We start from the raw sequence: 141,545 nt of genomic DNA on the forward strand, positions 1-141,545 counted from the left end.
GAGAAAGAAAGAAAGGCCGGGAAGAAGGAAGAAGAGAAGGGGGAAGAAGAATAGGGAAAAGAATGAGGAAGGGAAGGAGGGAAAGAAGGAGAGGAGAAGAAGAAGAAATAGAAGGAGGAGGAAGAAAGAAAAAGGAGAAGGAGGAGGAGGTGGAAGGGAGAGGGGAAAAGGAGAGGGAAGTAGGAAGAACTCGAGGGGAAGGCTGTGAAGGCAGGGAGTCCGTGAGGAGGCTGCACTAGAACTGGGGTTGTGGCAGAAACAGGGAGAGAAATATCTGGATTCTAGAGGTAGTTGCGATGGCCTTGGTGTCCAAGAGAGGAAGGAAAGTGTCAAGGGTAATCCCCACATCAGTAGGTATTAGGTGATTAAGAACAGGGACTCAGGAGAACATCAGTTTTGGGGAGGATGCAGAGCTCTGTCTAAACCTACAGAAATCTGTGGGACATCCCAGAGGAAGAGGACACATGGGAAAAGCACTACTAAGTGAATGCTGAGCTAAAGTCCCACAGTGGGCAGCCCCAACCCAGTACCCACTCAGACAGTGACAATGGGCACAGAAGGTACATACCAAGGTTGGAGCATTGATAATGGAGAGGTTGTAGCCAAACTGAAAAGTTCCACCAATGCCAGCTGCACAGATGATCAGAAACAGGACTCTACCCTGAATCAGAGGAGATGGGGGAAGACACAAAGTGACCAATTACAACCTCATCTTCCCTCCCTGAGCAGACATACCAATCGCAGCTTTGCAATTTATTTGAACCAGGCAACAATGTCTCCACTTTGCAGAGGAGAAACCTGAGAAAGGAGTTACCTAGGTCACATGGCTGGCTGGTAGGCGGGGAAATCAGGCTTTTTGCTCTGAGTCCAGGAGGTAACTCCACCTCAACCCACCCTCCCTCCCTCAGCCAGCATTTTCCTGAGATGGAGAGCAGTTCCCAGTCTCCTTGTTGGACTAGCCCTAGGCATGTCTGCTGTGGTTATGAAGACAATCCCCTGAGCTGGAGAACCAGTGAAGTGAAGTTCTGCTTCTAAAAGGATAGCAGTCCCTGAGCTTCAATGATTTCCCCCAGGGAAACATTCTCCAACAGAGTGACTGGACCCCAGGAATCTGGATTAAGACTCCTCTTATCACCCACCAGTCTGTTTTGCAATGAGGCTAAAAGACAGTGGCCATGCAGTCCTACATATGAGGGAACTTGCAGGGTATATGGAGCAATGGACAAGTAGCCACATATGGTGAAGGTGTCTGGATTCCAGTGCCAGCTCTTCCCTGACTCCCTTGTACTCTTGAACCTGTACTGCCTGGACCTGGAGACAATAATACCTACTACGAGGCTGAATGTGTGTGTGCCAGGACGTAAAGCACAGCTTTTTTTAAAAAAAATTTTTTTTAGTTGTAGATGGACACAATAACTTTATTTTATTTATTTATTTTTATGTGGTGCTGAGGATGGAACCCAGTGCCTCACACATGTAGGCAAGTGTTCTATCACTGAACTACAACCCCAGCCCAGGGATAGCTTTTTATATTAGCACAACTCCCTGAGAGATGGGGGGGCATGGAATTCACCAAGATAATCAGTCAAGAAGACTCAGGACCCTGATGTTCCAATCTGTGTCAATGGTATATATTTTAGAAATTCACAATATCATTTCCATTTTTCCTTTTATGAGTTTCAAATTACCAAATGACATGATCAGGGTTGGAGGTATAGTTCAGTGGTAGAGAGCTTGCCTAGCATGCACGAGCTCTTGAGTTCTACTCTAAGTATTGCAAAAAAGACATGCTCATTAAGATTTTTGAAAATTTAGTATATACCAAAGTTCTCCACTCCCCTTAAAGCACATGATGAATTGCTTCCCTCAAATATTTTCCTAGGCATTCACAACGTAGTTGATCTTACAAAAATTGAATCATTAACCTTTTCCTCAAAAAATCACACTGCTTTTCTTGTTCTGGCAAATTGTCCTACAGATTTAAAGTACTACAAGTCAAATTCATTAAATCCCTTTTATTAATGTTTTTGAATACTTAAATACAAATTTTAAATACAAATTTTATGACAGAAGAATATTTGGCTAAAGGTTTTGTGAAGAATTTTCAGAATCTATAGTCTATTTTTTCATTGCCAAGTGCTTGACCCAACCAGGAAGGATGTTGGGGGACAAATAGAACCAGAGAAAAGATAGAAGTACATTCATCATTCTGTGACATACTCTATTGGGTGAAGGAGTATAGGAAGAGGCTTTGGAGGATAGGATTCTGCTAAATACCATGCGACAGGTTGGAAGACAGGTCAATGACAGGGCCCTGGCTGCTCATATTTCCCATTTGGCCTAAGTAACTTTCTTCTAAGCTGGAAGCCATAGAAGAAGCAAGTCAGGAACCCAGGAATCTGGTATCTTGTACTACTTAGGCCACGTTACAGCTTCAAGGGGATTACATGTAGGTAAGACAGCAGTTCTGCAGGAAGTAGCAAGAGACAAAGTACTTTATGACAACTGACCCCATGTAGCAGGGGATGCTGACAGGTCTCCAAGCCTACAGAAAAAATTTTAATTCTATTAAATTATGCATGTAGATTTCCTATACCATGATCGATCAGGATGACCATTCAAACATTACCTATGATGGTGATTTTTGTTTCAGTAAACAAAAATGCATTGTCCCACACAATGGGCAATAAACCTACTATTCTAGATTGCTGGAGCTATAACAGTGAATGAGACAATCCATGACTCCAGAGAGCTGTACTTCCAGTGGGAGAAAACAAGCAATCACAAAACAAATAAAAATATGTAGTAAGTCAGCTGGTGGTACAGAGTCATAAAGCGGTAAACAGGAATAGGGAGTGTTTAGGCAGGGTTGTACTATTTTAAATATGGTAGTCAAAGAATATGGTCTGAGAAGGCAACACCTGCGCAAAGACTTGAAGGAGGTGAGGGATTGCCAGGCATCTATCTGAAGGAAATAAGGCCAGGTTGGGGGATCCATAAATGTACTGTGCTGCGTGGGCATTCTTCTCTAGCTATCCTCATTCCTTTGGTAAGGCAGGACGCTAGATGAGAGTTGAGGAGCACGGAAGAGGGACAGTGAAGGCAGAAAACAGTCACAGGAGTGAGTGGCAAGGACTGCCTTCTTTAGAGGGCTACTGCCTCTTGGGGCTTGTCTGGCCCACACAAGGAGCAAGGACCCTGGGAGCAACACGATCATGAAAGGGTTGCTAGACTGGGATGTCCCACAGGCCATGCTTATGCTCCTTTGAATCTAGTACCTAACTCCACTATACATACATCCATAAATCAGTTTTGTACAACTGGACTCCTTTGTTAAGCCTTCAAGGGTGACTGTTCCTGAGTAGTTCACGCAGGTCCCCAGTCCCTCATCAGAAACGCCTAGGCAGAAAAAAGAAACGCCAGCGCCGGGCGAGTTTAGGAATTTGAAGGTTTCCAAATAAAGGAGGGTATGGAACACAGCGGAATGAGCAGCCTTCGAGTTCCGGCTCTATCCCAGGGAAATCTTGACTGCCAGCGGCGTACCGCAGATAAACCTGCGCGCCGCCAGAGGGCGATACAGCAGTTCCAAGCAATGGGGGAAGTGACAGCGCACGCGCAATCGGAAAGTAGTAAAGGCAGAAGCGGACGCGCAAGCCCAAGTGAGTGTTGGAGGCGGTCTGAAGCGTAAAAGACTGGTGCAACGCAAGCCTGGGTGTGCCCAGGAGACTCAGGTACAGGTCTGTGGTGTGCAGAGACGCTAAGGTGCAGGCAAGGGATCCTGGAGGCCCGGGTGTTGAGGGATGCCGGGGGCATCTGGCAGAGTAACTCACCTGAGTATCCGCCATCGTTCCACTTAGACACTACAGAGTCTGGAAAGCCACTCGCTCCTTTGCTCAGTCTTTGCTTCGCCGAGCCCAGAGGACGTCTCTGTAGACCAGAAAGGAACTCTGGGCTAGAGTCATCCCAGCCAACCCCTTACATTCGACCCCGCACAGGTCCCAACATGCCACAGATCGCCGCGCTTCTGAGATCTCACCAGAAATACAGTCTTCCGGCAACCTCATGAGTCTCCGGGCCCTTCCTTGCTCTTCTGCTCGTCGCTGCCGCCCTTGGTATACTTCTCTGCCAGGCCTCCAGTTCCCCAAGCCTGGCGCCCCTGCCTGCCACCAACACCTTGGAGGCTTCTTCCTAGTGCTCTCAGTCGGCCGAGCCCTTGATTCTGCACAGAAACTACTCAACACACACACCTTAGTCCGGGTGCCCGCATCCTTTCTCTAAAGGAGGGGCAGATCCACCAGTCTCCGGAGCGCTTTCAATTCTGGGTCCTAGCGGAGCCGGTGACTTGGCAGATTGCGCAGACCTGTCTCGGCTTGCTGCCAGGGTATCGGTTGAGTGAAAGGCCGTCCCTTCTCTCCACCCCGCTCCCGTTTGGAACACTCTTATAATAAAAGTACAGAATCACGGAGTTCATTGGGCAGACTTAATCTTTTATTCCTCAGGGGCTTTTAAGATCCTGCGTGGAATTCAGGAGGTGAGCAAAGGCCTAACTGAAACCAGACTTGCCAAAGATGCTATTTTTGGTCACAGAAGCAAAGAGCTGAAAGTGACCTTCTGAAGCCATCTTGAGCAAATACTGCTATAAGGGCAGACACCATAATAGGCAATGCAACCTCTCTATTGTTCATGCTTTGTTTCTGCTCTGAATTTTTAAACAACTTCTAGAAAGATAACGCCCCCTTTTTTTGGTGGGGGTACAGGGATTGAACTCAGGGGCACTCAACCACTGAGCCACACCCCCAGCCCTATTTTGTATTTTATTTAGAAACAGGGTCTCATTGAGTTGCTTAGCACCTTGCTTTTGCTGAGGCTGGCTTTGAACTGGAGAGCCTCCTGCCTCAGTCTTCCATCGCTGGGATTAGAGGCGTGCACCACCACAATGGCAATTCAATGCATTTTAAGAAAAAAACAATATTAGCAGTTATCATAAATATTTTATTATATTCTTTTTCTGATGGTATGGATATTTTCCTTTAATCTGTTTACAAGATCAATCACATCATTAGACTTTCTAATGATGAACCATTCTTGAATTCTCAGGTAAACTTGTTCATAATATTGTTATCTTTTCTAAAAATACATCGTTGGGCAGGGCACAGTGACTCCAAGTAATTCCAGTGGCTTGGATGGCTGGGGCAGGAGGTTCCCAAGTGCAAAGCCACCCTCAGCAATTCAGCAAGGCCCTAATCAACTCAACAAGACCCTGTCACTAAATAAAACATCAAAAAGGAACCCAGTGTTCCCCTGGGTTCAATTCCCAGTACCAAAAAAATAAAAAAACCTCGTTGGTTCCAACTGCTTAAATTTTATTTAGATAGTTATTGTTCTCAAAACAACCATTGCTCCCCCGCCACACACCTTAAAAAATAAGTGAGAAATGATGGACTAATAAATGGTGCTAGGATAATTGATTATATGGAAGGGAAATGAAATTGGATCTTTTTGGAGTAAACACCAGTCAATACCTAGGAAATCTTGTTCTGGATGGTGAGATAATTTTAAAGAAAGATAAGGAAGGAAATGGAGAGGGAAACGTGGCCACTTCCTTGTCTCCAATCTTTAGGTGAGGATCAAAGCAAATGACCTTAGTTGTAAAGTAAAAGAATGTACTCATAAAACATCTCAAGAAATCTGTCTGCACAGTGAGCATGCAATCTATCCTGTATATTCTCTTTGCTTGTAGGCACGGTTTGGCCCTCCACTGTATTCTAACCTGTCACCTCAGAAGAGTAGATGAATAATAAAATGACGCAAATCTCTTTAGAATCCTCCAAGTTCTTTCTTTAGGGATTGGTAAACGGTATTCTTGGGGTGTTTGCAGCTCTAGGGTTGAACAATTGGCAGAAGGATCTCCAGGAGGAATGTGTTGAGTGGGCTGTGGAGTTAGAGAAAGACATGGGTTCTGTGGGGGAAATCCTGGACTGGTCACAGTCTTGATGTGGTTTGAGGTGGCTTCCACATTGGAGAGGTGGGGACTACCATGTGCCTATGGAGACATGCCAAAATGTAAAGAGGAATGCTACAAGTGTTGGAAGCAGCATCTAAAGTAGTTGTGGGAAAGCAAAATGAAACAAAGAATGTTGCTGGAGTGGTGGTAAGATCCCTGCCCTGTGCATTAAAGTTAGCCACAGAACAAGAGTTAGCTACTCAGGCTCAACTCCAAATAGTACAGGACAAGTTAAGACTAGAAAGAGATTCCTGTTTAGCACAGGTTATCAGCAAGGGTGTGCTGTCACACCATTTAGAACTTGTAGACAAATGCCTACAGCTCATGGCATGCTGTTATGCTAAATTAAGGGGACACTGCAGGCTCAGTGTTCATATTAGGGTATCAGTGACTAGTGGAAACTGAGACCCTCATAGCTGGGACCCACTCAGGGAGTCCACTAGCTCCAATGATTCAGAAGTTGAGGTGGAGAACAAAACCATAATGGAAACTGTACCTGTAATGGTCCAAAAGTTAAAAATCCAGCAGGAATGGCCTGAGGGGACTGATCCAGATATGCTCCCCACTCTGGAGAGAGATTTATTTACCACTCTGAGACCATATACCTTGGCAGAACTACAGGAACTAGAGTCCAAGTTCAGGTAGAAATGAAAAAAAAAAAAATTATACCTGCATGGCTGCTCCACTTGTGGGACTCTGATCGGATAATGTAGAATGATATGGAATTATCTAAAATGGTTTCAATAACTGTTCACCCTGCTTGACATCAGTAACTCTACACCAGTGCCACTGATGAAAATGTGGGGTAATTACTAGGTTTGCTGCTTTTTGCCACTCACAATACATGGCCAAATTCAGGAGATGTCCCTATGCCCAGAGGCACCTGGGTTTCTATTTAAGAACTATTTGTGGGGCTGGGGAGATAGCTCAGTTGGTAGAGTGCTTGCCTTGCAAGTACAAGGTCCTGAGTTCAGTAACCAGCACCGCAAAACAAACAAACAAACAAAAAAAAGAACTATTTGTGGGAACTGGGGATGAGGAAACATGCTATTTATATGCAGCTTTCCCAGGACTGGACAGTATGATATTTTCATTGTTGGAATGAGGGATGAAATGTTACACACAGCCCCTCTGTCCATTTATGGTGTCCTGATATCAATATTATCCCCATTAGCAGGGATAATGAGCAGCACAATTAATAGCAGGCCTAGGGGAGACAGAAAGATTGCCATAGAACATGGAAATCCATAAAACCCTCCTAAAACTTGGAGGACCTCTCTAAGACTCCTGTAAACAGATGTGGGTGGGCTTAATAACAGCAGGAATAGATGAAAGTAAAATAAAAAACTGATGCCACTCTAGTACAGTTATGGAAGCACTTGCCAAAGCACAAAAAGTTTTAGCCATTACCTCTCAATAAGGAAAAGAAAAGGAGACAGTCAGAAAGGTAGAATAGAGTCCTATGCCAAAAGGAGACAAAAAGACAAGACTCTCCTAATAGGATGTAATGAAAACAGAGCCATGGTTGCCCCTGAGGAGTATTTGAACATGTGGTTGTGGGACGACTAGAGGAAAAATCAAGGCTTAGAGGTATGAGCCATGTCTCTGGACCAGAGGCCATATATACAATTGGCAATACATTGGCCTTCAAAAAATATTCAGAAAGTAACAGTATTAGTGGATACGTGAACTAAATGTACATTGATATATGGTAATCGTGACAATTCTTAAGCAAGCTAACTGCTATGATAAATATGAGGGAAATAGAGTAAGAGTCTGAACCATAACATTGACACTGTAGCTTTGACTCCTGCCACCCACCCCTACCTGATGTTCATAGCTCCTATTCCTGGATATATAATCGATGTTGATATCTTATGGATTAAATGCCTACAAACTACAGTAAGAAAGTCCTGTTTGCAATGCTGGGAGAGTAAGCATGTGTCAATTGTAAAGTCAATTTTTTTTTCTGCTTCTCTACTGGTTGCTTATTCATATATTTTCTTTTTTTATTATTACATATTTATTGTAAACAAATATTAAGGGAGCATATAAAACATCTTCCTGTTGGCCAGATAATTACCACCAAACAATACTGACTTCCCAGTGGTCATCAAAAGAGATAATAGAGACCATACATGAATGGGCCAAAATAAACATAATTTACCCAAACTGCAGTCCTTTTAACTCTCCTATGTGGCTGGCAAGAAAGCAGAATGAATGAAATTATGGCATTTGCTAGTAAATAGATGGTGACTCTCATGCTAAGTGAAATAAGTCATACTCAAAAAGTCAAAGGTTGAATGTTTTCTCTGATATGTGGAAGCTAATCCAAAATAAAGGAGAAGAAAAAAGAAAAGAGGAAAGAAAAGAAAAGAAAGGAAAAGAAAGGAAAGGAAAGAAATATAAGAAATATAAGAAAAATCAGTGGAGTAGTGGAAGGAGATTGAAGGACAGAGAAGAGGGACAGGAACAGTGAAATGAATCTGACAACTTTCCTATATACATATATGAATATACCACAGTGAATCTCACCATTATGTATAGCCACAAGGCACTAATTTTAGAATATTAGTAAATAGCAGAAAGATCAGTACAGTATACAACTATAATACACCAATTTAAAAAAAATGTGGAAAAAAAAGAAAGAAAAATCAGTAGAGTAGAGGGAAGGGAACAAGGGGAGGAAGGAGGGAAGGTAAAAGGGAAGTACCAGGGACTGAGTTGGAGGAAATTAAATTCCATGCTTTTATAATTATATCAAAATGAATCCTAGCTGGGTGTAGTGGTGCACACCTCTAATCCCAGTGGCTCAGGAGGCTGAGGCAGGAGGACGGCAAGTTCAAAGTCAGCCTCAGCAACCTAGTGAGGCCCTGAGAAACTTAGTGACAGCCTGTCTCAAAATAAAACATAAAAAGGGTTGGGGATGTGACTCCGTGATTAAGCACACCTGGGTTCAATCCTTGACTGGTACCAAACCAAACCAAACAAAAAACAAAGAAGTGTGATGTTGTTTCTACATGCCAGAACTGTCTTGCCTGATCTCAGAGGTATACCCACAACATCATACTGAGACATTTAATCAGATGACAGAAGGGCATATACAGAATATGACACCAAAGAGCATATCAAAGGAGGTGACATCCCTTTTCAGTGATGGCAGATACACTATTCTCAGTATTGGAATGGGCCAAATATGCTTTGACTTGTGTGGACACAGTTACAGGCTTGATGCAAGCCTTCCCTAACACAAGATCCAAGGAAAAAACAACTGTAAAGGCACTGATCCATCTGAGTGCCATGTATGGTACACCACAGGTAATTAAGAGTTACCAAGGAACTCATTTCACAGGTCATGATATACCACAGTGGACTCAGGACATATTATGGATTTCCAATCTGCCATACAATTCAATGGATGGATTAATTGAAAAAAAAAAATGGATGGCCTGATGAAATAAGCCTTAAAGACTGAAAATAACTCTACACAGATCAGACTTCATCTGCCTGAGACACTGAGGACGTTAAATGATAAACCCAGACATCAGCAGCTTGTAGCCATTTCTACTACCTTAACTTACCCTTGGGCACCAGCACTAAGGTTACAAATAAAGGACACTTGTCCTGAGCATTTTCTTAAGCAGGCCTGGGGCACAAGTAATAATTTACTGTTTCTGGAGCCTCAAGACCTCTTAGAGATAAGGAACTAATGTTCCTTGGTCATAGACTGTACAAGTGAGTGCCTGGTGGTTTGCCTTACTGACCCCTTGGGGGGAAAGAGAATGTCTAAATTTACAGATAAAGCCTACTGTGTCAGGAACCTGGCCCTCACAAGTACAGGTGATGTTACTTTCAGGTGTCATCACCTGAGGAGCACTTCATACCATCTTATAGCAATTATATATTCCAAAGGTGTCTTATATCCTTGAAGTGCAAACAGATAGATTGGTCTTGTACACTTGCCCAGGCTACTTGCAGGCTACTTCACTAACACAAGATCATACAGTAGCCTATGGACTGTTTCATGGAGCTAATTTGCCATTATTGATGCCTATTAAATATTTGTCCTATTCTCCATAGTTTAGCAACAAGTAACTGTTGTACATCATGCCAACCAGACTGTTGGATCTACTTGAAACTCTGTGACTGCAACACAAGAACTTCCCTAGGTAAGCCAACCTGCAAATGAGACCATATGTATAGATAGAACAGAAATGGAACCAGGTGCAGTGTCACACACCTGTAATCCCAGTGGCTTGGGAAGCTAAGGTAGGAAGATCAAGAATTCAAAGCCAACCTCAGCAACTTAGGGATGACCTAAGCAACTTAGCAAGACCCTGTCTCTAAATAAAATATATAAAAGGTCTGAGCATGTGACTTAGAGGTAAAGCACCCTTGGGTCAATCCCCGGTACCAAAAACAAAACAAACAAACAAACAAAAACCAGAACTGGACTACACACAGTTTCACTCCTGCTTTAACCAAAGTGTCCAAACAAACTGTTATCTTAATTACCTTAGCACACTTACTGATAAATTCTTGCTTTTTGTACTGCTATTGTAAGATATGGATGTAATGTAACTCCAGAGTCCTGTTCAGAGGGCTTCACAGAATAACTGGGGACATAAAAGATTGTGAAGGGCTTTTCCGAGATACTGAAAGGAGAGAGTGTTGGGGTAAACACTAGTTAATGCCTAGGAAAACTTGCTTTTCTGGGCACTGAGAGAAAAAGTATATATATTTTTTCAGTACTGGAGATTGAATCCAGGGGCACTCTACCATGGAGCCACATACCCAGCTCTTTTTATTTATTATTTTGATACAGGGTCTCACTAATTTGCTGAGGCTGGCCTTGAACTTGGGATCCTCCAGTCTCAGTCTCCCGAGTCACTGGGATTACAGGTGTGCATCACTGTGGGAAGCCATCCTTATCTAGCAGAATCAGATGTGGGGGAGCCATGGGACACTGAGGCCTGACTCCCAGGAACTGCCAGCCATGGAGGACTGTCCCAGATCGCCAGGAAGTATGTGGCCCTGTGTGGGAGTGGTTCCCTGTCTGGTTATATGATAGTTTCCCTGAGCAAATTGGCCCCCCTAAATCTACCCCATCCTATTCATTACAGAAGAAACCTCTTCCCAGTCCGGTCCCCTTTACCTGTGTGATTATAAATAAAGGAGAGTTGGGCTACTGTTGTTAGAGGCCAGATCTGGGATGGCCCGATCAGTCACACCCCTTTTCATTTAAAAAGAGTATTGGCTCTTGTGTATTTATTGATTAGATAAGTTTATGGATAATTTATTGATTTATAGCCTACATTGTCCTCCAGCAGTTAACCCTTTTCTCATCCACACGGAAGGTGGCAGAAACCCTAATATACCGCCCGACCTGGCTAAGAACTTTAAAGAATGTGATAGGAAGGATACAGATATGGGAAATTGGCCACTTCCCTTGCCTCTTATCTCTAGGTGAGGATCAAAGAGGAATGACCTTAATTGTAAAGTAAAAGACTGTACTCATAAAACATATCAAAAAATTTATTCTGCACATTGGGCATATACCCTGTCCTCTACATTCTCTCTGCGTGTAGGCATGGTATGGCCCTCTACTGCATCCTGGTCTGCCACCTCAGAGGAATATGTGAATAACAAAATGACCTCTCTGTGGATTTCTCCAAGTTCTTTCTTTGGAATTGGTAAACAGTATGCTTGGGGTATTTGCAGCCCTAAGGTTGAACAGAATTCTGTCTCATCCCATACACAAAAATAATTCCAGGTGCACAAAAATTTATTCAGAGAGGCAAACTTTGAACATTTTTGAAGAAAATTTAGAATAGTATTATAATCTGAGGATAAATAAATATAAGATATACTCATTTTTTATGAGGATTTACAATCATTAAAATTAAAAATCTGGCCAGTGTGGTGGCACACAAATGTAATCCTAGCATCTGAGACCCTGTCTCAAAAGGGCTGGGGATGTGGCTCAGTGGCTGAGCACAGCTGGGTTCAATCCCTGGTACCAAAAAAAAAAAGACAATCTAAAAAGACTAAACTAAAAAAAACTAAAAGCTACACAGAGGTTGGGGTTATAGCTCAGGGATAAAGCATAAGCTTGGAATATATGAGACCCTGGGTTCAAGTTCCAGTACCAAAGAATGTTTAAATTAATTAATTAAATAAATAAAATAAGAGATACCCTGTATGAGAAGATACCTACAAGCTTAAGACCAGGTAAGTATTAGTATATGATTTTATGGAATTTTCCTTATACCTTCACAACATTTTGTAAATATAAAAATGTTCTGAAATTAAAAGTTTTAAAGTGAAAAAAAGTATTGGTATTTGGAATATATAAAGAATTCCTAAATAACAGTAATTTAAACAAAATGGGCAAAGGGAATTTATAGATGAGAATACAGCAGGAACCAAAAAAAAAAAAAAAAAACTAATGGAAAAATACTGCTATGGTTTGGATATGATTTCTAAGAGGTTCATGTGCTGAAAGCTTGGTCCCTAGGAGTAGCAGTGTTGAGGTGATGGAACATTAGTGGAAGGTAAATAGATCATGGGGGCTCCGCCATCATGAAAGAATTAATGCTGGACTCCTGGAGTAAGTTGATTCTCTAGAGAACAGTTTATTATAAAGGTTGATCCTTTCTATGCCAGGGGTTTCCTTTCCATTTCTCTAGCATGTTGTGACCAGGATGCTGATGCCATGCTGTTTGGAACCAAATAAACTTTCTTCCTTTTACGTTAGCCAACCGCAGGTATTTTGGTTTAGCAACAAAAAATGAACTAATACAGAGCTCACCTATATTAGTTGTCATTAAAATCCACAACAGCATATTGTCTCACACTCATCAGACTTACAGTTTAATTCTGGCAATACCAAGTCTTGATGAGGATCAGTTGAATGTTCATGTATTATTGCTGAAAATGTAAATGTACTTTCACACTAGAACAACAGTTTGGGCATATCTAGTAAGTTAGAAATACCATTTGACTCAGTAATTCCAACAATTCCTGGGATTGCCTTGGAGAAATTCTTAATTCAATGCTCAAAAACTTTCTGCTCACAAATACAGCATTGTTTGAAACACAGGAAAACCAGAAACCAGCCAAATATCAAGCATCAAGAAAATGGAGAGCCTGTGTGGTGGTGAATGTCTTTAATCCCAACTACTTGGGAAGCTGAAGCAGGAGGGTCACAAGTTCAAGGCCAGCCTGGGCAAGTAAAAAGGACTGGGGATACAGCTCAGTGGTGCAGCACCCCTGGGTTCAATCTTCACCAAAAATAAATAAATAAATAAATAAAAAAGAAAGAAAGAAAAAAGAAAAAGAAAGAAAGAAAGACAGGGAGGGAGGGAGGGAAAGAGGGGCTGAGGATGTAGCTCAGTGGTACAGTGTGTGCCTAGCATGCACAAGACCCTGGGTTTGATCCCTAACACTGCCAGGGGGAGGGAGAGAGGAATTGTGATATTTGATAGAATACCACTCACTGGACAAGAGAAACACTATCAGGATGAGCAAATTCACAATGCCCCAAGAACAAAGTTGCAGAAAGGAACATATATTATATTGCCTTAGAGTTTGGAAATATGCTAAATCATACTAGAGTTCTGTAAGAATGCATGGATATATAATAAAAGCTTGAGGGCCGCCATGGGGATATGGAATTTAGAACTGGATTTAACATTTTGTGTCCAGAACCCGGCTCCTACCAATGTTAGGATAATCCTCCTGGATGCCCCACCCCCAATCAGCCAGAATTAGAACGTCCGGTGTGTACTGTGTGGTGCCCTACCAGTAAGTATTGACCTTTAACCAGGAAGCTTAAGTTTCTCTTAGCAAACATTTACTGGGAGTTAACTGAGTATGTGAAAGTCATCCCTGTATTTCTAACAACCTGATGCTTGCATCTGCCTTGCCTAGCCCCAGGTGCTCATTTCTACAACCCACACTTGGGTGACTTCCTCTTTTACAGAGGAAGCCCCTGAGGCTACGGAAAGTTGAACACTTGCCCACCCCCACAACTCTGCTAGAAATAGGAGCTGCTCTTATTTAGATGACCAAGGCCAGCCTGGCTGATCCTACAGGTGAGGGCCATCGCTGGCCTCGCCCCAAGTTGTGACCAAGCCGCACTAGCTGAGTGGGAGGAGTGCCAACGAACACCCACAGATACCTCTTACCCTAGGTTTCCTGCATTAGATCCTCACCTAGTCTGTTTCCCAGGTGAGAAGGAGGAGTGGAGAGGTGGGCTGCGACAGTCACCAGCTAGGTGCTCACGGCCCTTTCTACACCTTAGGGATCCTTACTTTGCTGATGGGGAAACCGAGGCCCAGAACAAGCAGAGATCTGCCCCTGGCACACAGCAGGAAACGGAAGGGGACAGATAGTTCACTCTAAAAACAATCCAGGGAAGCCGGCTGGTGATATTGATCCCCGCCCCCAAGACTGCATCCCAACTAGGAGCTCATTAGCTCTTTTACAGTACCGCCACAGGACCAGCGGGGTGGCTTTCCAGATACGGGGCCATCTCAGAAAAAGCCCCTGCAAGTTACCCGCGTCTGGGCACCTCAAGCCCGGCTCGAGGGACTTACCAGGGACCCAGCCCCACAACAGAGACTTCCCCCGCTCTCAGCTGGCCCCAACTACGCCCGCTTCTTGGGATTTCCCAGTCGCTGCGGAGACCGGCTCTAGCCTCCAGGGGGCGACAAAGCCCGGGCTCTTTGCGAGAGCCCCGCCGAGTTCTTTCTGCTCCTGAAGGCTCCTTATAGCCGTCAAACAAAGGAGGACAGTCCTGTGTACCTACCTATGGTTGGGGTGGCACTTCATCCTGGGAAACCTCCCCCTTTTTTCCTCTCCCTGCCTGCCCCTCAGCACCAGTGCGCCTGAATCCTGGCGGTTGCCCCTAGCCGCTGTCCACCCCCTCCACCCTACCCCATCTGACCTGAGGCAATTTAATTTCCTCTGTCCCGGCACCCAGTGCAGATGTGCAAGGTAGGTCAAGGCCTGGGTGGGAGCTGAAAAGCCTGGTATCCACCCCCATGCCGCCTAGCTCGGCCTGGCCCTGCCTGACCAAGTACCTCAACTCTGGTTCGTTGGAGGTCAGCCAGGGAAGGCAGATGACTTCCACCTAAAGTCAGGGCTCAGACTGGACCCCAAGACCCTTGACCTTTTCCCTAGGGCATAGGCTGATCCTCCACTGGGTTTGAGTGGTAGTGAGCACCCCACAGGGGATGGGGGGCAGGGACAAACTGCTACCTAGCACATCATCACCAGCAGGCAGCGCATCTCTGTTCTCTTAGCCTCTCTGAGCCTCAGTTTCCTCATCTGTCACTGTGCTCTAGAATGGAGAATGTATTGCAGCCTGCTATTCCAGGTGTTCTAGGGAGTGCAGATGTCCTTCTTGTAGCCTTCCCTATGTCCCCCACTTAGTCTAGCTGTCTGTTACACACCAGGAGCCTCCTAGAAGGGCACTCAACCTCCTAGGTTGGAGTTTGGAAGTACTGCTGACCTTGGGCACCAGGTGGCCAAGGCATGTAATGAACTGCCCTGTAGTGCAGCAGGCTGGCCAAGGGCCTGATTATGACCAACACCAATGGGGGTCCTGCAGCTCTAACAGTTACATCTTCTCTCCCAGCCTCCATTTACTCACATGTAAAACGGGGACAGAAATAATAGTTGAGCAGACTACTGAACAGTGTGTCCACAGGCTCCTATTTGTGCCTGGACCAAGGATCCTGAAGGTGGATACCTGAAACCAGATTAGTTACTTGTCCTAGACAGACCCTAACCTTGGGTGACTGAACATGGGGGCTGCAGTCTAGCTAGGCATCCCCAACAAGATGGGGAATGGAATACACAAGGCAAGGCCTGAGGCAACTCTTGCAAACTCTACCCCAAATAATGCTTCACCATTCTCCTCAGAGTTGGCATTCATTCACTCAGGCTCTGGGTCTCATTTTCAATTTAATGATTATAAAAGCAAAAGAAAACAAACTCCACCCTACAACCAGCTGAGGCAGTGCCTCCTGGCCACCCTTTGATATTTGAGGACTGAACAATGAGGCTGATTGCAGAGAGGAGATTTGAAGCAATCTTAATTAGAAGGAAAGAATGTCCTTGTGGTGGATTGTTCTAAAAATACAGCTGCACCCACATCTGGAGGGGAAGGGTGGGGGTATGGGGAACAGGGATAGTGGCTAGGCCAGCTTCTAAAACTCTGATGCCTGCATTCCTGGGGCAGGGGTCACCTTCTCTCAGCAGGGAAGGGAGACAGGGTGGACAACAAAGTAGCCAGTCCCCTCATGACTAGGCTACTCGTTGCATGTTTAGGATATGGAAGCAGAACAGCCAATCCCTCGCTTCCCAGCCCTTACCACTTCATGAACCCTCCCTATACTCCAGTCTCAGTTTCTTCACTGAATGGTAAGTGACATGCAGCAGCCTGGTTAGTGCATGCTGATTCTTCTACCAAGCCCCACGTGATCTGGGCAGGGTGGACCATGCAGCCACAGACTTCTTATCAGGGAGGGGATTTTTTTTTTTTTTTTCCTGCACTTTGTTTGCAGGTGGTTTGTCAGTTTTTATGAATTTGTCATGTTTTTTTGCATTCTTATTTTAAGTAAATATTCATTTTGGTACCTCATCTTGCATCTATCCTTTTGCATTCCTCCCTCCCTTCCTTTCTCTCTCCCTCTTTCTTTGAACTTTTTGAAGAGATGAGGTATTGCTGTGTTGCCCAGACAGGCCCTGAACTCTTGAGCTCAACCGATCCTCCTACTTCAGCCTTCCCAATGCTGGGACTACAGCATGGATGTCACATGCCCTATATTCATTTTTTTCTTGAAGAGGCCCCTCAATGCCTCATGAAGAAGAAGGGCTGAGAGAATGTTTTGAGAACAATGTGGAGGCAGGAATGCTGGCTGATGGTGTTACAGTGGGAGGACAAGGACACCTGGGTTCTTGTCCCAGCACACTTGTAGGAGCTTATTTTCCTAGTGGTTGGACAATCCCTGGTGAGTTAGTTTGTGTGTGTGTGTGTGTGTGTCTGTGTGTTGCACTCATGCAGGACCTGGCTGCTCAGCAGGTGTGTCAGCGAGTATAAGCCAGATGTGAGGTAGGGAGACTCCTGGGCTTTTCCTCTCCACCTGCCCATGGCTCTGAGTCACTGGTCATAGGCAAGAGCTCCCAGAGTGGCCCTTGTCCCTACAGATCCCTGCCAAGCCAAAAGCCAGCACTGCTTGATGATTAATGTGGAGGACAACTGCAGAACAATGTGACCACAGGCTCTACACACATACACATCTGGGATCATACAGCCAGACCCCGGCTGTGTGCGGACCCTGAGTATGCAGACAAGCAGCATAGACTCTCACGGGGCCTGAAGTATTTTCACTGCCTCTGATGTCTCGAGGTTTTGTTTCTGGGAACTTGTAACCTTTTGGCTGACTCTGCCAAGCAGATAATCTGCTTCTCCCAGAACACAGCCTGAAGCGCTGAGCCCAAAAATAGCAGCAGCTGGGGAGGGGAAGCCACCCCACACACACACAGGCTCTGGGAGGTGGTTCCGGAGGTGGCTTTTGCATTCCAGCCACCACTGTAGGAAGTGGGAATTTCTGGCAATTGCTGAGGACCATGAAGGCTGGAGTTGGGGATGTGGGGGACAGGCTCAGGTCAGTCCCACAGCACACAGCTAGGGGTTGGACAGGAGTCCTAAGGTTATAGACAATGAAACAGGCATGGACACAGGGAAGCAGCTCAGGAACATGGCCTGGTTCCAGAGAGACTGAGAAGCACTGAGGTTATGAGGTTTCACAATGCTGGTCTGAGGCTGCACAAGTGCTGGTTCGTTGTTAATATACTCCACTGGCATGGGTGAATGATGACTCTCATCTGTGCCCCAGCGATAGGGTGGGAGGTACCTCATTTCCTCTGTTGCCCCTCATGGTGACAAAGACAGGACTGGGACCCCGCTATCCTGATACCTCTTCAAGTATGTGTTCTCAAATAGGTTACTTAACCACTTTGAGTCTTCTCATCTGTAATAGTAAACTGCTTCATTAGAGAGGTTTAAGTAAGTTTGGCAAACCATGCTGCAGAATCTGGCTCAGGATCACTGAGCAACTACTGTCTCCTGCACTTCACAGTGTCCTTGCCTTGCCTTTGAGCAGCACAGGGTCCATTCCTGCCTCTTCACCATCGCCCAGGCCATTTTCCCTGCATAGCATGCCCTCTCCAATTCCTGTTCCACCACTGTCTTCATCTGTGGCCCTGCCCATGCCTCTTTGTCCATGGATAACTTACTGGTGTGGTCTTCCCTCCCTGCTTGGAGTAGGATTCAGTTTCTCTCCCTAGCCAGAAGAGCTCCTGAGGTACAAAAATGGTCACTGTACACTTTCTTGACCACAGGCACATGGCAGGTACAGGCTGGGAGAAGACAGCCAGGAAATAGGCCCAAAGAAAGGACTGATGGGCATATTCTTGCTCACAGACATTTATTCCTTCAGGGCAGAGGCTGGCCTCAGAGGGGGAGGCCAGCAGGGTCTGTTCTATTAAGGGGCCCCATACAGAAATATGGACCTTCTGATCCTGCAAGCTGAAAGAGACTCTACGGATGGACCCTTCCAATCTGTCCATTTCTAGAGACACTGAGCTTCAGTGTCACTATGACACTGGGGAGAGGGAGTAATCATGTCCCACTGCTAGTGCTGAAGCTGTTGAAGCTAAAGATCTGGCCCTGGACTTCACATGTATCCACAGTTACCAAGTCCCAGCCTCCTGCACTGCAGCAGAAATCAGGACTAGAGTTGCCATTTGTGCAACTCTACTGTACCTCTCCAGTGGGACCAGGCTTTCTCAAGGTAGTCATGTCCCCATAGCACTCCAAACGGACTGTCCAAAACCAGTGGATGGTGTCTTTCCCAAACCAGGCCCCCATCCATGTCTTCCCACAGGAGGATTCGCTGTCCCCAGGTTTGAGCAGGTCAATAGTGAGCCTCATCTTACCCTCACTCCCACTGCCAAGTGCTCATGAAGTTCAGAATTCAAGGATGGATTCTGAAGGGCCCCTGCCAGTCCTCTCTCTCAGACCTTTTCCTTTTTGTCTCCTTTGAGCCCAAAGCCCCCATGTGCCGGTGGTCAGGAATATCCATAATGGCACCTCTGTCTCTCAGAAGCTCTTCTGGTCACAAAGAGACCCCGAATTCCACCTGACCCATTTGCTTCCTGTCATGTGTCTGACCTCCCTCTGTGGGCTCTTTCATGCCCAGCAGGCACCTGTCTTGGCACGACTAAGTCCCAGCCCTGCTGCATGCTGCTGCTGCCAGTTGGATCTGCTCTCCCCCTCTTCTGCCACCCTCATCTTCTCATACTCTCAGATGACTGCTTCTATTTTTTTTTTTTTCAGTCCTGAGGATTGAACCCATAGGTGCTTTACCATTGAGCTACATTCCCAGCCCTTTTCATTTTTATTTCAAGACAGGTCTTGCTAAGTTGCTGAGGCTGGCTTGGAACTTGCAATCTTCCTGCCACAGCCTTCAGAGTTGCTGGGATTACAGATGTGCCCTACCACGTTGGTGACTGCTTCTACTCTTGTCCCTTAGCTGCCATCTGATTATGACTCACCACCACCCTCAAAACCCTCCCATGAGGGCTGGGGATATGGCTCAGTTAGTAGAGTGCCTGCCTTGCAAGCACAAGGCCCTGGGTTCAATCCCCAGCACCGCAAAACAACAACAACAACCAAAAAAAAAAAAAAACTCCCATGGCTCTCCACTGCCCTTGGGACAGACCACAGCTGACACACAACTCTGCTTGGCCCCCCTCTCCTGCCTCACATAATATGAAACCCCTTCTCTTCCTTGTACCTGCCTTCTTTCAATCTTCCTGTCCCCACGAGTTACTTCAGAGTCTTTGCACAGGCCATTCCCCTTCTCTTGGCCTTGGCTACTATGACTCATCCTCTGCCTGACTCTGTCTCCTCCTTTGCCATCCAGAGGTCAGCTTATTCTGGAAAGTCTGGATTCTGCTACTAGGACCAGAGGGGCCAGACCTAGGTAGCTCCCTCTGTAGTTCAGGTCAGACACAGCTTACCTGGATGGTTTGTTCTTACACTTTATCTGTAAACAGCTGCCTAGTTCATTGTTTCTGAATTTGGTGCTGAAAATACTCCATGGCCCAGACAGGAAGGGCCTACCAGGAAACAGCTGCTCCTGAGGGTCTGGCTGGAGTTGCAGTGGAGGCCCATAGTGGTCCATATATTGGAAGGGGTCGGGCCTCTTAGAGACAGATGAGTCCTCAAGGCCCATAAATCCTACCATGTGTTGGTCAAGAACTTCAGCTTGGACAGAACATTCACCTTGTTACTGATTCTTTTGGTTTGTTACCACTTGCATGGACAGCCTTTGAAATAAAACACATTTAAAAATAAAGTACTAATGTAAGATAAGTGAGCCCTAGTCCCTTTGTGGGTGACTGGGAGAGGATTTCTGAAGTGGGGAGAAATTCCACCAACTGCTCTTCCTCTCTTCTTTTAACAGAACATCTAGGTTGCCAGAGAAGAAAATGAATGAAGAAAAGTATGAATGAATGGTCCAGATAACTCAGGCAGTCTCAGAGGAGAGAAGCCAAGACCTGAATAAGTGGTGGCAGTGATGGTGAGGTATATTGGAGAGGAGGGAAGCAACTGGAGAGTCACGTGGGAGCATCAAGTACAACATGGGGATAAGGGTGTGTGTGTGTGCAGGGGTGACCCTAGGTTTCTGAATGGTCACCAAGGCCGAAGAGGGTCTGCCCTTGTGTGTGAAACTCTGAGGAGAAAGGCAGGTCTTGCCTGTGAGCACCAGGAGAGCCTACACCTGAGATTTAGGGCTCCTTTGGGGGTCACCAGACCTGGGAATCATGGGGTATCTTATTTTGTAGCAGGGAGGATTGGAAGTCAGGAGGTGGCATGGGGAGCTGAGCTCATGACTGTTTTGCCAAGGGATCACAGCCCTTCTCATGTCTGTAGTCATCGCACAGGAAAGAGCAGATGGCCCAGGTGGCAGGTCTGCCAACCAGATATTAGAGCATCCAGCACTGGTTGTGTCTCCAGGCCCCTGGAACTTAGGGTGCCAAGAGTTTCTCTGTGTAAATAACTAAAGGTCCAAGGACAAGTGAACCTGATATCTTTATTTTTTATTTATTTTTTTGTATCTGATGTCTTTAGAGTGGCCTACCTTTGTACTGAGACTAGACAGGACTAGGAATGGAGGTCTGTCCCAGGCCCTCCTCTTCCTCCCACCAAGCCTCAGTTTCCCTATCTGAGGATTTTCCAAGTCTCTGAGAAGTGGCATCTGTAGCAGAACTCAGCTGCTATTCCCTCGAATGTTCCGTCTGTCTTCTCCCTTGCAGGACTTTCTGCCCCCATCAGCCCTGGACTCTCAGCCTCCCAGGAATATGCTTCTCAGTCCCCAATTTAGGCGCCTGCCTTATCAGCCCCCAATCACAGAGGAGACAGACATCCCTGCTGACAATGACAGCCCCTCCTGCTTGCCTCATCGTGACCTGAGTGGAGGGGAGCCCGCATTGCTAAGTGCCTTAAGGAAGAATACCTCCCTTCCTTCCCCATGCTGGCTTGAAACCCGACCTCCCTTCCTCCTTGGGTTCATTTACCAGTCGGGTGGCGCCTGTCCTGGCGTCAGAGGCCCTGGATCCCTGCCCTGTTGCACACTGCTGCCACTGGGGGATCTGCTCTGCCTGGCCCACTTTGAATATGACCTTGGCCTGCTTTACTGGAAAACCAAGGCCATCTGAGGGGTCTCTCTCAGCCTGCCCCCAAACTCCAACCTCTGAGCACTTTAGTCCAATCTCTGTGTATTAGTGGTATTTAACAAATACCCTACACAAATGCACATCTTCTTCAGTGCTTCCAGCTCTCCGCTTCCCTCCACTCTCATCAGGTACTGGTCCCCAGGGAACCAAGCCCTCTCAGTGTCCTTGTGCTTTTGGCATCCTTCTCAACCAGTTCTCCTCTCAGATAGCTTTAGTCTCCAAGGACCTCAGGGCCTGATCCAGAGGATCCCTGGTCTTATACACAAACATAGACATCCAAGGTTGAATTCCCCATGATGACATCTGTATGGGCATTCTCCTTTTCCTCCTGCTCATCCTGGTCACCAGAGACCTTGGCATGGCTGCATCCCACAGTTCTTTCCCAACGCACATCTCGCTGAGCTTCTCACCGCATGGTCCTTTCTGAAGCCCTTCCTGGGCTCAGCTCCTAGACCTATCCCTTTCCCTCTCCTCTTGATCCCACAGGCTAGGTTTGCCTTCTCTCTCAGACTACTGAAAGTTAGGTTGTAACAGTGGCCTACTTTATGCTTTGAATATAGCCCTTGCTGCTCTGCTAGTGCAACTTTTTTTAAAAAAATGGACATGTTTCTTTCTCTTCCTCTCTCCTGCTCCTCCCTAATCTCTCCCCATCCCTAATCTCAGGAGAAACAAGATTACCTTTCTTCACCATCCTAGGCAGAGTTATCTGTCCTTGAACACTCACCCAGCATAGGAATGAAGTAATCCAGACTTTGGGGATGGTACCAGAAGATCTCAGAAATGACTATCTCCCAAATTAACAAGTGAATTACAACAATTCCAACAAAGAGTACATGTAATGTAGCCTTTGAATCACCTCTTTAAAAGTCCCCTGGTTCCTGCTGATGGGCAGAATCACAGCCTTTGGGACAGGAGTTCCCTGTGTTTCTCTTTTGCTAGCAAAGTAATAAATCTTTCATTTTCTCAAAACCATGTCCTTATTATTGGATTGGCATCAATCCAATAACAAGGACTGAGCTTTCAGCAACAAGGTTGCTAGGCCTGGCTTATCTTCTTCATCTACCCTTACCCCCTGGGCATCTCACACAAGCCCAGGCTACAGATGCCATTGGTCTACTTGTGACTAACACCCACATGTGGGCTGTTGGCTACTTTCCCCAATGCGCACTCAGATTTTTCCCAGTGGATGTCACAAAGATTTCTCAAAACCAACAAGGCCAGAACAGGACTCTACTGCCTTCTACCCAAGCACACTTCCCTTTGGTAATGGCCATCATGATCTACTCACTCTGGCTCAGGTCCCAAGTGGGGGCCTTGACTCCTCCTCTCACGGTCATGAATGTTAGAGAGCTAGGGCCTTTCAAGATACTGAGGCAGTGTGAAGACTTCCCTCTTCAAACCCCTATTCTTGAAATCAAGTCAGAAAGATTTCAGACATGTTGCTCAGAGTAATAGGAATGAGTTTATAGAAGAGATAGGGAAAAGGGAAAGGGGACACTCTTAAGGGAGAGAGTGGGTTCGCTTGAGAGGAGAGAGACAATGTGCCTCTCCTGCACTCCAGTTTTATTGGGGATTCTAGAGAAGTTTCCAGAGAATCCCACCCAAGTTCACCTCTTGACTTTTGGCTGTTAGCAGGGTAACATCAGGCTTTCAAATCCCCACTGTCATGGTAACTCTAGGTCACTTTGGCCCATGCTGATCAGTTCTAATTGGATTCTTAACCCTACATTCTTACAGATTTTATGGTTAGAAAGAACCATCTTTATCTTCCAGAGTTTCAGGATCTGGTCACAGAAACCTCCTGGGTTCCTCCCATCAACATTATGTTGGGCCTTCATTTCTCCTGTAGTTAACAGGTAGTTTGCTGAGGAATGTGACATATCCTGTTCACTTAAACCAGCAGGGCTGCAGATAAATTGCTTTTAGGAAAAGAAAGCACGTGGGGAGTCAGCACAGTGGGCCCAGTTTATAGAATTATTCTCTTAACCTCATGTTCTCACCATCCTCATCTGTCTGGTTCCCTAACAATGTCCCTGGGGAACCCCTCTTTCACAAAACCACCTTCACTGCTCCTGGGCCTCCAGGTTCTATCCTGCCCAAGCCACCATTGTCACCTGAATTGTACCCTGCTTACTGATTTCTTTCACAGTCCACTGCCCTCAAAACAGACAGATATCAATTTTTAAAAAATATTTTGTTTTAGTTGTAGGTGGAGACTATACTTTTTACGTGGTGCTAAGGATCAAACCCAGGGCCTCACACATACTAAGTGGGCGCTCTACCTCTAAGCGACAACCCCAACACCCCAGATATCATTTTTATAGTTATAAAATACACACAGCATAAAATTTGTTCTGACTTTTTTTTTTTTGTACCAGGGATTGAACTCAGGGTCATTCCACTAAGCCACATCCTCAGCCTTATTTTGTATTTTATTTAGAGACAGGGTCTCACTTAGTTGCTTAGTGCCTCACTTTTGCTGAGGCTGGCTTTGAACTCTAGATTCTCCGGCGTCAGCCTCCTGAGCCACTGGGATTACAGGCGTGTGCCACTGTGCCTGCCTCTGACCATTTTTAGGTGTATAGTTCAGTTGTATTATGTTCTGTCACATGTAACGATCACCACCATTCATCTCCAGAACTTAATTTTCTCAAAACAAAACTTGTTTTTTTTTTTGTTTTTTTTTTTTTTTGATGGCACAGAGGTACTGGGGATTGAACTCAGGGGCACTCAACCACTGAGCAACATTCCCAGCCCTTCGGCCTCAGCCTCCCAAGCAGCTGGGATTACAGGCACTCGCCACCAGGCCTGGCTCAAACTGAAACATTTTATCCCTATAAACAATAGTTTCCCACTTCCCCTCACATTTAAATGAAATCCTACAGTATTTGTCCTTTTGTGACTGGATAATTTCATTTAGCCTAATGTCTTCAAGATGCATCCCTACTGTCAGAATTTCATTCCTTTAGGACTGAGTAATACTCCAGTTTTTGAATATACCACATTTTGTTTATCCATTCACATGTTAATGGACATTTGGGTTGTTTCCACCTTTGGGCTATTATTATTATTATTGTGAATAATGCTATGAGCACAAGTGTGTAAATAAATACCTGTTCAAGTCACTGCTTTCAATTCTCCTGGGTATATACCCAGAAGTAGAATTGCTGGGTCATAAGGTAATTCTATTTTTAACTTTTGGGTAATAGTCATATTGTTTTTCCATAGTGGCCACACCATTTTATATTCTCAGCAACAGTACACAGTTTCCAGTTTCTCCATATCTTAAATAGCACTTGTTATTTTATGTCTTCTTGTTTGTATAACCATCCTAATGGGCACTTTTTTTGTTTTTTAATATATTTTTTTAGATGTTGAGGGACGTTTATTTAATTAATTAATTTGTTTATATGTGGTGCTGAAAATTGAACTCAGTGCCTCACATATGCTAGGCAAGCGCTCTACCACTGAGCCACAACCCCAGCCCCCTAATGGGCACTTTTATTTAGTTATTTTTTTGGTATGGGGGATTTAACTCAAGGGTGCTTAACCACTGAGCCACAACCTCAGCCCCCTAGTGGGTACTTTTATTTAGTTATTTTTTTTAGTACGGGGGATTTAACTCAAGGGTGCTTAACCACTGAGCCACATCCACAACCCTTTTTATTATTTTATTTTGAGACAGGGCTGGCTAAATTGCTGAGGCTGACTTTGACTCTGGATCCTCCTGTCTCAGCCTCCGAAATCGCTGGGATTACAGGCTTGCGCCATCGCACCCAGCCTAATGGGTACTTTAAAAAAGTGACAATCACCTCCTGACAGAGGCTTCCCTGAGCACCCCATCTAGCTGACAGACCACCACCTGGTCACAACCCACACTTGGCTTTCTTTTTTTCATCAGCCACCGTCCCATCAGCACTAGCTCATTGTATTACTGGCTGGGCTGTGAGAGATGTCTTTTTTTGGCTGTTGTATCCCCAGCATTTAAAGAAGGGCAACCGACACACTATATGCTCAATAAATGGTCGAATGAATGATGTATGAAGTTTCTCTTTTCCATCAAAATATCAAGGCCCTCCCCATCTCGTTCACTTGCTCTGGCCTGCCCCACTATCCTCCTGCGGCCTTAAGTCCCCAAACTCAGCCCCTTTCCGACCGCAGCCAGGAAGATCCGACAAGAGCAGGTAAAGGTTAGCGAGACCCTGCACGTCTGGGGGAATTTGGACACGCTCCCAAGCGTTTCCTTTGCTGTGGCTTAGGTGGCCCTGCCCTAGGTTCTCCCAGGGTAGAAGCACATGCCAGAATCACCTGCGAGAGGAGGGGGTGTGGACCAACGCTACCACACTTCTGGTCCCATCCGCCCCCCGTGGCTCCACCCCTTTCCGGTCTCGCGCACCTGGCTCTGGTCTTTTCTCCACCGGGCGGTAATTCGAGCCCCGCCCCCATGGTGGCCTCGTGGTCCTTTGCTATTGGACCTCCTCTAGAATGCCTTGAAGAGGCCAATTGCTCATTGGCCACACTTTCTCCCGCGCCGCCACCTCAGCCACAACAACCGACACGTGCTCAACCGTGTGGCTTGCTCATTGGCTAGCCACCCCGCCCCGCCCCTTTTTCTTTTCCTCTTGCATCTTCTCTCTTCCTCTTTCTCTCGGCTTACCGATCCCAGAGCCCCTCCCTCTAGCCCGGTTGCTCCGCGCCTACGACCTGGATTGGCCAAAGGCGGGAGTTAGGCGGGGCTTGGAGGCGGGCCTCGGAGGTGGGTTACAGAGCGCGCTGCGGGACTGGTTAAGTGTGCGGGTGTAGGTTCAATGGCTTGGCAGGGGCTGGCGGCCGAGTTTCTGCAGGTGCCGGCGGTGACGAGGGCCTACACCGCAGCCTGCGTCCTCACCACAGCTGCCGTGGTGAGCGGATGGGGCGTCGCTATGGCTACAGACCCTGGAGGGGAACGAGGGGGTTTTAGGGAAGGTAGCCAGGGTTAACGGCGTGGATCCTGGGGACATCCCCTGACGTGCCCCTGGTTCCATAGCAGCTGGAGCTTCTCAGCCCCTTCCAGCTCTACTTCAACCCGCACCTCGTGTTCCGGAAGTTCCAGGTGAGGCCGCCGCGTCCCTTGCATCTGCTGGCCCAGACCCACCTACCCTACGCCTGACTACCTTTTCCATCCCCCCACCCCCAACACCTCATAGGTCTGGAGGCTTGTCACCAACTTCCTCTTCTTCGGGCCCTTGGGATTCAGCTTCTTCTTCAACATGCTCTTCGTGTATCCTGTCGCATGGACCCGGGCGGGGCATGAGGGCGGGGGATCCCCGGGCTGGGAGAGGGGAAACTCAGGCCAGGTTGGGGTGGCACTTCCTATACCAACGCTGCAGGTTCCGTTACTGCCGTATGCTGGAGGAGGGCTCCTTCCGCGGCCGTACGGCTGACTTCGTCTTCATGTTTCTCTTCGGAGGCGTCCTTATGACCGTATCCTTCCTGCGGGCTCAGGAACCTCGAACCACATCTCCTTGGGGGGTCTAGCCTGTTGGACCTAGGGCTTGATGTGACTGCCTGGGGCCAAGGAGAGTCACAGTCGTTTAGTTCACTTCAGCTTAGGATGTCATTTCGCAGCCATCCTCATTGATGTGTGCAATGTACAACAGGGTGATTGCAGGAAGGCCTGGTGGGGTGCTGGCGGCTCTGAGCCCTGAATGCAAGTATCCAAGAGAAATGAGCAGGGAGGGGCAGTGGTTGGAGCCTGGAATGGAGATAGGTGTGCAGGGCAGATCCGTGGCACCTGAATGCCACAGAATAAAAGGGCTCATCTTGACTGGGGAATGGACGAGGACAATGAGGGAAGGGGATCCAGTGGAAGGACTCTAGGGGCTTAGGAAGTCAGAGAGGCCCTGGGCAGAGCTGAGGCCTGTGCCAGGTCACCTTGACTCTGGCCCAGCTGCTGGGACTCCTGGGTAGTCTGTTCTTCCTGGGCCAGGCCCTCATGGCCATGCTGGTATATGTGTGGAGCCGCCGCAGCCCTGGAGTGAGGGTCAACTTCTTTGGCCTCCTCACCTTCCAGGCACCATTCCTGCCCTGGGCCCTCATGGGCTTTTCACTGCTGCTGGGCAACTCAATCCTTGTGGACCTGCTGGGTGAGCCTGCCTATCCTTTCCACCACCCCAAGCTGGCTGGTCCTCTCTGGACATGCTGCTTCTTCCTCAGGGTATCCTCTTCCACTTCTGCTGGTCCTCTTTAGCCACAGCCCTCCCAGCTCCTCTGTTCTTACAATCCCTCAAACCACAGGATTTGCATCTTCAGGGTTGACCTGATGATGTTTGAGTGGGTCTGCTGGGGGAGGGATGGGTGAGGCAGAGTTCTTGCTCCATGGCTCTTGCTCCCCCAATGTTCACAGGCTCTTCCTCTCTTCCCCAAGTCCTGCTCACTTCTAGGCTCCTTAAGTCTGTCCCTGGGCTGGCAGTTTGTACAGGACATTGGGGTGCCCATGTTCCGAAGCTTGGGGTTACTCTGGGCTGTAGAGGGTGGCCTCTGGCATTCTATGGCTTTCTCACAGGGATTGCTGTGGGCCACATCTATTACTTCCTGGAGGATGTGTTCCCCAACCAGCCTGGAGGCAAGAGGCTGCTGCTGACACCCAGCTTCCTGTGAGTGCTGGAGATGACTGCACACTCCTCCTCTCTCATCCCCTCCCCTCCCTCAGGCAACTCCCCACCCCATGGGGGACCTGTGCTGGCCTCAGTTCAAGGTGGGTCCCTCCCCACAGGAAGCTGCTACTGGATGCCCCTGAAGAGGACCCCAATTATCTGCCCCTTCCTGAGGAGCAGCCAAGACCCCATCCACAGCAGTAAGCCCACCCAGGATCAGCCTGACTCTTCTGGAAGGCCTCCATCCTATCCCTAACCACTGCTTGCAGCAGAGCAACCCATCCTGGAGTCTGGGCCGGGGAATGAAAGGGCTCATCTGAATAAAGTCACCTGCAGCCTCTGGAAGCACAGCACTGGTGCCCCCTGCCTCAGTCAGCCACACCCTCCCATCCCTTTCCATGCTTGCCCTCTGCCTTTGTCTGGTCTGCCCTCTCTGCACAACTGTAGGTAGTAGGATAGGAGGCCCAGAGAGGACAAATAATCTGTCCACAGATGCCCAGCAGAGCTTTGAGCTCACAAATGATAGACTAAGTGCCTTGATAAAGTCTTACGGGCAAATCCTATCTCCCTGGGCCTCTGTTCCCTCCCAATCAAGGGAGCTGGCCAGACCTTAGTGGCTGGAGCAGGACAGAGCCCAGTCTGTGGTGCCTATAGGCTGATGTCCACCTGGCCTTTCTCATCCTCAACAACTCTCATCCTCACCAAAAACCTCAACAAGTGGACCTCATTTTCCAGCTGGTGAACCAGGACTGTGTCTTCTGCCTCTTGTGACCCCGGAGACTAGAAAAGTTTTGCCTTAGCAAAGTCCTGTGACTGGCTGATGCAGAGACCTCTGGAGAGTTTTATCCCTACCATTTACACTGAGAACCTACGTGAGACTCCTCTAATGTAGGCATCAGATGGCTGGTCAGGTTTCCTTGTTACTCTAGGCTTGCCTATCTTATTTCTGGGTGCTCAGTGCCACGGGGGCTCCTCCAGTCACAGTCAGTCATTTTCACTGTAATCAAACTACTTCTCTAGAATGTGAACCTCAATTTTGTAGTGAAAGTCGGTGAAGCAGCAACTCTTGCATTAGGCTGGAGATACTCAAAGGGTCCAGAAGCAGGTAGGACTTGGTGCACTAGTTTTTCCCAGACAAGTGGACCTTTCTGTCCTGCAGGATGAGGCAGCCAGAGTTGTTTCCATCTTACTAGTTGTAGTGACACAGGGCTGCCCCTGGCCTCATGGAACCAGCAAACCCCTCAGCAATGGAACTTGTTCATTTCCAAGGCCAAATGGGCCTGGAATCTTCCACTTTGTTTAGGGTTTCCCAGTAAAGCCTGTTGTGCCCTGCTGTTTCTGGTGCATTCTACTCTTTGATAGGCCTCTACCAGAGGAGGTGAGAGAAGAGCTTTCCTCAGACCACAAGCTGTTCTCCTCCCTGGCAACAGTCATGCTCATAGAGCCCTAGTCCCTACTCAGACCTCTACCCCTGACCCACACAGACTGAAGCTGAAAGCCAGGTTGCATGGAGCCCATAACACGTGACCAGGGAGGCCAAGAGCTTCTGACCAAGCCCCTGCCCCAGCCCTGCCCTGGCAGGGAAGGACCTGTTATTATTAGCCAAGGGTGGCAGTTGCCTGGTGCTGCGGGCCTGAGGCCATTGTCTTTAGTAAGACTGGAGCTATGTGCCCAGTTTGCCAAGCAGTACTTGGCTCAGCAAAGAGACCCACATATGCCACCCTCATGGTGCCTAAGTCATTCTTTAGAGTGGGTACTACCATGTTACAGACAAGGTATGAGACAATAATCTCATCAGAAGAACAGCTGGTGAGGGGTTGTGAATTGGGCCTCCTCTGTACATGCCACATCAACCCTAAAAGCTAGCAGAAGGCTGGGTATATTTCTACATTCTTCAAGAGGCCTGGCTCAGGCCACAGGTGGAGATAGACTCCAACCAGTTTAATGTGTGCTCTGGAGTTGCGCACATAAAACAGGAGAGCCTGTAGCTCTTTTCTAAGGCCAAGTGAAAGGAGCAGAGATGGGTATCACTGGAAGACAGTTGGGCCCCTCCCCTGAGCCTCACAATCACAATTCCTCCTTCTCCCCGCCTAGAAGGACTTGCTGAGCACAGGTCCAATTAAGAAGCTGGAAGGCTCATGGAAAAGCAAGGGTTGGGTTCTGCCTCAATGGTATTACATGGTGCTGGGCTATCTTGAAAGTGGAGTTTTGTTAAATTCTACCTACCCACTTGGGAATCAGAGGCAGAATAGAGTGAAGCTTGGCATGTCAGCCTTGGCCACATACCACCCACCTCCACTAAGTCTAGCTCAGTTCTGCTCCTGGCTCTCCCATTATTTTTATGCCAAGACATTGAAGAAACTGAACATGACCTATTGCCTTTTATTTAAAAAGTGTTTCTAGCCCTGCCTGGGGCTCCTATACAAAACAAAACAACCCAAAACAAAGCTTCTTCCTGACCCCAGACACTGAGGGAGGGTGTTAGAAGGACAGGACTGGGGCTCAGCAAATGGAATGTGTGCTAGGGGAGGGCAACCTGGAGGCCCCCCACCTCTGCAGCCCACCCCACCCCCTGTCCCTTGGGATGGCACCGGGTTTTCTCCTTGCCAGAAGAGGAAGGAGAGGCAGTCCAATCTTCTGAGATGCTCCGTGGGAGCCAAGCACTGATGGGCTGGTCACCAGGCTGGGGCAGTATTGGCAAGACGCCTCATCCGCCTAGAAGAGGGGAGTGGGTGGTTAGCTGGGGCTAGTCCCAGTCCCTGGCCTTTTCTTGACTTTGCAAGTCCTGCCCTCCTCTCCAGGAACCCTGAAATCTGCTCTGGGCCGTGGTCAGATCCGACTGGAAAACTTACTTTTATTCTCTGCTAGGAAACCCACCCTGGAGGATAGATACATTCAAGAGCCTGCCTCTAGCAACATAGGTTGCTTCCAGAATCTATAGATCACTGGGGAAAGGAGATGACTTGCCCCTGCCTAGAAAATGGGTGCCTGTGAACAGAACTGGGGCACAGGGACAGGGTACCTTGTGTTCCTGTCCTGGTCTCGGATCTTCTTCTCCATTTCAGCATCAGTCAGAGTCTCTAGTAGTGGGCACCACTGGTCTGCATCACCCGTGTTCCGGATAGCAATTTCCACCGTGGGTAAGGGGTTCTCACTGGGGAGGGGAGGCAGTGAAAGGAATAATGGCCAATTCACAGAACAGCAGTGAGGAAGTTCCCAGAAACCACTATTCTTCCACACTACTGCCCTCCAGCAGAGAGCCAGCACATAGCATGAAAGCCCAGGCCTTTCCTTCTCATTTGCCTCTGCTCCCCTGGGCCAAAATATGGCCAAGGCCCATTTCTGTGCTCTCACTCCTCCCAGCAGCACTGCTCATACAGGAAGCTGGAGGATGCTCCTGTCACCTGAACCTCAAGGGAGCTACTAAAGACACCAGGGTCTCCCCCTGCAATAATAACCCCATGACCCACCAGCCTCCCTTCAAAATCAACTCTCAACAGTTCCTCTGCTGCCTCATCATGATTCTGGGAGACCAGGAAGGGGGCTGCTGGCTGTGGAGGTGATTCCCCTTGACAGAAGAGTGTGGGTTGGGCCAGGCTACTATCACTGGACCATAACTGGAAGAGAGACCTATTTGTCCCACTCTGTTCAGTGCTGTAACCCATCAGGACCCACTGATCAAGGAGACAGCATGGAAGGTGAAAGGAGTCCTCTGCATCATTTACTGAGGCCTGCTGGGCTGGGCTGGTCATCTATTGAATGTTCTACCCACTTGTAGCTTAGCACACTTCATGAGGTCCACACTAAGCCCCACAGAAACTGGCTTATTTGCTTACAGCCAGGCAGCTGGCTGCCAGAGCTGGAACCAGAAACTATATCACTGAACCACACCCAACCCTGTAACCCCTCAGAGACAGCCCAACTTCACCCTGAGGGGCTACCTGGCTAAGTGGGCACAGAATCAGGGGTGGGTTAGCATGGGCAAAGGTTACAAGGGCATAGGGGTGGACACATGGGAGCACTGCGGGAGGGAAAGGTATGGCTGAGTTGCTGCCTCACTGGGCTTTGGGTTTGGTTTTCTCCAAAAGGAAGCTAAGGAATTACCCACATGTTGCACTGAACCCCTGGCCTAGCAGAAAGACTCAGAGGAAGACTCTAACCATAATCTTCTCCTTCCCCTCCTACTGTTGCTACTCTGGTCTTCTGGAGTCTTCTGCTCTCTCTATCTTGGTGGTCTCCTGATGCTCAGTCCCTGGGAAGAAAACTACCCTGCTCTACCATAATCCTACCAGGTGTCTGCCCACCTGAAGCCTGCCAGTATGCAGTGCCCTACCAGCTTCAGAAGGAACACAAGGCAGGCAGGGTTCCAGAGGTGCCTGGCAGAGGTTCTCTTTTTTAATGGGTAAAAGAGAAGAGTTGCCTGGTAGGGCTGCTTGGGTTTTCATGTAGAATACGGGAACAATATTTAGTGCTGTGAAACGTTGTTGAAGGATTATCAACACACATACATACATATTTTTTGTGATACTGAAGATTGATCCCAGAGCCTCCCACATGCTAGACAAGTGCTCCACTACTGAGCTGCATCTCTAGCCCCAAGGATTATTGCTATTAAAGTAGCCAACATCCCTCCATCAAGGGAACTTCCTTCTCAAATGGCCTCCCTGAAGGTGATATGATTGATCAGCTGCAGAGAAGCATTCCCCTAGGGCTGACTGCAGAGCCATGGCCCCTCACCAACACACTAGCCAGCACACATCCTGCACTGGCAGTCAAGGGCCCATTATCCTGGCTTGGAAAGGTCAGGATGGGAGCCACTCTCCTTGGCCTGGGGAGGTATCTCAGGGACCCTGGGTCCTCCTGCCTGGGTCCAGGGTGTTGTCTGAGGCTAGTACTACAGACCAGGAATGACCTGGTTCCCCAGCAGAAATGGGTTTACCCACATGCTGAAGCTTAGCCCATGGGGCCCAAGAGGTTCAGAAGTCCAGAAGCCCAAGCGTGTGCTGGTGACTCATAAGCCTAGGACCTGGCAACCCTCACCCTTTTGGTCCCCCAGGGCCAACTCCTCAACAGCTTGGTTTGGCAATCCAGGAATGGCCTAGCCACAGACCCCAAACATCATCCCTCACCTCCAGGGTTCCTGGCTGCCTTACTTAGGAGGGTAGACATGAAAGGCGCCAAGCCCATGCTGAGGGAAGCAAAACATGTTTTTCTCAGAATTTAAACAAGAGCTGGTGAGCAGACCCAGAGGCCTCTTTGTTTACCTCCCCTTTACTCTGGGAAGATTCCACTCCAGTAGGTTTATTACAAAATAAGAATTGCTCCAGTCAACCATGTAAGGATAAGCCTAGAGACAACACTAGCCTGCCTTACGTTTGGGGAGACATGCAGGCAGAGAGATGCTTTTCTGAATTTCAAGAAGTTTGGGGGCCAGGGGAGCCAGTCTGCTCCCACTTCTCTTGAGAAAATTCTGATTCATAGGCTTTGAGGCTGCCAGGGACCCTAGATGTTCCTACCATCCTAAAGTGTCCAGGCGGGGACAAAGAAACCCAGGCAGGAGGCATGCTTGAGGTGATAGTGGGGACTAATACTCCTTGAATAGCTTCAGGTTTATTTCAATGTGATCTCACTTTGTGACTTCATGTGACAGACTCTGAAACTGGGCATGGTGGCACATGCCTATAATTCCAGCTACTTGGGAGGTTGAAGTAGGAAGATTGCAAGTTCAGCCTGGAAAACTTAGTGAGACCCTTTCTCAAAATAACAACTAAAATGGACTGGGGATGTAGCTAGGTGGTAAAGTACATTCCTAGCATGTAAGAGACTGAGTTCATTCCCCAGTACCTAAGGAAAAAGCAAAAAAAAAAACAAAACAAACAAAAAATAAAACAACAACAACAAAAAACCCAAACAAACAAAAAACAAGACAAGTTGAGGAGCATTATTATCCTCACTCTATAAATATGACCTGGAGGGAAAATGACTTGTCTATAGCTATTCCATCAGCAGGGGAGGAGGAGACAAAATTCAATGTGACCCTTATGTTTGCAATCAATGCCTCTCCAATGGGTGGGGAAAAGGCAGTCTTTCATTATGGGGCTGGGACAACATGACTCTGGATTAGGAATGGTTTCTTAGAAAGTACTAAGAACACCATCAGGAAAGTGAAAAGACATTCTACAGAATAAGAAAAAACATACTAATCATATCTATTAAGGGATTTGAATCTAGAAAATATAAAGAATATTATAACTCAATAATAAAAACCCAAACCAATTTAAAAACAGGCAAAGGACTTGAATAAGCCATTATTCTAAAAAAGATATACAAGTGGTCAATAATACATGAAAGATGCTCAATAATATTTGTCATTAGGGAAATGCAACTCCAAACTACAATTACTTCACACCCACTAGAATGGCTACAATATAAAAAAGAAAAGAAAGAAAAGACAGATTATAATGAGTGCTGGCCACCATTTAGAGAAACTGGAACTCTCACATTGCTGGTGGGAATGTAAAACGGTGCAGCCACTTTGGAGAACGATCTGGCATTCTTCAAAATGCTAAACAAAATTACCATCTGATCCAGCACTTCTACTCATAGGTATATAACCCAAGAGAACTGAAAACAAGCATTCAAACAAAAACTTATACATGAATGTTCTTAGCATTATTCACAACAACTAAAAAGTAGAAACAACAAACAAGCCAATTAACTGATGAATGCATAAATAAAATGTAGTATAGCTACAAAATGCAACACTATTCAGCCATAAAGAGTGAAGTTCTGATACCTGCTACAACACAGATAATCCTTGAAAGCATTATGCTAAGCAGTCACAAAAGACCATATAATGAGTGACTCCATTTATAGTATGTGTCTAGAATTGGAAAATCTACTCACAGAAAGTAGAGTAGTGGTTGCCCAGGGCTAGGAGACTTGAAGGAAGTGGGGATGGACTGCTAAGGGGTATGCAGCTTCCTTTTGAGGTGTCCTAAAATTAACTGTGGTGTTGGTTTCACAGCTCTGTGAATATACTAAAAACCAAAGCCTTGTACATTTTAAATGGGTTAATCTGTACCCTTCAATGATATCTCAATAAAGCTGTTATAAAAACAAACAAAACCTGAGGGCTAGTGGTAGGGTTGACAATAGTCTCCCTGGGAGAACAGTTAAGTTCCCATGAGGTGGGATGGTACAGTGGAAAGTGGGATGGTACAGTCAGTAAACATAAGTTCTGGCTTCTAGCCTTGCCATAGTGAGCTGCAGTTTTGCCCCTTGTACTGTGAAGTCTAGAAAACCTCTAACGAAAGGTCCCCATCCAGTCTTTTCCAGGTCTCTTCCAATGTGGGGAGCACTCTCATTGCCCAGATGGGACACAAAATGGGCTAGACCCTGTGTGAAGAGCTCATCCAGTCTGGTGGACTGAAAAGACACATGTAGTCCTCCCTGGTGCCAAAAGAGATGCTTGAAACACTTACTAGGCCCCATTATGGAGTGTGTTTGGCCAGGTCTCTAGCAGTATGGCCCTGTCATTAGTCCTGACCTGCACTAAAGACTGCAGTTGGACAGGGGTCAGTGCTCCTCCCAGTCCACACCTGGAATTTATTAAGTGGTCATTGAGATAAATGAAGGATCGCTCTCAGAGTCCTGATCTCTCAACAGGATTTCCCCAGAGGCCTGCTCTGGAGCCACTCAGAACTGGAGGCAACCAGGAGTTTGACAAGGAACTGAGGCTAACAGCTCAGGTCACTTGGGGTCTGAGCAGAAGGGTTGCTGCCGCACACTATGACCAAGGGCAAGGATGCCGGGAGGACCCATCAAGAGTAGGCATTGGTGGCTGCCTATGACAGGGTGAAGGTCAACATCTCAGTATCTGGTTGTTGGGAGCAGCAAATCTGCCTGCCACCTGTACCTGTCAGCCTAGAAGGAGCATTCCAGCTTGACTGGTGTCTGTAGGAGGGGGTGCTTGGTGTCGCTTTCACTCCCAGAACCTGTGCAATGTTATAGGACTTCAAAGTCAACTCCAGGAATGAGGTCACCCTAGCCTGCTCTTGGGACCATTGGAACCAGTGGCCTTGGCTCCACAGAAGATATCATAACTGCACCCTCTGGCAACACCCCTGCCCCCAACAGGGAGGAGTACACTAGACACCAGGGCTGGTCCCCAGTGTAGGAAGCAAAACCACTTGGCCAGCAAGGCTGCTGGAGGATCACCACAGGTGACAATGATGTGCATCTAGCACAGCAGGCACTCAGCCTGAGGGGCTCAGCTGTTCCCAATGTTAAGGGTATGCCTCATTCTTTCTTGTTCAGATTTACAGGAAGCCTTAAAAAAGCTGCCTCTTCTGATATTCAAGAAAACAAGCTAAGACACAAAACTAACTTATAAGCTCCATGAATTGTCAAGTCTTTGCAAAAAATCTTTGTCCTTGATCCTCCTGTAGCATTTTAGACTGTCTTCCCTGAATGATGAGTGCAAATGTGGATAATGACAGTTCGAGGGGCATGCTCAATCCTAACACCTGTTTTGATGAAGTAATACTTGGTGGCTCCCCCACCCCAGACAAACAAAAAAGGTGCTGAGAGGACAGATCAGAAATGATGGGGCTTCTGTTCCTGCAAGCTTGATGAGGCAGGAGCCTCAGACTCTCCTTTCAAGGCCACAAGCAGAGTCCACTGGCCTGCAAGGGTTTTTTGTTTGTTTGGTGTTGGTAGGGGGTTGAAGGTTCTGTTCACACTTCCAGTTACTCAGACAGCCTGATGCTGCAGGCAGAGATCAGGTTGACCTGTTTCCTCCTCTTTAATGGCACTCAGTATGGCACCTAGTCCTGCATGGTGCTCAGCAAGTTTTCTGAATAAACCAAGGCAGAGATATTCAGAAAGAAGCTGCTGCAGGAGGACTCCCTGATGCTTGTGAGAGGGAAGGGGCCTTGTTTAATAGAGATGAAGAACATGGGGAGCTGTGGTTATGGCTCAGTGGTAGAGTGCTTGCCTTCCATGTGTGAGGCTCTGGGATCAATCCTCAGCACCACCTAACAATAAATAAATAAATGTGTCCATCTACAACTGAAAAACAAAAACAAAAACAAAAACAAAAAAACATGAGCCGGGGTAGAAGCCTGATAGAAGGAATAGGTTGGGTCAGAGTGCAGAGGACAGTGTAGCATGACAGTTGGGGAGCAGCTGCCATGAGGATGGAGGATTGAGAGGCAAAAAATCTAAGGGGTGGCCCAAGGAGGATGTGGGATATGGGGACAATGAGGTAAGGATTTTAGGTTTACACTGACAGAGCTCTAGTTTTTGCTAGGGATACTACTAAGTGCTTCCAACATGCCATCTCTTTAGCTCCAACCTTGCCTGAGACATGATGCAGGAGGATGACAGAGCCAACAAACCAACCACAGCCAGGTCACTGTGAAGCTCAAGAAAGCTATGAAAGCTTCATGGCTCCAGCAGAGAAGTATTTCCCCAAAGTGGTTTGGCAGAGATGTGAGGGAGGGAGAGAGGCATAAGCCATCCTACCTGAAGGCATAGGTCTTCTGATGCCAGCTCAGTTGTCCCCGGATGCTGTACGCGATGGTGGTGACAAACTCCCCGCCCAACCCCAGCTCTGAGCACAACTTCAGGGCAAACTTCTCTGGTGAGTTCTCCTTCTCCGACATGTCCCACTCAAACTGGTCCACCAAGGAGATGTTTCCCACGTGGATATTCAGCTGTGGTAAGAACCAAAGTGCAAAGTGACAGCAGGCAGGACTGTCCTCAGCCCAGGGAGGCTGTGGGGAAATGGGAATGGCCTGCTCTGGAGCCACCAGGCCTGGGGTGGACCCTGACAATGATTCATGAAGTAAGAACTGGGCTAGCCCTGTCCTTCCAGTTACCCATCTGCAAAACATCCCACAAACCTCCCAGATTGCTTCAAGGGGCTCTGGCATCGTCTGTTCCAGGGAGGCCCCAAGTTCACCTCACTATTTATGTTTTTTAAAGCTTTTTTTTTTTTTCATATTTATTTATTTATTTATTTGTGCATGGTGGTAGAAATTGAACCCAGGGCCTCATGCATGCTAGGCAAACACTCTGCCACTGAGTTATATTCCCAGCCCCTCCACCTCACTTTTATTCCCATCCCCTGGCTCCTCATCACTCTCTTTTCTGCCCTTTACCCCATGGCAGTCAATCTTTATGTGACTTTGTTGGCCAGAAAGGGCTCAGCTCAAATGTTACTGATCAGAAACCGTCCAAGCCTGTCTTAAACTATCATCTATGCCTGAATTCTATTGCTTTATAGAGCTTGCCCCTCTTGGAAGTCATTTTGCCAAATGTGTCACGGATGTAGTTACACTTTGTGTCAACCTTTGTGGCAAGGCAAGAGGTAAGCCTGAAGTGCAGCAGAGGCAACAGCCAGTTCCTCCCACATTCCCAGCAGACCCCTCACAACATGTGACATACAGCTGAAGGTATCCAGGTCCAGTTGTGCAGTTGGAGAGTTTTCACAAATCAGTGCCCAGGAAACCAACATTCAGACCCAGGAAAAAATAGCCTGTGCTCCAGAAGCATTTACCAATGTCTGCCCCCCCACCTCAGATTAGTTCTGCCTATTCTAAAACTGGACATCATTGAACAACACAGGATGGATCCAGTGGCTTTGTTCCCTCAGCATTTTGCCTGTAAAATCCCAGTATAGGGCTGGGACCTTCCCTCATCACTACACAGTGCTCCACTTGATGTGTGGGCCACAGTGCACCTGCCCACTCTCACTACTGTCCATCAGTTTTTAAGACAAGGACTCGAATGGGCAGATGGGCAAGAGGTCACTAACTGGCCCTGAGAACCCAGTCCTTACAGAGACTTCTACCTCTCTTCACAGAAACAAAGGAACTCCAAGCCCTGACCATGTTCATGAAGCCCTGTTGATTTGAGCCCTTTGCACCACTCTGTATTCACTAGAATGTTCTCAGGACCAGACTTTTCTCAGCACTCAAGAGCCAGCTCCTGACACCTCCCCTCCCCACCAGTCCCCTTCCATACCCTCCTCTCCTGTTTCTTCATAGCACTTAGAACTCAGAGACCATCTCAGTCATCTGTCTGCTTGTTTTCTGTTTCTGTCATCCCATGAACTCCTGGAATCCCCAGCACAGGCTTGAGGGCATTTATTTTGAGAAACAACCAGTCCTTGTGACAGAGTTGGCAAGGAGAGGGAGGAAGCTGCGGTGCAGAGCTGCACCAACCCCCACATGGCTAGGTAGTGTAGGCAGCAGTCAAAGCCCGAGGCCTTTCCTGTCTCCATGCTGTACATGCCTGGCAACCAACCCAGGTTTCTGGAACAGAACTAGAGCTGCCTCTTCCCAACTGGAATCAAATTCTGAGCAAACCATATCAGCACTGGGACAAGAAAGAACACCCAGCAGCAGGCAACCCACAGAAATATAGACCAGGACCTAACTGAACCACAGCTACACAGTTCATTCACATCCAATACGCTACCTCACCCCAGGCTGGTGGACCATGTTGCCCATCCCTGCTATTTGGTCACTAGCACATTCGCTTATCCAAAATTATAGGAAAAAAGTTGTCCTGAGGTCAAGGACAGACAGACCTAAGTAGGTTGACCAAGCTAATACAAAGTATGTCACCACTAAATGTTAGGTTAGGGAGGAAAACAAGGGAAGGGGGTTAGGAAATTGAGCCAGCTGTGGTAATCAGGAGGTCAGAATGGCCTCTCAGGAGTAAAATGAGTGAACAAACCCAGAGAACAGGCATGTGGTTCCTTGGGAGCAGGGGTCCCAGGCAGAGGACAAGGTAATGCAAAGTCTGAGGAATTAAGGCCTGGAACCTGGGTTGGACCAGTGAGGGAACAGGAGAGAAGATGAGAATGGTGAGGGGTCAGGGCCCAGGCTAAGAAGAGCCAAGGGGTTGTCAAAGGGCTTGGCTTCCACAGAGGGAGTTGGGGAGCTTCTGGAGGTTCTAAGTAGAGGAGACACTGATGATACTGGTGGATGGTGAGGAGTAGCTAGACTCCATGTGGGTTCATAGAGACTAGGCTGGATCCCCCAAACAGGCATGTGGTAAGGCCAGATTCCTACCTGTCTTCCCCTCTCACCCTGGAACTGAGTGGATCCAAACCAGGCCAGGTTCCCTGGTAAAGGCAGCCAGGCCTGGGCATTGGTCTTGGCATTGCCAAGATCATATGTAAAAGGCTGCTCAGAACTAAGCCACTACTTTCTGAGGAAAAAGATATTTTTCAAGTGCCACTTCTTCTATCCTCCATCCACTGTCAAAGAAGTCTGTCCTCACAGAAACACCCAACTCTTCTTCTGAGTCCCCGATGTAATGGGAAACCCCAAGTGTGACCTTCAGTTCCTCACCTGCAAGATGGATCACCACCTCAGGGGTCAAGTTGCCCACAAGGCTCTGGCCTGAAAAACAAAGCACTATCCCAAGCATCACAAGCTTTTCTGGGCCAGTGTGTGTGCCCAGTCTGACCCTAGTACTGGTGGACCCTCTTGCCACTCAGTCAGAAGGCAATGCAGGAAGAAAACTGACCTGGGGATGGTCTCCCAACAGCCTACCTGCAGATGCCATCTCACACATGAGAACTATAACTAAATCAGAGGGTTGCTGGGAAAGCTTTTGCTTAGGGGAACATGTGCTGGCCCCTGAAGGACTTGCAGCTGCTGGACAATTTTCTGTATGGTTGCTTCATAAGGCCTATCAAAGTAACAACAACAAAAAACAAAAACAAAAACCTGGTATTCAGAAAGAGAAAAATGCCAGGGAAACTGGCTAGATATGAATGTCAGACTCACCAGTAACCTGCATGTGGCTGGTTCCATCTGCAATCAGATGGCTGAGCAAGATTAACCTTTATGACTTCATCCTCACCATGGTTGTAAAACAAGAAACAGGTACAGAACAGAACCCTGTTCTCTAGAACCAGCAGGCTATTCTTAAAGACACAAGTGAATCAACACATACTGTAGCCCAGTTTATCTCTGTTAAGACATGATACTTTATTTATGGGAAACCTTAAAGACTTACACACACACATACACACACACACAGACTAATAAATGAATGCAGCAAAGTAGCAAGATACAAAACCAACACAAAAAACCAATTGCCTTTCTATATATTTACAATACTCTGAAAAGGAAAGTAAGGAAACAATTCAATTAAAAATAGCACCAAGAATAGGAAGATACATAGGAATTAGCTTAAATAAAGGGATGAAAGACTTGTACACTAAAACCCACAACACATGGCTGAAAGAAATTAAAGAAGGCATAAATCAACAGGAAGAAGTCCCATGTTCATGGACTGGAAGATTTGGTGTTGTTAAGATGTTAATACTACCCCAAATGATTTATAGATTCAATGCAATCCTATCAAAATTCTAATATTTTTTCCACAAAAATAGAAAAAAAAAAAATCCATCTTAAAACTGTAATCTAAGGGACCCTAAAACAACCAAAAAAAAAAACATTGAAAAAGAATGATACTGGAAATTCCACACATCCTAATTTCAAAATTTACTACAAAGCTAAAATAATCAAAACAATGTACTGAAATAAAGACAGACATATAGACCAAAGAGAACAGAGTCTCAAGAAATAAGTCCTCACATATATGATCAAATGACATTTGACAAGTGTGCCAAGAACATTCAGTGTAGAGAGGCAGTTTTTTTTATAATGACTGTTAATGTGAAAACTATATGCAAAAGAATGAAATTGAACTCTAACCTAATATTATATACAAAAATGAAGAAAATGGATGAAAAATGACTAAAAATAGCTCATTTATAAAGCATTTGCCTAGCATATGGAGATTCATAGATTTGATCCCAAGTACTTGGCGGGGGGGGGGGGGGGGGGGGGCCACGACATGGATGAAAGATCTAAATGTTAAGAATTAATACCATTACCTGAAAACAGAGAAGGAAATATTTGTGACATTGGATTTGGCTGTGATTCTTAGATATGACACTAAAAGTACAAGCAAAAAAATGAAAAAAAAAAAAAAAAAAAAAAAAAAAAAAAAAAAAACAGACAAACTGGATGTCATCAAAATTCAACCTTTGGGGCATGGAATGTATCTCAGTATTAGAGCACTTGCCTCGTATGTCTGAGGCTCTGGATCCAATCCCAAGCAATGCAAAAAAAATTTTTTTTAATTTAAAAAAACTTTTGTACATCAAACAACATTATCACAGAGTAGAAAGGCAACCCACAGAATGGAAGAAAATATTTGCAAATTATGTATCTGATAAGGGATTGATATCCTTGATATTTGAAATACAGAACTTATAAAACTCAACAAAAATCCAGTTCGAAAACAGGCAAAGGATTTGGATAGACAAATGACAACAAACATATAAAAACATATTTAACATTACTGATAATTAGGAAATGCAAATCCAAACCACAATAAAGCTGGGCGCAGTGGTGCACACCTGTAATTCCAGCAACTCAGGAGGCTGAGGCAGAAGGATCTCGAGTTTAAAGTCAGCCTCAGCAACTTAGAGAGGCACTTAGCAACTCAGTGAGATCTTGTCCCAAAATAAAATATAAAAAAAGGGCTGGGGATGTGGCTCAATGGTTAAGGATCCCTGGGTTCAATCCTCAGTACCAGAAACAAAAACAAAAACAAAACTACAATAATATACTCTTTAACATCCATTAGGACAGCTATGGTCTAAAAAAATAGAAAATAAATATTGATGAATATGGGAGAAATTAGTACCCTTGTGCACTGTTGGTTGGACCGTAAACTGGTACAGCTACAATGGACAAGTCTGGTGGTCCCTCAAAATATTTTTAAAATAAAAAAAATAGAATTACCATAAGATCCAGCAATTCTACTTGTGGGTATATACCCCAAAGAACTGAAAGCAGGAACACAGACACATTTGTTCATTGCAGCATTAGTCACAATAGCCAAAATGCAGAAGCAACCCAGGTGCCCACTGATGGAGGAATGGATAAACAAAATGTATTATATATGTGCAATGGAGTATTACTGAGTCTTAACCTCGCCCAGTTCACCAGATGATTGCAGTTATGTTTCCCACCTTATCAAGGGCTTCCCGCTCTGCCCATGGGCTGCCTTCACCTCCTTTGAACCAGGCTTTGCTCAGTGCCTGACAGCATTCCCTGTATCTGCCTAGAACGTGATACATTAATCTGAGAAGTCAGACTATACCTTACTGGGGAAACAGAGCCAGGTGTTGTCTGAAAGATGGCTTACCATAAGCCCTGTTCCACAGCAGAAAACCCAAAGACAGGCTTTTGCCAAGACCTCAATGAACCCTCAGCACCCTACAATATACTTCCCTTCAGCCCAGGGTAAGGAGTCACCTACCTTGATGATGACACGCTGGTCAGACTGGTCCTCCAAGATGCTGTCTGTGGGGTAGGACTCGATCTGCTGTCTGATGGCAGAGGCAATGGCTGGTACGAATGTGAGTGGGTTCAAATCCAAATCATCACAAAGGATTTCTGAAAACATCTCAGGGGTCATGAGCTTCTCTGGAATCAATGGAGCAGGAAGGCATCACAGTAGATTATAGGGCCTTATCTCACTGTGTTTAAACTTAGCCTCCCTGGGACCCTCTATCTCTGCTAAACCTCCCTGGATTCAGATGTGGATGACTGGGGAACTGAGGGGGACCCTCCAGGATACTGGGAGTGGAGAACAAAGCACATGATAAGTATCCCTCCCTTCTGGCCCTCATCCAGCAAATATTTCTTCCTCTATGTCCCTGGGGCTTTCTCTCAGTGGTAACAACTTATAAAACCAGAGTATAATCTCACAACCAGGAACCTGGTATAGTCAAGATCCAGAACATTTCGATCACCACCAGGATCCTTCATGTTGCCCTTTTGTACCCACCTGTCCTCAAACCCTGGCAACCACTAATCTCCATTTCTATAATTTCAAAATTTCAAGAATGTTATATAAATGGCTCATATTGTATATAACATTTTGGAATCAACTTTTTTACTGTGGTACTGGGAATTAAACTCAGGGGCACTTTACCGTTGAGCTATATCCCCAACCTTTTTCATTGGAAACAGGGTCTTGCAAGTTATCCTGGTCAGCTTTCAACTTGTGATCCTCCTGCCTCAGCTTCCTTAGTTGCTGGGATAACATTTTTTCATTCAACAAAATTCTCTGGGGAATGATTCATCTAGGTTGTCATTTCCTTTTTATTGATGAGTAGCATTACATGGTACAGAAGGATCACATTTTATTTACTCAACCATCAAAGGGCATCTGAACTGTTTTCAGTTTCTGGCTACTATGAATGAAGCTCCTATGAACATTCACGTGTAGGCTTTAGCATAAACTATTGCTCTCTTGCAAAACTGATTTAACTATTTTAGTTCCTTTGCCTTTCCATATAAATTTTAGGATAATCTTGTCTGAACAAAAATCTTGGCTGGGGATAGAGCTCAGCTGGTGGAGTGCTTGCCTCACATGCATAAGACCCTGGGTTCAATCCCCAGCACCAAAAAAAAAAAAAAAAAAAAAAAAAAAAAAAAAAACTTGCTAGGATTTTCATAGGAATTGCATTAAACTTGTATATCAATTTAGTAAGAATTAACATCTTGAGTCTTTTACAAATGAACATGGTATTTCTTTCCATTTAGATTTTTAAAATTTGCTTTCATCAAAGTTTTATAAAGGTTTCTGGCATGAGTCATATATATATATATATATATTCATATATATGTAATATATATTATATAGTTAGAATTACTTCTAAATATTCTTTTTGCTACTGAGTAATTGTAAATGGTAATTATAGTAATTCATGTTTTGTTGTTATAACAAAACAACTGAGGATGTAAAGATATAAAGAAAAGAGGTTTATTTAGCTCTGTTCTAGAGGTTCAAGAGCATGATACCTGCTTCTGTTCAACTCTGCTGAGAGGTTTATGATGGATGACCAATTGTGGGAGTGTTTGCAGAAGGGATCACATGGCTAGACAGGAAACCAGAAACCAGGGAGGGACCTATCTTTTTCTTTTATAATAATTCACTCTCAAGGGAATTAATTCATTCCCTGAGACCAGCATTAGTCCCTTCCAAGGGCAGCACCCCCATCATTTAACTGCCTTCCACTAAGCCCTACCTTTTTAAAGGCTCCAGGACCTCAGTACTGCCACATTAAGGGTCACACATACCACACATGAACTTTGGGAGGACAAATCACATCCAAACCACAGCAGTAATTTATTTTTTAAATTTCAGTGTCAACATGTTTGTTAAATACAATTAATTTTTGTATATTTATTTTATATCCTCTTATTTTGATGAACTCAACTATTAGTTCTAGTGTTTTTTTTTTTTTTTTTTTTGTAGACCCTTTAGGATTTTCTACATATACAATCATATCATCTTGCAAATAGAGTCAGTTTTATGTCTTCCTTTTTGATCTGTACGTCTTTCATTTCCTTTTCTTGCCTTATTGCACTAGCTAGAACTTCCAGCATTATGCTAAGTGAGAGTAGTAACCCCAGACATCCTGGCTTTGTCCTTGATTTTAGAGACAGAATTTAGCCTTTCACCACTAATTATAATATTAGGTAGTTTTTTTGTGTGTGTGTTTGTTTTGGGGGTAGATGCTCTTCATCAAATAGAGGAAGTTTCCTACTTATTTTTCTGGCAGCTTTTATCATTATCCGGTGTTGAATCTACAAAATGTTTTTTCTGCATTAACTGATATGATCATGATTTTTCTTTGGTCTGTTAAAATACTGAAACATCTTTGCATCCCTGCAAAGATGTAAACCTCTTTACTGGGAGCATTTGTTTGTTTGTTTTTTGGTTTTGGCAGTACTGGGGATCAAACTTAGGGCCTTGAACATGCTAGACAAGTACACTAATGAGCTACATCCCCAGCCCTTCTAAGAGTTTTTAAATTATAAATTCTATTTCCTTAATGGTTATAGAGCAGTTTAAATTATCTATATGACATTGGGTGAACTGTGGTAGTTTGTTTTGCAAGGATTTGATCATTTTTGTGCAAGCTGTTGAGTTTATGTGTGTACAAATGTAGTATTCCCTTTTTTTGATATCTGCAAGGTCTGTAGTGAAGTACTTTGTTTCTGATATTTGTAATTTATATTTCTTTTAGTCTTGCTAGAGGTTGCCAATTTTAATAATCTTTCAAAGTACCAGTTGTTTCATGAATTTTCTATTTTTTAAAAAAAATTTCATTGATTTCAACCATTCTATTACATCCTTTCTTCTCCTTGCTGTGGTTTCATTTGCTCTTCTTCTCAGTTCTTAAGATGGGAGCTTAGCTAGGCACAGTGGCACATGCCTGTAATCCCAGCAGCTCTGAAAAGTGAGGCAGGAGGATAGTGAATTCAAAGTTGGCCTCAGCAAAACCAAAGTTTTGCAACTCAGTGAAACCCTGTCTGTAAATAAAATACAAAATAGGGCTGGAGTTGTGGCTCAGTGGTCGAGTGCCCCTGAGTTCAATCCCCAGTACCTAAAAAATAAAAAATGGGAGCTTAGATTATTGATTTGCAGCTTTTCCTGTCTACTGTATGTACTAGTGCTTAAGATTATCCTCAGAGCTCTGTTTTGGTTGTATCCCACAAATTTGGTATGTTGTATTTTCATTTCTAATTCATGAATTATTTAGAAGTGTGTTGTTTAATTTGTAATTGTGAGTTCATTGTGGTTGGAGAACACATTCCATATAGTTTCGAATCTCTTAAATTTGTTGAGGTTTATGATGTGATAAGGTTTATATGATATATGTTCCATTGGCACTTAAAAAGATGCATATTCAGCTGTGTTGGAGTGTTCTATCCATGCTCATCAAATTCTGTCGGTTGTTGGTGTTTTCAGGTTCTTATATTATCTTGCTGGTTTTCTTTATAGTTCTTCTATTAATTGCTGAGAAAGGGATATTGAAGTCTCCAACATAATTGTGGATTTTTCCATTCAGTTTTGCTTTTGCTTTACATTTTCAAAGTAAATAAATGTAACTGAAAACATAGCAAATCAATAGCAATTTTAGCATCTTAACAACTACTGAAGAATCATGGCTCTCATATACACTAAATACCACCCAAGGTAGAGGAAAATTCTACAAGACACTATTTTGGTTCTCCACATATTATGTTTATTGTATTTTACATGAGCACTCCTATGAAGAACAGCCTAGTGAAACTTGTGGGGACACAGATTGATGCTGTTCTTCATTATGTAATACTGTATCCTTTCCATGAGGGTCATTGGGAAAGTTTCTCTTGGGACTTAAGTACTATGTGTGATACTGTTTCTTCTGAACCAAAGGATGCTTCTACTCTGGACCATACTGAGAACTGTGAAACTGATCATTCATGTATGTATCTAACTGTTTCTAGGAGCTGAGAGCATCACCAACCTCCCAGCAATGTATGCTAACTCCAATCTGAATATGAACCAGAGCCCTGGCTTCCTCTTATATTGCTTAGTTTCATATTCTCCTTTTTCTAGTTTTTCCTAAAAACTTTTTCATTTAAATTAATCTTTTGTGTCTAGTATCCTTATGTAACCTGTCTTACATGCCTTTTGGAATAAAGTGAGAATATAAATAAACAAAGGATCTTTCTATGTGTTTTGAAAGAAGAGTAATAAGACAATATACATTCAATTTGGACAACTAAGTTCCTATGTTGGGCTAGGTTTTACAGTAAGTGCTATAAGAAAAGCAGCAATAAAAAAAAAGGTCCCTGGGCTGGGGCTGTAGCTCAGTGGTAGAGTGCCTGACTAGCATGTGTGAGGCACTGGATTCAATCCTCAGTACTGCATAAAAATAAATAAGTAAATAAATAAATAAAATAAAGGTATTGTATCCATCTATAACAACAACAATAACAAACAAGGTCCCTGACCTCAAGAGGCTGAAACATGGAGAGAAAGAGATGAATTAACAAATAACTATGCTATACTTTGGATCTGGAATGTCCTTTGAAGGCCTAATAAAGGCATAATTCCCAGTTTGGTATTACTGGGAGATGGTGAAAACTTAAAAGAAGTGGGGGCATATGCATGTATGAATATGGCATAACAAATCCCATCATTATGTTTAATTATAATACACCAATTTAAAAAATGTAAAAAAATAGGAGGTGCGGGGCAATGGGAAGTTTTTAGATTGTGGGGAGTATGACCTCAGAATGGATTGTGGGACCCTGATCTCATCCTTTTTCTTTTGCTTCTGAGTCACAAGGTGAGTGGCTTTAGCTCTATCAGGCATGATGTGCCACCAGAGGCCCAAAACAATAAGGTCAACCAATTATGGACTGAAACCTCTAAACTGTGAGCCAAAATAAATATTTTCTCTTTATAAGTTGATTATCTAGGTTTTATTGTAGTAATGGGAAGCTGACTAATATAAACTATGACAAGGGCCAGCTGAGATAAGCAGGAAACTCAGCAAAGGCAATGGGGGAGGTGTAGTACCAGCAATGGCCTAGTACTCATGGGCTGCCCTATCTTTATGCGGAGGAGTCATCAGTGATATGTACCTGTACCATTTACACTCAATACAATCTCCTGGAACCTCTCACCAATGTCCTCCCTCACCAATGTCCTCTCTCACTAGACAACCTGTGGGCTTTGGAAGATAGGTACTTGGCTCTCAAGGCTTATTCCCAGGGCTGGGCACAGGCCCTTGAACTCAGTTCTGGCATGTCAAATGTCTGGGAATGACCAAAGGAAGCAACCCGATCCTTTCAGAAAGCTTATAACAGCCAGATATCAAAAACCACTCATACTCTCCTTAGGAAATCCCCTCTGGGAGAGAAATGCCATAAGTGAATATGCTATCTGCCATGGAAACATCTATAGCAGGGGAGTTTCAGGAAAGTAAGACACCTCAACTCAATAGAAAATTCTGCACCAATTATGAAGACAAAGGAAACAAGGAAGGTCATTATAAGTGAGGAAACAAAACAAAACCTGAAAATTCCAATACTTACACTGTAAATCAACTATGTTAATATATGCATGTGGAAGTGACCAAAAGAGAGAAGGCAAAACTAAAAATAATAATAATGAGATCCTGGTGATTTTAAACTTTTATCCACTTAAAAATGATACTCACTGCTTCTTGTCTGAATATATGTAATATGATTATTTTAAAACACCTGACGAAAGGGCTGGGGTTTAGCTCAGAGGCAGAGCATTTTCCTAGCATATAGGAGGTCCTAGGTTTGATCCCCAGTATCAAAAGGAAAAAACAAAAAAGTCTGACAAATTTAGGAAAAAAATAAAGAAGAAAATAAACACATACAGAATCTTCCTTCTTAGATGGGAGAAGCACCCTAAACACTCTAGGACATGTACCCTCTTAACCTGACTACATTTATACCAAGAGATATGTTGGGACAGCAGAGCCCCAAAGAAGATCTGGCATCTGCCCACAACTTAAGGATATCTGAAGAGGTGAGCAGACAGACATAAGAACACACATGTGACTTTGTGAAAGAGTAGGGTGGTGAACAGAGGTGAAGGGAAGGTGTGGGGAGGGCCAGGTGTCTAAACCTGGTTTGAGTAGCATCTTTGTCATTTGGGGACTGACAGTCTGTCATGCCAGGGCCCTTTAGCAACCCAACCTCACCTGGTAAAGGAGCTTGAAGTTCATTTACTGCTACAGTTTGAATATGGTTTATATTCACTAGAACTCATGTTGAGGCTTGGTCCTCAATGCAGTAGGGTTGTGGGGGTGGGACCTGGTGGGAGGTACTTGGGTCATAAAAGTGGAACCCTCACCAATGGACTACCTTTTTCTAGTGAGTTCTCACTATTGTGGGACTGGTTTGTTACTACAAGAGTGAGTTGTTATAAAGCACCCCTTGTTTTGTCTCTTTCACATACCTCCACTTGTACTGCCATGAGTTGAAACAGCATGAAGCCCTCACTGGAAACTGATATAGTTGCCTGATCTTTGACATGCCAGCTTCCAGAACCATGAGCCAAAGTAAACCTCTTTTCTTAATAATTACCACTCTCAGATATTTTGTTACAGCAACAGAAAACAGCCTACGACACATGCTCAAACCACAAGGAACAGGGTACTACGGCAGAACCAGGATGAACCCAGAAATCACACCTTTAAGAACAATGCCACAATGCTGTGAATGTCAGGCCCAGAATCCACCTGATGGGAAAAGGAGTCATTTGCACATAAGGTTCTGCCCAAACCAACCACCCACATACCATTCATGTTCCAAGTAAAAGCATCCCGCAGCTTCTGCCCATCAATCTCCATGTCCAGCCGGATGGGCACCAGAACCTCAGGCTGGGATGCATTCTCATGGATTACAGCTGGGTCATGATCATCAAAGCTGAAAGTAAAATGGCAGCACCAGTCAGCTAGGGCACCATGCATCCTTGTGCCTGCAGTTGCAGGGATGTGAATTTTTGCTTCACTCTGCACTGTTGGGTCATTGTAAGTGTGGTTGGAGGGGAAAGACCACTTCTTATAAGCACCTTCACCTAACACTGAGGCAGCACAGATGAGTGAGTCCAGCAGCAGTCCCAAGGCCAGAACCTAATAGGGACAGGAGGGGACATAAATGACAAGGGTCAGCCTGTCTGCAGACAATGCTGAACATTTCATGGATGCAGAGGGAAGGGACAGGAAACTGCTGACCTGGGAAGTGGAACTAGGTCTAAATATATTTTGGTGGGAGATTTAAGTCCCAAATAGGTAGGATATTCAAATAAAACTATGGAAAAGGAGAAAGGCATTTCCAGAAGAAGAAATGCCCAAGCAATAACCAAGAGAGAGGAGAATGGAGGAATTGTGAAGGGAGCAGCAAAAAGACCGCCGAAGGCAGAGAGATATCACATGGGGGAGTAGTCCTGGGGAACAACACAAAGCTGATGGGTGTTGAAGTGATCACAGTTCTCCATCTCATGATGTGAAATCTGGCCCTTGCTCTGAGGGAGCCCCAGGAGGATTCTGAGCAAGGAAGTCATGTATTTTAGGAAGATAAAGAGAGAAGAGACAGTGCAGGCACACTGGTGACAGGGTAGAGGGGAAGTCTAAGTTGTCTTCTGAAAATGGAGATGACTGTGAACTGCCTTCAGCTAGGGAAATAGATGACAAATGAGGAAAACACTCCTGACTGCGAGGCACGAATGCTCTGGGAAACCCAGACAGGGAAATGGGTAGGAATGCTGGAGTGCCCACTTGAAAAAGGTAGATGACAAGTAAGAGGTGGAAGGGAAGGGGAAGGAAGGAAGAGAGAAGTGAAGGTAGGTAGGAAAGAAAGGAAGAAGAAGGGAATGTGGGAGGCGGGGATGGGGGGTGAGGATGAGCCTCGGAAATGCTGCTGTAAGTGAGGTCCAGCAGAATAAATTGCAGGGGACAGACCTTGGTCATTTGAGAGCAGCAAGGATGCTGATGGTTCTAAGGCAGGGTGAGTGACACAGAGCATAACACAGTAGTATTACCATCACCACCAGACCAGGTAGCCCCCAAGTGAACCCCTGCCTCTGCTCTGAGTGAGATTGGGAGTCTGGAAGATTTTTTCAGGAGTGACAAAATCTGCCCAAACAGAGGTCCATGTTGACTGCAGAGTTGAAAATGCAACAAGGAGACAAGGAGGGGCTGTTGAAGTACCCCTGAGACCTGACAGGAAGCTGGTCAAGGGTGACCTGATTCCAAAAACTCAGAGGTTTGTGCAAATAATCTGCAAAGACTAGATTTGTGGTGTGAGAAAAAGGAAGGAGAAGAGAAAGAATACAAGGTTTTTGGCCTAAGCAAGGGAAAAGATGGAAAACAAGTCTCATGACAGAGTAGTTTGCAGGTACCAAGTGCCTGGCTAACAACATGAGGATAGTGGTCAGGGGAGGTATGGGCCTCAGAGACAAAAAATGAAGATAGAAGCCTGCAAGATGTTCCCCAAGGTATCTATGTCCTAATCTCTAAAACCTGTGATCATTACCTTATGTGGCCCAAAAAAGGAAATTGCAGATGCGACTAAGTGAAGGATCCTAAGAGATTATCCAGCTGGGTTCTACATTATATCACAGTGTCCTTCTAAGAAGAAACAGAGGGACCTTTCCCACACATTAAGGGAGAAGCCATGTGACCAGGAAGGCAAAACTGAAGTAATGTGGTCACAAGCAAAGAAATGATCACCACCAGAGCCAGAAGAGACAAGGAACAGATTTGCCCCTGGAATCTCCAAAGGGAACACAGCACTGCCCAAACCTTGATTTGGGCCCAATGAAATGATTTTAGATTCTTGGCTTATAGAACTGCAAAAGAATAAAACCTGTGCTGCTTTAAATCACCCAGTTAGTGGTGGTTAGTTTTAGCAGTCACAGGGAACTGATATAACAGGAATCACATGGACAAAAGATTGGCTTGCCCAGCTTATAAAAAATGGATGGCAGAGGAAAGGACTGAACCCCTGGGAAGATGACTGAGATGCTGGAGAAATGAGGAGAAAAATGATCAAAGCAGGGAGATCCAGGGAGTGTGGGGAAAGTCAGGTCCAAGGCCTGAGATCAGGGGGAGATAGTCTTTCTCGGAGTAGGAGGCAACAATGTAGCATGAGGGAAAAACACAATGTCACAACAGAGTATGCTCTGGAAAGGGGACTAAAAGTCACTGAGAAACAGCCATGTAATCTACATGGCAGTACTTCCTCACCAAAGGGGGAAAGTTCTCTTCTTGTCCCGGCCCATGCGGTTCCTATTGATGGTGGTGGAACATGGCACAGCATCCAGATGATGGGAGCTATTGGGCAAAGTGGGTACCCACTGGCTGTTCCTCTTGGCCTTCTGTTCCCTGGAGAGACACAGGAAAGAGCACCCCACCCCTGTCAGACTAGGAGATCAATTACGCCCACAGTCTTCTACTCATGGACACCTGCTATACTGCTGCCAGGCTCCAGGCTCCTGTGGAGGATGTCTATATGCCCTGACTCTCCAGGGCTGTTCCTCAGGCCTTCACCAGCACCTAGACAAGGGGAAGGGTGCAAAGGAGCATTAGACACAGCCCAGAACATGAGTTGGTGCTAACCCATAGCTATGGCTACATGCTAGGCTCTGTTCCCACAGAGCATGTCCCTGATTATGGGAATGGACACAAAGGGGACACTTTCCAGAGGAGTGGACACTGTAGAGGAGCTTTAAACACTGAGTCAGGGGTTCATTGTGGGGAGGAAAGAGTTTTTAAGACAAAGTACAGTAGCAGTAGGGATGAGAGCTCTATGAGCACTCAAAGGAGGGGTGGAGGCTGGACAGAGACACCCCCATTACAGGGTCTCAAGAGTTCTGGGAGAAACTGACTTACTCTTAAATGGCTAAAAGTCCTCAGGGTTAGAAGGGAGGGATATGATCAATCTGTGATTTTTTAAGACAGTCTCACTAATGTTGCACCAGCTGGCCCTCCCAGGCTCAAGTAATCCTCCCACCTCAGCCTCTTTCCTCAGCCTTCCAAGTAACTGGGACCACAGCCTTGTGCGCAACAGACTGTGTCTTAAGATGTGCTAGCCATCCTGAGATGGACTAGGCAAGGCTTCTGGCCTCTGAGCATATAGAGTAGTCAAGGTGAAACAATGGATTGGTAAACACCTTTCAGAAAGTGACACCCAAGGTAATTTAAATAACCCACGTTCCATAAAGGGCTCACTCTTTTCTCTGAAATCCAGGTGCTTTTACAACTGAGAAAATTCCCAAAGGTGTTTTACACTGAAGCTCCAGTGCTGGGTTAGACAGATGAGAGTACTCAGGTTCTTAAGAGTGCCTTGTGTATTCACCTTCCCTAGCAGGGTAAGCAACAAGAGGGCAATGATAGTTTGTCATTCACCTTATATCCCTATTAACACCTTTATGTCTACACAAATGGCTGCGATAACCATTTCAGTCCACAGCAAGTGATGACAACCACCTGACAATACTCACTAAGGAGCAACCTGGGGGAAGTAGCACAAAAACCTTTTTCCCTTCTATGGGTGATGGAAGGCACAGGCAGCAGCCAAGGTCTGCCTAGGTCCTGAGCCCTTTAACTTGCTTTTTTTTCTAAAGGTGGGGCCACTTATGCTTCCAATGCTGAGGTCTGGGATCACCCCTTGAGTGTGGGTGGGAGCAGGGAGGAATTTAGTTCCCAGTCAGCTTAACTAGACAATGCAAGTTATGTTACACATCACAGACATAACAAATTTAAACAAACAAACAAAAAAAAAACCCTAAAACTAAAACAAAAGACCAGACTAGGTCATACACAGAATGTGAGACTCTTAAGTCATGAACTCCGACCTTGCTCCTCATGCAAAATCTTCCCAAGGGCCCCATGAGGGGGCATTTAGCCTCTGCCCAAACTGTCCAGCAATGAGGCGAGGAGGCTGTCAGGACCCTTGTCAGGTTGACTGAGTAGTGTGGAGTCAGTCAAAGCTGCTTCCCTTGAACCTCTGCCATCCCTTACCCCTGTCATCCTGACCTCCAGGCTAAGAGGATTCTACTCACTCAGCTGGTCCTCATATGACATGATCATCAAGACTGTGTTTACCACCCCATAAAAGGTTTCCAGCTGACACGTACAAACTTAAAAGTGCCGCCATATGTACATAATTTCCTTCTATGACTTCCTGGTAAGTTCTAGCCATCTTTATGTTCCTACAACATCCCTTGAGGGAACAAGAATCTGCCGAGCACACGTCTACAAAACTAGCCAGACTGGATGCATGCCACTTTTCTTGGGGAGAATCAAAAACAATTCAATAACAGAGTTGAGAGAAAATCTACACAGAAATGATTTTCCACAACCACATCATTCTGAACAAAAATCCTTTTTCCTTCTAGTGTTGTTTTTGTGTATATAAATACATTTTCTCTTGAGAGAAGGAAGCATAAAATAAGTAGGTACGATCTTATATTCTGCATGTCTTACTCAAGTGAACCATTTCTAAGATGGCTGAAGAGTCTACTTAATCATGACTGGTAAAGGTAACATTCTAGCCCATTCAAGAGACTGCAGCTTCTAATACTGGGCCCTTCCCTAAAACTGGTCACTGAATGGTTCCATAGTTATTATTCACAACTCTCCAAAGAACATCTCTATACATATAATGAATTTATTTATTAATTTTGTTCTTTTTAAAATATTTTTTTAATTGTCCATAGACCTTTATTTTGTTTTATTTATTTATATGTGGTGCTGAGAATCAAACCCAGGGCCTCACACATGCTAGGCAAGTGCTCTATCACTGAGCCACAACCCCAGTTCCCTATTTTGTTCTCTTAAATTATTTTCCTAGGACAAATTCCCAGGGAGAAACTAATGAACCAGCAAAAAAAAAAAAAAAAAAAAGGTTTGGGACATTATAAAGCTTATACTCATCTTTAGAGCTATCTCCAACACGCAAGTGTTGCCAGCTCTAACACAATTGTCCCAATTCTTTATTTTGGTAGTTGTTTTTTTTTTTTTAATTTGAATTTTTAAAGTTATACATTAATGTCTGAGGATATAACTCAGAGCATATGCTTAGCATGAGGGCCTAGATTCAATTCTTAGCACCCAAAAACATAACAATATCTATGAGGACAAACGATCTTCTGGTGTTTGTTTACCTCTTGTATTTCCAGGTCTCAACCATCCTTTCTTTATCTATTGGAGGTTAGGGGGCATATAGTTCAGTGGTAGGGCATGTACTCGCTGGCCTTGGTTTCAATCCCAGCACCACGAATAAATAAATAAATAAATAAATAAATAAATAAATAAATAAATAAATTTTTAAAAAAGTGGAGTATCCAAAATTTTTAAAAAACTAATTCTGGATGTATAGACTAAATAAAATATGGTAAATTTCCAATTACTTGGCCTTTTAAATTGTCTCTGTAAAGATTCTGTTTTTACACATTCAAATACATTGTTTGTGTGTGTGTGTGTGTGTGTGTGTGTGTGTGTGTGTGAGTTTATCTGAGCCACTGTTTTTCTGGCAAATGAATCCCACTTTCAAAGTATTCCTAATCACTCTACCAGAATTCAAGACTTGGTCTATACTTCTTAGGAAGTCCAAAGACAAAGAAGAAACTTAGACAACTGTTTGCTTAGTGGATAAAGTATTGAAAGATATTTCAGTTCAACTTCACTCCAACCTGTTCTTGAGTTTGAGAAAAATCCCCGCAGGTGTCACTGGCATACACTTGGGTCAGGAGCACATTACCTGAGGTATGTGGGAGGCTCTGTGCTGATTGACACAGCCTTGTACTTCTCATCATTGCCATCCAGGATCTCTTCTACCTCTGAGGCTTTTAACAGAGTCACACTGGTGGCCAGAGTGGTATATCCATGATCTGTAAGTGGAGAGACACCACTGTGGTCACCCTGTTGGCAGTGGCAGCAAGCAGCAGCCAGCCAACTGGAGACAGCACATTAAGGTCCTCGCATGCAGGAGGTGGGAAAAGCAAGGTGTCAAACTTACTACTGCTGAATGCTGGCCTCTTCCAAACGGGCAATCTGGATGGAGGGCTTTATTTAGAAGTCCTACTGAGTAAAGCCTTCACTGGGATTGATTTGGACTAATTTTTCCCAGAGCACTAGCTCAGGGGCAAAGGAAGTGCTTGAGGCAGCTGCAGGCAGCACTAGGGGCTACAATAAAGCTCAGGGACTCAGAAGGCTCCAGAGTAACACCCCAGTGGGAAGAGGTATGACACCACCACAATTCACAGCACGAAGCAAGGTGGGGAGATGGAATGAAAGATGAAGAACACTTTTCTTTTAAAACAAGAGCCCAGAGAATTGGAAAGAGCTGCTTCACACCAAACAGAAATTTCTGTCCCCAAGCAAGTATGGTCATGCTATCTGGAAAGCGGGACAGATTCTAGGCAACTTGACCTCTAACTCCTCTAGGGAACCTTGGTCTAGAGCTGCTACCTGTATGTGGGCCCAGTCTGGTTTCTCCTGGAATCAATAGGTTATGGGGAAGGTATGTCCAAAGCACAAGGCAGAAGCATCACCAAGATTTTACCAGGGACTTGCAGAGGGAAAAGCAAAGCTAGGAAGTCACTGCATTAGTGACTGATGCTCCACATGGGGCAGAGGGAACACAAGGAAACTGTTTTAAGCAAATGAGTGGAAATGTTATAACAGCAAATACAAAGCAGCTCTGGCTCCTGCGTTAAAAGAACCCTGAATGTGCCCACAGTGGACAAAACCACAGCAGTACCTACAGACACAACCAAACAGGACAGACTGCAAAGCAAAACACACACACACACACACACACACACACACACACACACAGGTGCCCCTCACACATGCACACATACACATGCACACACCCAGGCTCAGGGCAGCTCTCTACAAGGCACCATTGCCAAATGGGAAGCAGTTTGGCACACTGCATCCAATGTCCTTGTGGATGTGTCTTCCAGTGGAGCACCCAGAATGGCTAAAAAGCATATTTGCCCTTCACAGAGCTGCCATGGCCCAAAGCATGCTACTTTCACTAGTGTCAGGCAGCTCACCTAGTAAGCACCAAGCACATGGCAGGCCACATTGAACAGAGACATGCACACGAGCTTAGCACACTGACTGTTGGGGGAATGAAGTGCTATGGGATGGATGTGCTCTGGAAGGCAAGCAGTGAAAGCCTCAGAGGGGAGTGGGGGCTGGGGCCACCACCCGCCACTAGGGCTGCATGGAGGATGACTATGGCAACACGCCCACGGCAGATGGCAGAGCATCTCAGCATTCCTAAAACGTTTTGAGACCAACATGTCTTCACAGCACCTGCTACTGTCCCAGCCCTGATCCCTCAACCCCCACAGGCCCAGTGGGAAAAAACTGACAATGGATAACCAAAGCTCTCTGAGCTGCACTCTCACCTGAGCTGCGCATGTGCTTGCAGGGCAGCCCTGCCCCTGGGATGCTCCCTGCTTGACTAAGGTCAAGGCTGCAGTGAAGACACTGGAGTGAAAACGTTTTATCTTCATGACATAAGCGAGTGGTTTTGAAACAGGTTTACAAACCCTCGTGAAGACGCACCCTTAGTGTTAGGTTTTGTTTTTTTACCATGTGACGATGCAACTATTTTCTTCCTCTCTTCCACAGTGGCTAGACGCCTCCAGAGCGAGGGGTATCTCTTGTACAGAGAACCTCGGAACATACGGAGGTAGTTTCCCACCTATGAGGTAAAGCAAGAAGGCTTATTATGAGGGTCACATCTCCATGTAGAAGGGGAGGGTCCTGCTGGAGAAGATCTGCTGGATTGAGTGTCCAACAAACAGGTCTTCAGGCAAACCCCAGGCGCCAGGCTTTCAGCAGCAATAAAACACATTCTGCTGACATCAAGGGTTCAACAGCAGTGCACATCTGGCCTGCATCTGTGCATGCTGACAACAGAACCAAGTTCCAAAGGGTCTGACCAGATGTCTACAAGGGAGGCCCCTAGAGCTTAGTAAGAAGACCCCAGAGCTTAGCAAGAAGTTCATGGTGATGTGATTTTAGAATAAGGATCTCTGGCACTTTCCATAAATGCAAAGCTTCTTTGACCTTCTTTTATCTTAAGAAGCAGACTTTGATATTTTTACGATGTAATAAACACAGAAAAAGTCTTTTAATTTTAGACAGATGCAGGATAATTTCCCCATGGTCCGTGTTGCTTTGTTTAGTAACAAAACCCAAACTGAGGATACCAAAGGAATTTTCCAGAGTTAAAAATCTCTTATTGACAATCACCAAACTGCCATAAAAATCATTACTTCCCCAAACAATAGCTTCAGTTTGTACCACATACAGAAAGTATGACTTTCTTCATGAAAAGAAAGCTAAGTCCTAAAGTTTGTGGAAAGACACACCACGGTCTCAATTTTTCAGAAACAATGGCTTCAGAGTCACATTGTAGAGGACAGCGACAGATGGGGGTACCAGGTGCTAGTTTCAATTGTCCTAAAAATCATATGTTCAGCAACTGAACTTTGCCCCACAAAGGTTCACTTCTATTATTTCTTTCATTCTATCTACCCAGAATAGCATAGATTAATTTAGTAAAAGTAAATTTCTCCATTCTTTATAAAGGAAAGATCAACAATCAGGGCTCCTAAACACCATGAGAAGGGAAAGACACAGTGAGTCCCTCGGGTGCCATACAGAGAGCACAGATACCTTGTTGCTATTTGGCATGTGTACTGTTACCATCCAAGGGTAAAAGTATAGATTCCATTGGGTTTTTGAAAATGTTGACAGGGCTGGGGTTGTGGCTCAGTGGTAGAGCGCTTGCCTAGCATGTGTGAGGCACTGGGTTCCATTCTCAGCACCACATATAAATAAATAAAAAAAAGGTCCATCGACAACTAAAAAAAAAATTTTTTTTAAATATATTGACAACACTGGTCCCTGTGATTACCTTCAAGGATCTGTAGGACTCTCAGATCCTAGACCCCTCCCACAGTCCCTTCAGAACTGAGGATATGAGAGGTTTGCCTTCCTGGCTTTGCCCTGAACCAGGCTTTGCACTCTGTGGATCCAGGATTCCTAAACGTAAAATGAAGATGCTGGACTTGAGATTTCTTAGGGTACTCTACCTCTATGACTCTGGTTTGATATAGCTAGCTGCCTGTAGATGGTGCGAGAACAGTCGCATATACCCACAGCAACTGCAAACACTGATAGCAGCTCCACAATGTCCCACAGAGGCACCATCTGTATTGCTCTGGCCAGCCTACTTCTCTGAATATAGTGCCTGTTTTCCAAGGGGAAGGGAGCTAAGGACTAATATTATCACAGAATCTACTGGAAAAGAGCACTATATCCCTGAACCTTTCCCTAAACTCCAAAGATCTGATGACTGTTTAGTTGGATCCAAGAGTAAACTGCCTCTCCATTTGGGTCTCAGAATGATTATTCTCATTTAACAGGAAAGGCCAGGTGGGAAGGGGCTGAAAGAGAAAACTGAAGTCAGCTTTCTAGAACCTAAAATGCATTTGGGGTTGATTCTTAGAGACCCACCTAGTCTAAGCATTCTCATTATACATGTGAGAAAAATGATACCAGCTGGGGATAGAGCTCAGTGTTAGAGCATGTGCTTAGCATGCACAAAGTCCTGGGTTGGATACCCAAAGAAAGAATAAAGGAAGAAAAGAACGAAAAGTGACATGGAAACACAGCAGGGCTATAACTAAGCCTCCAGTGGGTCTACCCACCTGGCCACATGCTGCTTCTCAATTGCTCCATCAGATAAAGGAGAACTTTCCTTCAAAAGAACCACCCTCCTCCAAGAGAGGTGGCCCACACCTGCAATACCAGTGGCTCAGGCCCTATGCAATTTAGTGAGACCCTGTCTCAATATACAAATATAAAAAGGGATAAGGATGTAGCTCAATGGTTAAGTGTCCCTGGATTCAATCTCCGATACCAAAAAAACAAAAAAAAAAACAAAAAAAAACAAACCTCAGAGTCCAGGCCGAACAGATTTCTTTTTCATGTATTAGATCAGGTAAAGGTTTCTTTAAACAATCTGCCCAATATGATATACTGAAACTCAACTGCCTTTTACATTATGCATTTATATAGATACCTACTGGCTGATGAGGACCATTCTGAGCTGTGGGAGATGGATAGGCAGTGACTCCATGTCCTCAGCACAGCCTTCTTGAAACAGCAGCATTTAAAGTGACAACATGTAAAGTTTATTGCATCCTGCCCTTTTTGTTTTATTAAAGAACTGGTGAAAAATGGGAACACTAAAGTTCTGATGAGACAACAGTGGTCTCATAAATTGATACAGCTACAACAGGAATTATGGGGGTGTCCTGAAAACCTTAGCATGACCAGTAGGAAGCTTCATTCTCACACTGTTCAATTGTCAAAAAAATAAAAATTTAACAACATGAATGAAACGTTCATGTATGATACTGAAAACTGCCGCAAGGAGAGGTAATCTTTGGCATTCTGTAATGACTTTAGCTTTCCAGAGTTGGCACTTACCTCCTTACACAAGACTCTACTGCTTGATATTTGCACACATGAATTTTATATCCACAATTTTTAAAAAAGAATATAAAGAGCTGGGCATGGTACTGCATATCTAATCTCAGCTACTCTGATGGCTGAGGCAGCAGGATCTTGAGTTCTAGGCAAGTCTGAGCAACATAGGGAGATGCCCCCCATCTTATTTTTTTTAAAAAAAGGAACATAAAACAGTTGAGGATTGCTGTGAAAACTAAAAGGGTTAGTTGTACACAATCTGCAAAAAATATATACTCAGTACAAACCCCCTCTGAAGGGCCAGTTGTAGGGTTTCCCTAAAGTCAGTCGTCCAGCTGATTCAACAAAGCCCTGCCACTTCTAGTTAAGGATTGCCTTAAGATTTTTCCCTTCTGATAATTCAGGATCAGTTCACAGATATCCAACGCGTGAACTGCTTCTGAATTGCTAAAAGATCTAATTCCAAGAACTGGGGCCTTATCCACCTCAAAGCAAACATCCTTCTCCCAACCTGTTTCTTCAGTAAACAAAGGTCAAAACACCTCCACCGCCCACCTCAGAGGCAACGAACACAAAGGGGATGGGCCCTTTTTAGGCCTCAGGTTTACAACCCGAGATTTCAGAACCTCAGGACCTCGTATGGAGCAATAAGAGGAGTGACCCTGAGATTTCCAACATCTCAAAAGGTTCAAAGATAGTGGTGCAGCCACTCCGCCCCCAGGAGCCACAATGGCTAACATAACATCCCATTCCTTGGCGTCGGGCTGGAGCTATACCAACTCAGTGCTAGTCCAGTGGCACCCTAATCCCTGGCATCAAGTTGCGTCAGGGATGACCGAAATGGGTAAGTTTACCCAGATCAAGTGTGCGCCGTCCCGGCCACGCCCACCAGACCACGCCCCGCAGCCCCAAGCACGCGCCCGCCCGCCCGCCCGCCCGCCGCCGCCGCCGCCGCCGCCGCGATGAATGGAGACGCGCGCTCCCGGCGCACAGACCCGCCCCGGGGCTCCCGCGGGACCGGGGCCGGGGAGGGCAAGAACGCGCCGCGGGCTACCTCAGAGCCGATCATGTAGAATTCGCCGTCGTCCTCCAGCTGGAACTTGACGGGCTTTTGCCCGAAGGTCTTACTCAGTGCCATCATCATCATTGCGGCGGCGGAGGCGAGCGGCCGGAGCCGGGATGTGAAGGATCAGATAGGCTAGGGTCGGGCCAGGGCGCGCCGAGCCAAGGGGAACCGGGGCCTGGAGGGGAAGGGCGGGCCGGGCAGGCGCTCGCGCCACCACCGGGCTCCTCAGCTGCCGCCACTGAAGATGACCAGGCCGCCCTTAGTGCGCAAGCGCGGGCGTTGACGCTGACGCGCGCGCCGCCGCCCAAACAAAAGATCGGCGCGTTCCCGCAAACCCCTTAAAGGAACCACGACCAGTTTTTCCTCCATTCTAGGATGTTTCCCAAGTCTGGTGTGGACGAAAGCTTCTCACGAACAGAAATAGCTACTAAGGCCCTGAGTCAGGCGGTGACTTTCCAAGTCTCACAGCCAGGACTGGCATTCAGCCCAGGGGTAAAGAAAGGAAGTGAGGCCTGAAGACCCGGAGGAAGACAGAGCTACATCTAGAAACCCGAGAGTCTGGGCATGTTTCGTGACCCTAGGCCGAATCCTCAGTTTCCCCACCCGGAAAACACAGTGCAGTAAGCAGATAAAAAGGATTATAGGAATAGATATTCCAGTTTATGCCCACAGCTGTTCCTCTGGCGTTGGGAATGGGCGGAATGGGGAGAATGGCAACAATGGTGGGGGCTGGGTTGGGCAAAGGCTTTGGAGTTTGGCAATAGTCAAAGACCCAGGTGTTATTTGGTTTGGCTGGTGCATTAAATGAGTGTTGGAGGGGAGGTACACCTCCATTCCCTCCTTAGCTCTGTGCTTTGTGCTACAAGTCCAGCCCTGCCCTGGGGTTCTGTCCTGTAGCACTTGCAGCCCCAAGGGGTAGGAGCAACACTAAGAAAGTGTCAAAGCAACCCATCTAGCTGGTTAACAATGCAGTAAGTTAAAAACAGCCCACTGGTGGCGGTTTTATACAGTTCAGTGTAATAAAATTGCTGCTGTAAAGGTGCTACTATGAGGAAAACAAGAGGGACTGGAAAACAACAAAAGGAGATGCTGGAAAACTGGGGAGGGCCGAGGTAACCATGAGTTTTGTTCTGTGTTTTCACAGCAGTGGGAACTAAAGTATTTTAGGAGTGGGTTGTGGCATGATTAGATAAAATGACTGCCATTTTGGAGCCTGAAGTGCGGGCGTGAGTGGGGAAGCAGGGAACTAGTTAAGAAGCCACTGCAAGTGTTCTTCCAAATGTGATAGAGGAATGGAGCAAGAAGGAGCCCTGAGCATTGTGCCCAGCCCCAAGGAAGGGGACAACACAAAGGAACACTGTCACAAAGAGAGCAGTCAGGCAATTAGAAAATAATCGTGTTTAATGATAGTCCTTAGTAAAAAAGAAACAAACAAACAAAACTTTGTACACTGTACACACATTTACATGACTTTGGAAGATACCAGTAATTGGATGAGGGCTTCAGGACAACCTGACCAGGGATAGGATTGAGGTATGTTGGGGCCTCTAAGGCTTGTGGTCTCCAGGAGAAAGCAGCCCCCTCCCCAGCTGACTAGACCTTTTGGCCTGCATCCTGGAGAACAGATTGCTTGACTCACCAACCAGAAGGCATCCAGATCCAAGCATCTACCCAGAGCTGACTTCTTAGGAAAAGGCCCCGCCCCAAGGCTTAGTTCGTTGGCCAGGGTAGAAGGCCACAGAGCTCCCGGCACCCCCAGTTTCAGCACCAGAACCCTGCAGGAATCTCCTGTACTTGGGCACAGCCTGACAGGCAGGCATTGAGTGAGGATGCTATAGTTCCCCCATTTCTGCTGAGGTCCTACCCTGAGGGGCAGAGATGGAGACGTCGGGCAGCCAGGTTTGACCTGGCCTGCACAGGTCAGGCATAGCCAGCCCCAAGATCTCCCTCACTCTTAAGTAATGCCCCCTTGCCCAGTCTGAGACAGTTGCTGGCAGGTGACCATGACCTGCATGGCGCTTCCCTGCAGTTGTCATGGTGGTTGCACCCCCACCCCACCCCCCTGAGTAAACACAACTGACCCATGTCTGGAACCCAGAGCCACAAATATGGCTGTGGGTCTATATCCTGATATAAGTGGCTTTGGCTGGCAGGAGTCAGAGCCCCTGAAGGCATCAGTGGAAAGTGTTGGCAGTCTCAGCACAGCTGAAGAAGTCAGGGCCCACTAGACGGGGGAAGCCCTCCAGAGCCTTCACCTTCACAGGATCAAACTTCCAGTAGAGTCGGCCACGCAGGAAGTACGCATAGCCTAAAGAGAAAAGAAGATCAGCCCTGGGCAAGCAGAATGAGGTCCCTTTGTCTGCCTGTCAGGCTGTGCTCAAGTATGTGCATGGGAAAGGCTGTGTAGGCAGGCCTTGGATAATGTTAAGTTCCTTGAAACCTGTAGGCTCCAGGGTCAGCCTTTCTTCAGAACTTCCTTTCCCTCCAGGGAATGCTTCCACCTTCACAATGGGTGGTCCAGGCTGACCACCAGCCTGACAGGTGCCGAGAGCCTCAGAACCCAATTCCTACCTGTCCTGCTCCTCTCACCTACCTGGTTACCCTACTTCTTCATGTACCAACCAGACTACAGAGAGGCATCCTGGAGTTTCAGAGCCTGAGGCCAACCCAAGGCAGCTGTCCCACTGGGTCCCCATGTGTGAGAGAAAAGAAGTAAAGAGGGCAGTCAAATGAAATAGCACTAGGCTTTGAGTTTTAATCTGGATCTAGTCCTCTGCTGGGTGTTTCCCAGTGGTTAGGATTAGAGTCCTGACTACACTTTATATGAGTGACCCTGGTTAGGGACCTCATTGCCTGAGTCTCTTTGCCTCTCTGGAAGTGGGTTCATAAGAGGTGTTATATCCAAGGGCTGATCTGAGAATTGCAAGAGACATGCAAGGAGCTTGGCATTATGCCTAGAGCATTCTTCACTCTCAGTTTACAGTAATCATTCATTCATTCATTCATTTTGCAGTACTAAGGATCAAACTCCGGGCCTTGCACAGGTAGGCAAGTGCTCTACCACTGGGCTACATCCCCTACCCCAGTTTACCAGCTGTGACCAAGGGATCTGGCAAGTCCTTGCACCTCTCTGGTACTCAGTCTCTTCATCTGCAACACAGGGTCTAGCAATGGCTGACCACCAGGAGGGGAGAATTTTGAGGTAGACAAAGAACGTGTGATAAAAAGCTGGGCCTCCTAAAGAGGATGTGAGGCTCAACCACCACCAGGTGGGAGATGCAACTGCTGCACCCACCTCCCACCAGCTACTCTACCCACAACACACCATCAGCATCCTGGAAGGCAGCGTCAATCTCAGAAGGCACCCCTCGCCAGTCAGTAACCCGACGTGGCACAGGATTGTCCACTCGCCGGATGTTGGGATGGAAACGCCAGTAGTCCCCACCTCGGAAGAAGTAGATCTTGTTCTTCTCAGGACCCCAGACCAAGGCAGCATGGACTGGGGATCCCACCAGGCCCAGCTCTGAGAGGGGTGCAGGACCCAGGACTGGCTTCTCACCATCATACACCCAGTACTGAGCACCTGTGGAGAGGGAAGGCGGCAAGGAGCTATCAAGCTACTGTGGCCACACCCAATTGCTGTGTACCTTCTAGGTCACCACCACATAAGTCTGCCAGCCTCAGTTTCCTTGTCCATAAAATATATGAGCCAATGGTGTCTTCCCAGCATTCCTAGCCCCAGAGGGATGTTGGAATGAGCTGGGATAAGCAGGGAGTGAAGACTCTTTAAGGAGCAAGTGGTGAAGGTTATTCTAATCAGCAGAGGGCTACCTGGGTTCCTGCTCTATCTCCCAGCATTTAGTTGCCTGTCACAAATGCCTGCTGACCACTCCCTGGAACCCAGCCCTGTCAGAGCAGGTCCTGGCTGCCTTGGAATCCACAGGGAGTTTCCCATTCTATGCTTTTGTTTATGAAATCCTGCCACCTGGAGCACTCCAGGCTCATCTCTGCTAGTTGAGGGTTGAAAGCATAGGCTTCAGGGTCACCCGGCCTGGATCAAATTCCTCCTCTGCCTTTTCCAAGCTGTGCCTTCAAGTAAGTCACTTCATCACCTATGAGTCCCAGGGGCCTCATCCCTAGAACTCCACCTCACATGGTGGCTTTGAGGGTTGAATGCACAAACATGCGTGTGTAATACTTTCAGTGCTACTCTGTTCTCAACCACTAACTTCTTTGGGAGCCTGTCAGCTATGCTTGATGAGTGAGTCATGCTATCTTGGCCTGAGTCTTCTGGGTATCATCTCCCTGCCAATTATGTCTCTGGAGCGTTGTGTGCTGCTACCCTTGACCATGACATTCCTGATGATAGGAGGTCACTTGAGCTGACTGCCCTGCCCAATCTATACTCACCTTGGAAGAACCAAATGTGGCCTTGAGCATCCTCAAAGGCAGCATCTACAGGGTTTGGTAGTCCCTGCCAATGGCGAGAAGCCAATGCAGGGTACCCAGGCTGCAGCCTGCCGCTACGCAACCTCCATACAAAGCCTGCCTTGAAGAAGAAAAGCTCTCCCCGGATGGTGGAAACTGCATCAAAGGAGGCCTCACAGGCATCAGGTGGAACTTCCGGCTGTAGCAAGAGAGAGGGATCAGAAAAGAGTCCATACTGGAGCTTCAGAGGCCAACAGGGTCTCACCTCCTGACTCCCTACCCTCCTGAGCCTCACCTCCAGTGGTGCAATCTCATTGTTGTCTATCCCAGCCTGGGGGCCCAGGGCTGGGGCCTGGGAGGTGGGGGCCAGCCGGGGCTGGCCATATAGGTGCTGGATGCCCCTGCGGTCATCTGGGCTAAGGCTCAGTGGGTAGCGGAAGGTGTAGAAAGGGGACATAAGGGCTTTAGCTGCTGTCGTGTGTTGCAGCCCCAACACGTGGCCAAATTCGTGAGCTGCCACTTGCAGCAGGTCTGTGCCTGGAAAAGGGAGGTAGATTAGTAACCCCCCACCTTCAGTCAACAGTTACTAAACCTCTGGGCCTGTGCTTGGGTCCTTGGTATGTGCCCATTCTCTCTGTTCTCCAGTTGCCCCATCTGGAAAATGGGTCTCCAGCCCATACCCTGGTTGTCCCCAATAGTCCAGGTCTCATCATAGTCGAAGTGGACATCCCCTTCTCGGTGGGTTTTGGGGAAGAAGGCATGGGCCAGGATACCTCCAGGCCCATCGAATGGCAAGTTGTCCCCATGCCAGTACCTGTGGGTAGGTGGGGGTAGAGTCAGTGGCTGCTGGCAGTAGGATTTGTTCCCAGAGGGGTCCTATGCTGCTGGCTCACCTGGTGAAGTCAATCATGATGTCAGCACGGCCCTCATGAACCTCGGTGAAGGTAAGTGGTGTCACCTCACTCCATACCTGTAGGGCCTTTGCCACCGTCTGCCGTACCTGCTCCCGTACCAGCTGCCATGGGAACCGGAGGATCCTGGGGGGAGGTGGAGGGGCCTGGGCCTGGGGCAGAGAAGCTCCTGATGCCTGAGGAGCGGAGAATTGCCCCTGGATTCTCAGTGGGTGGGTGTGCTCTGGGCCTTAGGTGCAACCAGCTGGTCCCCTTGGCCATATGGGTACATCTTTATACAGGTTTGAGAGTACTTAGATATATACAAGCGTCTACATTTGGTGTAAATAATACAAAAATGAGAGTCCCAAGACCTGCCAATGCTGCTCACTATGGGAAGACCCTGCCTTTTGAGCTCTGTCTTGGTTCCCAGTGCCCCACCCAGGAAATTCCCAAGGCCTCCACAGTCTCAGCTCCAATGCAGTATGTCAATAGATCATTCTCTCTCAGGCTAAATCTCAACTCACTATTACCTGCCCAGAGGCCTTCCATTTCACCCATTGAGGAGCCTGCTATTACTGTCCCTGCTCACCATGTTTTCCACCTGCATGAGGGCCAAGTCATGAGGGTAGATTTGCACAACCACCTTCTAGGGAGAACCCGGCTGTGTCTCTGTCTCATTCACCATGGAGTCTCAGGCCTGGCCTTTACAGGTCCCCAGTAAGGCCTGCCTGGCATGTGCTGAGACTGTTTGGGGGAATGACAGATGACTCACCCCTGTTCAGTGGGAGGGTATCAGTTTGTGTGTGTCTGTGTCTAAACTGGGGTGTCAGGGTTTTGATCCAAGGATGACTGGGGTCAGTGGGCAAACTGATCTGTTAACTATGTAGATCTAGTCCTGGTGTGTGTCTTGTGAAGCAGGTATGAGGATAACAGGCTCTCACATGAACACACAGTCCTGCTGTGGCGGCCACTGGCCTCTACCTGTAGGTGAGGTCTGTCTTCTCCCAGCGTCCTCCAGACAACACAAAGCGCTTCTGTCGATTGCGGGCACTCAGCACATCTGGTGGGTCAGGCACACCACATCGAGGAGGTCTGGGGCCACTGGCAGGTGGGAGGGTCTCCTGGGTGGCCAGGGCAGGTACCAGGCTACTAGGCAGAGCTGCATGTCTATTCTGTGGTCCTCTCCTCACAGGGTGGTGGTGGTGGGTATCCTTGGCAAGAAAGAGGATGCAAGGGCCAGGTCAGACCTCAGGTCCTCATGGCCCATGGTTACAGGTGAGGCTCCTCAGCACAGCCACGTACAGCACCTGTGCACAGTGTCACTAGGAAGAGTGAGGGGCTGGGAGGGGTGTTGGCACATAGCAGAGCCCTTTGGCCCTGGCTGATTGTGTGATTTCCTGACATCTTGTTCCAAGACATCAAGCTTTCTCATCCTCCCTTCCTAGAGAGCCCGAGCTGCCTGTTTCCAACCCCCCAGCTGCTCAGGTCAATGAAGTCTGCATGGGAGCACACTGAATTTGGGGGATCATAAGCCTATGAGTCACTAACTACACTCTCCATTTATAGGTGGAATAGAACCCAAAAAGGTCCTAAGGAAATACTAGGCAAACTCCTGCTCCCCCACAATGCTGCTCCCTGCCCCAGCAAACTGATTTCTACCTCCCTGTCTTCTGGTATCAACTGAGCAAAGATACACCTTATCCTGTTATGTGATTAGGTTCTGTCTTTTCTCCTGCCCAGGATGACCCCTCCTCTCTCTCCAGCATCACTGCATTGTGACCTTCATTTGTTTAACTGACAAATGGGGATGATAATCCCCCCTTCAGTGTTGATCTAAAGATGAAATAAGATGATGGGTATAGAGCACTAAGCAGAGACCTGGATGCCTGGGAAGGGCACCTGGTAACTTATGTCTGATTTCCATTTTTTTTTTTTTTGGTAGTGTTGGGGATTGAATTCAGGGCCTCACATTCATGTGCTCTATCACTGAATTATATTTCCAGTCCCCCTGACATCTGATTTCTAGCAGAGATGGTTTTGCTTACACCCTGCCAGGTTTGGGCACACAGTGAGAGCTAGATATGTGATCTCCCTATCCCTTTCATGCAATAAGGGTGGAAGCAACCACATACCTGTACCCAGCCCAACTGTGCCAAAGCCCCAAGACCACAGAGAGCAATTCTGACCTGAACTGCATCCTCTCACTCTCTGAAAGTCTCCATGGCAGAAGTCACAGTTCTTATGCATGAGAAAAGCAGAAACCCAGAGAAGATGGAGACCCTGCAAGGTCACCCAGCAAGGACATGATGGCCAGATGAAGACCTTGGTGCCCCAGGCCAAAGGAAAAGGCCTGGCTCTAAACATTGCACAAAAGACAGGTCTATTTTCTGACTGGAGGAGAGGATGAAGCTGTGTTGTTTGTTGAGACACTCAGCACCTGTCTGGTCTGGGCCTGTCTGACTAAAGCAGCTGCAACCTCCCAACAGCCATATTTGGGGTGGGAGCCTGGCTACTCAGGCTCCGCCCTCAGCCTCAGCCTCTGGCAGCACTCCCAGGCTCCAGGCACCCAAAGCTCGGATCAGGGTACCAGCTCTCCAAGTTTGCCATTCCAGAACTGAGTATTTAATACCCAAGAACACTCCATCAAAAAGGGGCCTTTTTTTTTTTTAATATTATTTTAGTTGTTGATGGACCTGTATTTAATGAATTAACTTATTTATATGTGGTGCTGAGAATCGAACCCAGTGCCTCACACATGCTAGGCAAGTGCTCTACCACTGAATCACAACCCCAGCCCCAGAAAGGGGCCTCTATACCATCAGGAATACTTGGAGCTGCTTTGGGTATGAGAGCCTGGATCAATTTTTCTCCTAGTTTCAGAACTTATTTACCTGGCACAGCACAACCAAATCGGTGGGTCTCAGATGACTCTGGGTTTACTGCTAATGAGTACTTATCACTGTGGTGGTCCAGGACCCTGCCTACAGCTGCATTGACATGCTCTTATTTCCTGATGGAACTCTTACCAACTCCACTGTCATCTTCCCTATTTCTCAAACAAGGAAATGAAGCAGATAACAGCTGGCAGGGAGTGGACCCTCTGTGCTCATGAACTGCCCCCTCCCTTGCTGTCAACTCTGTTCTTGAGGGTTGAGTCATGTGTTCCCTGGAGGAGGAACCCTGGCTAGCCTCACTCAGTAGCAGAAAAATGGGAGATTATTAAGTACTTGCTATTTCCCAGGCACTCTACATATGGGCTCATTGAACCTTCCCCCCACCCTACCATAGATGGAAATGATACCAATCCAAGGTTTCACACTTAAGATGTGGACCCCAGGTCCATGTGACTAACTGCAAAGGCCTGCTCCCACTTGGTCTACCTAGGGGAGAAATAGATTCCTTCTCTCAAGCCTAGCAGGGGTGTGGGGGACCTCCCTGGGAACCTCTAACAATTCGAGAGTTGAACCTGTCAGCTCTGTTTATGCTAGAAATCTCTCTCCTCTGTGGCCCAGTGAGGCCTGGTATAGCTAGCCATGAAGAAAGGGAGAATAATGGATGTACACATTCCCATACCTGCTCCTGTCCCTTCCACTCCTTCCCTCATGAGGAACCAAGTCCATGGCCAGACAACCCTAAACAAGTCACTCTTCTTTCAGCCTCAACTTCCCCATCCATCAAATGGAGGTTGGTACCAAAGAGCTAAGTGACATCTTTCTGTAATACCCACTGCAGCATCTGGCCCCATTCCCTGCCTCTGAGGCCTCCTTCCCTCCCATACTCGGGAATCTATTCTCCCCAAATTTTCTATCCTCCCAGGACTATTGTGATCCAGTTGTGAGGTGTATTGGTGGGCAGAGACCACCTGTTGCCTTATCTACAGCCCTGGGGAGTTTGGGGATCTGCTGTTACCTCTTTTTGTGGAAGATGAACCAGAGCCCTGAGAGGTCAAGGACTTTTTTTTTTCAAAGTCACAAAGCAAGTCAGGCAAGAGCTGGTCTCAGACCTGGGGCTCATGTCTTCCCCTTTCCAGTACTTCCAACTCCTACCCCCAGCTCTTTGCTTATCTCCCAAACTCACATACCTGAGAAATTTCTGCTTCTAGTACATTCCCTCATTCTTAGCTCCTGTGGGCTTCCTTGTGGTAGGTGCCTGGCTCACTCTGCCACAACCTTCTCTGGTCTGACAGCCACCAACCCACAGCCTCAGACACACTCAATTTCTTGATTGACCCAATCTTCTGGTGGAGCTCAGAGACTCAAGGTCAGGGCCTGGGTCAACTTCTAATCCACAAAATGGTAGAGGGGAGATAAGGGAGGACTTCAGACTAGGAAACTACTGGGTAAGGCCAGGTCAGTTGGATTCTTCTCTGGGTCCCAGTTTCCTTTCTAATTGGTTTAATTAAGCACAGCTATGCTTTCTGCTGTCAGTAGGAGGTGATTTTGAGAAGAGAGCACTTTGTTGGGCTGTGAGGAAGACAAGAAAGCATTATCAGGCCATTCTATGAAACATTAGACCCATCTGAGGGTCAGAGAGGCCAAGCAACTTGCCCAAGGCACACAGCCACTTGACAGGCAGAATCATCTTTTTCATGCTTCTGCCTAATCGGCCCCTTCCCCACCTCTCTGCTGGTTCCAGGAAGGAAGGCAGTTTTGTCCCACTGAGTTGCAGGCAGGGCTTTAATCCTCCCTGAAAGTTGGGAACTGGGATAGATAAATATTTACAGAAATCTTCTGGCCCTGCTGAAGGCAGCCTAGGAATAAACACATTGGAGGTGACCCCAAATGCTCCAAGTATGTCAGCAGTAATACAGAACAATCCAGCTCAGACTCCACCTGGCCCCCAACCCTAATGCTGACCCCTGCACAAGCATCACAGTGACAGCTATAGATGACAGAGTGGCTTCAGTGTGCCTGACATTACCCTATTTAATCCTCAATAGTAGTCACTATCACTCCTCCTACCCCCTCCTCCATTACAGATGGAGCAGGTGAGGTTCTGAAGGGGAAGAGGACTCACTCAGGATCACATGGTTCAAACCTAGATCTCTCCAATTCTTGAATCCACGAGTTCAATTGCTACCCAGGATGATTCCCAATTCTACTCCAAGTTCTAAGGGATGGAGAAGGGCTGGGGAAGATGCAAGATCTCCAGACAGATCTTCCCTCTACCCATTCTACCCTGTCTTCCTATCCTCTCCACTTTCATAGCCAGCACCATCAAGACTGGTTCAGGCAAAGTCAGTGTGGCTGACAGAGGGATCAGTCCCAAGAAGCCTGCCTGTCACATCCCCCTGCTCCTATCAGTGCCCAAGCTATCTGGATGCCTCAGCTGCCCACCCCAGTGGATCAAGTACCCAGGACCCTGTGGGTCTGAAGTGGTCCAGGCTCTGGCTCTAAGCCCTGCCTGTTCACCCCTGTGACTGGTGCCATTGAGACACATCATAGGATATCATCCCCACAACAGTCCCTCTTTTTTTCACACAGCTTCTCTCTTACCTGGGTTTTTTCCTCCTCTCCCAAACACACTTTTTATCCTTTCCTTTCTCTCCCCATCCATTTACTCTCTGAGGATCTCACCCACTCATTTTCCATACCCCCCTTTCTTTCTGACCCCCACTGAATGATCACACACATTGTCACTGTCACTCATACTCTGCTTCCAATTCTCCCAAACCTACCTCATGAAGGTGACCAGGGGGGGCATATTCTCCAGATTTACACCCCATTTTCCCCAGAGGAGTCTCTCCCCTCCCCAACTCTTGCTTTATCTTCCTTCCACTGCACACCTGGAGGCGTGCTCTCAGTGGCCACACACCTGGAAGGTGACAACTGCCTGGGACCTGCCGGCTTTGTTCCCGGGATGAATAGGGGGCCCTGTAACCACTCCCTCCGCTGCCCTTCCCAACACACACCCCAGCATTCGCGGCTGGGACTCCAGGAACAGGTTGCCAAGTTGGGAGGGGGCGTGAGTCCAGCGCTGAGTCCCGCCTCACCAGCCTGGAGATCCCAGCGCAGGTTCCACTTGCATACCTCCAGGGACGGGAAGCTCACTAATACACCCACAGGGACCCAGAAGACGTTTCAGGTACCAGTCGCGCCAGGCCACCCGGGGCTCCCCCATGGGTCCAGCTTGGCTAGTGGGCCCAGTCGGCGTGCTTGGTCCTCCCTCCAGGATGAGCAGCAGGCTGGTAGCTGGCACTCACCAGCGGCTTGGCCCGGGCTAGCAGCGGCGGCGGCAAAAGCAGCAACAGCAGCAGAGGGAATAGGAGTGCGCGTGGGTCCGCGCCTCGGTGCCCGGCGGCCCGTGCCATCCGCCCCGGGGCTGCTGAGCCTGCTGGGCCGCGCCGGGCCACCGCCCCTTATAGCCTCTGCCCCGCCCCCGAGCCCGCCCCGACCCCGGCCCCGCCCCCCCGCTGCCTTTTGTTCTAAACTTTCCTTGTCACAGCAGCCTTGGGTGGGGGAGGTGGATCCGGAGGGGCTAGACAGGCAGGGGTCGGACCTGGGAGACTAGAGTCCTGTTCCGGAGCGGCCCAAGCTCCAGCCCTCGGAAGTTTGGTGCTGGGTAACCCGGGCCAGCCGGTGCTGCCCTAGGCTGTGTGGGATCCCCGCTGTGTGGGACAGGACGTCCGGAGCCTCAGACCTAATAGAGAGTCTGAGAGGTTGAGGTTTCACTCCTCCCAAACCTTACCCATACCTTTAGATACTCATCATTTGGCAGAGTTTCATTGGTTACCTGACCTCTGACCTGTGACAGGTGTTCTTGCCCATGGGCAAATCGGAGGTCCCGCTGTTCCATCTGGAAGATGGCACAATAGCTCCTGTGAGGAAAGGGATGTTAAAATGTGTCACAGCGGAAACTGAGGCATATGGCAGAGGTTGGCCAATCCCTCACCTTGGAACAGATCAGAGATAATTTATAGATGGGGAAACTGAGGCTCTGGGAGGGAGGGGCCAGACTTTTCTATGCCAGAAGGTAAATAGAGGGTCAGGAGACCATCGAGCTTATGGGCTGCGGAGAGTGAGCTGTAGAAAGGCCATAGGAAGATGTCTGAATAGGTGACTGGAGGCCAAGGCTGTCTGCTGGTCAGGGCCCAACAGGTCCCAGTGGACCTCAGAGCCAGCCATTTGAGACATAAGAGAGAGAAGGTAAGAATCAAAGGATGGGGTAGTGTCCACATGCTGGAAGGAATCCTCCAGTCTCATCCTCAATTGCAGGAAGGTGCCCACTCCTGCCCTGTAATGAAGAGGGACTCCCCACTGCAACAGGCAGTCTGCCCCATCATGGGCAACCCTCCAGAGTCAAGATCCAGGCAGTGGCTTCCTCCCACCCTGTCATGCAGTGGCTTCCTCCCACCCTGTCAGGCCCTGAGCTGCTGCAAGATGTTGCAGTAGGTGCTTAGCCTGGGCCAAGAAATGTGGGGGGAGGGGGGGTGCTCTTTACAACTTCTCTTAAAACACTCCACAGAGACCCCTCAGTAGAGGCAAGACAGCAGTGAGAGTTAACTACCTAGACTGCCAATCTTTTTCTTTAAAGTGATTCACTTTTTAATTTAATTTACTTTTTTATTAGTGCATATAGTTATACATAATAGTTGGGTTCATTTTGACAAAATCATACATGCATGAAATTTGGTTTACTCATTTCAGTTCCTGGTGCCCCGTCTCCCCTCCTCCCTTCCCCTATTCTCCTTCCTCTACTCTACTGGTCTTCCTTTCACTCATTCATTTGTTTATTTTTGATTGGTGCTTTATAGATAAACATAAAGGTGGAATTCACTGTGGTATAATTATAAATGTACCTAGTGTAATTTTGTTAAATTCATTCTGCATTTCCTCCCCTTTCCCATCCCTCCTCCTGCTCTCTCCATTTCCTTCTTCTCTTCCATTGATCTTTCCTATATTTTTATGATGTCTGACACCCTCTCCCCACCCCATTTTGCTCTACCTTCTGCATATGAGAGAAAACATTTGACCCTTCATTTTCTGAGTCTAGCTTATTTTACTTAGAAAGTGGCTCACTTTTTAAAGGTAGACATTTCAATGCTTGCTTCAGTCTCAGCAATTCAAGAATACATGAATTGACTCAACATATTTTCTGATACATATGAAAATACATAATTTTCAAAATTAAACATTCATTTGTGTAACTACCTTAAAACAGCCTTGAGTGCCTCTGGGGGTGCATAGTCATGTTTTATGGAATCTGCAGGTCACCAGTCACAGAAACCCAATAAACAATTACCCTAGTTCAGACCCTTGTGGGCCAGGATCATTACCAGCCAACAGTGTACTTAGCAGGTGGGCTGGTCACTGAGGGCCTTCTGCAGGAGGAGGATCTGGAAAAGCCTGGAAGTTTGGTTCCATTTAGCCAATGGGGACCAGGTGATCAGGAATACATGACAAAGAAACAGGGCTGGAAGAGGTGTGGCATGTCTGTAAGGGACATGTGGCCTATGCTCATTTTACTGGGAAGCCCACCCTGGAGGTAGATAGTGACTCTTACTTCAGAGAGAAGAAAACTGAAGACCTGGAAGGGAAGGGTCCTGCTGCAGAGGATGGTTGAAAGGAGTAAATATAAGAACATAGGAATGTGCATGACTTTCATGTACAGTACGTGTGGATGGGAACAGCTCTCATGCATATAACTGAGTAGGGTCAGGTAGGGCTAGGTCTAACTCAGCTAGCTGTCTGTCCTTGTCCCTCTTCTTCATAGAGGGACCTCTGCTCTTCACCCATTTCCTGGATTCTTTTGTTCTAGGTGATTTCCTGATTCCAGGTGGCCTCTATTGGCACTCCAGACAGTGACAAGGAAGGGGAAAGAATTCAGGCTTCCTCCCTGCCTCCAACTAAGGGTCCTAATATGACCACAGCAAAGTCACCGAGGAAAGACCATAAAAACCTTGAGTTCCTGATGGGTTAGGAAGCATTCTAAATCCACGCCTGTGGCTTCATCTTGGCCTGAAACCAAGGCACTAAAATCATTAGATTTCAGGATTCAAACACCTGTGCTTAGTTAGAAACTTAGGTAAACACCTCTAGGTACTCTGGTCACAGCCTTTGGGATGGACACTTTGCTTGAAAGTCGTGTGAATGTTATCAGTGCCTGGCGCAGAATCGGTGGGGCCAAGATCCCAGGGAACCAGTCAGGATTAAGAGCCGCGCAGCAGAACCTCCCTGCACCCCCGTGGGTGGCGGGGGTGGGGGTGGGGGAGACGCTGCTCTAGGTTGCCGGCGCTGGAAGATTCGAAAGGTGTCGGTACGCCCCCTCGTGGGAGTTCTGGGGATAGGTCTCTGCAGTCCTTCCTGACTCCACTCCACTTCTAACCCCGAGGCCACGCGACGGTTGGCAAAGCCTGCCTGGTGAGCAGGGGCAGGGAATTAAGCCAGAACTGGCGTTCGAGCCCCCTTTCACAAGCCCCAACTTCATTCCCTGCTCACCGCAGTATTTTTTTTTTTTTTTTTTGTACTGGGGATCGAACCCAGGGACGCTTGCCCACTGAGCTACATCTCCATACTTTTTTAATTTTTTTAAATTTTGAAATAGGGTCTCGCTAAGTTGCTGAGGCGGGCCAGGAACTTGCGATCCTGCTTCCTCAGCATCCCGAGTCGCTGGGATTATAGGCATGCGCCACCCTTCCCGGTTGTACGGTAGTCCTTCTAATAGAAAACCCTGGCCCTCTAGCCCCTCGTTAAGCCCTGGGTAGTTTGCGACATTGGCCTGTGTTCCCAGCCTTTATAGCTGGGGTCAGACACAGGGAGAGCTAGCTGAGACAGGTCCTTGGTACCGCGAAAGAGGGCCGGGCTTGAGGAGGTGCCTCTTTCCATTGGGGGCGTGTCCCTGAGACCCCGCCCTAGACTCCTCCTCTTTGGCCCCTTGTGACAAGTGCTGCAGCTTTAGTCCGTGAGACTAAGCGGTCTCTGACTCGGCTTGTCCAAGTCCCACCACCGTCACCATGCCACGCGGGAGCCGAAGCGCGGCCGCCCGGCCAGCCAGGTGTGAAGGGGACAGGGACCCCATGGGAAGGAGGCTGGGAAAGTGTGGGCACTCCATCAAGGGCGTCCGCCGAATGACCTTTGTTGTTACTGCGCCATCTTGGCGGGGGGAGGGTCAGGGGTGCAGCAACCAGTGTCTAAGACAGGGGTTGCCGACCAGTTTTCTGGGAGTAAAGGCGGTCGTTTCCAGGAGCTACAGGGTCCTGAGGCCCCCGGCCTGTAGTCCAGCAAGGATTAACCATGCTTCCTCCTATCCCTGCAGTCGCCCAGCAGCACCTTCTGCCCATCCACCTGCACACCCACCGCCCTCAGCAGCCACCCCGATTCCTGCCCCCTCGGGCCAGCCAGGTCTCATGGCACAGATGGCGTCCACGGCCGCTGGGGTAGCGGTGGGCTCCGCCGTGGGACATGTCATGGGCAGTGCCCTGACTGGAGCATTCAGTGGAGGAAGCTCGGAGCCTGCCCAGCCTGCTGTCCAGCAGGTGAGCCGCAGGGCCCAAGAGAAACTGAGGCAGGATTCTCCTAAGGCCAAATAGGGAATGGCTGGAGTGTCCAGTGAGGAGTTCTTGGTGTATAGAGAGTTGCCTCAGGCCTAGGACTTTGACTAAGGAGGGTCCTATTCCTCACTCAGCTGTTGAGCTCACTGTCACATCATTGACAGGCTGTTTCTCTGTTTTTGAGGGCAAGGTCCCTGAACTCTTAGGGACTGACACCAACCACCCTTTAAAAATGGGAAACCCAGGTTCTTTGGGACTCAGAGATTTGCCCAAAGTCACCTAACCCTAGTAGAGTGGTGAGGGATGTTGAATTAACCAAGCCCTTGTTCTCACACCCAGGTCCAGTATTGTAGCTACCAGGCCCAATGTGAAGGTCAGCCCATAGTCATGGCTCTTGTTCCCTGATGACCTGTCCCCCACTGGGGCCCTACCAATCCTGAGCCAAATCCAAATGCCGCTTAGCAGCTAGGTCAGGGGTTATAAGGATCAGTGTGGCTGAGCCAGGAAGGTGCTCGAACTTATGGGGGTGGGGCTATCCTCCCCTGCTCCTGCCCAACATGCCCAATTTAAAGCAGCAGGGAAACCCTGTCTGCATCAGTTGAATGACATTGTAGAGGGTGGCCAGCTTGCTCTGTTTCATGGATGGAGCAGCTCAGCTGAGGTTAGACAGGGGCAGGCCAGCCCTGGGACATTTGGGGCAGCAAGATGGGATATGGGGAGAGGTAGGCAGCCCCCAGCTGTGGAACCTATCTCTGGGTAAAAACCCTGAGCTGACCTTACTGCCTGCCTCCCCCCAGGCCCCTACCCGTGCTGCCCCACTACAGATGGGGCCCTGCTCCTATGAGATCAAGCAATTTCTGGACTGCTCGACCACTCAGAGTGACCTGTCCCTGTGTGAGGGCTTCAGTGAGGCCCTGAAGCAGTGCAAGTACAACCATGGTGAGTAACTGGACCCTACTCCAAGTGGGGATTGGGAGGGGCAGACCCTCTTCTTGCACCTGCAAGCTGACAACCAGCCTATGCTGCCCCGTCTCTCCACAGGTCTGAGCTCTCTGCCCTGAAGATGTTGGTGCAGACTCATTGGCCAGCTCTGAGATGACTCCTGATTCATAATCCTGCACCCACCCCATCCTCTCACCGACAGCTGGACCATGATGACAGATTGTACCTGGGATTGGGAGTAAGAAGGGGGTTTCTTTCCCCATAGATAACTCAAGACACAAATGTGCAATTAAAGAGTTTATTTTAGACCACAGCTTGCTGTGTGTCCTCTTGTTGGGCTGTCTGCTGGAAGCACCCTAGCTAATGAACTGGGGTTAGAGGAGGTAGATGAATGTCTCACTGTAGTGTGCTATGTATCACCTGAAACAGGCATCCTGGGTAGGGTGGGAGGAGTCCTATGATAATCTGTACTTGAGGTGGGCAACCAAAGTGGGATAATGAGGCATTAGCAGGTGATCTCAAGAGCATCTGACTTTGGGGGTTGGAATCCTAGGAGAAGCCTGTTTCTGCCTCTCAGGGGCCCTTGCCCCCTCCACCTTTTGTGCTTTTGCCTCTGAATGCCTTTCTCTGTACCCATATGTTTGGGACTTCCCCCTGAGAGGCCTCACGACCTTTCTGTGACCTTGCTTGTGACCTTGCTCCTTTTAATGATGCAAGGTCTCAGTAATTCCAGATTGGGCAGAGGAATCCTGCTGGGCTGCTGTCTATTTGCATCTTATCACATGAGTCAGAGGTCACGGACAGCCCCCTTGGCTCTGAGTCCAGCTTGGCCACTTGGCTGTGGTATGCCAGGTCATGGAACCTGCTGGAACAAAAGATCAAGTCCTTCAAATTCAGTGCCGATTGCTCCATCACACACTGCTCCTGCCTTCCTTGAGTTCATTTAGCAGGTTTGCATTGAGCACCTACTGTGTGTTACACATGCCCTATTCTACATCTCCTAAGCACTGAGGACATTCCTGACCTTAGGGTGCTTACACTCCAGTGGGGTGACCCATCTCCAGTACAATGTGTGCTGTCTTGGGAGCATAGGTGTACAGGGTTGGCATTGAGGGTCTGCCTTTTTCAGCACATATGTCTGTCCTCTGGTAAGGGGTCCCACTTCTGGGTGCCCATAGCTTTTCCATACCTGACTCCTGGCCCCAGCTAGCGGGTCCTGGATGGCAGGGAGCTCACCCTTCCAGCTCTTGAAGGGGGCTCTAGTTCCCGATGGCTATGCCGAGTGCCCATGCGTCTCCTCCGGCCATTGACCATGGTAGGGATGCCTGATAGCCAGCGCAGTTCCTCTGGAAGGCCCAGGAAACCATGATGATGGTGGGGCTGGGGAGAATATGTGCCCTACCCCCCAGGGCTCTACCCTGACACTCACCTGCCAGCTTTGGGCAGTGATCATCGAGGTTGTCCAGTAGTGACTCATAGCAGGTAGGGGCCCCGTCCTCCCCTCCTACGGAGTGGAGGGGACAAAAGACCCCTGACTGGCCTGATGGTCCCTATCCCACCTCTTACCCTAGATCTGTTTGCTGGCCCAGGCTAGGGGATTAGAACAGGGTAATGGATAGGAACAAGTTGGAGCTAAGTCCTGGTCAAAGTGAGGACTAAGCAGGACCTCATGTGGTCTATGGCGTGTTGTCCCCCCTTACATTCTAACATAACCACAGGGGAGTTTTGGGTCCACTTACTGATGATTTTCACGAGGACATAGTTCCCTCGTTCCTGCAGCAGAGGACTGCCCTTGGAAGAGGATGGGGAGGTCCTCTCCTGTGGGTCCTTGCCCAGGCTCACAAGTTGCCCATCCTCAGCCAGGAGGGCAATGGTTGCTGGGAGGGTATATAGAGAGGCTGGGTAGGATTGGCAACCCTACATGGGGTCCCTTAGCCCCTCCTCCCCATCTCCTCACCATCTGGGGGGACCTGCCCCCTCTGCTTCAGGTGGGCAGTGAGGGTCAGGAGGCTGCACCAGGGGTTCACCAGTTCCCTGCAGCCGGCTGTGGGGTAGGGGCAAAGGTGAGCAGGTAAGATCCCCTACTTTCCCCCCATCAGGGCCCCTTTGCCTCTTCTTTCCATTTCTCCCCTCCCCAGAGCTGAGACTAGGGCCATGGGACTAGGACTTACCCCAGGCTCAATAGTCCAGGCAATGTTGCATAAACCGCTTTGGAGAACTATTCATCCACCTCGTCAGATGTGGATAACTGAGGGGCACAACTCAAGGCTCTTGCACCTGCCAGACCCCAGCCCTGATCCCGCACCGCCCCCGCCCCCGACAGCCTACTCCACTCCAGAACCGCCTCCTCTCTCTAACCCCGCCTCCTATGCCCTTCAGAAGGGTTTCCCACCAGAGGATTAGTGAATCAACTTCAGGGGTGTGCTGCGAGCTGAAAGAAGCCTGAGGACCATTAACTGGATGGCGAAGAGATAGATCTAGAAACGTGCTGCCCAGTGACTTGGCAGCCTCCCTGGGAGGAACCCGGGTGAAATATCAAGGCAGGATCCAGCCCGGGATTTCCCCTCAAGGGACTCACTCCAGGCGCTCACTTTGCCTCCTCACAGAGCCCTTTCTCTAAGCCCTCAATCCTGTCCCCGTCTACACCCTTTCTTCCCGCCGCTGCTTTCCCACCTTCCCCCCACAGCAGAGGGAGGCACGCCTCTGAGTGTGCCCCACCCGCACCGGTCTTCCAGGGCTGGGGGACCCCACTTACCTCCAAACATCACCGTGATAAACATGGCTGCAGCGGGGAAGAGACGGATCTAGGGGACTGAGCCACCAACTCTTGACTTCCTCACTCAGGAAATGCCTGGTACAGATCTACTCCGGGGTGGGGTTGGGGAGGTGTGTACTTGTGAGGGTGGGTGGGAGAATGGTCCCAAGCCTAGATCCCTGCTCAGCCGCCTGTTCAACTAGTCCAAGACCTCTATCCTCTTTCTCCTGCCGCTCGCTGGGCCAGAATAGCTTCCCCTAGCTTCCAAGCTGGTTTCCACGGCAGTAGGAGCCGCTAAGACTTCCAGGCAGGAAATGCCTTAGCCCCAGTATCCCGGTAACGGGACCTGAAAGGCGAGCATTCCTTGAGGCGGGGCTCTGGTCCCGCCCACAGTGTGCCCAGATGACGGATTCGGAGACCACATCGGTTATCAGGGAGAGGCCCAAGCTGGAAGAGGTGTGTGAGTGTGTTTGTCCTCACCAGCCCCTGCAGGCTACCAATCAACTCAAGGTCATTTTCCTATGCTCACTTTCTTTCCCTCTTTGCCTTCCTCCCGTCTCCCAACTTTCACTTCTCCTGTCCTTGTTTCTTGTTAGTCATGTTTATTGAGATAAATTTTGGATACAGTAAAATCTGCTCTTTTTAATGTTTTCAAGTTTTGACAAATCTCATATAACCATCCGTCACAGGATACAGAACATTTCCATCATCCCCCAAATTCCTTTATGCCTCTTAGTAGTTGTGAAAGTTGTCAAGCCATGAACACCCCTCTCCAAAATAAAAAAAGCTGGGAAGTTACAGAAGGAGGGGATCTTACATATTCATATTTGATAATAAGAACTATTCACAAAGGCCTCTGCTGGAACCACAATCTTGTACAAAGGCCACCATAACCTTACACAGAAATAATTCTGCAAGGACATCTGCCCAGCAACTACATATTTAACCTTGGAGTGATGCCACCCTTGTTATTTATACTTCTAGTCAAGGATTATTATTTCAAAAATATTTTATGTAATCCATTTTACCTTTAAAAACTTCTCCTTGCCTCAGTCTCCTTGAATATGTTCATAGTTAACTATGGCTCATTTATTTTTATTGCAATGTTACTCTATTCCTAGATAAACTTCATCTTTTCTTTTCTTTTTGTACCAGGGATTGAACCCAGGGGTGCTTAACAATTGAGCCACATCCCCAGCCCTTTTATTTTTTATTTTGAGACAGGGTTTTGCTAAGTTGCTGAGGCTGGCTTTGAACTTATGATCCTCCTGCCTACAGAGTCCCTGGAACTACAGGCATGCACCACTGTGCTCAGAAATAAACTTAATTTTTGGAGAATCTCTAATTGTTATGTAGGTCGGCATAGTCCCTACTCTGTTTTTCTGTCCTTGCTTTTTCTAGAATGTCCTATAAATGGAACCACACAGCATGTAGCCTGTTGCATCTGACTTTTTTCATTCAGCATGATGCATTTGAGATTCATCAAGGTGGTTGTGTGTATTATTCTTTTTGCTGAGGAGTGTCCCATTATCTGGATGTATCATAATTTGTTAGTCATTCACCTGCTGTCATTTCGAGTTGTTTCCAGTTCCGCAAGATATGAATAAAGTCAGTATAGACATTTTCCTATAGGTTCTTGGGTGGACAAATAAATAAATACCAGAAGAGGGATTGCTGGGTCACCCAGTGTATGTATGTTTAACCTGAAAAGAAACTGCCAACATGTTTTCAGCCTGTCCTCACTGTTTTGCATTTTCCTGCTTTCTGTCTTGTTCTGGGCCTGCTGGATCCATAACAGGTCATAAGTGCCTTTTTAGTTTTTGCTACTAGTTAGTCCCTCTTACTAGCTCTATTTATTTGCAGTGCTGGGGCTCAAACCTAGTGCCTCAAACATGCTAAGCAAGTGATTTAGCACTGAGCCACATCTGCTCCAGTCTTCTCACTACCTGTTGCCATGATTTCCTGTCCCTTATATCTGTCTGACTCTCCTCCTTTCCCTTGTTTCCCCTCTCTTTCTGTTTTTATGGTCTCACACTTAACCTGTTGCTCTGCATCTATATCTGTGTTCATCCTTCCTTTGAGTTTTTGTTTCTCTTTATCATTTTTCCCCTTCTTGCATACTCCCTCCCCTCTCTCTTTCTGCTGCTTCTCTCATCCTTCCCCATTAGATTCCACCAGACCCCTAAAAATAAGAATGCCAATTTCAGTCCATGATCAGTTGGCCCCATTATTTTGGGACTGTGGTGAGGCAACAGATTATGGTGGAAGAGTGTGGTGGAGGAAGCTGCTCATCTTGTGGTGACTGGGAAGCAAGTGAGAGTTAGGAAGGGAATGAATTCCCACTATCCTCTGAGGGTATGCCCCCAGTGACCTCCCATTAGGCCCCCTCTTAACAGTTCTACTACCTTCCAAAAGTACCCACCTTTAATGCATGGACCTTTTGGTGACATTGCAGATCCAAAATACAGCACTTAATAAATGCAGTGTGCTCAGCACTGAGACAATATGCCCTATCTTTGCATCTTCATTGCTTCCCAGCTCCCAATATGCTTATATTTACTTCAGATGGTGAAACTGAGGCACAGGAAGGGAATCATGCCATTAAGATCAGGAGCTGGGATTCAAACCCATGGTGAAAACCACTTCAAATTGTCTCCATCTGGCAAATGAAAGGGACTGACAACATCAAGGCTAATGAGGATGTGAAGTCACTAGAACTCTTATTCTGCTGGTGGGTGTGCAGATTGCTACATCCACGCTGGGAACCTTGGCAGTGTCTAATAAAGCTAAATGTGCACATTCAATTTCACTCTGCCACCTGCAATTTCACTACCACCTGCAATTTCACTCTGGGTATCTTTTTCAGTAAAAATGACAACACAAGTGCACCAAAAGACATTGACAGGCATGTTCACAGCAGTTTTACAGTGTGTTTTACGGTTTTAGGTTACAGATATCTAATAATAGGAGTATGGATAAACTAGTTATGGTATCTCCACACAATGTATTATACACAGCTACAATAATGAATTACATATTGCTGCACAAATAGGACACTCAGAATGTTGGACAATAGAAGCAGGTTCACACACACAACCCACTATAATTTCATTTACAGTAGAAGTTCTAGAGCAGGCAAAATTATTCTAAAGTGATAGAAGTCAGAATGATGGTTCCCTTGGGGATTATGTTAGTCAGCTTTCTGTCACTATAGAAAATTCCTGAGATAACCAACTTATAAATAGAAAAGGTTTATTTTGGTTCATAGTTTTGGAGATTTCAGTCCATGATTGGTTGACTCTTGCTTTTTGGTCTGTGGTGACGCAGCACATGATGTGGGGGGGCGGGTATGAGGAAGAGTAAAGCTACTCAATTCAAGGCAAACCAGGGAATGAAAGAGAGGAAGATGAAGGAGTTAGGGTCCCATTAGCCCCTTTAAGGTCATACCCCAATTGATCTGACAGTCTCCCACTGGGGTCTACCAATAGAGCCAAGCCAGCGACCAAAGCTTTAACACAGAGGTCTTTGGGAGACATTTTAGATCTATTCTATTTTTAATATTTTTTTAGATATTGATAGACCTTTATTATATTAATTTATTTATATGTGGTGCTGAGAATTGAACCCAGTGCCTCACACATGCTAGGCAAGCACTCTACCACTGAGCCACAACCCCAGCCCCCATTCTAGATCTAAACTATAGAAGGGGTGAAGGCTGTTATTGACTGGAAAGGTGCTAAGGGGCCTGCTGGGCACATGGAAATGTTCTAAATCTCCATCTAGATGAAGGTTACAGGGATGTTTGTATTGTGTGTGTGCTATATATTACATGAATATACACACACATAAATATTGAACTATATGATTAAGATTTGTGCATTTTCCTGTATACCAGTTGTATCCCAATGAAGAAACATATTCTGAGGCTGGGAGTGTGGCTCAGTGGTAGAGCACTTTCCTAGCATGCTTGAGGTCCTGGTTTGGATCACCAGTGCTGCAAAAAAGCAGATTCCAGTCTTCTGCTATCACTGTATCCGAGTATTTCTAAGCTTCTGATTTCCTAAGGCCTTAGTGTCAGGACCCTGACATTTGGGAAGATAGGATTTGGCCATTGGCCCCAGCTATACCCCTCCCTTCTCAATCAATGGACTGATTTGCATACCCTGTTGTGGTCCAGCAGCTTGCTTAGCCTTGTGCCCCTAAGCACCTGGAGCATAGCTCAGTACAAAGACTGCCAAACTTCCTGTCTTTGGCCATGGCCTGCCCCAGGTGCCTGGTCCTCCTTCTGATGGGAGTCTTCCTAGCAGGTGAGTCCCCCTTGACCTGGCTTATCTGAGAATGGGTTGGGGGAGGCACTGGCCCCAGAAGGCCCCTACAAGGAAGCAAATCTATAGGGATTTTGGGGAAGGTCCTAGAGAGGCATTCAGGTGGAAAAGAGACCTGGCTCCTGGTCAGTTTTGCTCCTGACCTGGGATAAGTCACTTCCCTGTGTAGGCCTTGTTTTTCCCATTTATGAATGATCAGATTGCTGGGATCCCTTAGGACTCTAACCCTTTGGGGTCTTAGGAGACTAGAGCTAATCACCTTAGTTTTACACAGGGAAGGCTGGCAATGGGCTGGTCACTAACCCACAGGGCCTCCGAGGCAACCTAACACTGAAAATGTCCTGAGACACCAGTGGACTGAGGCTGAGCTGATAGGTGGTACAGCCTAGGAGTTTCCTGGGGTATTAGCCTATAACCAGAGTTTGTGAGATGAGGAAAAATCAAGAGAGAGAGAGAGAGAGAGAGAGAGAGAGAGAGAGAGAGAGAGAGAGCGCGCTGGGCATTTGAATGCTAGGCTCTCAACTGAACATGGATTTTTGGGGACATGGCAGGAACAATGACTTGGGGGTCACTGGTTCTAAAGCCCTTACTCACAGAGAGAAATGGAGGCCTAAAGAGGGTACCCTAAGTCACATGGAACTAGGACTCCTGCACCTGATTCAGTGCTAATCCCACTGTACTAGGTTATGAACCCTTTGGGAATAGGTATCTCTTCAAGGTCTCACCAAGCTTTCAAAGGCAGGGGCAGAAGGGAAGGGGTCTGGGCTGGGCCTGAATGCGTCTGTATTTCTTAGTTTCCCAGCCAGTCCTGACCCAGCCAGATGCACTGCTGGTCTTCCCAGGCCAAGTGGCTCAGCTCTCCTGCACACTCAGCCCCCCACATACCACTATTGGAGACTATGGTGTATCCTGGTACCAGCAGCGGGCAGGCAGTGCCCCACGTTACCTTCTCTACTACCGCTCAGAAGAGGACCATCACAGGCCTGCTGGTATTCCTGATCGATTCTCAGCTGCCAAGGACATAGCCCACAATGCCTGTATCCTAACCATCAGCCCTGTGCAGCCTGAGGATGATGCGGATTACTACTGCTCTGTTGGCTACAGCTTTGGTCCTTAGGGCTTGGGTATGGGGTGAATTTCTCCTGCTTACCTCCCACTTCTGCCCCTGACCTTCAGAACCTCTTTTTCTCTGAGCCTTGCTTTCTTTCCTCTGCAAAATGGGTTAATAACATTCAACATGTCAACAGCAGCCATGAGATCCTGCCTGAAAAAGTGATTGTGATTGGTCTAGGACTCTGTGTGTGTGTGTGTGTGTGTGTGTGTGTGTGTGTGTGTGTGTGTCTTGGGGTGGGGGCGTTCTGGGGATGGTTGCTGAAAAGGAAGCACCTGAGACCCTTGGGGAGTGGCTGGCCTTGCCCCTGGCCCCCAGAGGCTCAACCTGGTGGCCTGGCTTTCCGGAGACCTAGGGTACTAGAGGGAGAGAGAAAAAGGAACCAGTCCTTGCCACCCCCAGTTTTGCATGGCTGGCTGATTGTGGTCCAACGCTCACAAATCTGGGGTGACTGGTCCCCATGGAGCCCAGTTTGCTGGTTTGGGGAAGAGCAGACCTGTCTCCCTACCTGGTCTTTGCATAAGGCCCCACTGATCCTTGATGGATCAAGGTGTGTGGGGGTGGTATAGGACATGGAGGGAACTCTGAGGCTAGAGATGAAGTGCTGGAGAAGTCCTGAAGGCAGGCAGAAGGCAGGAGCAGTATCCCTTCTCTTGGGAACAGTATGTTCTGAGAGGGACTTTGTCACAGTCTGAGCAGATACACCTGAGCTGCAATACCAAGGAATGGAGCAACTAGGTAGAGAGGCAAGTCTTGCCATCAGAAGCAGAGCTGAGTACCTGGGACAGGGGCATTTGCACATTCAAAAACAGCCTTCCTGAGCAAGTTGCCTCATACCTGTAATCCCAGCCTCGTGGGAGGCTAAGGCAGGAGGATTGGGAGTTCAAGGCTAGCCTGAGCAACTTATTGAGACACTGTCTCAAACCGAAATAAAAAGGGTTGGGGATGTAGCTCAGTGTTTGCCTATCATATGTGAGACCCTAGGTTCAGTCCCCAAAATGGGAAAACAAACAGACATTCCTTAGGCTGGGGATGTAAATAAGTGGTAAATGCTTGCCTAGTTTACACAAGGCCGTGGGTGTGATCCCCAGCACCGCAAAACAAAATTAAAAAAACCCAAACACATTATTCTTTCTTTCTGATGCCCCAAGAGTCACCTCATGTCTGGAGGTCAGCACCCAAATGCACAAACTTCCTCTCTGTCTCTCTTGGGAAGGGGTGGGCCAGCAGGATCACATCTAACCTTGAAGGAGGAATGAATGCAAACAGGACCCCTGGATCAGTGAGAGTTGACAACTCTGAGAACTCCCTCTCCTTTTCCTGAAGACCCCAGGCACTCTGGTGGCTTCTGTTGCACACGGCCCCAGGGCAAATAGAACAGTGCCTGAGGCTCTAGATATGCCACCTTTCCTGGACGGTTTCCTCCCGGTACTGTTTTCCCCACTGCCAGACGACCATTTGGCAAGGCCGGAGTCACCGCACAGACCAGGAGAGACTATCCTGGCTGGTCCTGGGCCTCTGCGTCTGGGTGGCTTGTGCGTGCCGCAGGACCACCGAGATGCCGGGACCTCCGCGCTGACTAGAGCGGTCCCGGAAGTGCTCGTGGGCAGGGGGCGGGGCTCTGGGTGCTCTGGCGATAGCGGGTTCCGAGTCAGCAGCTGCGGCGGAGCGAGGCCGCGTCTACCTCGGGTTGGAGCTGCTCAGGTGCAGCCCCGCCCCACCCGCAGCCCCGCCCCAGCCCAGGTGAGCCGCCTCGCCCCGCCCCGGCCCAGGTGAGTTGCCCCGCATCCGCTAGTGTGACCCGAGTCTCCCTGACCACCTGTCCCTCCGGCTGTCCCCGCGTATGGGTGTCCCTTAATGGGTGGGAAACCTGTAGGGGCGCTGGGGAGCGCGTATGGGTCTGCGGCCGCTCGCGGGCCTCCAGCCAGGAGACCCTGACCGCATTGAAGGACTCCTGGAGGCTACCTACGGGCTACCTGGAGGCTGGAGTGACGGATGCAGGAGGAACTGGGGAAGGCCCCGATAGAGTTGGGAAATGTGGGGTTCCCAGACCTTTGAATTTTCAGTCCAAAAATACTTAACACATTCTTGGGGACAGATAAGAATTGCCAGTTTTTTATTCAGTGTGGAGACTTCAGCGTGTAGGGACCACATAGTGAGAACGGACAACCTCTAAGGTGGCAACCTTGGCAACTCCAGGAGTTAACAGGTGGGTTGAGGAAGAGTTGCAGTCCACAGATAACCGGGAAGGAGGGATCAGAAGGTATGAAAATTGTGGAGCAAACTTGTGGAAACCAAGGGAATAAGCAGGGATAGGGGGACGATGGGGACAACTTCAAAGCTTAGGTCGGTAATGTGGGTAGTTAAAGGGTGGGCCCAAATTACCACATTTTCCAAGTTTTCAAGAGGAAGCTAGGGATTTACTGAGTTTTAAATATTGGCCACGAAGGAAAAGCCCAGCTCTTTGAATGCCAAACAAAACGTGTCTGTGTGTCAGGGTCCCAGGCTGCTAGTTTGCAACTTCTGTAATGTTCCGTTTGGAGAACGTATTGGTGAGCAATGCCAGATAGGGTGGGAAGATGAGGACTAAGAACAGAGAGATTTGGCAAATAAAGAGGTCTTGGATGCTAATGCTGAGTGCTGAGGTTCCAGCTGAAACTGAAAACTTGGTGTCTATTGTGGTTTCATGCATAGTTGTATCATTTTCTTGGGTGACATTTAACATCTTAATTGTTAGGGAAGGTTGGGAGTTAGCAGCTTGTTTCTGCAGGACAAGGAGGTGAGGAAAATTATCCTGACTAGATAGTGGAAGGGAAGCTCATAGTTAGATCCACCGTAGAGAAAGAGGGTCTAAGCCAGATGGCAAAGGGGTGGAGCTCAAAGAAGAGAACCTGGTGTAAATGAGGGGTTTTGAGATTTGAGGAGGTCCAAAAGCCTAGGCCAAATGAGAAGAATTGGAAACTGTGGGCTGTTGAAGAGGAGAGGAAGGGTAAGAGGAGTCAAAGTGATCGAAGCATTTTTGAGAATACTTTAGTTCTGTGCTTTGCTATTTTTTTCCCTCCACACCTGGCTGAGACTTTTATTTTTGGTACTGGGGATTGAACCCATGTGTGCTTAACCACTGAGCCATATCCCCAGCCCTTTTTTATGTTTTATTTACAGACAGGGTCTCTCTAGGTTGCTGAGACTGGCTTTGAACTCACGATCCTCCTGCCTCAGCCTCCCAAGCCTCTGGGATTACAGGTGTGAGCCATCAGTCCATCACCAGCTCAGCGTGGTGGCATACTCCTGCTGATGCAGGAGGACTGAGAGTTCAAAGCCAGACTCAGCAACCTAGCGAGACTCTATCTCTAAATGAAACATAAGTACTGGGGATGTGGCTCATTGGTTAAGCACACCTGGGTTCAATCCCCAGTACCAAAAAAAAAAAAAAAAAAAAAAAAATTCAAATAGTGTGAATTCCATGGTGACTATTATGATTAATTTAGTATTTTTTTGGAGTCACTTACTCTCTAAGATTCAGAGGAGGGATAATACATTTGTATAGAGTTGTGAGGATTAAATGAGATATGCTTGTGAAAGTTCTAGTGTTTACCAGCACATAATGGGTACTGATTAACTGTGAGCTCTTGCTGTCATTATCCTATCACTTGAGGTCTTCCCTTTCATCTAGCAGAGAAGTTTCTGAATGGGGTACTGAGGAACCCTCGTAGGGACACTGCAGTGGATTGGAGGACTGAATAGAGTATTCTAACTTCCTTTTTGGTCCCTTCTACAACATCCTTCTTCCACTGGAGCAGTTCTACTATTGTCTTTTTTATTTGTTTTTATCTCCTAGACATTTCTTTTCCCTTTTTGATTCTCTTTTTTTTTCCCTAGACAGTTATTTGAATAAAGTATTTTTTGGTAAAAAAGAAAAATGTGTGGAAGTTGTAGCACAAAAACAGATGACTTTTCCTCCTTTTGATTCATTTTTTCAACAACTGTGTACATGGGATTGTGTTGTTATACTGGACGTTGCGGATTGCATGTTGAGGTAACATAGTACTTGCTCTTAGGGAGCTGGAAGGCTAATGGTGAGGAGAGTATTGTAAACATGCAGTGTGGTGAGTACACCCAGCACCTCAGGTCACCAAGGGGGTGTGTCTCAGATGGTCAAGAATCTGATGCAGAAAAGAGGGGTTATTTGGACAGAGTACGGATGGACAAGCAAGTGGCAGTCTAAGAACAGGGGAAGGACCTTTTAGGAGAAAACAAAAGCAGCACAAATGAATGTTGAACTGGAAAGTTGGTATGTGGGAGTGAGAGGCAGGAGAGAAAACTAAAGGGACCAGGTGTGAAGGCCCTTGTGAAGGAGCTGGAATGTCACAAGATCCAAGTATGAAAAAGGACACAATTAGGCTTGTGCTTTGGGTACTTCACTCTGGTGCTAGTATAGAGCATGAACCAGGAGGAAGGATAGAAGCTGGGGGTAGGTAGCTGGTTAAGAGGTAAGTGTTAAAAAAAAATCCTGGGGAGCTGCAAGTGAGGGCAGAGGGCAGAGACCCCTTGCATGCAGCTTTAGGAAGTGGACAGGATGAGCCAGGTAGGGCAAGAATGGAGAGGGTCTAACTCCCAGGGTCTGATTGGGCACCTGGTTGGTGACAGTGTCATTAACCTAGTGTAGGAAAGAAGTTTTATCACGATTTTTCCCAGCAAAATCCACCCACAGTGTTATCATGTAGCTGGAGGCTTGCCTTTTCCACAGTGGCTCCACTTCCTCTTTTAACCTACCTTTGTTTCAGCCTTTAGAGTCTAGGCACGTGATGTGTGATTGTGTCTGTCTCTCTTCCGTACAATTGTTTTTGTTAAGTGAAATTTGTCATCTCAATGTCGCGATTATGTCTTAACACTCATTTGGTTTTTTTCTACCATAGAGTCTAGCACGGGAAAGAGGCACCTGTCAGTTGCTTGATTTACTGACTTGACAACGTCCCTTGTGTTATTTTCAGATTGTGAGAACAGTAAAGGTGACCCAAAGAAGAGCATTTTTAAACATATACAATCACTGGCGGAGATACCAGATTCACAATGGAGGTTCCCCCAGCAATGAAGTTTGGTGAGACCTTTGTGTTTGAGGACAGGCTAGAGACACGGCAAGAGCTTTTCCCAGGGGAGGACCTAGGGCACCCTTTTCTTCAGGAAAGAGGTTTGGAACAAATGGCTGTTATCTACAAGGAGGTCCCTCTTGGGGAGCAAGATGTGGAACAGGATGATTATGAGGGGAATTTCAGTCTGTGCTCAAGCCCTGTTCAGCATCAGACTATCCCCCCTGGAACCAGACCCCAGGATGAGGATATATTTGGTCAAACCTTTCTCCAGAAATCTGACCTCAGTGTATGTCAGATAATCCATGGTAGAGAAGAATCCAGTCCAGGAGATTGTGAGGAAGCAGGCAGGGGGGACTTGGGGCCTAAGGTATCTCATAGTACGCCACAGCCAGTCAAGCCCTATGCATGTCGTGAGTGTGGGAAGGCTTTCAGCCAGAGCTCCCACCTTCTCCGACACCTGGTCATCCATACTGGGGAGAAGCCCTATGAGTGCTGCGAGTGTGGGAAGGCCTTCAGCCAGAGCTCTCACCTTCTCCGACATCAGTTCATCCACACTGGGGAGAAGCCCTATGAGTGCCGGGAGTGTGGGAAGGCCTTCCGTCAGAGCTCAGCTCTCACTCAACACCAGAAAATTCACACAGGAAAGAGGCCCTATGAATGCAGGGAATGTGGGAAGGATTTCAGCCGGAGCTCCAGTCTCCGAAAACATGAACGAATTCATACAGGAGAGAGACCTTATCAGTGTAAGGAATGTGGAAAATCCTTCAACCAGAGTTCAGGCCTGAGCCAGCATCGGAAAATTCACACTCTAAAGAAACCTCACGAGTGTGATCTTTGTGGGAAAGCCTTTTGTCATAGGTCGCATCTTATCCGGCATCAGCGGATTCACACCGGGAAGAAACCTTACAAATGTGAAGAGTGTGGGAAGGCCTTCAGCCAGAGCTCCAACCTCATTGAACATCGAAAAACCCACACTGGTGAGAAACCCTACAAGTGCCATAAGTGTGGGAAGGCCTTCAGCCAGAGCTCTTCACTCATTGAGCACCAGCGGATCCACACGGGGGAGAAACCCTATGAGTGCTGTCAGTGTGGCAAGGCCTTCTGCCACAGCTCTGCACTGATTCAGCACCAGAGAATACACACTGGCAAGAAACCCTATTCCTGTGAATGTGGAAAGGCCTTCCGGCACAGGTCAGCCCTCATTGAGCATTATAAAACTCACACCAGAGAGAAGCCCTATGTGTGTAACATGTGTAGCAAGTCCTTTAGGGGGAGCTCACACCTGATCCGGCATCAGAAAATCCATGCTGGGGAGAAGCTGTAGAAGGGGGAGCTTGGAAGCCTTTGCCAGAAGGAGCCTTTTTCCTCATGTTGGAAGCCTTTGCCAGATGGAACCCTTACACACATTTCTTTGTCTCTTAGACTCCACCTACCTCCCTGATAACAATGCTGGATGGAAACTCTCCCATGAGGCCCTCCTGACCATTCCCCACTAGCAGAAAGGTTCCACAGGGCACCTGGCCAATAGGCTCTCAATAGGCTTTCTGGGTGAAGGGAGGATGGGACATTAGGGAAGTGAGCCCCCAAAGAGAACTGGTTTTCAGTTTTCTCATTCTCACTTTGATCCCCCCAAGCCTATGAGATTTTGTTTTGCCATTTTTTTTCCAAGTCTAGAAGAAGAAAATTTCAAGAGGCAGAAAATTCAGTTAAACCCAAGAAAATGTCAAATGAACTCTTTAAATCAGGCCTCAGTCTGATACTTCCAGAAGGTAGAAACCATGCTTACAGTCCAAGTCAGCTGAAGAAAATGAATTCGAAAGTAGATAAAGCAGAGACAAAATAGGATTCTCTGCCTGGGTTGGGTATTAGGGAGAACCAAAACAGGTTAACAGGGCAGAGGAGGGTGAGCCCCTGGGTGTGGTCCTATAACTCATTAGCATGAGGGTAGATTCTGTAATAAGAGGGCAGAAATTTGGTCCTCTTGTGGGCAGAGGATATTCAGCATCTGACTATAAGTTAGCTGGGGATGTTGGAAGCAGACAACTGAGAGGAAGAGGCTGGGTTCAAGTCCCATTACTACCCTCCTACTTGTATGACATTGAGCAAGTCCCATAGCTTGCCCCAGAGTCTGCTTCCCCTTCCAAGGGATGGGGGTGATGGAACCTGGCCACATACCTCTAAGAGTTGGTAAAAGACTCTCTTTCAGAACCAGGCCACACTTGAAAGTGCTTTGGCAGTTGAGAACGGAGAACCTAAGTGACCCCTACCTAACCCAGAAGCACATTCCCTGCAGACCAGAGAATATGTCCCACATACTGAACTTCCTCCTGGACACCATCATGAGCAGCAGTGTCAAGCTCCTGTATTCTCTGCTCTGTATTCTCTGTCCTGTCCACTTGGAAGCTGTTTAAAAAGTGCCATTGTCCATGTCCCACCAATTTAATCAGCATCCCCAGAGTTGGGTCCCTGACAATGATTTTTCCAAAACTCTCCAGGTAATTAGAAGTTATGGTGTGTCACCAGGATGGGAGCCCTGTGCTGGGCTTTCATGCAGCTCCAGCAGCTTCTAATGTCAGCCTGCTTGCTCTGGTCAAGCAAGCCCACTGGTCTTTCTGTCTCAGTCTCCTACCTTAAGTCCCTTGGGTATGAACTCAGGCAGTGATGGTGGTTTGGCCAATTGATAAACCCTTGTCCCAGGCTACGGGATATCCCCCCACTCCCACCCCTCACCTGGTGCCACACATTTTTGTGGTGCTGGGGATTGAACCTTGGCCTTGAGCATGCTAGGTGAGTACTCTACCACTGAGCTACATCCCCAGCATTATCTGGGATATCTTAAGTGCTGGCTGTCCCCACTTCCAGGCTCCCAGCTTCTCAGAGCTAGTGAAGAAAGAGGCAATCTGGGCTGTTTTGAAGTTTTCCAAAAGTTTACCACTGGAATCAGGTGAACTTACCATAATGTTGCTGGTTATATTTGTTTTTCAGAAGCTCAATGTGGCAGTTAATATAGTTTTGATGAATAAGCATGGGAAAGCCATATTTGGTCCTTAATAAGTGGGGGTTGGTAGATCAGAGATCTTGAACCATAGGTAAGATAGACTGGAGAGACCCTGCGAGGAGTCCTGGCTGCTACTAGCTACCCAGTGTCCCTGAGAACCCTCTGCATAACCAGCTGGACTCTGGAGGCCCAGGGCCTGACCAGGTGTTTCTGGGTGCTATTTGCAGGCAGCTTTCATTCAAGGTCTTGTCATTTATCTGGAGTGAAGAGAGAATGCTGAGACATAGTTGGGGCAGCAGGTGGCATCAGACAGAGTCCCCTGAAAGATCTACCTCCTCTTTTCTATTCACCCCTATTCCATCTCAGCCTTGGCTAGTCCTGTCTTTATCCAGGAAGCATCCATCACCTGCCTTGGGTCTTTCTCTGCCTTTCCTGCATGTTCCAGCCAAATTGATTTCTAAACCACCACTTTGCACATGTCACCACTCTCCTTAAAGCCAACTTTCAGGAGCTCTTCTGCACATAGATCCTTATTTCAGCCCATCTGATTTACCTCCTCTGAAAAAGCCACACAATTCAGGTTATTACCCTCTCTATTCATGCCTGGATTCTCATAATTCACTTTATGCAGTTCTCACCCTTTGGAATATGCACTTTTTATTTCCTCTTTCTCCCTCCCTCCCTTTCCTTTTTTTCTTTTTATATAACATAGGGATTAACCCATCACCCAAGGGTTAACAGATTCTTCTGTAAACATGGTTAGACCAGGCACTTTTCTATTTTTTGGATGTATGTATGAACAGAGCCTTGTTTTTGTTTTTCAGATTCTTTCACTGTTTTATTATGTGTTTAAAATATACCTTTTTATTTAGTTTCCCAAACAATGTAAAGTTATAATAAGATATGGTCCCTGGTACTGTTTTAACTATCTTTTAATTGAGTTATCTGTTTTTGTTTTTGTTTTACATTTTTTTCTCTTCTTCCAGCAGTGGTTTACATAGATGTCATTGAGTGTTATAAAACTCCAGTTTTTGATGTTGTTTGCTAATTTGTTTTGTTAAAATATATGTTCCCCTTTCCTCCCTTTCTCTCTTTCTCTCTCTCTACCCCTTCCTCCCTTCCTCTCTCCCTCCCACCGCCTCTCCCTCCCTCCTTCCTTCCTGGCTTAACACTTTCCAACTCTAAGATTAATCATTTAGATATGATTTAATCATATTTTTAGTATTACTGATAAATGTAGGTACTTTGATCTATGGTTTTCTCATAGTTATAGCTTTGTTCTCTAAGTTTTTTTTTTTAATATTTTTTAGTTGTCGATGGACTTTGTTTATATGTGGTGCTGAGAATCAAACCCAGTGCCTCACACATGCTAGGCAAGCGCTCTTCCACTGAGGCACAACACCAGCCCTCTATTTAAGTTTTGATGTAATTTTTTTGGTTGTTGCTATAGCATTGGAAATTTCCTTTTCGCCCAGGTGTTTTTAAAAAATATTCACAATTGGTGAATGCTTAGGTCATTGCTGCTCATTTCTCATACTGTGGTATCAACATTTCTGAGTGTCCGTAGAACTTATTTGGGCCAGGGTATATTATCAACTTTTACAAAGCATTTGTATACTCTTAAAAGCAGTGTTTTTATCCATCAGTTAGTTCTATTTGTCAACTCAATTTTTGGATTATTTTGTTCAAATCCATACTCTGTATAACTTTCATTTATTTTAGAGCTTTTAATCTGGGGTCTGAGGACTGTCAGGGGCTAAGCATGCAGGGGATTTAGGGGCTATGGACCTTTAAGAATTGAACAGGCTATGTGGATTTGTGGATTAATGAATTGTTCTGGAGGGGACATGTAGCATCCATCATCTTTTGAGAGGGTTCTGTGACCCTCAAACAGTTATGAACAGTCATTTACCTGGTCTAGTCATAGTCTCATTTTTTTTCTTAGTTGTAAATGAACACACTATCTTTATTTTATTTATTTATTTTTATGTGGTGCTGAGGATTGACCCCAGTGCCTCACATGTGCTAGGCAATCGCTTTACCATTGAGTTATAACTCCAGCCCTTCATAGTCTGATTTTGTATACTTTTTCCTTTTGTTTTTTGTGTGATTTATATTTCACTTTTATGTTTTAGTTATAAATTTTGTTTTGTTTTGTTTTTTTGAGACAGGGACTCACTGTATTGCCCAAGTTGGCCGCAAACTCCTGGGCTCAAGTGGTCCTCCTGCCACAGTGTCCTGAGTAGCTGGGACTATAGGTGTATATCATCATGTCTGGCTTCTATTTCAATTTTAATTTCTGTTTCTCTTTTTATATATGTTGGTGCAGTTTTCTCAAAATTCTTTTTGAAAATAGGCATATTTAATAGTTATATATTAAAAAACTGAACTGTGCCTTTTAGTACCCTGTTTACCTCTTTTAATGCTTCTAGCTTCAACTTTTCCAAAATTGTAATTGAAGCCCCTTGCTTTTATTGAATTTGCATTTGCATGATAGAGTTTAGCTCAGTGTTTTATTTTTTTAACTTGTGTATATATTTTGCTATGTGTCTGTAACTTATAAACAGCAAATTGTTGAACTTTGTTTTCTGGTTTTTATGAAATTCTTTTTCTTGTTACATAAGAAATTCTGTTATTAATATTTTGAGCAATTTATAATTTATTTTCATCTTTATATTTTAATATATATCAACTCATTTAATCCAGATAAGCCATGCTCATTTCCTGTCCATCTCTATGAGTTATTAACCACATGTTGAGTGTTATATCTGGATAGGCTGGAGATCTGCCATTGACTCGTACCTGCTGCTGCCTCTCTCTGCCTTCTTGTTGCATTTGGGTTCAGTGTCAGACTCTGCCTGGAGCCAACTTTTCAAGTCATAACCTACAGCTTCAGTGTCCTTAGTTGTAAATATGGAGGAATGATGCTACTCTACAACCTTTTGGGGCTCAGAGGTGTAAGGAAAGCAAACCTGTGTATTAAATTATGAGGATTAGCTGATTATTAAGCTATGGGTATTTTGAAAAACTTTTTTTTGATATGTGGTGCTGGGGCTTGAACTGAGTGCCTCACACATAACAAACATGTATTCTACCATTAAGCAACATTCTGACCTTGAACTATTTTTTAAGTTTCTATTCTCACTTCCTAAGTTGTTTTAACATTACTTAGAATATTACATTGTGCCTTCCATGTCTTCCTTTTTGGAAAACCTTGCAGATGTAGCAAAGAACTATTCATCCAAATCCATCCCACCTCCCTGAGTGAACCTGTAACAGTTATTTGAAGAGAGAGGGGGATCTTGGTCTCATCTCCCATTCCCATCACCTGTTTGTCTCTGGCCAATCCTTCCATGCCACTCCACCCACCCATAAGACACTGCCAGCATCTCCTTCAATGGAAGGAGGGAAGTGCTGTCACAGCTGCAAAGGCTTATGAAAATGGTCACTTCTGTTCATTTCAGTTGCCAATTGGGGAACTGAAACTGATGACTTGCCCAAAGTATGTGATGATTTGGTGTCACATCTACCCAGTAACCATGGGGAAGTACACTTCTTAATATAATACTGGAGCCCTGGTCTGTTGTAAACCAGAACATACCAGAGGTGGCAAATGTGTTCAGCCATCACAGACCATGGTTGCTCAACTCATGGGAATGGGTGGACATTCACCATCATCACATAAGGTGGATGTATTGATTTTCTGGGAGTGGAGAAAGAGAAACATTTTTCTTGAGGAAAACTACCCTCTTCAGTATCTGATATCTCAGGAAAGCATGTCATAAAGTTGCTTGGTGAGTGTGGAACTGGGGCATAAAATAAGAGGATTTTGCCCCACGATGCTATGTGTGAACCACCCCTCCACATCACAGAGACCAAACACTTGTCTAGTTGTCAAAACGTTGATTGGGGCATGTACTGGAGACCCTCAGATATTTGCCTCCTTGTTTGCTTTCTGTTTTTGTGGCTATCTGTGTTACTCAAGTCAGGCAGTTTTCCACTGTCACCCTCAGGGTGGTTCAATTAGGGGCTGTGAGGGAGTGGATAATTAGAGTGCCCTCTGGTGGTGCTCTGCAAGCATTTGAAAGGCATTTAAGAGATGACCAGAAATCCAGAATGGTCTTAAGAGTTAGCCTTTGTTTCTTCCTTTTTTTTTTTTTTTTTTTTGGTCTTGTTTTTAAATCTCTCCTTTCCTTTCTCACTGACCCTAACCAGGCTAGTTCGCCTTCCTCCTAGAGATGGCTGGAAGCACCTCTTGCTCTCTCCTTTTTGTACCTCACTTAAATCTTCCAGTTCTTGGAACTCCTGAAGTGAGGGAAGGCATCACACATAGCCAAGCTATAATGTGTTCTTTATTTAATCCTCACATTGTCTCATCTCCCAGAAGAGGGAGAGGTACCTCCTGTGGTTTGGGACTTGCCTCCCAGGATCATGGGTACCCTCAGAAGTGAAGAGCTGTCCTGGACTCATAATGGGGGATGACCAGGGGGCACAGGTCTCCACTTGGAGGCTGGTGGTATGTATCCAGGTCTTATAAATGGGAGTTTTACCCCAAGACTTTAAGCTCTCTACCATCAGTGGTCCACTCCAGAAGCACCCAGCATGGCTTCCCTCTGTCCATCTTTGTACCAGGTTGGGAAGGGCCTACAGGTTTCAGTGCACCATACCCCTTCTGGGCTGTGTTATAGGCTCTCCACTAGCATTGCTTGGTGAACCAAGGATGCTTCTCCACCCTCTTTCTATTTCCTGTTTCCAGTCTGCTGATCTCAAGCCATGAATCAGATACCACCTCCTCATTTACCTTCTCATTTACCAATTTCCCCCCAACTCCTGCTCCTGTATATTGTTTGACAGCTCCTCCTTCTCATCTGATTGCTCCCACCTTAGTGGAGGCTGCTGTCATTCCTCTACTGACTTCCCTGACCTCCCTTCCTTTCTGTCCTTCCTTTCTTCTTTTAGCAGCCAGTCTTTACTCTGCCAGTCTGATGAGGTCACTCTCTTCCTCAGATACCACAGTGAATTCCATGGAAACCTGAGTGTCCAGGCTAGCATGAAGGCCCTTCTGATCTAACTTCCATTGCATATGCTCTGGCTACTTTGAGCTCCTGTTTTCCTGAGCATGCCTTCCTCTCCCAGCCACCAAAGGAACAATGGGCTGAAGGTGGTGTGTGTGGGGCTCCTCTTCCCAGGCAGCTACTCTGAGAAAGCCTGCTCCACCTCTGCACCCACCCTTGTCATCAACTGCGCTGTATTCTGGTTCTGAGGTGCACATATTTAATCAGGAAAGCAGACCAAGTTTAGGATTAGGGCCAGTACTTAGGCTAGTGGAGAATAAGAAAATAAGTTGTAACCGCAGCCACCTTCTTGTGTTTCACTGTTACACTTCCATGTTGTCATCTTAATCATGGTATATTCATGTCTTTCCTAAAAACAATTTTTTCACAAGCACCCCAGGCATGATTCTCTCTGTTTTTGTCTTCTGCAACCTATTTCCAAACTAGGGACTCCCAGGCCTCTGGCAGACTTTCATGATGATCAAGGTTCATCTGGCCCTTAGTGGCTTCTTTGCTTCATGGATGCAGAGAGAGAGGAGGAGATTTCTCTTCCCACTTCAAGGTGACAGTGGAAGACCTTGTCATTTCATGTTCTCAAGCAGTGAGAAGGCTAGCAGGAGCTCATTTCACCATAGTATATGGAGAAAGGGGAATAAAAGGGAGGGAAAGGAAAAGATCTATCAATCCATCAGGACAAATTTGGAGAACAGAGCTTGGAATTCAGTACCCTCTGTGTCTGAGACCTGGGAGCATTACCTGAGGGCGTGTGAGTGTGATATGGAGGAGGAAGCCACCATAAGCCAGGAAATGAAGAGAGCTCCACTCACCAGGGACAAAATATAAACCCTAAAGGCAGGCCCCCAGTGAACTACTTCCTCTAGTTATACCCTACCTGCCTACAGTTACCACCCAGTTAATCTGTATTAGTAGATTAATCCACCGATTAGGTTACGGCTCTTGTAATCTAATCACTTTACCTCTGAATATCCTTGCATTATCTCTCACATGAGCTTTTGGAGAAGACTTCATATCTAAACCATAACAATATTGCTGCTTAAGAAAAGTCAGATTTTGCAATGTATCAGATTTCAGACTCTCAGAGACACACAAAACCTATTGTAACACTTTCTCCCCACCCCCAAATTCCCTATGATCCAACACAAAATGAGTTTATAGGGGGTAACCTTTGATTTTGGTAGCTAAACTACAGATATCAAAGGTGCTGTGTGTGTGCACGTGCATGTGCAGAGTAGCTAGAGGAATAGATGTCACCTAACAATAGGTGAAGGATGTATAAACTTGAGTCCTCTATAGGGAACATTGGATTAATATGTTTTTGGTTATACAGGGTAGTTATATTAGGTGGGAACATGATTTGGTTGTCTTTATTCAGAAGTTTATACAGTTAAAGGAGGTGTATGGAAATGCCAGATTGACAGAAGGGGTATTGTAATGTGACAACATGCCTAACTGAGCTGTTTCCCAGAATCATCATCAATACATGGTTTTGGGTCATCATTGCCCTAAATAGACATTTGTAAGACACCTGGGTTCAGAGAGGAAGTGGCAGCCATCATTGGTAGTAGTAAGATGCAGAGGTACTAGGACTAGGGTGAGGCCAGGGGTTCCTGGGGCTAATACATAAGAGGCACTCATTCTCAGGGCTACACAAGAACAGGTTCAGAGCCTGAGGGTGAGGACCCCTTAAATGTTGGCACCTGCTTAACATACAGTAGGGTTCCATTTGTGGCTGTTCTCCCTGTTCTTAGGAAGTGGGCAGGCTCAAGAATGACCTGAAAGAAGAAAGCACTGTTGTACTGAATTTTCTGCTTTGGGCTGCAACCACCTGCTCTGCACCTTCCCCACTTATTACAGAAAACCAGAGCTTGACATTAGTCAAGGGAGTAAAAGTTGGTTTTATTCAGGAACTATTAAATAAGGAAAAAGAGACCTTAGTATAGAATTGGGCTCAATTTCAGATACATTATGACCCAGTGGGAATTTATAGCTAAGGAGCAGGGTCAGGGTTGGTAGATGGAAAACAACTAAGAGACGACAACCAAGGTAAAGGGGGATTCTGGCTAAACCAACTTAACAGGACCCTTGATGAAGGTTAGCGGATGTTCAGACATCACCTGGGAGGTAGGGAAGATGAGATGTTTGATATATAGCAGAGGTGATCAGCTATTGAGGATACACTACTCTGGCTAACCTAATTTAGCAGAATTCTTGCTAAAACTGGGCAGTGCAGGTCCAGCAAGAAAAAAAAAGCCCAAGGTCAAGTCCTAGTTGAAAAGGTGGCTTAGTCAGAGGATCTTGACTAAAGTTTTGTCATCACATTCCACTCCTGGGTTTCCTTGTGCCCTTACACCAGAAGTCTTGGGCACTATTCCAATTGTGTATTTCCAGAGTTCTGTCAACTTTTTTTTTTTGGATGCTGTGAATTGAACCCAGGACCTTGTGCCTTTCACTTTACCAACTGAGCTATATCCCCAGTCCTCTGTCAACTCTTGTTAGAAGTTTTGGTTGGTTATTGGGCTGTGCTTGCTCAGGAATCTCCACTATTCCTGGGGGTGTTGGAGAGGGGTTGACCAATGCCTCTATGAGGCTTGAGACCTCTACCTGCCCCTCCCCTGTTGTACCTGGAGGAAAGGCTGTTAAGCCCTGGTACATGGACTCAGTGGTGGGGGTGGGCATATGACCAGAGGTGGTGCACTGAGAAGCCCTCTCTCTGCCCTGGAATCTGGTCTAGTGGCCACCTTGTTCTTTAGGTGGTCAGCCTTACCTGCTGGAGCCATTTTGCCTCCATGAGAGAAATTAGCCAAGGTGGGGGTGAGGGCAGGGCAGGGAGAATTCTAGAGACACAGGGCCAGGAACTCTGGATGCAGACAGCTCTGAGTCTGGATTTCCAGTTATTCAAGTCTCCTTGTTTGAGGACATTTGAATGGGATTTTCTGCACCCTGCAGTATTGCTTACTGACATGGCCCAAAACAGACATCAATATACATGTTCTGAAAGCACAACAAAAGAAGGGTACCTGTTAATTCTGTCCCAGCCTTAAACACTGAATAGAAAAGGCCAAGAAATTCCACCATATAGGTGCAACTAAACTCTTGAAAACATATGGAGAACAGACTTGACTTGTAACATAAGTGCTTGGTATATGTTTTACAAGGGAATGTTGCATGAAGTCATTTGGAGAAAAACTCCCATTTTCAGGAATTGTGGGCTAGGACAGAGAAGAGCCAAAAGTAACAGATGGAAAAGGATACCATGAAATTCCTACCCAAAAGAAAACTGGCATAGTTATATTGATATCAGACAAAAACTTTAAGGTAAAAAGTATTATATGAAATAAAGTTATTTTATTCTAATAAAACTTTTATTTCATCAGGAAGGCAACTTTTAAATTTGTATATACCTAATAATGTAGTCTCAAAAATATTAAGCAAGCCAGGCATGATAGACAAGTCTGTAATTCCCAACTGTTTAGGAGGCTGAGGCAGGAGGATTTCAAGTTCAAAGCCAGACTTAGCAATTTAGCAAGGCCCTAAGCAACTTAGTGAAACCCTGTCTCAAAATAAAATATAAGAAGGTCTGGCACGGTGGCACATGCCAGTAATCCCAGAAGCTCAGGAGGCTGAGGCAGGAGGATTGTGAGTTTGAAGCCAGCATCAGCAAAAGTGAGGGCACCAAGCAACTCTGAGAACCTGTCTTTAAGTAAAATACAAAATAGAGCTGGGGATGTGGCTCAGTGGTTAAGCACTCCTGGGTTCAATCCCCTGGTCTAAATATAAGAATATATACATATATAAATAAATATAAGTATAAATTTACATATTATATGTATCATATATATAAATAACTGGTTAAGCTACAATGAAATATAGAGATATTCACAATTCTAAGGAGAAAGAGAAAAATCAAAAGGAAAATAGAAGATTGAAGATTGAAAGATCATAATTGGCTTGACTCGATGGACTTAGAGATAGAACATTATATTCAACTGTTACAATGTGTATATAATCTTCAAAGACAAGAATAGACATGGAACTCTGGCAAATATGTATTGGGTTATAAAGTAAGTCTCTACATCAAATTTCAAAGAGTTGAAATTATTCAGAGTATGTTCCCTAAATACATACAATTAAATTAGAAATCAATAGCAAATATATAACTAGAATATTTTTACATGTTTACAAATTATACACTACCAAATAGTCCAACAGTCAGAAAACTAAAAAATGAAAATGAGGTAACATTTGAACTGAGCAATGATGAGACTATGTAAAATAGGTGGGATGCAGCTAAACTGGTACATTAAATTAAGTGAAAATGTGCGTATATTCAGGACAAAAGGTTGAAACTAATGAGCTAAGAATATACCTTAGAAGTCAGAGAATATCAAAATACACAGAAGAAAATAGAATGAGGGTCATAAAAAAGACGAGCAAAAAAGAGTGAAATAGAAAAGAAATATCTAGTCAGATGACAGCAAACAAGCAAAGTTGTTTATCAAGAAAAGGAAAAAGACATAAACCACCTATATCAGGAATGAAATAGGACATTTTGACACATGCAGAGCCTGAAATGTGGAAGTCATTATAAACAACATGCCAGTGATTGAAGATGAAATGAGCAAAATTTGAAACAATTTATTTGAACACACATTTGACTAGATAATAGAAAATTCTCGCTTTTGGCTCAGAGGAGGTCAAGGTGCAACTCTCTTTTTGGTCGTCGTGAATCCGGGTTCGTCTGAGAGCAGCCACCTCTACCATGCCTCCCAAGTTCAATCCCAAAGAGATCAGAGTTGTGTACCTGAGGTGCACCGGTGAGGTCGGCGCCACGTCTGCCCTGGCCCCCAAGATCGGCCCCTTGGGTCTGTCTCCAAAAAAGGTTGGTGCTGACATTGCCAAAGCAACTGGAGATTGGGAGGGTCTGAGGATTACAGTGAAACTGACCATTCAGAACAGACAGGCCCAGATTGAGGTGGTACCTTCTGCCTCTGCCCTAATCATAAAAGCCTTCAAGGAGCCACCAAGAGACAGAAAGAAACAGAAAAACATTACACACAGAGTGGAAACATCACTTTCGATGAAATTGTCAACATTACCCGACAGATGCATCATCAATCTTTAGCTAGAAAACTTTCTGGAACCATTAAGGATATTCTGGGGACTGTCCAGTCTGTGGACTGTAATGTCGATGGCCACCACCCTCATGACATCATAAATGATATCAACAGTGGTGCAGTGGAGTGCCCAGCTAGTTAAGAAATACATGGGAAAATATTTTAATAAATGATCATCTGACCACCAAAAAAAAAAAAAAAAAAAGGAAAATCTCAATTATTTTAAAGCCACTAAAGGCATTGACTCATTAGTCAAAATTTTTTCAACAAAGAAAATTCCCAGCTCACGTAGTTTCGCTAGCAAGTTTGACTAACCATACAAGGAAAATATTGTTCCTTTTTTTTTTTTGCGGTACTGGGGATCGAACTCAGGGCCTTGTGCTTGCAAGGCAAGCACTCTACCAGCTGAGCTATCTCCCCAGCCCCATTGTTCCATTTTAACACAAACTCTTCCAGGGTACAAAGAAAGAGAGAACCCCTCAAAACTCATTTTATGAAGCAAGTATAACCTTGGCCACAAAACTTAATAAGAACAGTCAGAAAAAGAATATTATAGCTGAATCTCACTCAGGTATACAAATGCATGTTTTCTGAACAATACACTATCATACTGAGTCCAGCAGTATTACATGACAGCACATAATGGACAAATCTAGTTCATTTATTTGAGGAATGCAAGATTGGCCTTATATCAGAAATAGTACATTATGTGCACCATTAGAAAAGAGAAAAATCATATAAGCATACAAAAATATGCAGAATAAGCATTGAATAAAATCTAATGAATTATTTATTAAAAACTTAGTAAACAAGGAACAGAAGAAAACTTTATTAACCTGATGAGGATTTCTTTAAAGAAACATCAGCCATCTTGTCTAATTGTGAAATGTTTAAACACATCCCTTTGTAACAGGATGAGTTTGCCCATTCATTGTTGCATATGGTTGTGGGAAGCTAGCCTGGGGGTAGGGTGTAAGGCAAGAAAAAAAGGTACAAGAATTGGGAGGACAGCAACAACTGTCACTATTCACAGATGGTATGTTTTATGTATGTAACAATTCCTAAAGAATTCACAGATAGACTAATAGAATCAATAAGAAAACTTGGCACATATAGTGTGTGTGTGTTTCTAGATATATAGTCTGTGTTTGTAAAATGAACAAAAATACTGCTTAAAAATGATACAATTTACAGTAAAATTAAACATATAAATCACTATGGGAGTAATCTAGAAAGATGTTCAAGACAAATGGAAAAACTCATGCATCTTTATTGAAAGTAAGACAATAAATGTACAGATACAGATCGTTCATAGATTGATGGGCTCAGTAGTACAGATGTCAGTTTCTTCCTAATTTAGTATGTAAATTCAATATGAACCCAATTCAAAAGTTCAGACTCCAATTCATTTGTGTGTTAGAATTTGAGAAATAGATTCTGAAATCCTAACAAAAATATAAAGAGCAAAGAAAATTCAGGATCCTCTTGAAGGAGAAGAGAAGAGTGTACTCCATTGTGATCATCTGGCCTTCATGGTTATAATTAAGGGGAATTTTCAGAATTCTCCTGCTCTGTTCTGTGTCTTTTCTGGAATTCTGTACTCTTCTCCAACACCCTAGGCACATCTGGGGCTATACTTAGAAATAGTGGTCCAGTGTGTCAGTGCAGGGGTCTTCTTTTCTAAGTGTGATTGATTTATATCTGTGGTTCTGAATTTTGTCAAAAAAGCCCAAATGAAGCACAAAAGTCTCAGAGATGCTAACCCTGGGCACAGTCACCCAGAGTAGCAGAGCATTTGGTTAAGAGATGCATTGTTCCCAGTAGGTGCCTGGTCACACACCTGTCTGATTGCACACCTCTGTCAGGCCATCTGGGTTCATCTATTCTGAGTCCAGCACTTCTTTTCTTAGCCTCAGCTCATTTAGCTGTGTTAGTCTGTTTTTTGTTATAACAAAATACCTGAGGCTGGGTTATTTAGAGGTTATTTATCCCCCAGTTTGGGAGGCTGAAAGTCCAAGCCCAGGTGGTTCAGTTTCTGATGAAGGCCTCCTTTGACTGCATCACATCACAGTGGGTGGTGTCATGGCAGGAGTGCATGCAGGACAGGAAGATCATATAGTGAGACAAGAGAGTGGAGAGGGGTCAAGGCTTGCTGTTTCATAACAACTCACTCTTAATGGGAACTAACTGGGGTTCTATGAGAATTACCTTAATCTCCCCCCTGATGACCTGTTTCCCACTCTTAAAGACTTCATCACAATTTTGCCACATCAAGGACCAAATCTCCCACATATGAACTCTTGGGGTATAAACCATATGCAAATCATAGCACTAGTTTCTCTGTGGCTTGTTGAAGCCATGCTGGGCTGAATTTCTGATGCCACCATCTTCTCATGCCAGAATAACCTTTCCTTTCAGAGGACATCACAATACCTTCCCTGTTTGAAACTTCTCCCCTCCCCAAATTTTGTCATTTCTGGGCCTTTTCCTTGGTCCAAGGGAGGAACTGGGGCGTTCAGCTTTCCATTGCTATAACAAAAATACTTTTTATAATTAAATAATGAAGAGAAAAATATTTTGCTCATGATTTTAGAGGTTCTAGTCCATGATTGGGCAGATCCGTAACTTTTATGTTTCTGGTTCAGATGCCAAATGGCAAAGACAATGGACTACATGGCAGAGAAAACTGCTCAACTCATGGTTGGGAAACAGGTGAAGCAAGAAGGGCAAGGGTCCCAAAATCCCCTTTGGGGGCAAGCCTCCATGATCTAAGGATCTCCCCACAAAACCCCTCCTAAAGGTCAATGGTACCTCCCAATAGGATCACCTGGAACATCGGAGGACATTCAATATCTAAACTATAGCAAGCAGGGAACCAGGAGAACTTCCCTGGCTTTCAGGGAGCTGTATTTCCCTCGATTCATTTCTTTTCTTTTATATATGTACACTCACACACACACACACACACATATTATTTGTTGACGGATCTTTATTTTTTAAAATATGTGGTGCTGAGAATCGAACCCAGTGCCTCACACATGCTAGACAATTGCTCTACTACTGAGATACAGCCCCAGCTCCCATGTTTCTCATTTCTTGTCTCTCACATGAGAGCATGTTCTTGGAGCTGAGACAGCAAGGAGCACTGGGAACAGGCTCACCCTCCCAGTAAGAGATCATGGGGGTTCATGAGAGATGGAGACATGCCTGGTCCTGCATCCAGGGTGGGAACGACCCTGTTGAAGTGAGAATTCTAGGTTTTGAGTTTCTGCAGTGCAACTAGAAGCAGCCAGCCCACCTCTAGTCTCTGAAGTCTACAGATCCACTACATTATTCCAGGGAAGTGACCACTTGGTCCCTTCAAGCCTTGCTGTCCATGAGTACTTTGTTTCCATTTAAGTGAACATAGCCTCTGCATCCAGCATCTCACTGATAGTAGTCACATACTGTTGGTCTTTGGAACCAATTGACCCTTGTTAGCCAATTTCAGGTTTGCTTTTCCATGAGGGGCTTCAGCCTTGAGCAATTCCTGTGCCCATGTCTGTAATGTCTTGTTTTAAAATTGCAAACAACAGTACATACTTGTATTAGTGAGCTTTGCATCACCATAATGACATACCTGATGCAGGCTAATTTTCATAAAGAAAAGAGGTTGGGGCTGGGGTTATGGCTCAGTGGTAGAGCACTTGCCTGGCATGTGTGAGGCCCTGGGTTTGATCCTCAGTACCACATATAAATAAATAAAATAAAGGTTCATTGACAACTAAAAAATATTTTAAAAAAAGAAAAGTGGTTAATTTAGCTCATAGTCCAAATGGTGTGCAGGCACTAGAAATCATCTCTCTGGGTTTCATCACCTCATGACCAATGGCAATGGTGGGAGTGTGTGCAGGAGCAAGTGATTGCTTTGCCAAATAGGAAATGAGAGAGTTGGATGAGGCCCGATTCAGGCTTTTGTTACAACCCTCAGCCAAGAACTACTAATGGGTTGCACGAGAACTACCTCAATATGCCTTTAATTGCAGCTTCCCCATAAACCCAAAGACTTTCTAGTAGGTGCCACATCTCAAGTGTTCCTCATTTCCTTCATTACCACACTGGGGATCAAGCTCTCAATACATGAACCTTCGGGAGACAGGCTCAAACCATAGCACTACTCACGTTCATGTTAGCAAAAATAGAATTGCTTCTTCAAGAACGGGCCTGATAGCAGTACACAGTGGTGCACGACTGTAATCCCAGTTACTTGGGAGACTGAGGCAGGAGGATCACAATTTCCAGAATGGCTTGGGCAACTTAGCAAGACCATGCTCATAAAAAGAAAAAAGGGTATGTCCCATATGATATCTTGAAGTGCCAACTGCAGATGTCTGCAAGACCCTTAGGACACTTATGACTTCCTCCCCTGCCTCTCTTCCCCTCTTTGTTCCTTGGATCCTGACTCCTGGCCTCCTTACTGTCCCTACAACTTGCTAGATACATTTCCACTTCAGGGCCTTTGCACTTGCATTTCCTTCTGCCAGGAGCACTCCTCCCCAGGTTCCTGAAGTGTTAGTCCCTTCAATCATTTGGGGTGGCCCTTCTTGACTGTTCAGCTAAACCAGCAGTTGTCACACTCCCCTCTTAAATAACACATGGCACAACATATTAGACATCATGTGGTATTTGTTCTCAGCCTGTGTCAACCACTGGTATTTTCCTCTAAGACTGAGACCCCAGGTCATTTAGGCTATGTCCTCAGGTCCTAAAGCTTTGCTTAGTATTGAGCTGAATAGTGGATACATGTGGAATGAATAGTTCTAGTTATACTGGATAGATCAGGGGGCCCAGCTGGAATGAATTGAGGATGGCCCACATCTGAGTCAGCAATGGGATCTGACTTGAGTCCTTGCTATGGCTTTGATCAGTTCACTCTGGGTCTCTGGGCCATGGTGTCTCCATTGTAGAACGAAGATCCTCATAGGATCTTCCTTCAAAGGTGGTTTGGCAATGAAGAAGTAGGGTCTGGACAGGACTCATCGGAGATCATAGGAAGGAAGTGCCTCAGAGCTGTGCCTGAAATCAGTCCCTCCTTCGTGATTCCCAAAGCATAAGGGACCACGGGAGACATGGGAGGAAGGCAGGGTTGCGCCTGGGCTGAGAGGCCCCAATAATAGCCCAGACTGGAGATTGTACAAGATACAAAAGGAGAAGAATAGGGAAGAAGGTTCTCCAAATACCCAGAGAACTGAGAATGGAGCTGAGGTCAGCTGGATGAAGGACTCCAAAGACAGTGCTTCCTAACCCTAACCCACAAACTCTGAATCTGTTATGTTGTGTGATAACAAAGATCTCGTAGAGAGGATGATGTTAAGGAGACTGAGGTGAGAGATTATTTGAAACTATCTGGATGGGCTCAAGGAAGGGTCTTTACAAGGGAAAGAAGGAGAGGGAGGTCAGAGTGAGAGAAGAAGATGTGGGGATGAAAGCAAAGGAGAGAAAGAGGGAGAGAGAGAGAGTGAGGAGAGAGAAGTCGGGGAGGGAGAGCAAGGGAAAGAGAGCCTGAAAGGCAAAAAGAGAGATTTGTAGATGCTACATTACTAGTTTTGAAGTTGGAGGAAAGGGCCAGGGGACAGGAATCTGGAGTCCCTAGGTGGCCCAGGAATGCAGTGTCCTCTAGCAACTGGAAAAGGCCAGGAAATGAATTCTCCTCCAGAGCCTTTAGAAGGAGCAGGGCCCTGCTGACACCTTGGTTTTAGCTCCCAAAAATACATTTCAGATTTCTAACCTCCAGACCTTTGAGAGAATAAATGCATATTAGTTTGAGTCACTGTATTTAAGGTCTTATGCTTCAGAAGCCATGGGAGACTCCAACAGGAGCCGATGAGAAGACACTCTGTACCCTCAGTCCCAACCCAAGGTGACACAGGCCTGACTCTTGACCCTGCGTCCTACCACCTCTAACTCCCATGATACGGTAAAGTGGCTGGAGCCCAGGGACTGTATGAGGGGCTGGGATGGGGCTGGAATGTAGTTTTACCACTCCTTCATTGTCAGAGTGTGGTTGGAGCACTAGATTCTGCTAGTCTCAATATAGGACTTAGTTTTCCTGCTGACATTCACAATTGAATGAAGTGTTTCCAATAAATATTGATTTTTCCACCAAAGGAAGATAGCAGGTGACCTTCCATGCCACCCACTTTAGAGAATCACCATGTCCTGAGGCCATTGGTTGGTCACCTGTGAGTGTGAGAGCCCAAGGCCCCTCTGCTGAAGCCTCAGGTAAAATGTCCTCACTTCTAATTGTACAAGACACCCTACCTCAGTGTTAAAAACATCAGTTCCTGGAGGTTTTCAAGATGGCGGACTAGAGGGGGACTGCATTTCATGCCGCTCCAGGACTCAGGATTCAAGAACAGAAGGTATTGAGAGACTCGGGAAAAGCGCTCAGAATCTCTCCCACTGGGCGAGGCTACCCAGACGGGATGGTAGTCCCAGAACGCAGGGAACTTTGTGGAGTAGAGTTGCCCAGTGAGACTCCCCCACTGAAGCTGTGAACCCAGACAACCAGGAACATTGTAGAGGAGGGGCTGCTCAGCGAGAGGCTTCGGAGGAGAGCAAGGGTCCCAGGACTGGTGGCAGGACCGGACCGCAGGCAGTTTCTCAGAGAAAGGGCCGCCCAGCGAGATGCTTCAGCACAGAGCGAGGGTCCTAGGATTGGGCAGTAGTTCAGGACCCTAGGGAACGTCACAGAGGAGGGCTGCCCAGCCCAGGTGGTAGTTCTGGACTGAAGGGAACTTGAGGAGAGCTGCCCAGTGAGACATCCCCACTGGGTAAGTCTTCCCTGCTGGGCGAGGCTTTCCCACCAGGGCAGTAGAACCAGAGATACAGACCCAGACAGCCATGCCCCAGCTGGCAGTCTAGTCCGCCTTTTGACTGACCATTGGTCAACAAGTGGAGGCGCCTCTGCCCACTAGGAGGGAATATACCCCACCTGAACACTCCACCCCTAGAGGGGCAGCTTCCTTGTGGAGCAATGCATTATCAAGTTCCTCCAAGACTTCAGGCTTCTGAAGGATAAGAGGGGATATACTAGCAATCTTCAGGGACATTAGAAGTCAATAGAGGAAATCTGCAATATCTTAATGATCCACTGATTCCTGAACAATATGAGAAAACAAGGGAAGAAAATGCCCCAAACAAATCTAGATGTTACATCAATAAAATCCAACGACAGCATGGCAGAAGAAATGACAGAAAGGGAGATCAAAATGTACATAATTAAAATGATCAGAGAAGCAAACGATGAGATGAAAGAGCAAATGCAGGCATTGAATGATGAGATGAAAGAGCAAATGGAGGCATTGAATGATCACACCAATCAACAGTTAAAAGAGCAAATACAGGAAGCAAAAGATCATTTCAATAAAGAGTTAGAGATATTGAAAAAAAAAAAACAAACAGAAATCCTTGAAATGAAGGAAACAATAAACCAAATTAAGAACTCCATAGAAAGCATAACCAATAGGATAGAACACCTGGAAGACAGAACCTTAGATATTGAAGACAAAATATTTAACCTTGAAAACAAAGTTGAACAGAGAAGATGGTAAGAAATCATGAACAGAATCTACAAGAACTGTGGGATATCATGAAAAGGCCAAATTTAAGAATTATTGGGATTGAGGAAGGCTTAGAGAAACAAACCAAAGAATGAACAATCTATTCAATGAAATAATATCAGAAAATTTCCCAAATCTGAAGAATGAAATGGAAAATCAAGTACAAGAGGCTTATAGGACTCCAAATATACAAAATTACAACAGACCCACACCAAGGCACATTATAATGAAAATACCTAACATACAAAATAAAGACAGAATTTTAAAGGCTGTGAGAGAAAAGAACCAAATTACATTACATTCAGGGGGAAACCATGTACGTCAAACAAATCCTTCTCAATTCCAGAAATCAAATAGATCACAACACAATAATACTAGGTGATTTTAACATGCCTCTCTCACCACTGGACAGATCTTCCAAACAAAAATTGAACAAAGAAACCATAGATCTCAATAACACAATCAATAATTTAGACTTAACAGACATTTATAGAATATACCATCCAACAAAGAGCGAATACACTTTCTTCTCAGCAGCACATGGATCCTTCTCTAAAATAGGCCATATATTATGCCACAAAGTTACTGTTAGCAAATACAAGAAGATAGAGATACTACCTTGTACTCTATCAGATCATAATGGATTGAAATTAGAATCAAATGTCAGAGTAAAAACCAGAAACTGCCCCAACACCTGGATATTAAATAATATGATATTGAATGATGAATGGATAACAAAGGACATCAGGGGGGAAATAAAAAATTTCTTAGAGGTAAATGAGAACAAAAATACACATATCAAAATCTCTGAAAGACTATGAAAGCAGTACTTAGAGGAAAAGTTATTTAATGGAGTGCATTCAATAAAAGAAAAAAAATTCAACAAATAAATGACCTAACACTACAGCTCAAAGCCCTAGAAAAAGAAGAACAGAGCAACACCAAAAGTAGTAGAAGACAGGAAATAGTTAAAAACAGCTGAAATCATTGAAATTGAAACTAAAGAAACAATCAAAAAATTGACAAAATAAAAAGTTGGTTCTTTGAAAAAATAAACAAAATTAATAAACCCTTAACCACATTAACAAAGGAGAGAGAAAACTCAAATTACTAAAATTCATAATGAACAGGAAATATCACGACAGACACCAGTGAAATACAAAAAACATAATTAGAAGCTATTTTGAAAATCTATACTCCAACAAAATAGAAAATCTCAAAGACATCAAGAGGTTTCTAGAGACATATGAATTACTAAACTGAACCAGGAGGACATACATAATTTAAATAGATCAATTTCAAGTAATGAAATAGAAGAAGTCATCAAAAGCCTACCAACAAAGAAAAGTCCAGGACCAGATAGGTTCTCAGCTGAGTTTTACAAAACCTTTAAAGAAGAGCTCATTCCAATACTCCTCAAAGTATTCCATAAAATAGAAGAGGAAGGAACACTCCCAAACTCATTCTATGAAGCCAATATCACCCTGATACCTAAACCAGACAGACATATCGAGGAAAGAAAATTTCAGACCAATATCCTTAATGAACATTGATGCAAAAATTCTCAACAAAATTTTAGCAAATCACCTACAAAAATATATTAAAAAGAGTGCACCACGATCAAGTGGATTTTATCCCAGGGATGCAAGGTTGGTTCAACATTCAGAAATCAAAAAATGTAATTCACCATATCAACAGACTTAAAGTCAAGAATCACATGACTATTTCAATAGGTGCAGAAAAAGCATTTGATAAAATATAGCATCCCTTCATGCTCAAAACACTAGAAAAAATTGGGGTAGTGGGAACATTCCTTAACATTGTAAAGGCCATCTACGCTAAGCCCATGGCCAATATCATTCTAAATGGTGAAAAACTGAAAGGATTCCCCCTAAAAACTGGAACAAGGCAGATATGCTCTCTTTCACCACTTCTTTTCAACATTGTCCTTGAAACTCTAGCCAGAGCAATTAGACATACCAAAGAAATTAAAGGAATACAAATAGGAAAAGAAGAACTCAAACTATTTCTATTTGCTGATGACATGATTGTATATTTAGAGGAACTGGGAAATTCCACCAGAAAACTTCTAGAACTCATAAGTGAATTCAGTAAAGTAGCAGGATATAAGATCAATGCTCATAAATCCAATGCATTTTTATTCACAAATGATTAATCCTCTGAAAGAGAAATTAGGAAAACTACCCCATTCACAATAGCCTCTAAAAAAATAAAATACTTGGGAATCAATCTAACAAAAGAGGCGAAAGACCTCTACAATGAGAACTACAGAACACTAAAGAAAGAAATTAAAGAAAACCTTGGAAAATGGAAAGATCTCCCATGTTCTTGGATAGGAAGAATTAATATTTTCAAAATGGCCATACTAACAAAAGTGCTATACAGATTCAATGCAATTCCAATTAAAATCCCAATAACATACCTTACAGAAATAGAGCAAGCAATCATGAAATTCATCTGGAAGAATAAGAGACCCAGAATAGCTAAAGTAATTCTTAGCAGGAAGAGTAAAGCAGGGGGTATTGCAATACCAGGTCTTCAACTATACTACAAAGCAATAGTAATAAAAATGGCATGGTATTGGTACCAAAATAGACAGGTAGATCAATGGTACAGAATAGAGGACATGGACACAAACCCAAATAATACAGTTTTCTCATACTAGAGAATGGTGCCAGAAACACGCAATGGAGAAAAGATAGCCTCTTCAACAAATGGTGTTGGGAAAACTGGAAATTCATATGCAACAGAATGAAACTAAACCCCTATCTCTCACCCTGCACAAAACTCAACTCAAAATGGATCAAGGACCTTGAAATCAGACCAGAGACACTTCATCTTATAGAAGAAAAAGTAGGTCCAAATCTTCAACATGTCGGCTTAGGATCAGACTTCCTTAACAGGACTCCCAAAGCACAAGAAATAAAAGCAAGAACCAATAACTGGGATAGATTCAAACTAAAAAGCTTTCTCTCAGCAAAGGAAACTATCAGCAATGTGAAGAGAGAGCCTACAGAGTGGGAGAAAGTCTTTGCCACTCATATTTCAGATAGAGCACTAATTTCCAGAATATATGAAGAACTCAAAAAATTCTACACCAAGAATGCAAATAACCCAATCAACAATTGGGCTAAGGAATGAACAGACACTTCACCGAAGAATATCTACAAACAATCAACAGATACATGAAAAAATGTTCAACATCTTTAGTGATAAGAGAAATGCAAATCAAAACTACCCTAAGATTCCATCTCACCCCAATAAGAATGGCGATTATCAAGAATACAAGCAACAACAGGTGTTGGCGAGGATGTGGGGAGAAAGGTACACTCATACATTTCTGGTAGGGCTGCAAATTAGTGCAACCACTCTGGAAAGCAGTGTGGAGATTCCTCAGAAAACTTGGAATGAAACCACCATTTGACCCAGCTATCCCACTCCTTGGCCTTTACCCAAAGGACTTAAAATCAGCATACTACAGTGATGCAGCCACATCAATGTTCATAGCTGCTCAATTCACAATAGCCAGATTGTGGAACCAACCTAGATGCCCTTCAGTTGATGAATGGATAAAGAAACTGTGGTATATATATACAATGGAATATTACTCAACCATAAAGAATAACAAAATTATGGCATTTGCAGGCAAATGGATGAAATTGCAGAATATTGTGCTAAGTGAGATAAACCAATCTCAAAAAACCAAAGAACGAATGATCTCTCTGATAAGCAGATGATGATACATAATGGGGGATGGGAGGAAGGTAAGAATGGAGGAAGGAGGGACAGTATAGAGGGAAAAGAGGGGTGAGGGGGGGATGAAAAAATAACAGAATGAATCAAACACCATTACCCTATGTAAATGTATGATTACACAAATGGTATGCCTCTACTTCATGTATAAACAGAGAAAGAAGATGTATTCCATTTGTTTACAATAAAAATAAATTTTAAAAAATCATGGATATTTGGATTATTTCTAGTTTTCTTCTGTCATTAATAATGTTGAGATAAACATCTTATTTGTAAATCTTTGTTTATGACTTTGATTATTTCCTGCCCCACCAGGATAAATTCCTAGAAAGGGAATTATATACTTTAGATAAACACAATTTCTTTCAATAACTTGCTACCTCTTGCTGGGTTTGTTGTATATTTAAATGTCTATAGACAGTCCGTGAGAGTGTCCATTCCTCTCTGGTATTGTCCCTCTAAGTTCACTCATTAATTCCATAGGAATTTTGGCTCCTGGTCACCATGTGACCTGCACCTCCTGCCATCCCCAGGTGCTGGTTGTGGTTCCTGGTCTTCAAATCTGGCCTCACACCTCCCAACCCAGAGCCAATGTTTTTCAAAATAAAGCCTGACTCTTGACAGTCCCCTACTTCAATTTCTCTAAAGTCTCCTCCTGGATTGCAGGACCAAGGTCTGGAAACTTTATGGTCTGCTGGTCCTACCCCGTGTGCTTCTTACTTCCTTGGCACCCACCCTTCCCTCTCTACTGCCCGCTGCTGCCTCTGCTGGGTGCCCCTGTCACCAGCCAGTGCTCATTCATTTGTGAGACCCACGTGAATATCTGCCCACAGAGGTAGCATCCCTCCTTTCCCTTTATGTCTCCTAAAATGGCCATAGGTCTCTCCCCATCACTGGACAGACCCCCTTGGCTCAGACCCACTCTCTTTATGTCCTCAGGTCTGACCCCAGTAAACATTTATGTACAAGTCAGTGAGTACTTGTACTTTTGTGAGACCAAGCCAAGCCCTTGCTCCCCTCTCAGTTTGCTTTGCAGAAAACCCCTTCTCTTGGATCATCATAGAACAGGGCTGGAGGTGTAGCTCAGTGGTACAGCAGAGCTTAGCATGGGCCAAGTCCTGAGTTCAATCCCCAAGACTCCCCTTACCCCCACAAAATACAGGACATGCTTATGGAGTCCTACTGTCCCCAAACACAAGCCACTGGTCCTTCTTATCTAGATCTTCCCCCTGGGGACCCCTGAATAGTCTGAGGCAGAGGATGACAAAACATTGGCCTGGGGACTTAACAATTGTTCTAAGTCTTTCAGAATCATAATCAGGGGCTGATTTGCAGATCCTAAACACCCTCTGAAGGGTTCCCAAAGACCCCAACTCCTCTGGTGACCCTGGGGTAGGGGGAGCAGCCCCCAACTTAACACTCTCCCAGGAAATCAGGTTAGAGTTCTCCCTCTGTAGTTTGTCACAGAATTACTTACTCAGCAAGAATTTTCTAGCCCCTCCTTCTGATGAGTTAATGGAGACACAGAGGGAGAATTTCTTGTCTAAGACACATAGTAACTTGGGATTTGACCAGGACCAGCTAGAGACCTGGGAGAATCAGTACTTCTGGACATGGTGTGGAGCAAGCTTGGAACTGGAGATTGGGATTTTGGGCAATTTCAGTTCTTTAACCTCAAACTCTCTAGTTGGCTGCCTGGAGTACAATCTGAAGGGGAGAGTGCACTAGGGGGCAGAAGAGACCAACAATAATGGGAGCCTGAGCTAGAAAGCATTGGAGCTCTTCAGCAGGGAGAGTGGGGACTAGGATGCAGGAACAGAACTCTGGCTCCACATTCCTGCTGTTAGATTTCTGTCAGTATAGCAAATACCAGAGAAAAATAAATTTATACAGTGAGAAGGTTTATTTTGGCTCACAGTTTTGGAGACTTTATTCCATGATTGGTTGACCTTGTTGCTTTGGGCCTGTGGTGGCAGTTTGATGAAACTGGAGCCTCCTGTTTATTCAGACCTGGAGGTGACAATTTTCAGCAAACAGAACTCTTTGCTGAGTCCCTTTCCTAGGACCATAATGAAAAAAAGTATGGGAGATTTCAAGACCTGGGTCAGTGGTTGACCCCTCTGAATCTGATTTTAAGTAATTAGACCCTTTCAAGGGTTTGTATCATTTGATATTTTTTTCATGGATTAGAAAATTTAATATTAAGATGACAATATTTCCAAAGTTGATATACATTTTTAGTGTAATCTCTACCAAAATTCCAACTGCTGTTTTTGCAGAAATTGACAGGCCGATTCTAAAATGTATATAGAAATTCCATCAACCCAAAATATCTTAAGTAATCTTGAAAAAGAAGAACAGGTTGGAGGACTTATACTTTTAGCTATAGGTGGACACAGTACCTTTATTTTATTTTTATGTGGTGCTGAGGATCAAACCCAGGGCCTCACGTGTGTTAGGTGAGCATGCTACCACTGAACCACAACCCCAGCTGAGGACTTATACTTTTGAGCTCCAGAACTTATTGCAAAGCTGCAGTAATCAAGACAAAGCATAAAGATAGATATATTGATCAATGGAACAGAATTGAGAATCTTGAGATAAACCCACACATATATGATGACTTAATTTTTGACAAGGATGCCAAGACAACTGAACAGGAAGAGTAACATCAGGAAATGTTGCTTGCTAGGACAACAGGATATCCACATGTAAATGAATGAATTTCAACTCCTACCTCATACTGTAGACAAGATTAGCAAAAATGAATCAAAATCCTGGGGTAAGAGCTAAAACTATAAAACACTTATAAGAGAGCACAGGAATAAATTATTGTGACTTTGGATTAGACAATACATTCTCCAATATATTAAAAGTATGAGAAGTACATTTTGAAATTAGAAGTGACTTCAAATTTTTAAAAATGTGCTTAAAGGACACCATAGGAATGCAAAAAAAAAAAAATGACCTACACAGTGGAATAAAATATTTGTGCACTGTGTCTGATAATGGTCTGGTATCTAGAATGTATTAAGAACTCTCACAACCTAACTATAAGGAGACAAATGATCCAGTTAAAAATGGTCCAAGCCTTTGATAGATGTTTCTACAAAGAATGTATAAAATAACCAAAAAGCACATGAAAACACACTAAATATATTAGCCATTGGGAAGATGATAAAAATTGAAAACACAATGAATTACCAATTTACATCTACTAATATGGCTATATTTTTTTCAAATGATGTGTAATATATGTGGGGAAACTAGTGGGAATGCAAAATGATACAGCTGCTATAGAAAAATTTTGGCATTTCCTCAAAAATTTAAACACAGTTACCAAGTGATTCCACTCCTAGGTACATATCAAAGAGAAATGAAAATATGTGTTTATAAAAACTTGTGCATACATGTACACAGCAGTATTCATAATAGCCAAATACTACACACAAGCAACCCCAAATGTCCATCAACTAATGAATATATAAATCAAATGTAGTAGTAGTATATCCACGTGATGGAATATTTTTAGCCATAAAAAGAATGAAGTACTGATATATGCTTTGAGATGGATGAAAACTGAAAATTATTATACTACCTGAAAGAAGCCAGAAACAAAAGGAATCAGTATATGATTCTATTTACATAAAATATCTAGAATCCACGAATTCATAAAGAAAGGAAGGAGGTAATTACATGAATGACAAGGAAAGAGCGAAGAAGGAAGTACTGTTAACAGTATGGGGTATGTCCTATGTTTTAATACACTCTTTATTGCAAAATATCTAAGACTAATTTATTACAAAAAAGGTTGACTTTGGCTCAGGGTTCGGAGGTTCAATAGCATGGTGCCAGCATCTTCTTGATTTCTGGTGAGGTCCTCATGGCAGAGATGCAAGCACACAACTCCTTTTATAGCAAACCCATTCCCGTGGGTCCTAGATGTGCAGATACAGTAGTTCAAAGAGGGTTCGGTTCCTCCAGGGAGATGGAAATCTGATTTACGAATTGGGAGGAGGGAACAAGCATACTCTGAGCATATTCTTGCTCGTTGACCTCAGAGCACTATTTGCTCTGCCAGTGTCTGCCCAGTTGCCAGTGTCTGGAGGTGTGAAGTCTGGGGAAGTCTTCTCACCTGCAGGTGGTCTGTGAAGGTTTGCTCAGGCCACACTCACCAGGGAGGGGTAGGCGTAGCAGGTGGGTACTCTGATTATCCACACTGTAGAGTGGGTAAAGCTGAAGAACAGAGATATACACAGTAAGAGCTAGGCTTCCATCCTCAGTCTGGTGGGCCCCACATCACGATGCTTCCGTGTCTGGTCGACTCCAGAGCTGTGCTGAAGCCATTACGAACTCTTCTTTGGGCACTGTTTGTCTCTAAATTCCTGAAATCCCGTTCCGACTCCCTATCATTTGATTTAAATTTTTTTTTTTTTTTTTTTTTTTTTTGTGGTGCCGGGGATTTGAACCCAGGGCCTTGTGCTTGTGAGGCAAGCACTCTACCAACTGAGCTATATCCCCAGCCCAAAAATGAGGTTCTTAATGTCAGAATAGGCCTCCCCATTTCATAGCAGGTGAAATTGAGGTCCACAGGGTCAGTTGCCCAGGAAAACAAAGACTAATGTTGTCTAATCCAGGAGTGGATCCAGCTGTCCTGAAATCAGGAGCTGGTCTCTTTGGGCGCACAGTGTGTGTGGCGGGGGTTATGTGTGGAGCATGGGGCTAGGCTGGGCTGCAAGACTTGTCCACAGGAAGCTCTCTGCCATCTCCATCACCGGGAACCCAGTTCAGCCTTCAGGTGTGGTGTGTTTGTGAACTTCTTTCACCAAAGACTGAAGGTCAGATTTTGTGACTGTTGTAGGTGAAGAAGAATATTGACTTGAAATATCCCAGTTCTGATTATCATTATCACCTCACTGTTACTGTTTCTAAATTGTTTTCATTGAAGTTACTAAGGTTTTTTATAATGGTTAAAACGAAATCTCTTAAAACGTCAGTACAAAGAAAAATGAGAACATAAAAAATTTTTTTTTCAATAAGTTCACAATATGTATTTCTTGTTCACTTCTAAGAGACATTTCATCTTATTTACACCTACATGTATAAGACAATAACTATCATACAACAAATCACCCTACAGGGATGAAAAATAAAAAGACAAGTTGGTTCTAGAACATGCTCTGTATTATACCTAGTATTTCAATGTATTTGGGAAATAAAAGCTTTTTGAAATATTCTTAAGTTTTCTTCCTTTATGCAGAAACAGTATTTATTCAGTGAGAAACTAATTTTTACCATCTGATATGGACAAATTTTCTCCTCCTAAGTCATTTGATTGAAGGCACATCATCACAGCATTATTTTATCATTATCATTAGCATTTTTCACATGACTTGATACCATGTTTCTTTCTCTCACATAGACTATTACCTAACAGAAGTCCCCCAAAGGAGCCACAGTATATTTATAACAAAGAGAGAAAACTGTATTTCAATTTCTACTTTTCAATATGATGGTTTAATTAAAACAAAACTTAATCAGATATGAAACCCCAAAATATGAAAATCAGTTCATGCATACATCATGGCCATGATCATTAACACCTTCATAAAATGAGGGGAGAAAAGAAACATCTGCTGCTTCTTACCAAACTTCTATATTACTTTAAATTTTATTTCAAAAGATTATTTCTTTAGAAAGTGTTCTCCTGCTTGTGATGGTGTGAATATTCGGTGTCTTCTCAGGGCCATCCCTGGACAAGCAGATGAAAGCAGGTGTATATGAAATGGAAACAGTACCCGCTCCCAGGCTCCTGGTATTCACATACAGGAGACATCTTGATTTTCAATTTTGGCTCAGTTAAGAAGAAAAAAAGGGATGAGTTACATTTCTGGGGGGGAAAAGGTAGTCTATTTGAGGACACAGCAGTCCATTCACGTGTTTGGGCTTAGTCCTTCCAGCTTATAGAGTTTTCAGTACCCTGAAAATCTCCCTTCATGATCCCTGTCCTCCAGGGTCCTCTGAGTGTAGTTATTGTATCCACAAACAAATAATGTCACACATCAAAGGATTTGGAGCTTCCTAAGGAACAACCATGTCTGGTTATGTTCAGATTTAAGATATCTATGATAAATCTTCTCAGCAATCACTTTCTAACTTTGGGAGCCAATGCCTGGATTCCCAGTACCCAGATTTCAGTATGTGGAAATCATGTCAAAAAAGCAAAGTCCCAGAAGCTAGAGAGGAGTAAAGAAAACAAAAATGGGGATGGATCTCCTAAAAATCAAAGGGAGATCAATACAGGAAAGGGACTAAGGCATGGGAGGCAGAGAGGGTGGAAATGCTGGGGAGTGATATTGGCCAAATTATATTGTTATGCATTGTGTGCATGTATGAATATGTAACAAAAAAATTCCATCATTATGTACAACTATAATGCACCAATAAAAAAATTGAGAGAGAGAAAAAAAAAGCAAAGACCTAGCAGCCCAAGTGGACTGTCTCTAAAGCTCTGGCACATTCTCCACACCTCCACACCACTGAAAGGTCCTGTAAAGTATTAAAACAAATTAATTGGAAATAGCCAATTTAACTGTACAATAGGCTTTATTAAAATACTCCCTGAAGTTAAAAAATTCATGTAAACATTGCGTCTAAGTCACTGGAGAAACTTCAAGCCTTTTTGCTTTATATTTCCCAAGTTTCACAATTTTAATTTTTCAGCTTTCTTGAAGATATCTTTTTTCTTTTTCTTAACAGAATTCACAGTCTATAGCTGCCTTTGAATACGACCCCGTGGTCTGGCAGAAAGAATATTATCAGAGGACCTATGATGTGTAAGAAAAAGTACATTGACTTGTAAACTGAATGGTTGGTTTAACTGTTAACATAATAAAGGGTGCCACTGTGTAAGAGCCACCTGAGTGGCAGCCCAGGTAACTAAGTCATTGTTTTAGTCAGCTTTTTTGCTGCTGTGACTAAAAGTCATGAGAAGAATAATTTAAGAGAAGGAAAAGTTTATTTGGGGGCTCATTATTCCAGAGGTCTCAGTCTATATACAGCCAGCTCCATTTCTTGGGGCCCAAAGTGAGGCAGAACATCATGGCATCAAGAGTGTGGTAGGGGAAAGTAGCTAACATGATCAGGAAGCAGAGAGAGAGAGAGAGAGAGAGAGAGAGAAAGAGAGAGAGAGAGAGAGAGAGAGAGAGAGAGAGAGAGAGAGAGAGAGAGAGAGAGAGAGATTCACCACATACAAAATAAATACCCCCCAAACTTGCCCCCAATGACCCACCTCTTTCAGACATCCCCAACATGCTTTCAGTTACCACTCAGTTGATCCCCACCAGGGGATTAATTCACTGATTGGTTAAGACTCTCATATCCCAATCATTTCACCTATGAATGTCCTCACATTGTCTCACACATGAGCTTTTGGGGGACACCTAATATCTAAACCATAACAGTCATAAACAACCTTGAGAGTGTTTGAAGAAAGGATGCAATATCTGTAGTTGTTCCTTATCACCCTAGTTGCTAATGTGATAAAGATTCCAGTTAAGAGGGTAAAGAAGTATTCACAGTGATACACGCATACCCATCTTTATAGGCATCATAATTCACAATAACCAAACTATGAACCAGCCCAACTGTCTATGCACACATGTATATAGAAACACACACACACACACACACACACACACACACACACACACGCACAATAGAGTTTTATTCAGCCATAAAGAAAAATGAAATTATGTCATTTGCAGGAAAATGTGTGAAACTAGAAACAATTAGGATAAATGAAATAAGTCAGACTCAGAAGTTCAAGGGATGAATTTTTTCTCTCACTTGTGGAAGATAGAGTGGAAAAAGAAAAGAAAGGTGGGGGCAGCTCTCATGAAAATCAAAGGAAAATCAGTAGAGGAAAGGGACCAAGGGGTGGGATGTGGGGAAATGCTGGGGAGAGATAGTGACTAAATTACATTGTTATATTTTGTGCATGTATGAATATGTAACAACAAATTCCACCACTATGTACAAGTATAATGCACAAATAAAAAATGAGGTAGAAAAATGTAAAGTAGTATAAAGGGTAGACACCACGCCACAGGCAGGATGAAGGATAGCATTGTAGGGTACCATTGAACCTACTCATAGCTCATGCACTTTAGCCAAGAAACTGTTTGGATGTTTCAGTTATATACGTTTTGAAACTCATGGCAGTCTCAGTTCTCCAGATGTTCAAATTGTAAACTAGATCCCAATAGAACTTTTGAGTCTTATCCACTCCACTGAACCCAGTCAGCTACATTGTTCACTGCATCAACCAGTATTCATGTAAAATAATATTTGGGCTTTGAGGCTTACACAATGACATATAAGTAGCAGAGTTGAGTCAGAAAACCTGATTTATGTACAAACCAATCATCAGCAAAGGCAGTTCAACTGGGAAGGACTTCATGAATGTCAAAAACGAAAGGAGAGACACCAACATAATATAAAGAAAACTCCAGTGGGAAAAGACTCTGGCAAGCTGTGGAAATATTTGTGCTTCTGGTTCTCTTCCAGCAACTTCATGTTCATATGTCTCCTTTCAGTGAAGGCTATGCAATCCTTGAAATGGTTACAAGGACAGCTATGACACTCATGAGGCTGAGAAGGTAGTTTAAATATTTCAAAAAAGAGGGTTTCGCTTTTACAACAAGTTGGTATTGCTTAGCAGAGAGGTCTTCAGCTCTTGGACACAATCCTTCATGAACTTGAAAAACCAAGATTGGGATCTTATGAGTGACAATCATTAGAGGCCCAGAAAACTATGTAGTGAGAACTCCATTAGTGAAAGATGCATATTTTGGCTGGGGACTGTGGCACATGCCTCTAATCCAGTGGCTGGGGAAGCTAAGGCAGGAGGGTTGCAAGTTCGAAGTCAGCCTCAGCAACTTAATGAGGTTGGGTCTCAAAACAAAAAATAAAAAGGGCTGAGAATGTGGCTCAATGTTTAAATGCCCCTGGGTTTAATCCCCAGTACCAAAATAATTTTTTTTTTGAATGTTTAAGGTAAAATTTATTTATTTATTTATTTATTTTATTGTATACAAATGGGATACATGTTGTTTCTCTATTTGTACATAGTCAAGGCATACCATTTGTGTAATCATACATTTACATAGGACAATGATGTTTATTTTTTTTTCCTTCCCCCCCACCCCTCCCACCCCTCTCACCCCTCTTTTCCCTCTATACAGTCCTTCTTTCCTTCATTCTCACCGCTCTCCTTATCCCTAACCCTAAACCTAACCCTAAACCTAATGCTAACCCCTCCCACCCCCCATTATATGTCCTCATCCGCTTATCAGCGAGATCATTCGTCCTTTAGTTTTTTGAGATTGGCTTATCTCACTTAGCATGATATTCTCCAGTTTCATCCATTTGCCTACAAATGCCATAATTTTATCATTCTTCATTGCGGAGTAATATTCCATTGTATATATATGCCACAGTTTCTTTATCCATTCATCAATTGAAGGGCATCTAGGTTGGTTCCACAATCTGGCTATGGTGAATTGAGCAGCAATGAACATTGATGTGGCTGTATCTCTGTAGTATGCTGATTTTAAGTCCTTTGGGTATAGGCCAAGGAGTGGGATAGCTGGCTCAAATGGTGTTTCCATTCCAAGCTTTCTGAGGAATCTCCACACTGCTTTCCAGAGTGGCTGCACTAATTTGCAACCCCACCAGCAATGTATGAGTGTTCCTTTTTTACCACATCCTCACCAACACCTATTGTTGCTTGTGTTCTTGATAATCGCCATTCTAATTGGGGTCAGATGAAATCTTAGGGTAGTTTTGATTTGCATTTCCCTTATTACTAGGGATGTTGAACATTTTTTCATATATCTGTTGATTACTTGTACATCTTCTTCTAAAATAAATTGATAAATAAAAAATAAATAAAGCCAATGACAAAGGGCCACATATCACTGGATCCCATTTCACTGATATTACATGTTATAACATATCCCTTTGCCACAAAAAAGGTATATCTGGTCCAATGGGATGCTCACTGAGTGGGAGCAGACAGGTGGATTGGCCATTCTGTCACTCTGCATCTTCTGGAGGTGGCTTCCAAGACCCCACTCCATGCCATCTTTATTGTCCTTCCACCTGGGTGCTTGTGAATATCTGCATACAGAGGCATGCAGTCACTGCCTACCTTGTTGGGGACTGAGTCAGAGGCTGGAGAAGCCAACTGGCACAAACCATCTGAGCACAAACCTGGTGTTGGCATGGTGGCCACTGGCCATGGGAGGCTGGGCTATTATTTAAATTTTTGTATTCTATTTTATAAAAATTTGTTCAATTATCTCACAATCCAAAGGAATTTTTAAAGCACTTGTCGAAATAAGTTATTTTAATGTTTAGTACTCAAGTTTTCCTCTCTGTAGTCTTTTTTCCATTATCTAATAATGATGTTTTAGGATTACCTACACTCACCCGACCTCTACATGCTTCCACACACACCAAAAGACTTTATGGGTCAGATGACCATGAATTTGTTTGAGTTTATTTGGCTGTATAATACACAGTTTTTATACCTCAATATTTTAAAAGTGGTTCTTGGAAGTAATCCTAGTTTGAATCCAAGCTCCACTGATTTTTAGAATTCATTTTCAGTATATCTAGGTAAGCATATTAAAGCGGTGAGGGCATTCAGTTGGGGGAGCCAGTGAAAAGCAGTCAGGGAGAGAATTTATTATAATCACGAGTTAGTCACATGAAGTCAGTAAAACAGGACAGAGGGCCTTTAGAGACACTTAAGGGACAATTGATTTTAAAGAAGTGTGCAAAGGTAATCAAAAAAAAAAAAAAAAAAAACTCCACCAGAAGATTTCTAGAGCTCATAAATTAATTCAGAAAAGTAGCAGGGCATAAGATCAATACTAAATCAATCATATTGCTATACTCCTATATTCTGATACTTCATATCTGCCAAAAAAGAAATTAGGGAAATTATCCCATTCACAATAGCCTTCAAAACACTTGGGAGTCAATCTAACAAAAGAGGTGAAGGATCTCTAAAATGGAAACTATAGAACATGACAGAAAGAAATTGAAGAAGACCTCAAAAGATGGAAAGATCTCCCATGTTCTTGGATAGGCAGAATTAATATAGTCAAAATGGCCATACTATGAAAAGCATCATACAGATTCAATATAATCCTCATTAAGATTCTAATGACATTCTTTTTTTTTTTTTTTTGGCTGGAAAAGATTTTATTTCACTACCATTTTTTAAAGGACAGTTTTTTTGGGTATAGAATTCTAAGTTAACATTTCCTTCTTTGTCAAGATGCTACTCCATTGTTTTTTACTTGCACAGTTTCTCTGATGATGATTATAGGTCTGATTTTTTTTAAATTGTAAACAAATGGGATACATGTTGTTTCTCTGTTTGTACATGGCGTAAAGGCATACCATTTGTGTAATCATAAATTTACATAGGGTAATATTGTTTGATTCATTCTGTTATTTTTCCCTTCCCCCCACCCCTCCCACCCCTCTTTTCCCTCTATACAGTCCTTCCTTCCTCCATTCTTGCCCCCTCCCTAACCCTAACTCTAACCCTAACACTAACCCCTCCCACCCCCCATTTTGTGTCATCATCCACTTATTAGTGATATCATTCGTCCTTTGGTTTTTTGAGATTGGCTTATCTCACTTAGCATGACATTCTCCAATTTCATCCACTTGCCTGCAAATGGCATAATTTTATCATTCTTTATGGCTGAGTAATATTCCATTGTATATATATACCACAGTTTCTTTATCCATCCATCAATTGAAGGACATCTAGGTTGGTTCCACAATCTGGCTATTGTGAACTGAGCAGCTATGAACATTGATGTGGCTGTATCTCTGTAGTATGCTGATTTTAAGTCCTTTGAGTATAGGCTGAGGAGTGGGAGAGCTGGGTCAAATGGTGGTTCCATTCCAAGTTTTCTAAGGAATCTCCACACTGCTTTCCAGAGTGGCTGCACTAATTTGCAGCCCCACCAGCAATGTATGAGTGTACCTTTCTCCCCACATCCTCGCCAACACCTGTTGTTGCTTGTATTCTTGATAATCGCCATTCTAATTGGGATGAGATGGAATCTTAGGGTGGATTTGATTTGCATTTCTCTTATTACTAGAGATGTTGAACATTTTTCCATATGTTTGTTGATTACTTGTAGATCTTCTTCTGTGAAGTGTCTATTCACTTCTTTAGCCCATTTGTTGATTGGATTATTTGCATTCTTGGTGTAGAATTTTTTGAGTTCTTTATAGATTCTGGAGATTAGTGCTCTATCTGAAGTATGATTGGCAAAGATTTTCTCCCACTCTGTAGGCTCTTTCTTCGCATTGCTGATAGTTTCCTTTGCTGAGAGAAAGCTTTTTAGTTTGAATCTATCCCAGTTATTGATTCTTGCTTTTATTTTTTGTGCTATGGGAGTCCTGTTGAGGAACTCTGGTCCTAAGCCGACATGTTGAAGCTCTGGACCTACTTTTTCTTCTATAAGATGCAAGGTCTCTGGTCTGATTCCAAGGACCTTAATCCATTTTGAGTTTAGTTTCGTGCATGGTGAGAGATAGGGGTTTAGTTTCATACTGTTGCGTATGGATTTCCAATTCTCCCAGCACCATTTGTTGAAGAGGCTATCTTTTCTCCATTGCATATTTTTGGCCCCTTTGTCTAGTATGAGAAAACTGTATTTATTTGGGTTTGTGTCCATGTCCTCTATTCTGTACCATTGATCCACCTTTCTATTTTGGTACCAATACCATGCCGTTTTTGTTACTATTGCTTTGTAGTAGAGTTGAAGATCTGGTATTGCGATACCCCCTGCTTCACTCTTTCTGCCAAGGATTGCTTTAGCTATTCTGGGTTTTTTATTCTTCCAGATGAATTTCATAATTGCTTGCTCTATTTCTGTAAGGTACATCATTGGGATTTTAATTGGAATTGCATTGAATCTGTATAGCACTTTTGTTAGTATGGCCATTTTGACAATATTAATTCTTCCTATCCAAGAACATGGGAGATCGTTCCATCTTCTAAGGTTTTCTTTAATTTCTTTCTTTAGTGTTCTGTAGTTCTCATTGTAGAGGTCTTTCACCTCTTTTGTGAGATTGATTCCCAAGTATTTTATTTTTTTGAGACTATCATGAATGGGGTAGTTTTCCTAATTTCTCTTTCTGAAGATTCATCACTTATGTATAAAAATGCATTGGATTTATGAGCATTGATCTTGTAACCTGCTACTTTACTGAATTCACTTATGAGATCTAAAAGTTTTCTGGTGGAATTTCCTGGTTCCTCTAAATATATAATCATATCATCAGCAAACAGGGATAGTTTGAGTTCTTCTTTTCCTATTCGTATCCCTTTAATTTCTTTGGTCTGTCTAATTGCTCTGGCTAGAGTTTCAAGGATGATATTGAAAAGAAGTGATGAAAGAGGGCATCCCTGCCTTGTTCCAGTTTTTAGGGGGAATGCTTTCAGTTTTTCACCATTTAGAATGATATTAGCCATGGGCTTAGCATAGATGGCCTTTACAATGTTAAGGAATGTTCCCACTATCCCTATTTTTTCTAGTGTTTTGAGCATGAAGGGGTGCTGTATTTTATCAAATGCTTTTTCTGCATCTATAGAAATAATCATGTGATTCTTGACTTTAAGTCTATTGATATGGTGAATTACATTTATTGATTTCCTGATGTTGAACCAACCTTGAATCCCTGGGATGAAACCCACTTGATCATGGTGCACTATCTTTTTAATATGTTTTTGTATGCGATTTGCTAAAATTTTGTTGAGAATTTTTGCGTCGATGTTCATTAAGGATATTGTTCTGAAATTTTCTTTCCTTGATGTGTCTCTGTCTGGTTTAGGTATCAGGGTAATATTGGCTTCATAGAACGAGTTTGGAAGGGTTCCCTCCTCTTCTATTTTCTGGAATACTTTGAGAAGTATTGGAATGAGCTCTTCTTTAAAGGTTTTGTAGAACTCGGCTGAAAACCCATCTGGTCCTGGACTTTTCTTTGTTGGTAGGCTTTTGATGACTTCATCTATTTCATTACTTGAAATTGGTCTATTTAAATTGTGTATGTCCTCCTCGTTCAGTTTAGGCAATTCATATGTCTCTAGAAACCTGTTGATGTCTTCGAAATTTTCTATTTTGTTGGAGTATAGATTTTCAAAATAGCTTCTAATTATGTTTTGTATTTCAATCGTGTCTGTTGTGATATTTCCTTGTTCATTCCGAATTTTGGTGATTTGGGTTTTCTCTCGTCTTCCCTTTGTTAGTGTAGCTATAGGTTTATCAATTTTGTTTATTTTTTCGAAGAACCAACTATTTATTTTGTCAATTTTTTGTATTGTTTCTTTTGTTTCAATTTCGTTGATTTCAGCTCTGAGTTTAACTATTTCCTGTCTTCTACTACTTTTGGTGTTGGTCTCTTCTTTTTCTAGGACTTTGAGCTGTAGTGTTAGGTTGTTTGTTTGTTGAGTTTTACTTCTTTTATTAAATGCGCTCCATGAAATAAATTTTCCTCTAAGTAGTGCTTTCATAGTGTCCCAGAGATTTTGATATGATGTTTCTTTGTTCTCATTTACCTCTAAGAATTTTTTAATTTCCTTCCTAATATCTTCTGTTATCCATTCATCATATAATAGCATATTGTTTAATCTCCAGGTGTTGGAGTAGTTTCTGTTTTTACTCTTTCATTTATTTCTAACTTCAATCCATTATGATCTGATAGAATACAAGGTATTGTCTCTATCTTCTTGTATTTGCTAACATTAGCTTTGTGGCATAATATATGGTCTATTTTAGAGAAGGATCCATGTGCTGCTGAGAAGAAAGTGTATTCGCTCTTGGTTGGATGGTATATTCTATATATGTCCGTTAAGTCTAAATTATTGATTGTGTTATTGAGATCTATGGTTTCTTTGTTCAATTTTTGTTTGGAAGATCTGTCCAGTGGTGAGAGAGGCATGTTAAAATCACCTAGTATTATTGTGTTATGGTCTATTTGGTTTCTAAAATTGAGAATGATTTGTTTGACATACATGGATGAGCCCCTGTTTGGGGCATAGATGTTTATGATTGTTATATCTTGCTGATTTATGCTTCCCTTAAGCAGTATGAAATGTCCTTCTTTATCCCTTCTGACTAACTTTGGCTTGAAGTCCACATTATCTGAAATGAGGATGGATACTCCAGCTTTTTTGCTGAGTCCATGTGCATGGTATGTTTTTTCCCATCCTTTCACCTTTAGTCTATGGGTATCTCTTTCTATGAGATGAGTCTCTTGCAGTCAACATATTGTTGGATCTTTCTTTTTAATCCAATCTGCCAGTCTACGTCTTTTGATTGATGAATTCAGGCCATTAACATTCAGGGTTATTATTGAGATATGATTTGTATTCCTGGTCATTTGGTTCTTTTTTTAAATTTTATTTATTTATTTATTTATTTTGGCACAACTTGGTTCCTCCTTTATTTGACAGTTCCTTTAGGATAATTCCTCCCTTTGCTGATTTGCTTCTTTGTTTTTTATCTCTTCCGCATGGAATATTTTGCTGAGAATGTTCTGTAATGCTGGCTTTCTTTTTGTAAATTCTTTTAGCTTTTGTTTATCATGGAATGATTTTATTTCATCGTCAAATTTGAAGGTAAGTTTTGCTGGGTATAAGATTCTTGGTTGGCATCCATTTTCTTTCAGAGCTTGAAAAATGTTGTTCCAGGCCCTTCTAGATTTTAGGGTCTGGATTGAAAAATCTGCTGATATCCGTATTGGTTTCCCCCTGAATGTAATTTGGTTCTTTTCTCTCACAGCCTTTAAAATTCTGTCTTTATTTTGTATGTTTGGTATTTTCATTATAATGTGCCTTGGTGTGGGTCTGTTGTAATTTTGTGTATTTGGAGTCCTATAGGCCTCTTGTACTTGATTTTCCATTTCATTCTTCAGATTTGGGAAATTTTCTGATATTATTTCATTGAATAGATTGTTCATTCCTTTGGTTTGTTTCTCTAAGCCTTCCTCAATCCCAATAATTCTTAAATTTGGCCTTTTCATGATATCCCATAGTTCTTGTAGATTCTGTTCATGATTTCTTACCATCTTCATTGTTTGGTCAACTTTGTTTTCAAGGTTAAATATTTTTTCTTCAATATCTGAGGTTCTGTCTTCCAGGTGTTCTATCCTATTGGTTATGCTTTCTATGGGGTTCTTAATTTGGTTTATTGTTTCCTTCATTTCAAGGATTTCTGTTTGTTTTTTTTTTCAATATCTCTAACTCTTTATTGAAATGGTCTTTTGCTTCCTGTATTTGCTCTTTCAACTGTTGATTGGTGTGATCATTCAATGCCTCCATTTGCTCTTTCATCTCATCATTCAATGCCTGCATTTGCTCTTTCATCTCATCGTTTGCTTCTCTGATCATTTTAATTATGTACATTCTGAACTCCCTTTCTGTCATTTCTTCTGCCATGCTATCGTTGGATTTTATTGATGTAACATCTAGATTTGTTTGGGGCATTTCTTCCCTTGTTTTCTCATATTGTTCAGGAATCAGTAGATCATTAAGATATTGCAGATTTCCTCTATTGACTTATAATGTCCCTGAAGATTGCTAGTATATCCCCTCTTATCCTTCAGTAGCCTGAAGTCTTGGAGGAAGTTGATAATGTGGTGCTCCACAAGGTAGCTGCCTCTCTAGGGGTGGTGACCTTCAGGTGGGTTATTTTCCCTGCTAGTGGGCAGAGGTGCCTCCACTTGTTGACCAATGGTCATTCAAATGGAACTAGGCTGCGGGCTGAGGCAAGGCCTGTTTGTGCCTGTGTCTCTGGTTTTACCGTCCTTGTGGGAATACCTCACCCGGCAGGGAAGACTCACCCGGTGGGGAGGTCTTGCAGGTCAGTTCCCCTCCTAGAGGTTCCCCTCAATCTACAACTACTGCCTGGGCTGGGCTGCCTTCCTCTGCAACGTTCCCATGGGCCTGGACCTACCTCCTGGGCCTGGGAGCCTCACCCTTTACAGGCGAGTCTCCTTAGGCTGCCTCTCCTCAGAGAATCTGCCCGCAGTCCTGGAAACTTCGCTCCGCCCCTAAGCATGTCTCTGTGCGGCTCTTCCACCAAGAAGCTGCCTAGGTCCTGGACCCTGCTCTGCACCTAATCACCTGGCTATGTGGCCCCTCCTCTGAGCAGTCACCTGGAGCCCCGTACAGTCGCTCCGAGTCCCAGCGACCCGCCACACGCCTCTTCCTGTGGACAGCCGCCCGGTGTTCCGGTGTGGTCACTAGGAGTCCAAGCAACTCACTTCGCGTCTCCTCCTCCCGCCAACCGCCCGTAGCCCTAGGCAGTCACTCCGAGTCCAAGTGACCTGCCCTGTTCCTCCTCCTCCTTGGGGTAGCCCTGCCGGGTGTTCAGGAGCATTCGCTCCGAGACCAAGTGAGCCACCGCACTTCTCCTCTGAGCAGGCCCCGGTGTTCAGGAGCGGTCACTTTGAGTCCAAACAACTCACCACTCTCCTCCTCCTCTGAGCAGCCACCGGGAGCTCTGATGCAGTCACTCCTAGACCAAGCGACCCGCCACGCTCCTCCTCTTCCTCCGGACAGCCCCCCGGTGTTCAGAAGTGGTAGCTCTGAGTCTAAACAGCTCACTGTGTAGCTCCTCCTCTGGCAACTGCCTATAGCTCTGGTGTAGTCCCTCTGAGTTCAAGCGACCCACCGCGCTCCTCCTCTTCCTCTGGGTAGCCCCCCGGTGTTCAGAAGCGATCCCTCTGAATCCAAACAGCTTACCATGGAGCTCCTCCTCAGGCAGTCGCCTGGAACCCCAGTGGTTGCTCTGAGTCCAAGCGCTGTGCTGAGCAGCCACCTCTACGATGCTCCCAGTTGTCCATGTTTACTGCTCCAGCAGGGGGAGGGGTGTCTCACCGGGCAACTCTACTTCACAAAGTACCCTGCGTTCTGGGACTACCGCCCCATCCGGGACGCCTCCCCAATGGGAGAGACTCACCCGGCGGCTTTGAGTTGGTCCCAAGTCTCTCACTATCTCCTCTTTTGAATCCTGCCTCCTGGAGCAACATGAAATGCAGCCACCCTCTAGTCCGCCATCTTGAAAACCCTCCCAATGACATTCTTCACAGAACTAGAAAAAGCAGTTTTGAAATTCATTTGGAAAAATAAGAGACCCAGAATTGCCAAAGCGACACTTGGAGAGAAAAGTAAAGCAGGAGGCATCACAATACCAGACCTCAAATTATACTACAAAGCTATAGTAACAAAAACAGCATGGTACTTCAAAACAGGCATAAAGACATATAATTAGAATAGAAGAAACAGAGACAAGCCCACATAAATAGTTATCTCATATTAGACGAAGTCACCATAAACATATACTGGAGAAAAGATAGCTTCTTCAACAAATGGCGCTGGGAAAATTGGAAATCCATATGTAGCAGAATGAAATTGAACCCCTATATCTCACCCTGCACAAAACTCAACTCAAACTGGATCAATGTTCTAGAAATTAGGCCAGAAACCCAGCAACTTCTAGAGGAAAATGTAGGCCCAACTCTCCTACATGTCAGCATACGAACTGACTTACTTAAAAAGATTCTAAAGCAGAAGAAATAAAAATTCAATAAGTGGGATAGCATCAAATTAAAAATCTCTGCACAGCAAAGGGAACAAGAGCATGAGGAGAGAACCTACAGAATGGGAGATTTTTGACACTTCCTCCTCACTTAGGGTATTAATATCCAGAATATACAAAGAACTCAAAAACCTTAACACCAAAACCAAATAATCCAATCAATAAATAAGCAAAGGAATAACACACTCCTCAAAAGAAGAAATACAAATGGTTAACACATACAAGAAAGAATGTTCAACCTCTCTTGCAATTAGGAAAATGCAAATCAAAACGACTCTGAGGTTTCATCTCGCTCCAGTCAGAATGACTATCATCAAGAATACAAATAATAATAAATGCGGGGATGTGGGGAAAAAGGTTGATGCTGGGGATTCCCTTCTGTAGGAGGCAGTCTGGAAGAAGAAAAGTTGTGTGTTAGGAGTTGTGAAAGGTGAGAAACGGGAGGTGCTGAAACTCTGACTAAATGAGTAGGGCCTTTATTCTCATTAGGTGGAATCCCCAGATTGGTGCCTGGATGTAAATGGAGGAAGATGATCAGCAAGAAGAGGCAAAGAGATTTAGGGATTATGTGTATTATTCCCCCGTTATTTTTGGTGTGGTGGAAGATAGGCGGACAGACAGGACTGGGAGCCCAGCTGTCTGGTCTTTCAGGTCAGTTGTGGTAGAGAGAGCTGGGAATTGCAAAGTGTAAGTGGGTAGAGACAGAGAGTCTGCAGTGCCTGCACCAAGTGGGGGAAAGGAGAGGCAGGATAAGTGGCAGTGCAGTCTACTGTGGTCTGTTTTACCTTCCAAGGCCTCCATTTTAACCTCCAAGATTTTGCTCTTCTTTTGACACTGAATATTATTCTGCAGAGTTCCCAATTCTTCCTCAATAGAAATACCAGGAAGGTTAGGAGGTTAGGACGGCTCACCTGGATGTCACAAATGTGGCATTAGCAGCAGAAATGGAAGGCATACAACCATAGGCATGGACACTTCCTTCTTCAGGGTCTATAACTAGCAGCTGTGGGTAGAGAACAGATCCCTGATGGACTAGATGAAGACTCTTCACCCTGCACATCCTTTCTGGGAGTCTGAAGAGCTAGGCAGATGACCTGCATTCAGGAATTCCTTGACCCACTTCTCTGGCATCACAGAGCAGCCTAGGGTTGGGTCAGGGAGCACTCTTGTATGTGCATCAGCTTGTCCCAGAGTCAGGACACATTCGGCAGGGCTGTGTGAGATGGGGAGATCATGCTCATCCGAGGAGCTGCTTATGGAAGACACCAAGGCTGTGGGATCACCTCATTGGAGTGAGGTAGACAGATGCCTGGATTTTGCTAATTCCCAATTTCTTGGGGGTCCCCTTTTCTTATAATCCTACAGGTCTATCTCTTCCTGACCTTCCTCTTATTCCATTGCCATCCGTTTTTTATTCTCTTTCTCTCTCTCTCTCTCTCTTTTTTCCACATTTTTCCATTCCTTCCTTAGGCTCCTCTAGAGCTCTCACCTCTGTTTCCTCTGGACACTGAATGTCATGAGATCCATTTCTGAGTCTACCTGCTTAGGTAGTACAGGTAGAGAGTAGATCTGCACCCATCTGTTTATTACTCTGTATTCAAGACCAATGATAAAACAATGGAGTGAGATCCAGGAGATGAGGGCCTTGTCCCTCATCTACCACAAAAAGATTTTGTCCCCTTGGTAATGTCCTAGTTTTCCCAAGACCCATTTCCTTTTCTTCATTTTGACAGAGTCATACTAGATGACTCAAAATAGTATCTGTATGGATTCATCTTGACATGACTAGACATAGCCATCTAGAGTCATAGCCACCATTGACTGTCTTAGAGTAACTCTAGTCTGGTTTTCCTACATGATTTCCCAGCATAGTACAAATAGAAAAAAACATTAGAATGGCATATGGAACTTTACAACAGGACCCTTGAGCTAGGAATGTGCCTGACTTTTTTTGGGAAATGTGGTCTAGCTATATTTATTTCCCAGGTATACTTTGAACTCCTGGGCTCAAATGATCCTCTTGCCTCAGCTTCCTGTGTGTATTCCATCATGCTCAGCTCTTAAATGTACATTAAAGGAAGCAGTTCTTATAGGACTTTCAAATGATATCAAGAAGTATTGAAATTTTTAAGAGATCAACTAATCTTGTGAGATTTACAGCTCCATTTTCATGTTGTGCAAGTTGTATGAGTGCCAGATAATCATCTGAACTTCTGGATGCCTCTCTGAATCAAAATTCTGAAATGAGGATTATCAGTGGCACCACCCATTTATAGAGGATGAACTGGGGGAGGAAAAGGAGAGTATTATAAATGAGGCATCTTTATCTGAATTTCATAATTGTCTGAAAATTCATTCTAGTTTATCTGTGTGTTAGTTGTTGGACCAGGAAGGGTGTGTGTGTGTGTGTTTGCTTTGCTTTCTCTGGTTTCTTCTATTTTAATTCCATCCATCCACAGTTCATGATAAAATCAATGGTTTGAACCCTGGAACAGAATCAGAGAAAATATTTTTTTCCTGAAGCTTCTCATGAAAACATAAAATACTTTTCAGTCTCCATTTTTTCAATTTCTTTGATTCATACTGATTAAGTTTTCATATTGAGAATAGTACATTTTTTATTTGTTTTCAGGTTAGATGTAAACACACATTCTCCTGTCTCTCTCAATATCAATTCAGATAAGAAGAAAATCTGCCCAGAATGTGTGGAATATATATGTGTTAACTTGAAATGTAAATCATAGAAGGAAAGGTAGGAGGGTTGGGGATGTAGCTCAGAGATAGAGCACTTACCTAGCACACATGAAGCCCTGGGTTCAATCGAGAGAGAGAGAGAGAGAGAGAGAGAGAGAGAGAGGGGCACAGGTAGGTAGGAAAACAGGAGTTTTAAGTGTCTCAGATTTAGAGGTGAATTTTCTGTTTCTTCTTCAGTCTTCCCTGTTGTGGACTCCTGAGGAGGGCTCCACATGGGACAGGAAAATCTCCTTGCTCAGGGATGCATCATGAGAAAGGTGACTCCTGAAGCACAATGTGTTTTCCTTTCCTTTTGTTATTTTCTACAATCCATTTTAAACACACCGGATTCTAGTACATTCTCTAGCACTAATAACAGTTACAGTGGAGGTAGGAAGGACCTTTTTTTCTGGTTGTAGGAACATATTGTCAAGAGGATGGCACAAAATTCCCTTGTTTTTTTTTTTTCCTCTGTGTCTTCCTGGTAGTTACCTTAGTACTTACATGTACATAGGAACAGGTGTGCACAGCAAGAAATGTTTTGGGAAAGCAACATCCCCCAGATTACCTTTAACTTTCTGTATTTACCTCTATACTGCACACACACATGGATCTGATACTAAAGAAGGTAGGAAAACTGAAAACGGGGTTAAGGGGTAGATCACTGCCCAGTTCTCAGGTGGAATACTGCATGGTACATAGGACAGATGCATCTAGTACTGCAAAGCTTTTGTTAATTAAATAGGCATAAGAGCCATCATCTACTCATGGCAGGTCTGAATTTGCATCCTGAATTGGTTTGGTAGATTGTCTGTTAAGACAGAAATATACAAATAGGACTTGAATAAGATGCAAATTTTATAAGATAATATTGCATAAGTCCAGGACAGAAACCAAATATATAGACATATAGAGGATCCAGCAAACTTCAGTGGTCATGTGAAAGACAGTCAGGAGAAAACAGAGGGGCTGGATTTCTCTGACAAAGTTTTCAGGGCAGCTAATATAAAAATCAACCCTGTTGAAGTGTATTGATAGCCAGAGATTATAGTAAGGAAATGAAAGCTTAAAGGAGAACTGAGTTAGAATGATAAATGGAAACTACCAAAGGAGGCATGGGCTAAAGATTAGAGATGAGTGGCAGACGAATGGTCTTGCAATACGAATGAATCAAGGCCAAATAAGGAAGGGAAAGACAAATAAGAAAAAAGAATCCTCTGCAAAACAGAAGAAAATTATCACTAACCTGTGGGATAATCATATCATCTATTATATAGACAGTGAGTGCCCTCAAGGAGAAGAAACACAGGTAGAAATAATAGCTAAATCTTTAGTTGGTTAAGAATAAATAAATCTGTAGATTCAAAAACTCAAGGAATGTCAGCTTAGGAATATGGAGATAACCACATGAAGGCTCATCAAATGCAATACTCTGATGAAAACCTGTAGCATCCTATTGTGCTTCAGCAATTATTTAATGGCTAGTAAAATGTTAGTTACAGAAATTTGTTCTCTGAAGATTCTATCAGAATATTTCTTTTTCTTTCTCATTCTTCCCCCCTGTTCACAACACAAACCCCAGTCTCAAGACACCATCTCATTCTTTCATGTGAGAGCTGAATTCTTTTGATGGTATTAGAGTGACTTATTTACTCACGGCCTGAAAAATTTCAGGAAAGATGTATCTAGGGTCATTCATTTATTATGCTGACTGAATGGGTGTGAATATATACCTACATAGGTTCATTCCTGAATTGCCACTAAAACTGAACAATCTAGTTTAAACAAATTGTATTGTATTTTAAAAATATATTTTTAGCTGTTGATGGACCTTTATTTATTTATTTATTTATTTATTTATTTATATGCAGGGCAGAAAATTGAACCCAGTGCCTCACACACATGCTAGGCAAGTGCTCTACCATTGAGCCACAACCCCAGTCCATTAAATATATTTTAAACATTTTAAAAAATGTTCACAACAAGGAGGCCAGGAACGGAAGAATGCAGAGTCAAACAAATTTGAAGCTAGGGATCAGACTGACAGGTGGTAATGTATTTAGGCCTGAGAAAGCCAAATTCTCAGTAAGTAGTGAGGGCCATCCTGAGATATCTGTGCAATTCTCAATGGTTGTGGGTTAGGGAAAATGGGTGTGGTAAAGACTTAAAATAGAACAAGTGGAGATGATTGAGAAGCAATTTGGTTTCCATACTTCCCTGTCCACGGCCCCACCCTGCTTTATTCTCTGCAGAAGATAAAACACAGATATGTGTAAGGGGAGTCCAGGCACAGCTGGCACTGAAGTATCAGGAGGAGAACACTATGTGCCTCACTGAGAACTGTGACTACCTCCCTCTAAGGATCACCCCATTCAGATCCTTCCCTCAAGGAAAGCTGACTTGCCAAGGTGTTGGCAGAAAGAACATCTTATAATCCTGAGAATGTAATGCCTGGGGGAGATACAGATTCTTGACTATACTTCCTTATCTCTGCTACTCTTGTCTGGATCATGATCAGGAGGGTTTCCTATTTTCCCTTTTTGCCCAAAGTCCCATCATCCAGAATTATCATCTACCTTCTTCCCATGAAGGGAACTGTTCTCAGACCTACTGGTAAAGACCTTGCTGGGTTACAGAGCAGAGAATATGGGGAATATGATACCCTGGATCCCGCAGGATTTCCATTATCTGACACACAACTCAGCAAACTTATATGACCAGCTGAGAAAAGACCTTATCTTTTTCCATGATTCTTGCCTGCTTGGGATTAAGAGATATAGGAATATATGGCCATGTTTGCCATTTGTACCTATTCATTGGATTGTAAATATTTATTTCATGATCTCTTCTTTTGCTATCATATATCAATTACACAAGTAACAAATTTTAAAAAAGTGAAATGTACCTAAATTATTTTCCTTCTCTTATTGACAAAGAACAGGGACTCGGAATGAACATAAAACTAGAGATAATTTTCTTTAGGAAAAAATAGGGTGAAAGGAGCACCTTTGTAGGTTCTTTTGTAGATGATGGAAA

At 44.9% G+C, this 141,545-nt stretch overlaps 8 protein-coding genes and 2 pseudogenes across 20 annotated transcripts in view; 5 read left to right on the top strand and 5 right to left on the bottom strand.

Annotated features, from left to right (window-relative positions):
• Window positions 1-4,784, bottom strand: part of Slc2a11 (solute carrier family 2 member 11) — a 22,168-nt gene extending 17,384 nt beyond the window's left edge. Inside the window, exons 1-3 of one of the 6 annotated variants that reach the window (XM_047561710.1) lie at window positions 4,037-4,784; window positions 3,831-3,927; window positions 569-661 (exon numbers count right to left, since the gene is read on the bottom strand). In XM_047561710.1, the coding sequence (XP_047417666.1) occupies window positions 569-661; window positions 3,831-3,845 (108 nt within the window). In that variant the 5' untranslated portion in view covers window positions 3,846-3,927; window positions 4,037-4,784. The remainder of the gene's footprint in view (window positions 1-568; window positions 662-3,830; window positions 3,928-4,036) is intronic. The other 5 variants (XM_047561708.1, XM_047561705.1, XM_047561706.1 and 2 more) reach the window with 5 other exon arrangements.
• A 21,798-nt stretch (window positions 4,785-26,582) lies between these two features.
• On the top strand, window positions 26,583-29,863 carry Derl3 (derlin 3). Of its 3 annotated transcripts, none has more exons than XM_047561316.1 (7): window positions 26,583-26,721; window positions 26,847-26,912; window positions 27,007-27,080; window positions 27,190-27,283; window positions 27,750-28,016; window positions 28,365-28,455; window positions 28,575-29,863. In XM_047561316.1, exons 1-6 carry the CDS (start codon window positions 26,629-26,631, stop codon window positions 28,440-28,442), a joined length of 672 nt encoding a protein of 223 aa, XP_047417272.1. In that variant the 5' UTR covers window positions 26,583-26,628; the 3' UTR covers window positions 28,443-28,455; window positions 28,575-29,863. The 3 variants fall into 3 exon arrangements, with proteins under 3 accessions (XP_047417272.1, XP_047417271.1, XP_047417270.1); XM_047561315.1 differs by having other exon boundaries at window positions 26,850-26,912; window positions 27,750-27,945; window positions 28,575-29,857; XM_047561314.1 differs by having other exon boundaries at window positions 27,750-27,945; window positions 28,575-29,851.
• Window positions 29,864-30,823: 960 nt separating this feature from the next.
• Smarcb1 (SWI/SNF related, matrix associated, actin dependent regulator of chromatin, subfamily b, member 1) lies at window positions 30,824-62,747 on the bottom strand. 2 transcript variants are annotated; one of them, XM_047560798.1, is made up of 9 exons: window positions 62,469-62,747; window positions 58,502-58,613; window positions 56,652-56,781; window positions 53,135-53,272; window positions 50,686-50,813; window positions 43,819-43,985; window positions 37,984-38,174; window positions 31,478-31,609; window positions 30,824-31,170 (listed from the first exon to the last, which is right to left on the bottom strand). In XM_047560798.1, exons 1-9 carry the CDS (start codon window positions 62,559-62,561, stop codon window positions 31,131-31,133), a joined length of 1,131 nt encoding a protein of 376 aa, XP_047416754.1. In that variant the 5' UTR covers window positions 62,562-62,747; the 3' UTR covers window positions 30,824-31,130. The 2 variants fall into 2 exon arrangements, with proteins under 2 accessions (XP_047416754.1, XP_047416753.1); XM_047560797.1 differs by having other exon boundaries at window positions 58,475-58,613.
• A 1,122-nt stretch (window positions 62,748-63,869) lies between these two features.
• Window positions 63,870-74,139, bottom strand: Mmp11 (matrix metallopeptidase 11). Its single transcript, XM_047561230.1, has 8 exons — window positions 74,004-74,139; window positions 68,783-69,012; window positions 67,802-67,945; window positions 67,589-67,722; window positions 67,204-67,445; window positions 66,891-67,107; window positions 65,806-66,063; window positions 63,870-64,788 (listed from the first exon to the last, which is right to left on the bottom strand). The coding sequence occupies exons 1-8, from the start codon at window positions 74,109-74,111 to the stop codon at window positions 64,655-64,657; spliced, it is 1,467 nt and encodes a 488-aa protein (XP_047417186.1). The 5' UTR covers window positions 74,112-74,139; the 3' UTR covers window positions 63,870-64,654.
• A 3,493-nt stretch (window positions 74,140-77,632) lies between these two features.
• Chchd10 (coiled-coil-helix-coiled-coil-helix domain containing 10) lies at window positions 77,633-79,545 on the top strand. The gene is made up of 4 exons (XM_047561326.1): window positions 77,633-77,794; window positions 78,056-78,275; window positions 79,088-79,229; window positions 79,332-79,545. Exons 1-4 carry the CDS (start codon window positions 77,754-77,756, stop codon window positions 79,349-79,351), a joined length of 423 nt encoding a protein of 140 aa, XP_047417282.1. The 5' UTR covers window positions 77,633-77,753; the 3' UTR covers window positions 79,352-79,545.
• Window positions 79,329-82,404, bottom strand: C8H22orf15 (chromosome 8 C22orf15 homolog). 5 transcript variants are annotated; one of them, XM_047561324.1, is made up of 6 exons: window positions 81,988-82,404; window positions 81,190-81,276; window positions 80,972-81,109; window positions 80,662-80,736; window positions 80,469-80,578; window positions 79,329-80,094 (listed from the first exon to the last, which is right to left on the bottom strand). In XM_047561324.1, exons 1-6 carry the CDS (start codon window positions 82,010-82,012, stop codon window positions 80,086-80,088), a joined length of 444 nt encoding a protein of 147 aa, XP_047417280.1. In that variant the 5' UTR covers window positions 82,013-82,404; the 3' UTR covers window positions 79,329-80,085. The 5 variants fall into 5 exon arrangements, with proteins under 5 accessions (XP_047417280.1, XP_047417279.1, XP_047417278.1 ...); XM_047561323.1 differs by having other exon boundaries at window positions 79,329-80,097; XM_047561322.1 differs by having other exon boundaries at window positions 80,422-80,578; window positions 81,988-82,398.
• Window positions 82,405-86,211: 3,807 nt separating this feature from the next.
• Vpreb3 (V-set pre-B cell surrogate light chain 3) lies at window positions 86,212-87,488 on the top strand. The gene is made up of 2 exons (XM_047559885.1): window positions 86,212-86,294; window positions 87,107-87,488. Exons 1-2 carry the CDS (start codon window positions 86,243-86,245, stop codon window positions 87,427-87,429), a joined length of 375 nt encoding a protein of 124 aa, XP_047415841.1. The 5' UTR covers window positions 86,212-86,242; the 3' UTR covers window positions 87,430-87,488.
• A 1,575-nt stretch (window positions 87,489-89,063) lies between these two features.
• Window positions 89,064-97,699, top strand: Znf70 (zinc finger protein 70). Its single transcript, XM_047561396.1, has 2 exons — window positions 89,064-89,195; window positions 92,415-97,699. Exon 2 carries the CDS (start codon window positions 92,494-92,496, stop codon window positions 93,835-93,837), a length of 1,344 nt encoding a protein of 447 aa, XP_047417352.1. The 5' UTR covers window positions 89,064-89,195; window positions 92,415-92,493; the 3' UTR covers window positions 93,838-97,699.
• A 6,754-nt stretch (window positions 97,700-104,453) lies between these two features.
• LOC124991154 (60S ribosomal protein L12-like) lies at window positions 104,454-105,866 on the top strand (annotated as a pseudogene).
• A 17,951-nt stretch (window positions 105,867-123,817) lies between these two features.
• LOC124991471 (lysophospholipid acyltransferase 1-like) lies at window positions 123,818-127,379 on the bottom strand (annotated as a pseudogene).
• Window positions 127,380-141,545: the final 14,166 nt, after the last annotated feature.

Source organism: Sciurus carolinensis, chromosome 8 (genome assembly GCF_902686445.1).
Source record: "Sciurus carolinensis chromosome 8, mSciCar1.2, whole genome shotgun sequence".
Lineage (NCBI taxonomy): Eukaryota > Metazoa > Chordata > Mammalia > Rodentia > Sciuridae > Sciurus > Sciurus carolinensis.

Coding starts and splice junctions, on each gene's coding strand:
- Vpreb3 (XM_047559885.1), top strand. CDS start 86,243: ATGGCCTGCCCCAGGTGCCTGGTCCTCCTTCTGATGGGAGTCTTCCTA. Junction 86,295..87,106: donor GATGGGAGTCTTCCTAGCAG/GTGAGTCCCCCT, acceptor TGTATTTCTTAG/TTTCCCAGCCAGTCCTGACC.
- Znf70 (XM_047561396.1), top strand. CDS start 92,494: ATGGAGGTTCCCCCAGCAATGAAGTTTGGTGAGACCTTTGTGTTTGAG.
- Derl3 (XM_047561314.1), top strand. CDS start 26,629: ATGGCTTGGCAGGGGCTGGCGGCCGAGTTTCTGCAGGTGCCGGCGGTG. Junction 27,081..27,189: donor TTCTTCAACATGCTCTTCGT/GTATCCTGTCGC, acceptor CCAACGCTGCAG/GTTCCGTTACTGCCGTATGC. Junction 27,284..27,749: donor TCGGAGGCGTCCTTATGACC/GTATCCTTCCTG, acceptor ACTCTGGCCCAG/CTGCTGGGACTCCTGGGTAG.
- Smarcb1 (XM_047560797.1), bottom strand. CDS start 62,561: ATGATGATGATGGCACTGAGTAAGACCTTCGGGCAAAAGCCCGTCAAG. Junction 50,814..53,134: donor AAGAGAACTTTCCCCCTTTG/GTGAGGAAGTAC, acceptor TTTTACTTTCAG/CTTTGATGATCATGACCCAG. Junction 43,986..50,685: donor TTTTACTTGGAACATGAATG/GTATGTGGGTGG, acceptor CATTGATTCCAG/AGAAGCTCATGACCCCTGAG.
- C8H22orf15 (XM_047561322.1), bottom strand. CDS start 82,012: ATGTTTATCACGGTGATGTTTGGAG. Junction 81,277..81,987: donor TATCACGGTGATGTTTGGAG/GTAAGTGGGGTC, acceptor CCTACCCCACAG/CCGGCTGCAGGGAACTGGTG. Junction 80,737..80,971: donor TGTCCTCGTGAAAATCATCA/GTAAGTGGACCC, acceptor TCCACTCCGTAG/GAGGGGAGGACGGGGCCCCT.
- Mmp11 (XM_047561230.1), bottom strand. CDS start 74,111: ATGGCACGGGCCGCCGGGCACCGAGGCGCGGACCCACGCGCACTCCTA. Junction 67,723..67,801: donor ATCATGATTGACTTCACCAG/GTGAGCCAGCAG, acceptor ACCTACCCACAG/GTACTGGCATGGGGACAACT. Junction 67,108..67,203: donor ATGAGATTGCACCACTGGAG/GTGAGGCTCAGG, acceptor CTCTTGCTACAG/CCGGAAGTTCCACCTGATGC.
- Chchd10 (XM_047561326.1), top strand. CDS start 77,754: ATGCCACGCGGGAGCCGAAGCGCGGCCGCCCGGCCAGCCAG. Junction 78,276..79,087: donor CCCAGCCTGCTGTCCAGCAG/GTGAGCCGCAGG, acceptor GCCTCCCCCCAG/GCCCCTACCCGTGCTGCCCC. Junction 79,230..79,331: donor GCAGTGCAAGTACAACCATG/GTGAGTAACTGG, acceptor GTCTCTCCACAG/GTCTGAGCTCTCTGCCCTGA.